Source organism: Rutilus rutilus, assembly GCF_951802725.1.
Source record: "Rutilus rutilus genome assembly, chromosome: 2".
Classification (NCBI taxonomy): domain Eukaryota; kingdom Metazoa; phylum Chordata; class Actinopteri; order Cypriniformes; family Leuciscidae; genus Rutilus; species Rutilus rutilus.
The window spans coordinates 57185924-57330102 of record NC_140210.1 but is presented as its reverse complement, the minus strand read 5'-3'; the positions used below and the strand labels follow the sequence as shown (position 1 = coordinate 57330102).

Below are 144179 nucleotides of genomic sequence, written 5' to 3'. Positions count from 1 at the left end.
GAATGTCTTCCTCCTCCCAGATGTTTTGGAATAGAGGATAGAGCATTTCCAAAGTGGTCACTTCGTCCACTTTTAAAACTTCTGCAGGAATGGTGTCTGGCCCGGCTGACTTCCCGTTTCTCAATTGCTTGATGGCCTTATACATTTCTTCCTTCGATGGAACGCCACAAACGATAGGAAGGTCACAGCTGGCTGGCTGGATATTTACTGGGTTTAATGGAGAAGGTTAAAATACAGTTACCACATTTAAATAGTGCAACCCTTTAACTGATCCAAACTCAGTACTTCAGAGACTTAAAATAGTCATAATAATCCATTCACTCATTTCAAATCCCCTTCACATGTGTCAAAACAGATTTTAAACACTCAATACCTCAGTAATAAAAATGAGAACCCACAAACTTAGTCTCTAAACCAGTACATGTACAACTTCCATGAACCGTTGGTGCACTTTTCCTCCAAACAATCTGAGATTCAACAGAGCTCAGTCCAAATGTAAGTTACTCACTCATCTGCATGTGCATGAACATGAAGGCTATAATGCGCGATGGCGGTCCAAGGTCCCGAATATCTTCAAACCGAAAAAAAAAAAATTCAGAAGGTAGCAATCTCAAATCAACGATGCCCGATGAATCAGTCCTCCATTAGGCCGTGGGTGAATTTCCGCCAGGAGCTCCAACCGAGTCCTCCACTCTCCCTCGAGATTTCGGATCCAGTCTTCTCCTCACCGCTTGAAATTTCGGAACGAATCGTAAACAAAACTGTTCATCAACTCAGTTCAGACAGCAGAGAAGAATTAGTCTCTGTCCAACGTAATGCTCATCCAACAAAAATTATCACGCACCCTTATCTCCTTCACCGAACTCCCTCTCTCTCAAAAAGGGAATTTCCCTCAACACCCCCGCAGCACACACTCTCATTGGTTCAGAACAGACACATACAATTTCAACATTTTTACAGAACTTAAAGGTACACTCTTGTTACGAAGCTTACATTGGCAAAACCTTTAAACAAAAAAAAATTTTTGAAGAAAAAAAAAAAAATAGGAAAGGAAAAAAATACTAAAGGAAAAAAATACTACAAACATAAAACTCATTATTTTGCCTGTGCTTTTTCTTTTCTTTATAGCCCTGAATTTTCAAAAAGGCTACATCTAGCAGGATTGATATTCAAAACAGGAAAGGGTAGGGGAGGATTAGTTTAAGGGGAGAGAATATACAGTTGGTACAGTATAAAAAAACATTATGTCTATGGAGAGCCCCCATAAAACATTGAAACCCAACGTTTGTGTGTTCCGATCTTAAAATAGATTCAATCAGTCTTTAATTGTTTTCTATCAGTTGTTTTCTATCAGTGTGTGTTTCTCTGTAGGAGTTTTACGGTGACCGCAGTGGCTCAGTTGTGTGTTCTGGGCGGGACGTGGGTCTTTGGCTTCTTCCTCTTCCAGGAGAACGGGACTGAAGTCATGTTGTACCTCTTCACCATCCTCAACAGCCTCCAGGGGGCGCTCATCTTCATCATGCACTGCCTGCTGTCCAAACCGGTACTTACACACACCATGACAGCAGAAAACACATGATGAATTGGCTTCGACACACTGAAGGTTTGGTAACAGTGGTTTGTTTTGTATCTCGCAGGATTTCAGTGATTTGAAGTGACAGTTCACCCCCCAAAAAGGATGCAAACGGATCACAAAATGCAATTCATGCCATATATACCAAGGGTTCTGAAGTAGTGGTTGACCGATATATCCCCAAGGACCAATATATGGCATTTTTAAGTGATTGGCATTGACCAATGTTTTTCTGATTGAGCAGCTTTTATTTTGACATCGATGGTACTTTTATTTTGACAGCGCTAAGAACACCAGCGTCTGAGCACAGTATCTTTAAATCCTTGATTTAAAACTATGCTGCTCTATTACCAAATGGCCACTACATCATATTCATGTCATATTCTAGGTGTACTTTAAAATTAGCGTTACCTGCTCTTTATTTATGGAAAGTATGATATGATTCCCAGTGTGCAAATCACTTATCACATTACGGTGTGAACTGCTAATTACAGTGTTAATTTCATCGTAAAAACCATATCGGTCGACCACTATTCTGAATGCAAGCAACTTGGGTTGGCCAGAAACTGTAATTTATTATTTAGTCAAACATCATTTGCTTTAGCTGTTGTGTCGCCCCCTTCAGGTCAGGACGGAGTATTACAATCTGTTTGGCCGAGCGTGTCCACATAAGAAGAAAGCAGAATACCGTGTCAGCCGGTCCAACAGCAGTCAGGTACAGTGTGTTTGAGTGTAATAATGCTGTGTTTGTGGCTTCAGATTCTTCATTGTTCCTTTGTCTTTCACAGAAACCTCTGCGGAGCGACGGCAGCACAGCAGAGTCACAGATGTAAAGTGCTTACAAACTCCTGAACACAAGGCACTTGAACATTTTCTGTAAAAGACTTTCACAAAGCATTCACAAAGGGTTGTTGTCGTCTGAGGAATATTGCAGATGTGGGTTTATCATATAGTGCATGTGCCAACGAGAAAAAAAGTGACACAATTTGTTTTAATCCAATGCGACTGCAATTACCTTATTATCTTTAATCTTTTACTTTACTATGTCTGTTATATTTAACAATATTATTTCATATTTCACTCCTAATAGTCTATTTATAAATGCATTATATTTACCACTATATCTATGCATTATATCTATTCAATGATATGCTTTAAAATATGAAACCAAAACCACCAATAGGTGGCAGCAAAGCGTTGTCTTAACGAGTGAGTCATTGAATCAGTCACTCAGAAGGTTCGTTTAAATGTTTGGTTTATTCAGGCACAAAGCAGTTGATGAGCAAGTTGCACTTTCTCGAGTGCAAGCTGAGGCCTTTTCTGTTACGAAAAACACAGCAAAGGCCGTGTCCGTAATGTAAGAACAGATAAAACTGATCACACCATTATTTGAACATAATATTTAGTTTGTTTTTGTCTTTTCTTTGCAAGTGGAAAGTCTTACATTTAAGATCATGCAAAAGGCAGCTTCTATAAAATGATAAATGTTTTATTGAGGGAGATCTTGGTTTGATTATGAAGGTGAAACTGTAGCTGGGTTTTAAAGGGGTCATATAATGGTACATGCACTTTTACAAGTTGATTGTACTGAAATGTGTGTTGGCAGTGCCTGTACACAACCATCATAAAATGATAAAAATCCATCCAGTGTTTTTTTTTAAATCTTCTTATATGTTTTCCCCTGTCTCAAATCAAGCCGTTCGATTTTGTGACGTCACACGGTCGGACTCCCCTCCCATGATTGTTGATTGACAGCAGTGTTTCAACACCGACCTGCCCTTGCTCGTGAGCGAGCTGTCAATCATAGTCCGCGCGGACCGGCGCAGTCATTGTTGATACGCTGGAGCACTGTCTATGAGCAGAATGGCGTCTAAGCGATTGTGGTGTTCTGTTCTTGGGTGTAATAAGGAACACAGCATCATTTTGATGTTCCTAAATCCGAACCGCTGAAGACGCAGTGGCTGAGTTTGTTTTCAAAGGGAATATTCCCCACGATCAACGTCAATGCTTTCATGTTTGCGCGAATCATTTCACACACCAGACTGCTTTACAAACGAGGTCAATATAAAGCTGGTTTTGCTAAGAAGCTGCTCCTGAAAAAAGGATCGGTATGTAACGTAATTTAGTGATTCTGACAGGTCAATTTAGCTCAAAAGGAATTATTAATTAATTTATAGGGAATTCGAAAGAATCACTTATTACGACAGAGGAAATGACTCATTACAGGGTTCATTTGAACCGGTCGCAACTATCAGCTCTGCTGCGGATATAAATATCCAAACTATAGTGAAGCACTATTTATTAGCAAGGTAACTTATGGCGCTTTTCCATTACCAGTACCAGCTCGACTCGACTTGACTCGGCTCGACTCGCCTCGGCTCGGCTCGCTTTTCGCTCCGTTTTCCATTGCAGATAGTACCTCCACAATAGTACCTGGTTGTCATAGCGACGCTGCAGGAAACTGCCGTGACGTAATCTTCTAAAGTAATCTTCTAAAGTCAACGTAAAGTTGCGTGACCCCCCCCCCCCAGACTAAAAAGAGTTGGATAACCCTCCCCTCAACAAAGAATAAAAAGACAAGACCCTCCCCTCAACAAAGCATAAAAAGACAAGACCCTCCCCTCAACAAAGGATAAAAAGACAAGACCCTCCCCTCAACAAAGGATAAAAAGACAAGACCCTCCCCTCAACAAAGCATAAAAAGACAAGACTCTCCCCTCAACAAAGGATAAAAAGACAAGACCCTCCCCTCAACAAAGGATAAAAAGACAAGACCCTCCCCTCAACAAAAATAAAAAGACAAGACCCTCCTCTCAACAAAGAATAAAAAGACAAGACCCTCAACAAAGAATAAAAAGACAAGACCCTCCCCTCAACAAGAATAAAAAGACAAGACCCTCCCCTCAACAAGAATAAAAAGACAAGACCCTCCCCTCAACAAGAATAAAAAGACAAGACCCTCCCCTCAACAAGAATAAAAAGACAAGTCCCTCCCCTCAACAAAGAATAAAAAGACAAGACCCTCCCCTCAACAAGAATAAAAAGACAAGACCCTCCCCTCAACAAAGAATAAACAGACAAGACCCTCCCCTCAACAAGAATAAAAAGACAAGACCCTCCCCTCAACAAGAATAAAAAGACAAGACCCTCCCCTCAACAAGAATAAAAAGACAAGACCCTCCCCTCAACAAAGAATAAAAAGACAAGACCCTCCCCTTAACAAAGAATAGAAAGACAAGCCCTCCCCTCAACAAAGAATAGAAAGACAAGCCCCTCCCCTCAACAAAGAATGAAAAGACAAGACCCTCCCCTCAACAAAGAATAGAAAGACAAGACCCTCCCCTCAACAAAGAATAAAAAGACAAGACCCTCCCCTCAACAAAGAATAAAAAGACAAGACCCTCCCCTCAACAAGAATAAAAAGACAAGACCCTCCCCTCAAAAAGAATAGAAAGACAAGCCCTCCCCTCAACAAAGAATAAAAAGACAAGACCCTCCCCTCAACAAAGAATAAAAAGACAAGACCCTCCCCTCAACAAGAATAAACAGACAAGACCCTCCCCTCAACAAAGAATGAAAAGACAAGCCCTCCCCTCAACAAAGAATAGAAAGACAAGCCCTCCCCTCAACAAGAATAAACAGACAAGACCCTCCCCTCAACAAAGAATGAAAAGACAAGCCCTCCCCTCAACAAAGAATAGAAAGACAAGACTCTCCCCTAAACAAAGAATAAAAAGACAAGCCCTCCCCTCAACAAGAATAAACAGACAAGACCCTCCCCTCAACAAGAATAAAAAGACAAGACCCTCCCCTCAACAAGAATAAAAAGACAAGACCCTCCCCTCAAAAAGAATAAAAAGACAAGACCCTCCCCTCAACAAGAATAAAAAGACAAGCCCTCCCCTCAACAAGAATAAACAGACAAGACCCTCCCCTCAACAAGAATAAAAAGACAAGACCCTCCCCTCAACAAGAATAAAAAGACAAGCCCTCCCCTCAACAAAGAATAAAAAGACAAGACCCTCCCCTCAAAAAGAATAAAAAGACAAGACCCTCCCCTCAACAAGAATAAAAAGACAAGACCCTCCCCTCAACAAGAATAAAAAGACAAGACCCTCCCCTCAACAAGAATAAAAAGACAAGTCCCTCCCCTCAACAAAGAATAAAAAGACAAGACCCTCCCCTCAACAAGAATAAAAAGACAAGACCCTCCCCTCAACAAAGAATAAACAGACAAGACCCTCCCCTCAACAAGAATAAAAAGACAAGACCCTCCCCTCAACAAGAATAAAAAGACAAGACCCTCCCCTCAACAAGAATAAAAAGACAAGACCCTCCCCTCAACAAAGAATAAAAAGACAAGACCCTCCCCTTAACAAAGAATAGAAAGACAAGCCCTCCCCTCAACAAAGAATAGAAAGACAAGCCCCTCCCCTCAACAAAGAATGAAAAGACAAGCCCCTCCCCTCAACAAAGAATAGAAAGACAAGACCCTCCCCTCAACAAAGAATAAAAAGACAAGACCCTCCCCTCAACAAAGAATAAAAAGACAAGACCCTCCCCTCAACAAGAATAAAAAGACAAGACCCTCCCCTCAAAAAGAATAGAAAGACAAGCCCTCCCCTCAACAAAGAATAAAAAGACAAGACCCTCCCCTCAACAAAGAATAAAAAGACAAGACCCTCCCCTCAACAAGAATAAACAGACAAGACCCTCCCCTCAACAAAGAATGAAAAGACAAGCCCTCCCCTCAACAAAGAATAGAAAGACAAGCCCTCCCCTCAACAAGAATAAACAGACAAGACCCTCCCCTCAACAAAGAATGAAAAGACAAGCCCTCCCCTCAACAAAGAATAGAAAGACAAGACCCTCCCCTAAACAAAGAATAAAAAGACAAGCCCTCCCCTCAACAAGAATAAACAGACAAGACCCTCCCCTCAACAAGAATAAAAAGACAAGACCCTCCCCTCAACAAGAATAAAAAGACAAGACCCTCCCCTCAAAAAGAATAAAAAGACAAGACCCTCCCCTCAACAAGAATAAAAAGACAAGCCCTCCCCTCAACAAGAATAAACAGACAAGACCCTCCCCTCAACAAGAATAAAAAGACAAGACCCTCCCCTCAACAAGAATAAAAAGACAAGCCCTCCCCTCAACAAAGAATAAAAAGACAAGACCCTCCCCTCAAAAAGAATAAAAAGACAAGACCCACCCCTAAACAAAGAATAAAAAGACAAGCCCTCCCCTCAACAAGAATAAACAGACAAGACCCTCCCCTCAACAAGAATAAAAAGACAAGACCCTCCCCTCAACAAGAATAAAAAGACAAGACCCTCCCCTCAAAAAGAATAAAAAGACAAGACCCTCCCCTCAACAAGAATAAAAAGACAAGCCCTCCCCTCAACAAGAATAAACAGACAAGACCCTCCCCTCAAAAAGAATAAAAAGACAAGCCCTCCCCTCAACAAGAATAAACAGACAAGACCCTCCCCTCAACAAGAATAAAAAGACAAGCCCTCCCCTCAACAAGAATAAAAAGACAAGACCCTCCCCTCAAAAAGAATAAAAAGACAAGGCCCTCCCCTCAAAAAGAATAAAAAGACAAGCCCTCCCCTCAACAAGAATAAACAGACAAGCCCCTCCCCTCAACAAGAATAAAACAGACAAGACCCTCCCCTCAACAAGAATAAAAAGACAAGACCCTCCCCTCAAAAATAATAAAAAGACAAGACCCTCCCCTCAACAAGAATAAAAAGACAAGACCCTCCCCTCAAAAAGAATAAAAAGACAAGACCCTCCCCACAACAAAGAATAAAAAGACAAGACCCTCCCCTCAAAAAGAATAAAAAGACAAGACCCTCCCCACAACAAAGAATAGAAAGACAAGACCCTCCCCTCAACAAGAATAAAAAGACAAGACCCTCCCCACAACAAAGAATAAAAAGACAAGACCCTCCCCTCAACAAGAATAAAAAGACAAGACCCTCCCCTCAACAAGAATAAAACAGACAAGACCCTCCCCTCAACAAGAATAAAAAGACAAGACCCTCCCCTCAAAAAGAATAAAAAGACAAGACCCTCCCCTCAACAAGAATAAAAAGACAAGCCCTCCCCTCAACAAGAATAAACAGACAAGACCCTCCCCTCAAAAAGAATAAAAAGACAAGCCCTCCCCTCAACAAGAATAAACAGACAAGACCCTCCCCTCAACAAGAATAAAAAGACAAGACCCTCCCCTCAAAAAGAATAAAAAGACAAGCCCTCCCCTCAACAAGAATAAACAGACAAGACCCTCCCCTCAACAAGAATAAAACAGACAAGACCCTCCCCTCAACAAGAATAAAAAGACAAGACCCTCCCCTCAACAAGAATAAAAAGACAAGACCCTCCCCTCAACAAGAATAAAAAGACAAGACCCTCCCCTCAACAAGAATAAAAAGACAAGACCCTCCCCTCAACAAGAATAAAAAGACAAGACCCTCCCCTCAACAAGAATAAAACAGACAAGACCCTCCCCTCAAAAAGAATAAAAAGACAAGACCCTCCCCTCAAAAAGAATAAAAAGACAAGACCCTCCCCTCGACAAGAATAAAAAGACAAGACCCTCCCCTCGACAAGAATAAAACAGACAAGACCCTCCCCTCAACAAGAATAAAAAGACAAGACCCTCCCCTCAACAAGAATAAAAAGACAAGACCCTCCCCTCAAAAAGAATAAAAAGACAAGACCCTCCCCTCAACAAGAATAAAACAGACAAGACCCTCCCCTCAAAAAGAATAAAAAGACAAGACCCTCCCCTCAACAAGAATAAAAAGACAAGACCCTCCCCTCAACAAGAATAAAAAGACAAGACCCTCCCCTCAACAAGAATAAAACAGACAAGACCCTCCCCTCAACAAGAATAAAAAGACAAGACCCTCCCCTCAACAAGAATAAAAAGACAAGTCCCTCCCCTCAACAAGAATAAAAAGACAAGTCCCTCCCCTCAACAAGAATAAAACAGACAAGACCCTCCCCTCAACAAGAATAAAAAGACAAGACCCTCCCCCCAAAAAGAATAAAAAGACAAGACCCTCCCCTCAACAAGAATAAAAAGACAAGACCCTCCCCTCAACAAGAATAAAAAGACAAGACCCTCCCCTCAACAAGAATAAAAAGACAAGTCCCTCCCCTCAACAAGAATAAAACAGACAAGACCCTCCCCTCAAAAAGAATAAAAAGACAAGACCCTCCCCTCAACAAGAATAAAAAGACAAGACCCTCCCCTCAACAAGAATAAAAAGACAAGACCCTCCCCTCAACAAGAATAAAAAGACAAGACCCTCCCCTCAACAAGAATAAAACAGACAAGACCCTCCCATCAAAAAGAATAAAAAGACAAGACCCTCCCCTCAACAAGAATAAAAAGACAAGACCCTCCCCTCAACAAGAATAAAAAGACAAGACCCTCCCCTCAAAAAGAATAAAAAGACAAGACCCTCCCCTCAACAAGAATAAAAAGACAAGCCCTCCCCTCAACAAGAATAAAAAGACAAGACCCTCCCCTCAAAAAGAATAAAAAGACAAGATCCTCCCCTCAAAAAAAAAAAAAAAGACAAGACCCTCCCCTCAACAAGAATAAAAAGACAAGACCCTCCCCTCAAAAAGAATAAAAAGACAAGATCCTCCCCTCAAAAAAAAAAAAAAAAGACAAGACCCTCCCCTCAACAAGAATAAAAAGACAAGACCCTCCCCTCAAAAAGAATAAAAAGACAAGACCCTCCCCTCAACAAGAATAAAAAGACAAGCCCTCCCCTCAACAAGAATAAAAAGACAAGACCCTCCCCTCAACAAGAATAAAAAGACAAGACCCTCCCCTCAAAAAGAATAAAAAGACAAGACCCTCCCCTCAACAAGAATAAAAAGACAAGCCCTCCCCTCAACAAGAATAAACAGACAAGACCCTCCCCTCAAAAAGAATAAAAAGACAAGCCCTCCCCTCAACAAGAATAAACAGACAAGACCCTCCCCTCAACAAGAATAAAAAGACAAGCCCTCCCCTCAACAAGAATAAAAAGACAAGACCCTCCCCTCAAAAAGAATAAAAAGACAAGGCCCTCCCCTCAAAAAGAATAAAAAGACAAGCCCTCCCCTCAACAAGAATAAACAGACAAGCCCCTCCCCTCAACAAGAATAAAACAGACAAGACCCTCCCCTCAACAAGAATAAAAAGACAAGACCCTCCCCTCAAAAATAATAAAAAGACAAGACCCTCCCCTCAACAAGAATAAAAAGACAAGACCCTCCCCTCAAAAAGAATAAAAAGACAAGACCCTCCCCACAACAAAGAATAAAAAGACAAGACCCTCCCCTCAAAAAGAATAAAAAGACAAGACCCTCCCCACAACAAAGAATAGAAAGACAAGACCCTCCCCTCAACAAGAATAAAAAGACAAGACCCTCCCCACAACAAAGAATAAAAAGACAAGACCCTCCCCTCAACAAGAATAAAACAGACAAGACACTCCCCTCAACAAGAATAAAAAGACAAGACCCTCCCCTCAAAAAGAATAAAAAGACAAGACCCTCCCCTCAACAAGAATAAAAAGACAAGCCCTCCCCTCAACAAGAATAAACAGACAAGACCCTCCCCTCAAAAAGAATAAAAAGACAAGCCCTCCCCTCAACAAGAATAAACAGACAAGACCCTCCCCTCAACAAGAATAAAAAGACAAGACCCTCCCCTCAAAAAGAATAAAAAGACAAGCCCTCCCCTCAACAAGAATAAACAGACAAGACCCTCCCCTCAACAAGAATAAAACAGACAAGACCCTCCCCTCAACAAGAATAAAAAGACAAGACCCTCCCCTCAACAAGAATAAAAAGACAAGACCCTCCCCTCAACAAGAATAAAAAGACAAGACCCTCCCCTCAAAAAGAATAAAAAGACAAGACCCTCCCCACAACAAAGAATAAAAAGACAAGACCCTCCCCTCAAAAAGAATAAAAAGACAAGACCCTCCCCACAACAAAGAATATAAAGACAAGACCCTCCCCTCAACAAGAATAAAAAGACAAGACCCTCCCCACAACAAAGAATAAAAAGACAAGACCCTCCCCTCAACAAGAATAAAAAGACAAGACCCTTCCCTCAACAAGAATAAAACAGACAAGACCCTCCCCTCAACAAGAATAAAAAGACAAGACCCTCCCCTCAACAAGAATAAAAAGACAAGACCCTCCCCTCAACAAGAATAAAAAGACAAGAATAAAAAGACAAGACCCTCCCCTCAAAAAGAATAAAAAGACAAGACCCTCCCCTCAACAAGAATAAAAAGACAAGACCCTCCCCTCAACAAGAATAAAACAGACAAGACCCTCCCCTCGACAAGAATAAAAAGACAAGACCCTCCCCTCAAAAAGAATAAAAAGACAAGACCCTCCCCTCGACAAGAATAAAAAGACAAGACCCTCCCCTCGACAAGAATAAAACAGACAAGACCCTCCCCTCAACAAGAATAAAAAGACAAGACCCTCCCCTCAACAAGAATAAAAAGACAAGACCCTCCCCTCAAAAAGAATAAAAAGACAAGACCCTCCCCTCAACAAGAATAAAACAGACAAGACCCTCCCCTCAAAAAGAATAAAAAGACAAGACCCTCCCCTCAACAAGAATAAAAAGACAAGACCCTCCCCTCAACAAGAATAAAAAGACAAGACCCTCCCCTCAACAAGAATAAAAAGACAAGACCCTCCCCTCAACAAGAATAAAACAGACAAGACCCTCCCCTCGACAAGAATAAAAAGACAAGACCCTCCCCTCAAAAAGAATAAAAAGACAAGACCCTCCCCTCGACAAGAATAAAAAGACAAGACCCTCCCCTCGACAAGAATAAAACAGACAAGACCCTCCCCTCAACAAGAATAAAAAGACAAGACCCTCCCCTCAACAAGAATAAAAAGACAAGACCCTCCCCTCAAAAAGAATAAAAAGACAAGACCCTCCCCTCAACAAGAATAAAACAGACAAGACCCTCCCCTCAAAAAGAATAAAAAGACAAGACCCTCCCCTCAACAAGAATAAAAAGACAAGACCCTCCCCTCAACAAGAATAAAAAGACAAGACCCTCCCCTCAACAAGAATAAAACAGACAAGACCCTCCCCTCAACAAGAATAAAAAGACAAGACCCTCCCCTCAACAAGAATAAAAAGACAAGTCCCTCCCCTCAACAAGAATAAAACAGACAAGACCCTCCCCTCAACAAGAATAAAAAGACAAGACCCTCCCCCCAAAAAGAATAAAAAGACAAGACCCTCCCCTCAACAAGAATAAAAAGACAAGACCCTCCCCTCAACAAGAATAAAAAGACAAGACCCTCCCCTCAACAAGAATAAAAAGACAAGTCCCTCCCCTCAACAAGAATAAAACAGACAAGACCCTCCCCTCAAAAAGAATAAAAAGACAAGACCCTCCCCTCAACAAGAATAAAAAGACAAGACCCTCCCCTCAACAAGAATAAAAAGACAAGACCCTCCCCTCAACAAGAATAAAACAGACAAGACCCTCCCATCAAAAAGAATAAAAAGACAAGACCCTCCCCTCAACAAGAATAAAAAGACAAGACCCTCCCCTCAACAAGAATAAAAAGACAAGACCCTCCCCTCAAAAAGAATAAAAAGACAAGACCCTCCCCTCAACAAGAATAAAAAGACAAGCCCTCCCCTCAACAAGAATAAAAAGACAAGACCCTCCCCTCAAAAAGAATAAAAAGACAAGATCCTCCCCTCAAAAAAAAAAAAAAAGACAAGACCCTCCCCTCAACAAGAATAAAAAGACAAGACCCTCCCCTCAAAAAGAATAAAAAGACAAGATCCTCCCCTCAAAAAAAAAAAAAAAAGACAAGACCCTCCCCTCAACAAGAATAAAAAGACAAGACCCTCCCCTCAAAAAGAATAAAAAGACAAGACCCTCCCCTCAACAAGAATAAAAAGACAAGCCCTCCCCTCAACAAGAATAAAAAGACAAGACCCTCCCCTCAAAAAGAATAAAAAGACAAGATCCTCCCCTCAAAAAAAAAAAAAAAAGACAAGACCCTCTCCTATTTTCCTCCAGTGGTCCATTCCATAAGTACCAAACAGTCCCTAACTGTTTCCGAACATGGAGCTAAAATGGAAACTTCTTTTGGGTGAGTAGCCTATATTGTTTCACTCTGTTCACATCTGGAGTGTATTTCTGACGCACTTTATTTGGATTAGTAGTCAGACAGCAGCTGGGAACATGTGCCAAAGACCACAAGTACAGTCTGTGCCTGTCTGTGTTAAACAAGACTTCTTCTTTAAGATCGATGATTTACGTTGTTAGAAACTTGAAACCAGAGAGACTTCGAGGATATTATTCACAACCAGTGTGTTAAATACCCGTCAATATTCAGGGGGGTCCCCGTCTCCTGATTGTTGTGCAATACTGATCTAAATTTTCTCAATATGCAGTAGGCCTATAACATTACAATATTTCATGGATGCAAGCCAAGACAATCAGCCCATAGCCTACATGACAACACACACACGCACACACTTAACAATTTTTGATAATCCCATGGTGCCTGGAGAAGTGGGTAGCCTATACTCTTAATTTATGCCACCAATATTTTTTAAGCATCCCAGCAAAGGATGAACGCTCTGTGTTATAAACAGTGACATGTAAGACTAGTCTTGCATATTAGTTCACCTCAAAATGGGCCAGTAATATTTGCACATTATTACTTAACCATAGGAGGTTACATTGGCTAAAGTTGTTTGGATGCACATTGTTTTATAACAAGGAGAGGCAAAGTTGTGCATTACAATGCAGACATGACAATAATTGGCACATCTGTTGCACTTACAAGAGCAATAAACGTAATACATGCCAGGTATATCCTATCGGAGACTGGTACACAATCAGTGCACTTGCAAATGAGATCCTGCAGAATGATCGTGGTGTGACAATATCAGCCTGCGTTTTGTTCGCAGATTTAGTCGCACAAACAGCCCAAGCTGCTCGTGACAGAACGGAAACCGACTGAATGACACTTTAATTTAAGTAGAAAATCTCAAATGAAGATCGCGGCACTCCAGCACACTTGTCTGTGTTTTCAGATCATCCGCGCTTTCAGATTTCAGAAAATATTTTGTCACCAGAAGCCAAATTAGCTACGAATATGATATGAGTTTTTATTTACAGCCATGAGGCTCAAAGTTTTACAATTTTCTCTGCCTCATACAGGTATACAACAGAAAACAAAATATAGCTTCGTCAAAGTGGCACTCAAAATGACAATTTCACATTTGCAATAAATCAATACAGGTTGTCTTTAACAACTGAACTAAAGTACATGGTATGCAGATTAACACCGAAGTTTAACAAACGTTAAAAATGCAGTAAATATTTGGAAGAGGCTAAAATTTTGAATATCTTATCACTTACAAATTTTACATTTGAAAAACTTACAGATGAATTTGTTTAAGAAATCAAAACCAATATGAATCGCTGAGGGATATGACTGTTAACTTTTAAATTGTAAGAACGTGTGAAACCGCGAATTCCTGTGGAATAAAAAAGGGCATTGTTGTATGTTTTTCCACAACATGCTTAGTCGAATTTATAACGTTTGTCTCATCAAATGCGATTTGGCTAATTGCACACATTTAATGATGTTAACCATACGTAAAAATTATAGCTAAAAAAAAACTCTCACAAAGTTATTGTGAGTTTTTACTATCACTGTATTTTTTTCTTTCTCTTCCCAGGTCTCTTTCTGCCGTCATGTAGTGGATGTCTCATTGGATTTAAACGTGTTCAAATGAAATGTGTTGGTAATTATGACCTTGTGGTTTGATTAAATAAAAAATTTTTAAATGAACAGTTCAACTAATGAAGTTTTTAATGGTCTGCACATTTAAAAGCGGGAGTATGCGTCACTGTAGTTGTAGTTTTTTTTAAACTTTATATTGACATGTTTCCTTCCTCAATCCACTCTGTCTGTTGTTCAGATGAGGATGAGTGTGCAACTTCTCCGAGTGTGTGTGGCGATCACTCCGAGTGTGTCAATACACATGGAAGTTACTCCTGCGCCTGTGTTCAAGGGTTCATAATGAGGGTCCCAACCCAGTGTACAGGTATTAGAGAGGATTGAGGAGTACACCATATTCATTTAGTAGAAACTTTAATCCTGTTTTTTACAAAACATAAACGCATTTGATAATTAATGACACAATATTTGCAGTTCATAATTTGCCAACTGCTTTCTTTCCCTCCTGTCAGATGTAAACAAGTGTCCCGGGAAGGGATTTTCCGGCTCTGGCAATATGGAGTTGGAGAGCTCAACTGGCTCTGAAGCAGAATGTGAAGGTACCCTTTTTTATTTTTAGCAGACACTCCAAAATTACTTACAAAACTTATAAGTATTATAATTATAATTATATAATTTGTTCTAAAACAATAATTCATGCCAAATGCTCTTTCTTTCCTGTCAGATATAAACAAGTGTGCCGATGAAACATTTTCCGGCTCTGGTGATGTGGAGTTGGAGAACACAACTGATATGTTTGTTCTGAATTTACCTGATGACTATTTAGCTGATGAGGACTATCCTAAATTGGACTTCTGGGGCTTACCTGTTGATGATGAGTTTGATTGGGGGGATGAAATGGAGATTCAGAGAGATGGTGAAATGGACATGCAGACCACAACTGAGATGGACTTTCAGACCACAACTGATATTATGGACTTGCAGACCACAACTGATATTATGGACTTGCAGACCATAACTGATATTATGGACTTTCAGAACACAACTGATATGGACTTTCAGACCACAACTGATATGTATACTGAGAGACTTGAAATAGACATGCTGAGCTCAACTGAGATGGACTTTCAGACCACAACTGATATTATGGACTTTCAGACCACAAATGATATGTATATTGACAGAGATGATGAAATAGACATGCTGAGCTCAACTGAGATGGACTTTCGGAACTCAACTGGCTCTGAATCAAAATGTGAAGGTGCCTTTTATCCTATTATGCTATATTATGCTATACGTCTTATTATGCTTTTCCACTTATTCAACTTTAGTTAGTGTGTAATGTTGCTGTTTGAGCATAAAAAAGATCTGCAAGGTTACAAAGCTCAAAGTCCACCCCAAAGGGAGATATTTTATTTAACAGAATCCACTTTCCAAGAACTACAACGGACTACTCGTTTGTACCTCAACGCTTTTTTATGGGATTTGTGAAGTCATAATGTTTCTCATTTAAATAATCCCGCCCACGTAAAACCCCCCAAAAGGTGCGAGGCCTGGTTGAGCTGCATTAGAGAAGACTGTGGTGTCGCTATGCCAAAGAGACACTGTTGTGTCCATCCCGTTTCCAAAACTCATTTCATCTTCCTAAGGTTGACGAGAGTGGTTAAACTTGATTTTAAACACTGTTCCTAAACATTATATAACCCAAACGTTTGTCTGTGTGCTGCACATTTTATGGAGAACAGCTTCCAGAAACTATAAGATAGTACAATGCAGGCTACGCACAAAAACTTCTCCTGAAACGGAGCAGATCCAACTTTTTCGGGACAATCTGTTGTTTGTGGATCACAAATTGCAAGTATGTCTTATTATTTGTAGTTGCGTTTTCAATTAACAGTTCCAATTATAAGTTTTATGTGGTTGCTACGATGTAAACAAAAGGCAAAGCTGTTCGCATGCTAGCCAACATTAGTGTTGTTGACATGGCGTTTAAGCTCTCGCTTTTGTAAGACTGTTCACCGCCCTTTAGTAATATTAACCATGGTTTTGTGATCGATTACAGTTTGTATTACCAGAGTTTTCCGATAAATATCATGATGAAATGGTGTATAACATCGTATCTAAAAATGTATAAGAAAATTATACATTATAAATCCGTGCATGAAATCCGTTCTGGACGATCCTCTTGTTTGTTAACATTCTTAAGTCTGAATCAGGCTTGAATTGGTTTGAAATTGACGCCACCCTTCCCCCTTAACTGTCACCATCCCACAGGTGGGACGTTTGCTCATATATATTTAGAACAATAATATCTTAGTAAAAACCTAAAGTAATATTGACAAACTATATATCATTTGAAAGCTTACAATCTCTAGTTTTCATATTTGGTGGCTGTTTTTTAAAATAAATTACAGAGGAGCAGTAATTTATCAATTTGCAACAAGAATATTTCATATTCATTAGGCGTGTTTAGGCCTTTATTTTGAAATAGATATAAACATGAAAAATCATGAAAGATTGGTAGAAACCTCAGTTTGTTTTCATGCCAAGAGTTCCAAAGATAACACCAATTAAATTTTATGAGAAAAAAAGGTCTGAAAATGTTTAGAATATAAAGAAAAATATTATGGATTCTCGATTTGTGACGCGGCAGCGAGCTATAACGCACATATGTGCTCTTTTTATGTTTATGAGAGGTTGAAATCAAATCAAATACTGCCAAAACACCCATACTATTTCTGAATAGGATGTATACTTCATAAATTGCATGAAATTATGGAAATACATGGTTCAGATCACTCAAAACATATATGAAAATGGAGGCGCCCTTATATGGTCAGTAAGGAAGCTGGCTGTCCATCTAGTGAAAAAGTTTGGTACTGCGCCCAAATAAAATCTTACTGAAAGCTCATTTTTTGAGATATCAACCTAAAATTTGGAACACAACTTGTTTAGGTTTTAACAATTTTTGGCTTTAATTTTCTAGCAGTTTTAGAGTAAAATATATTTTGTAATATATATATTTTATATAAATAATTATATTTTTACATTATATATTTTTATAAACTCAAACTTATATAACTTTTTTTCTGTTTCACTTTCATAATTTATTTCACTTCTACAATAATCTGGCAAATGTCTTCTTAAAAACAAGACCAACCATATGTCTATATTCCAAAGCATTCTTGAATTACAACTATTTAAGTTTGTATAGTGATATTTTTGTCTATGCGAAAAAAGGGGGGGGGGGGGGGGTGACAGTTAAAGGGTTAATATTTACACCTGAGCAGATGAACTCTCGGTTATAGTAAGGGCGTGAAATTTCCCGAACAAGCGCTGCCAATCACAACACACTGGGCCAGCTAACCAATCACAGCACATTTTGTATTTCGGAAGGAGGGGCTTCATGGAAACAGGAACTAAAGACGCATTCGAGACAGACTAGGGAGAGAGGTGCTGCAATAATGTAAAATATATGAAAAACATGAAAGCATATTCTAGTACACCCCAAAAACAAAATCAAGATTTCATAAAAGGGCATAATAAGAGCACTTTAAAATGACATTAATTCAAATATTATTAATATTCTAAGAATGTTCTCTCACCCCATCTTTTCTATCTCTCTCTCTCACACAGACATCGATGAGTGTAAAGATCCAGATGTTTGCGGCACAAACGCAGTGTGCAGAAATCACCCAGGCAGCTTCATCTGCGAATGTGACCCGGGTTACAGCAACTACGGCAACAACCAGTCAAAATGCATCGGTGAGTGTTACAGCAGGGAGATTGCTCTGTTCATTATGCAGCCGCTAACGAGAATCTTGTAGAAGTTAATCAGTGCACTGAAGGCTTTTTAGTTATTTTGGTCTTTCCTGATGTTGTGCACAGAACTGGACTGTGATCAGTTTAAACCTCCGCCTGATGCAGAACACACACCGAAGAAGGTAGAATGTGTACTTCTGCTTATTATGATTGTTATAATTATATTATTATTATTATTATTATTATTATTATTATTATGTTATGTTAAGATAAAACATTCTTAAAATAGCATTTAATGTTCATATATTATTCATATTTGATATGTGTTCTCATTTCTTTGTGGAGAAAAAACTAGAGTTGTCAGGATACTGGAATTTCTAACTTCGATACAATACCTTGAAAAATATCGATATTCAATACCATTTTCGATACCACAGGGAAAAAACTGCCATATAGGTTTTTTTAAATTATTATCTCATAATTGTTTGAAATTTTGATTACACACAGCACAGGTAGGCTTTATTTAAACTTAGTACTAAATTCTCAAAAAAAGACAAGTAAACAGTCAGTAATAAAATAAGAACAAATAAAAAAATTGCAAACAATAGCACAAATAAAGACAATAGAATAAAGAGACAAATGAAAAATATATATTTAGTTTTTCAGGTGGGTCTAACAGTAGTATTCTGGTAAGAAATACTACAGAAATTTAAATAAAGTAATCAAATAATAATAATAATAACTTTAATTTATATAGCGCCTTTCACAGAACCCAAGGACGCTTAACAAACAACAAGAGAAAGGGGAGGGGGATAAGAGGAGAGAGGTGTGAAGCCAGGGGAGCTAAAGCACATAGGCCTCAGTGAAGAGCTGTGTTTTAAGCTGGTTTTTAAAGCTTATTAGAGAGGAGGCAGAGCGGATGTCAAGAGGAAGCTTGTTCCAGAGTGACGGTGCACCAACACAGAAGGCTCTATCACCAAATGTCCGGAGCCTGGACTTAGGGACAGCGAGCAGGTCCTTGTCAGAGGACCGCAGGGACCGTGACTGAGTGTAGGGATGGAGTAGATCAGTAATGCACTGGGGTTCAAGTCCATGGAGGCACTGTCGGAGTCTGGAGAAGTTCTTAAGATGGTAAAAGGCAATTTTAGTAGTGTTTTTGATGTGTTGTTGGAAGGAGAGAGTGGAGTCCATGATGACGCCCAGGTTGCGTACTTGAGGAGATGCAGAGATTGAGCAGCCATCCACATCCAGTATGATGTCATCAACATTTTTAAGAAGTGCCAGTGGGGCAAACACCATGAGTTCTGTTTTGTCTTTGTTGAGTTTGAGAAGGTTACTGTCCAGCCAGTGCTTTATGTCCTTCAGGCAGTTGATAAGTGGCACTGGTGGAAGAGGAGTAGAAGGCTTAGTACTGATGTAGAGCTGGGTGTCATCAGCGTAGCAGTGGAAGTGTAATCCATGTTTCCGGATGATCATCCCAAGAGGTAGCATGTAAATATTAAATAGTAGTGGGCCAAGCACCGATCCTTGTGGCACGCCATGTAAGACTGGCGCCAGTTCAGAGCAAATGCCCTTAAGGGTGGTGTATTATGCCTGTTGGTGAGATAGGATTTAAACCAGGAATACACAGTACCAGTGAGGCCAATGAGTTCAGAGAGGAGAATGGAATGGGAGACTGTATCGAAGGCTGCAGAGAGGTCAAGAAGAATTAAGATGCTGACATGGCCAGAGTCAGCTGCCATGAGAAGGTCATTTGTGATTTTGATGAGGGCAGTTTCTGTGCTATGATGTGTCCTGAAACCAGATGTAGCATATGATGGTTGAGTTGGGAAGCCACAGCCCTTTCCAATAACTTGCATATGAAAGGTAGGTTGGAGATTGGGCGGTAGTGGTTTGGATCATCTTGGTTCAGGCCTGTTTTTTTAAGTGTAGGGATCACCGCAGCAGTTTTAGAGCTGGTGGGGACCACCACCAGAAGACAGCGAGGTGTTGATGATGTTGACCAGTGTGGGATCCAGAGTTGGAAGACATGCCTTAACCAAGGCAGTCGGCATTGGATCCTGTTTGCTGGTCGTGGCCTTTGCTTTTGACACGAGCTCAAGAACTTGAGCTGTTTTGAGCGGGGAGAAAGAGGAGAGGCAGTCCTGCGGCGTGAAGACAGTTGAAGAGTTTGTGTCAAGCAGTGGTAGTGTGGTTGGGTGAGAGGAGCTGGACAGCTGCAGTTGTTGGTGGATGGTTTCTACCTTTTTCTGGAAGAAATCCAGGAATCTGGAGCATAGGCCAGCAGCGTCAGATGGTTGAGGAGGGTCAGGTGGGCAGAGTAGGCGGTTGATAGTGGAAAAAAGCTGTCTAGGATGATGTTGTTGGTTCCCAATGAGTGTAGAGTAATAGTTATTTTTTGCCTTGGACAGAGCATCTTTGTAGCTCTTAACATGGTTGTTGTAGGCTACCTGGTGGACAGTGGGGCCAGATTTTTTATAGCACCTCTCCATCCTCCGCCCTGTGGCCTTCATGAGGCGGAGTTCAGCAGTGAACCAGGGAGCAGGACAGGAGAAGGAGACAGATCGAGTGATGAGGGGGACAAGACTACGTGACAGGGCCAGGTTGTAATGATTAACCAAGTCATCAACTGTACAGTTTGGGGGATAGCTGATAAGATGGCCTGCAAGAGTGTATAATAATTTATGTATGCACACTTGTTTGATGTTTTGATATGCAATGATCCTTTTCACACACTTCCTGTGTGTGTGCACAGAAACAGAGAACATAACAGCAAGGTGTTCTTTCTCAAATTTTTATGTTCCAAAACTGTGTTTACTCTCGCCAACACAGACATTTTTACAAATATTTTGTATGTATTTGACCGTTTAATGCAATGGGCCATGAAAAACTAGTCAATTTGGTACTCAGGATCGGTTTGAGAACCGGCTTTATGTGAGCGGCACTTATATAGATCAGTGGTGTGCGCACATTTGGTGTGTGATTATTACGAGAAAACGTAACATTTAACATTAAAGATGTCTATAGAATTTGATTTCTGTCTTCTTTCAGTTGAAGCATTTGATGTCACTGTTGAAGAATAGCTGTGAGTCTCTGAATAACACACAGGGAGAACATTTCACAGCGGAGCGGTTACTCGAGGTTAAACACACACTGCATGATATATTCTCATAGTAGTTTGTGTACATGCACTTGCACAGTGGCTGAATGAAATTAATTTCACAGAACTTTTGCAATTCCTCCAATGATCTGCTGTCGGATGGGAACATCGCTGACGGCGAGACGCTGAGTCAGTTTCTGGACACGGTGGAGAACAGCATGCATCTGATTGGACCTCAGCTTAAAGAGCCTGTGACCAGGACGGAGACGCACAACACCTGTGAGACACAAACATTTACAGTTTACACATTATCTCATTGTGTTACTGAATGGAAATACTGTGTTTCAAATGTGCATAAAATGAAACCGATATTGAGTACTAGAAGAAGTACTGAAAGCAGTTGTTCTGTATGATCATGTGAATCACAGTCGCTGAGGTTGCAGTCACACGGAATCAGACTCCGCCCAGTGGGCGTGTCACTCTGAGCACAGACTACGCCTTCTTCAACACCAGCTGGGAAACAGTTGTAGGGAAATCATATCCAGGTACAAATACACGCATGCACATACCGTAAAACTTCAAATAATAGCCTGGGCTTTTATTTTCCCAAATCGCCGAACTGCACCGGCTTGTATTTGAGACAGGCGTCTATATGAGACAGGCCTTTAATTTAGTGTTGAGATGAGCATGACAGTAGGAGGTTACCATATCTGTGTTTGTGTTTAACAAATTAACAATTTTTTCAATTCATTCAGTTAACGGACGCTCTGAGGTAAAGTAAATTCAGAATGCAGACTAAGCAACGATTGTATTTAATTGTACAGTACAATCATAACATAGTACAGACATTATCTTAATTCCATAATATACTTAAACATAACAATATTGCTGGCCATAAACTGACAAAGTGCGCGTCCGGTGTAAGATAAAAAAAAGCAGGCCATGAAAAACAAGTCAATTTGGTACTCGGGATCGGTTTGAGAAACGGCTTTATGTGAGCGGCACTTACATAGATCCGTGGTGTGCGCACATTTGGTGTGTGATTATTACCAGAAAACGTAACATTTAACATTAGAGATGTCTATAGAATTTGATTTCTGTCTCGCGTTTCGAGGTTGTCATAGACAAGACGCGGCGCTGCGCTTCTCATATGGTGTGCAACCCCCTTTAGATTATTGGCAGCATAAAAAAAACAAACGATGTGACAGCAATGGGCAATTGGCGAATTCCTCCTCCTCGTTGCTCTCCTCCACTTCTCCCTCTCCGGCCTCCGCTAACTCTGCCTGCCTTGCTTGCGCTAACAGCTCCCGCCCAGATGTGCAGGGCTCTCTTGTGTGCGCAATCTGCTCCATAGAACTGGCTTAAACATACAGTCTGACGGGTTTTAGAAGATTAAATACAACTCGAAAATAAAAAACAAACCTGGCCTCTATTTGAGACCGGCCTTTATTTATCCAAACCTGTAGCCACACCATGCGTGTAAAAGAGGGACTCGGCTATTTGGGACTCGGCTATTATTTGAAGTTTTACGGTATATGTAGTTATCAAAGCATGAACGCATTCAAGACTCTAAATGTTATTGACTTTTAGGTTTTGCATTTGTGGCGCTGGTCAGTTTTAAAGATATGAACTCATCCAGCGATCAGTTTCACACGATGAGCAGAGAGAGATCAGACGATAGAGAGAGAAACATCACTTATCAGCTCAACTCGAAGGTGGTGACGGTCGTCGTCAGTAATCCAGAAACCAAACAGCTGTCTGAGCCGGTGACGATCATCTTTACACACGAGCAGGTGAAGAAGATAAACAGTTTAATAGATACAGATGAAAAACCAAATAAATGTGCATTCCCTGTTTGAAAATCCGGTTTAAGCTGGATTCTAGCTGGTTCACCATATTATGTTCCAAAAACCAGCATGACCACATTAAGCTGGTATGACCAGCAAGTAGCTGGTTTGTTTCTGGCCCAAGATGCTCCACCAGTCTTATTTTAGTATCATTGATTTATAATTATTAGGGGTGTGATGAAACACTTAGTTTGAGGATACACAATATTGGGTTCACGATAAAAAGACAAGATGATATTTTAACATTATTTTTATGAAGTCTTCAATGATGAAATATATGACTGAAAAAATAGTATTTTATTCGACTGAAAGACACAAAATGCAAAATAATACAGTAACATTTTGAAACTAATCTAAGGGTGTTTCTAATTTTTTTTGGTAATCGAGTACTCGGTCGATTATTTTGACGAATAATCGAGTAATCTGATGTGTTTTGTGGAAAAAAACTAGACCTATGTGAACAATCTGTTCATTGACTACGAAAAGCATTTGACAGTGTGGACAGGCAGACACTCTGGAAGCTTCTACGACATTATGGAGTACCCATAAAGATCGCCGATATCATCCAGAACTCATACGAAGGACTGTCCTGCAGAGTGATCCACGGCACACAAGCCACGGACAACTTCCGAGTGCGGACTGGCGTAAGACAGGGGTGCTTGCTTTCTCCTTTCCTGTTTCTGCTTACCATAGACTGGGTCATGAGGACATCAACAGCACAAAGAAGGAACGGTATTCAGTGGACCCTATGGAAACAGCGACTTTGCCGATGACCTGGCACTTCTCTTGCACACCCAGTAACAGATGCAGGAGAAGACCAACACTGTGGCAGAGAATTCCTTACGCATTGGGCTGAACATCCACAAAGGGAAGACCAAGGTCCTCAAGGTCAACGCAGCCGACACAGCACCCATCAAGCTGGAAGACGAAGCGCTGGAGGAGGTGGAGAGTTTCACCTACCTCGGCAGCATCTTTGACAAGCAGGGAGGTACCGATGCAGATGTACGAGTGCATATCGGCAAGGCAAGAACAGCTTTCCAGCAGTTGAAGAAGGTATGGGACTCCAGTGCCCTGACCATCCACACCAAGATCAGACTCTTCAATACCATGGTGAAGCCAATACTCCTATATTGAGCAGAAACATGGAGAACAACAGCCTCAACCATGAAGAGAATCCAGACGTTCATCAACACCTGCCTCAGGCGAATACTACGAATCAGAGGGCCAGTTACCATCAGTAACAGGGAACTGTGGGAGAGAACCAGACAGCAGCCTGGATTGGCCATATCCTCTGGAAACCTGCTAACAGCATCACCAGACAGGCGCTCACCTGGAACCCTCAAGGTAAGAGAAAAAGAGGCCGCCCCCGAAACACCTGGCGACGAGACTTGGAGGCAGAATCCAAGAAAATGGGACTATCATGGGGACAACTGGAGAGACTGGCCCAGGACCGGAACTGTTGGAGAGCTCTTGTTGACGGCCTATGTCCCAAACAGGACTAGAGGCTAATGATGATGATGTGAACAGAAGTCTTTAGAATTACTTAAAATACATATATTATAACATATATAATAAGAATGAAGCATTTGGTTCAAATAAAGTGTCAAATGCAAGTAATTATATAGTTTTATTTAACAACACTGTTAAAGTACATAATAGGGCTTTGCAAATTTGAAATAGTTAACCCCGGGTCATTCTAAACCCTGGGTAAATGAAATCCTGGGTTGTCTTTATTCACGTTTCACATTGCTCATACTATACCCGGGGTTAACAGTTAATCCTGGTTATTCCATAAGCTTCCGTTTCACACAACACATTCCTAAACCCTGGGTTAAAGTCCTTATTTGCACATTTGCTGTGTCACTGTTACTGACTGGACAAACGCAACACGTGACCTGTTTACATAAAGCTGAGACTTTGCTTCATGTCATGCTCTGTCTTGTCTATCAGCGCTTTGTCCATGTTCTCTTTGCTCTGCTTTTCAACTTGACAAGAAATATTGTTGTGTTTTAATATCACGAGATCTCGTGGCACTTTTCAGGCAGGTGTTCACTAATTCCTCATTTCCTAAACTCTTCTTCTCCCTTCTTCAGGAGAGGGCGGAGTCTGAGGGTGTGGCTTATTCCTGTGTGTTCTGGAATGAGACAAAGGGGGCGTGGTCTAGGGAGGGCTGTGAGAAGGTGTGGTCTAATGACACTCATACAATGTGTTCCTACTCTCATCTCAGTAGTTTCGCTCTGCTCATGGCCCTCTACCCTGTCCAGGTACATGTGTGACATATTTCAGATTTGAGACTAAATGATGATGATATTAACACGTCCATTTGCTCTTCCTTTCCTCCAGGACACGTTTGAGCTGGTGTTGATCACGCTTGTGGGTTTAGTTCTGTCTCTGCTCTGTTTATTTCTCTGTATCCTGACGTTTCGGTTCTGTCGCTCCATCCAAGGGACCCGAAACAGCATTCATCTTCATCTGAGCGTGTGCCTCTTCATCGCAGACCTCGTCTTCCTCTGCGGGATCTCCAGCACTCACAATCAGGTGTGTTCGAATGAGAAAACAAGTGTTGGTCGTGAATGAATTATTTGAAAATAATAAATATTACCAATAATATAAAATAAAAGTCTGTTGCTCAAATAGGCCTCATGTCAGAACTTTTCTTTCCTTTTAAAATGCTTATAACCGGATGTCCCTGTGCTCCATATTCCATATTACTTTACAACTGCAATTCACCGCAGTGCAGTGGAAGGACACTTGGAACATTTGTTTGGACTCAGTTTAGATGACCTAATATTAGGTACCTTCTTACGGAGGGTCTGGACATACCACAACATGGTGTACCAGGCCTCCCACTATGCCCTCAGAGGGTGCTTCTGCCTGCTTCGCCACCATTGGTGACCCGAGGAGCAGACACACCCAACGGTAGACCCACCCTTGCTCATGGACAATCTCTTTCTAGGGCTTGTTTGATGTTTCCTTGCCAGTTCTTTGTTTTAGGGTCCCGAACAGGTAGACTCTATGTGATCCCTCTGTCAAACTTTGTGGCAGTGTGGCAGCTTCTGCCCAGTGTTTCTCAGAGGGTTCTGAATATTTTGGAAAAAGGTTACACAATTCAGTTTGCCTCCCGTTCGCCTCATTTCAATGGGGTGTTAGAAACAGCAGTAAATCAAGATCAATCAAGGTTCCTAAATCAAAAACTGCATCCTCTCTTGGCGAAAGGCTTCATAGAAGCTGTACATCTTCATATGAGAGAGGCAGGTTTCTTAGCTGGTACTTTATTGTGCCCAAAAAAGGCATCCAGTTTTGGATCCACATGACCTTAATTGTACTCTGAGGACATACAGATTCAAGATGCTAACGTTTAAATATTGTCAATATTTAACAATATATATTGTTTATTTCAATATAACGTCAATATTGAAATATTCGCCAAGGAACACTCAGGTAAGATGATGTAACATTAGAACAGCCTTCTATCTGTGTCGTTTTGACTTTTTGCTCGCTGTTTTGCTATTATTCTCGTGCTCTGACTCGTTCACTAAGCTGAACAGCAAGTCAGAGTTCCCTCCTTCACCGACGGCCCGATGGCGATTCAACATATCGAATCCGCCGATAAAAAACCCGCCGAGGACCAATTTCTGTCAACGGTGCGGAACACTCTGAGCCGACACAACAACTGAGCCGACCGTCGGCTTGGTGTGTCCCGGGCTTTAGGGTTCACTCTACTGGGAGAGCGGCATCTTCTAAGGCTCTTGCCAAGGGTCTGTGTTGCAGCAGGATGGTCATCATCACACATGTTTTTAAAATGTTATAGCTTGGACACTGATTCATTACAGAAAGATCCTAACTTTAGAATCCCATCTTATCTGTTTGCTAACCATGGCAATTTCAGTTAGGACCTCATTTAGGACAGAAGCTATTACAAAATTACTTTCTTAAGTGCATAATCTTATCTTAACTACAGATAGGAAAAGGGTAATACAGAAGCATCCTAAAACGCCTAAAACTGTCTTAACTTTAGGACAACCCCAATGGTGTCCTAACTTCAAAATTATTTGTAAGCCAACTATAAAAATCACACAATAATAGCTCTGTCTGAGAATGGCATCACATGTATTAATGATACAAGAGATGTTTGATGGTGGAAAGACTTTGTGAACACCCAAATGATGTGCTGCACTTTGACGACAAAACTCCGACAAATAATCACAGACTCCTATGAAATAAAAAGATTAGGCTTTGCCCTTTCTACCAAGCTTATCAAAACTTCACTTAATGATAAGCACCACTTATTTTGTTTCTCCATTCTCCAGTTTTTCCGTTTTACTTCACACCAGCTGTTTGTGTGTCGTTGATTGCTTGGTAACAGACCAGAGAGTTGATTACCGAACTCAATGGAGGGGTTTAAATTTCCTAACTACAAATAAGATAAGATTTTGTAAGATAGGATAAGAACCCTAAATCAACTTAAGATTTGCTTCTGTAATATGAATTTGTGAAAAATCCTAAATTAACTTGTCAGATCTTAACTTAAGACTTAAGAAAGAACGTTTCTGTAATACGCCCCACAGGATCTCAGGTTCTTCAGGGATGATCCAGGTCGTTCTGCCTTCAGAATTTGCCTGAGCCAAAGTTAACAGCCTAGCATGGTGGTGTGGGTATTATCATTCCCATAGTGTCAACACCATGGCACAGTGTCAAAGTTCCCTTCTGAAAGGGAACATCTCAGGTTACATATGTAATGTACTAACGCAATTTCTACAGAACCCCTATCCTCCCCCCCCTTGCCCTTAACTAATTTGGCCCCTGCCCATGCGGAGGTCTTCGCACACCACTTCAGACACTGGTGTTAGTTAATGGCTAATAACACTGGCTTATTTAACACAAAATGTAAAATGTTATTGTAATCAAACAGGAGCTGATTTGACATGTCTGTTTCTCTCTCAGGTTGGGTGTGCGATTGTGGCGGCGCTGCTTCATTTCTTCTTCTTGTCTGCGTTCTTCTGGATGCTGCTGGAGGGGGTTCAGCTCTACCGGATGGTTGTGCTGGTGTTTCACACCACAGTAAAACATCTCCACATGTATGCGGTGGGATACGGAGTCCCTCTCATCATCGTCATAATCTCTGCCATCGCCTTCCCAAAGGGATACGGCACCCAAAGACAGTGAGTTTCTGCAACCAATGCTGTTCAATGAGGCAAACTTTCTTTTAAAAGCAAACAAAAAGTAAACTCAACACAAACACAAACAATACACAAACAATGTTCTCGATGCTCGAGTTCATGTGTAAAGCCCCTGGTGATACTTATCATAAAAGTGCCCCATTCACAAGGCATTTAACCTAAAAAGAAAATACAGTCAAACTTAAAAGTGGCATTTCCATTCTAATTATGCTTTTAAACGAAAGTTTGCCTTTAGTAGATTAACAAAAAGACCCTAGGTTGCATTTTGCCGAGAGTTACCCTTTAAAAATTTGGTATCAACATCCACCTGATCTCCAGTAGTTCAGAAGAATTCTCCTTCTGCTACTTCATGGTCAAACATCAACACATCAGATCATTCACGAGTCTATAATAAATTTTCTAAAGGAATACGAATGGGGAAGAACGATGAATTAGTCTTGTGTGTGTGTGTGTGTGTGTGTGTTTGTAACCATGTGACTGATTTATCATTCCAGCTGTTGGCTCTCTCTTGATCGTTATTTTATCTTGAGTTTTTTCGCACCCGTCTGCATCATCGTCATCCTCAACTGTTTCTTCTTCATCATCACTGTGTGGAAACTGGCAAAGAAATTCTCCAGTCTCAATCCAGACCTCTCCAAACTCAAACAGATCAGGTGTGTGTGTGTGTGCTATTTTACTATCATTCATACACTATTATAGTTTTTGTGTCCATCTTTAATTTTGTTTTATCTCAGTAGTTCTGATGAATTATATTGGGTGTGTGTTTCCCTGTAGGAGTTTTACGGTGACCGCAGTGGCTCAGTTGTGTGTTCTGGGCGGGACGTGGGTCTTCGGCTTCTTCCTCTTCCAGGAGAACGGGACTGAAGTCATGTTGTACCTCTTCACCATCCTCAACAGCCTCCAGGGGGCGCTCATCTTCATCATGCACTGCCTGCTGTCCAAACAGGTTCTTACACACACCATTACAGCAGAAAACACATGATGAATTGGCTTCGACACACTGAAAGTTTGGTAACAGTGGTTTGTTTTGTATCTCGCAGGATTTCAGTGATTTGAAGTGACAGTTCACCCCCCAAAAAAGGATGCAAACGGATCACAAAATGCAATTCATGCCATATATACCAAGTGTTCTGAAGTAGTGGTTGACCGATATATCCCCAAGGACCAATATTTGGCATTTTTAAGTGATTGGCATTGACCAATGTTTTTCTGATTGACTGAGAAGTGTCGGAAGCAGCTTTTATTTTGACATCGATGGTACTTTTATTTTGACAGCGCTAAGAACACCAGCGTCTGAGCGCAGTTTTAAGCATAATCTTTAAATCCTTGATTTAAAACTGCGCTATTACCAAATGGCCACTACATCATGTTCATGTCATATTCTCTGTGCACTTTAAAATTAGCGTTACCTGCTCTTTATTTATGGAAAGTATGATATGATTCCCAGTGTGCAAATCACTTATCATATTACTGGGTGAACTGATAGTTACAGTGTTTATTTCATCGTAAAATCCATATCGGTCGACCACTATTCTGAATGCAAGCAACTTGGGTTGGCCAGAAACTGTAATTTATTATTTAGTCAAACATCATTTGCTTTAGCTGTTGTGTCGCCCCCTTCAGGTCAGGACGGAGTATTACAATATGTTTGGCCAAATGTGTCCACGTAAGAAGAAAGAAGAATACCGTGTCAGCCAGTCCAGCAGCAGTCAGGTACAGTACGCTAGTGAGTGTGTTTGAGTGTTATAATGCTGTGTTTGTGGCTTCAGCTTCTTCATTCTTCCTTTGTCTTTCACAGAAACCTCTGCGGAGCGACGGCAGCACAGCAGAGTCACAGATGTAAAGTGCTTACAAACTCCTGAACACAAGGCACTCGAACACTTTCTGTAAAAGACTTTCACAAAGCATTCACAAAGGGTTGTTGTCGTCTGAGGAATATTGCAGATGTGGGTTTATCATATAGTGCATGTGCCAATGAGAAAAAAAGAGACAAAAAAGAGAAAATATATTCAATGCAACTGCAATTACTTTATTATCTTTAATCTTTTACTTTACTATGTCTGTTATATTTAACAATATTATTTCATATTTCACTCCTAATAGTCTATTCATAAATGCATTATATTTACCACTATATCTACGCATTATATCTATTCAATGATATACTTTAAAATATGAAACCAAAACCACCAATAGGTGGCAGCAAAGCGTTGTCTTAACGAGTGAGTCATTGAATCATTCACTCAGAAGGTTCGTTTACAACGTTTGGTTTATTCAGGCACAAAGCAGTTGATGAGCGAGTTGCACTTTCTCGAATGTTTTTTGTTCGTTTTTGTTACACTGTAAAAAATGTTACTGCTATTTACTTTAAAAAAATGATGGTAACAATATTACACATAATATTTTTGAGTAGTTAAAGCTTGATTTCATTCTTGGAATCTACCTGAATAAATCATGTAAAATGCCCTAATTTATTTAGTTTATGACACACAATTTTTTAGTGAAATGTGCTTTTTTATTTGAAGTATTTTTTATTCTCAAAATTGTGTGAAGTTAAGTGAATGGATATGCCCTGTTTATATTTAACTTTGAGATATATTGTTTTATAAAAACATTATAAAAATATTATAAAAATATTTAAAAAATGCAGTTATTCACAACCTAACCATAAGCCCGACTCTTCTGCACAATGGTAACGATCAAAACTTTAACATAATAGAAACTCTTTCAAATGTCAAACATACCTGAACATTAACAGATGTTTCCCTTTACTCAAAAACACATGAAATAACACTTAATTTCAAGATTTACTCTCCATTTCCAGCCATGTGCAAAGCATGCTGGGAACAAACAATGGTGTCTCTAAATAAAACCACATAAATGAGCTAATTCTCTTAAAATAAATAGGTAGCCCATTTTCCTTAATTTTATGAGGTTTATCAGTTCCTCAATTCAAGCCTTAAAATTGTGTTTGTTTCCTTAAAAAAATAAATAGGAAAATGCATCTCTTGGTGGTATTAGTGAAATTTTCTCAATATTTTCAATAAAACCCTAACCACAATTTTCTTAATAAAATATACATAATATTTTTAATGATCACCTCAATTTTTTTAATGAAAATTACAAGACTCATGATTCATTTTTTACAGTGTACGAAAAACACAGCAAAGGCAGTGTCCGTAATGTAAGAACAGATATCACACCAAACTGATCACACCATTATTTGAACATAATATTTAGTTTGTTTTTGTCTTTTCTTTGCAAGTGGAAAGTCTTACATTTAAGATCATGCAAAAGGCAGCTTCTATAAAATGATAAATGTTTTATTGAGGGAGATCTTGGTTTGATTATGAAGGTGAAACTGTTTTAAACAGTAGAGAGAGTTCATTTATGACAGCTTTACTATAGATATTTAATCAGAGACTGTGGATATATATATATATATATATATATATATATATATATATATATATATATATATATATATATATATATATATTAGTTATGTTGTCTGTTTGTGTAGGCTACTAATATTTCCAGAAAATGTATTAAAATATATATTTTTTTCCAAATCATTTTGTCCTGTTATTATGCTGATAATTTTACTGAGAAACAGTAGTCCTGATTTTTAGTGCATCTTATCTTATTTCTAACCTGTTGTTTCTCTTGTTTCTGCCTCTATTGAATGTAAAGACTGTAACGACCAACAGTTACCCTGAGTGAGATGTCTGTTATATTACATTATATTATATTATATTATATTATATTATATTATATTATATTATATTATATTATATTATATTATATTATATTATAGTATATTATAGTATATTATATTATATGTAAGATAAGATTTAGAGCTGAGGACATGTGTGAAAGGACAAATCATCTAATTTGTCTCGTCCAGTTATTACACTGTGTACGCTGTGTTATGTCTCCCCCTTCAGGTCAGAGCCCTTCAGGCCCTTGTGCACGTGAGAAGAAATGACCACAAGAAGTCCAGTAACAGTCAGGTAAATGAACAATTGGTAAAACAAAAAGGTCTTAGTAAATAGAAGTGGTGAAAAGTGAATTAACCCTTCTAAAGTGTCTCATATCTGTTACACATTTTAGGCCTATTAAACTATTATGAAATCAAACAAATTGTGAAATAGCGAGTCAGTTCATTCATTAAAATTACTTTGCGACTAAACGTTCTTAGGACATATTTAGCTGTGAGCTGAGACAGCCCTCATTTGTCATAGGGTTGAGTTGTGACAAGACCCCAAAACAGCCAGTCTAGACACGCAGAACCCGGAGAACCGGCAGACCCGTGATTGACGGCGGAGTCCACCAATGAGAGCGGAGCTCGGGAACGTGGAGGCGGGGCTTCCAGGCTTAGGAACGCGCACTGTGAGCCAAGTGAGAGTTCGCGAGCGTTAATAAAGGGTTAGGTGTCATCTTCTGTAGAAAGTCTATCCGTTACAAACATTTCTCAATAACTTCTCGTCAGCTGGTGTAACGTTCAGCATTTCTCAGGGATTTCTTTGGGCAGAGGATTGAGCAGCGGTCAAAACCAAGCGGAGCGCAGGCAAGTGCGTTTCATGAGCAGTGCGCGTACTTTACACTATTATTATACAGCCTACGCAATGCTTTCACATGTGTTTAGTTGATTCTTCAGTTAGCATAACGTTTTAAAATAATGGATGATGAAAAATGTTTTTATTCCATCCATTTTAGCTTTACAGAATAGACTAAAACATATCTATTACTGTCTTTTTGTAAAAAGAAAAAAAGAATAAGAAAAAGTATAAAAGGAGTTCATTTTTTTTTTTTTTTTTTTTTACTTTGTCAGAATAAAAACATTTTCAATTGGGTATTTATATGTACAATTGATCGTTTTTGTACTAAAGAATCACTGTCCAAAATTCTGCTGTCATTTCCACCACCAAGCATTTTAGAGAATAATTGATTTTATTCATAAACTTTTCTTATTGAAATGAGATGTGATGACAGTGGAAGAGAGTTAGCTGTCATTACCAAAACCATCAGTATATGAGAATCGTAATTCAGAAACAATTAATATTTTTACTTTGACAGCTAGCAGACTTGTTCAGGTTCAAGGCTCATCCACCTTATTTAAAAAAGAAAAAATGCCATCACGTCATTACCAAGATTTACCAATAATTATTATAAAAATTATAGGTTAAAATGTAGATGGGCATCTAAAGGAAAGTGTATATCGCAGGTCTTCTAACTGGTAACCATTTCGTTTTCACCTTTTTAATCACTTTTTTTTCCGCCTTCACTGGTTAATTTCAGGTCATTTAGTGTCAGAAATACACGTATCCTCAAAGAACATGCGTATTAATTAAAAGCTTGTTTCCTCTGGTCTTCTGTGGTCCAGGATGGGTGCTGGAGACGGGTTTCGTGCCCCAGTCGCGGTGATCGCTGCCGGGCTCGCGAGTGTCCTGGGCCTCTCGTGGTTCTGGAGTCTGGTGGCACTTTCAGGAGTGTATTTGTGTTCTGGAGGATGGTGGTTTCTCTATGTGGCCGCATGCACCATCAAGAGAGACGTTATGCAAGTACAACCTACCTTCTCTCACTTTGTTTAGTCGTGTTGTTTGGACCAGTGGGTGATCTGACGATTTTATATCGTGATCGGTCTTGAAGACGTCCACAATCCTCTTTTCAAGCGAATCGTAGAGATCATCGAGCCGTAGGGCTGTGCGATTATGAAAATATGATAATCAAGATAAAATGATCATTGTGCCACATGCCGTTCCTTTCCTTTAAAGCGGTGCGCTCTCGCCCCTCCTTAAAAGCCTAACTTAAAGGGATAGTTCACTTTGAAATTAATTTTTGATATGTTTTAGCTTACCTCAAGGGCATCCAATATGTAGGTGTCTTTGTTTCCGCAGTAGTTTCAATTTTGATATTTTTAGGTCAAACCGTTCTTGTCTGTCAGTCATATAATGCAGGTCTGTGGTCACTGTCTCAAAACACAAGCACAGAGTCCAAATTAAAACAATTCCCCATCGTCCAAATGAAACAATTCCCCATCGTAAGTACACATTGATGGCCTAAGACACGAAACGAGCGGTTTGTGTGAGAAAACGAACAGTATTTATATAGTTTTTAGCTCTTGAAAACAGCACACGTCCAAATGGTCTGACGGCGCGGGCGAGTATAGATGTATACATAGATGTCGCCTTGGCTACGGTTTCGTTCCAATGAACTGCAGTAGCGAAGGCGACATCTAGTGTATACATCTATACCCGCATAGATATATACACTAGATGTCGCTTTGCTACGGTTTCGTTCCAATGAACTGCAGTAGCCAAGGCGACATCTATGTATACATCTATACTCGCCCGCGCCGTCAGACCATTTGGACGTGTGCTGTTTTCAAGAGCTAAAAACTATATAAATACTGTTCGTTTTCTCACACAAACCGCTCGTTTCGTGTCTTAGGCCATCAATGTGTACTTATGATGGGGAATTGTTTCATTTGGACGATGGGGAATTGTTTTAATTTGGACTCTGTGCTTGTGTTTTGAGACAGTGACCACAGACCTGCATTATATGACTGACAGACAAGAACGGTTTGACCTAAAAATATCAAAATTGAAACTACTGCGGAAACAAAGACACCTACATCTTGGATGCCCTTGAGGTAAGCTAAAACATATCAAAAATTAATTTCAAAGTGAACTATCCCTTTAAAGTCCAAATCAGTGTCTATGGGGGACATGCTTTAAAAGAGTTGTTAAAAGCGTATTAAACTGCTGAGTCTGAGAAAAGTAAACATATGGTTTCAGGCACGCGCCTAAATGGTCAAATATACACAATAATATGTGCAAATGTCCGTCTTTCCGAGTATTTACATAAAACCAGTGAGTTATGTTTTAAGGTGGGGAAAGAAATTGGATGCGTGTCGTCATATTAGATCCATGCATTCAGTCTTAAAGCCTAAGGCAAACACTGCTGTCTGTGTCATTAATGTTCAACAGAAGACAAAGACTAAATCACTCACTGCTCTTGTCTTGACTGAGTCACTTTAGTAGCTTTAATAATCAGTGCTTTAAAGTTCAACTCAGGGTTTAATGACTATTTTGACAACTGACTGTTTTTAAATTGTGCAAATGTTCAAGTCTGGATATATTCTCGATACTACATCTCACAATTGTGAAGATCGCGACTCAGATCGTGGATTGCGGTTGTTTGTTATAAGGTCGTAATGTGAAATTATGGGAAGATTGCCCCTGGCGTTAAATGTGCTGTATGTAACTTTTTCACTCTACTAAAGCATAAAAATACCATGATATGTTTGCATATGAAGAAACATGCGATGTTCACATACTCGTTTCTCTGAAAAACACCTCTACAGCCAGTTATTTTACTCTGAAATGTGCGTTTCCAGGCTGGAATGTGATACTTTACGTGGCCAATTTGCCAGTGTTCATTGTCCTTTGCGCTCGTTCCTGTTGCGTGTCTCAAACTGGCGACCCGTTGTGAGCGCCGTCGAGTCTGTGGAGGAGGGAGAAACCGCGATCTCCGACATTTTGAATTTGGACTGCAGTACCTGTTTCGACCACTAGCTGTCACTCTTACAGACTGCACCTTTAACTCTTTCTTCTTCTCTTCCAGTGGTCTGTACGTACTGTTGCGTGTGAAATACTTCATGTATCATTATACCCGCACACGCAGCACCGTCCCGTCCATATTCGCCCAGCAGGTGGCGCTCCACCCGGACAAACCGGCTCTCATAGAGGAGTCCACGGGCGAGGTGTGGAGCTTCTCCGAGCTGGACCGGCGCTCTAACGCCGTGGCGCGGTGGGCGGTCGCGCAGGGCTGGGCGTCGGGGGACGTGGTGACCATCTTCATGGAGAGTCGGCCGCCCACGGTGGCGCTGTGGCTCGGACTGGCCAAAGTGGGCGTGGAGCCGGCGTTCATCAACTTCAACCTGCGCCGCGATCCGCTGATGCACTGCGTGAACGCGTCAGGAGCGCGCGGGATGGTGTTCGGGGCGGAGCTTCTGGACGGTGAGACGCGCTTTACTTTGCTCGTCTGTTCGCAAACTCAACTGACGTGATTTTTCTCAATGACAAGTAGAGACATTTAGTGAGAAGTGTGTGTAATAACTAGAGGTGTAACAGTAGTGTCACAATACAAAAATGCAACAATGTGTATCGTGGATAGTTCTGCCGAAATGAAAATTACTGTGCGAGAAAGACATAGTGTCAGTACTACATTAAACTACTATTTATAATGTATAATAATGCAATGTGGGAATATTTGTCATTCCTGATAATGTCAAATATCTGATGTTACCAGTAAAGAGTGACTTACATTATTGTAAGTGTACATTATTTTTTTCAATGGCCAGTAGAGAGTGGCATTGTGTGAGAGGTCTGTCTAATAACTGATGGTATATACATTATTCAATATGAGCAAATGAGACCAAATAACTTTTTTATTTTTTTATTTTAGCATAATATTTACTCAAAATTAGTTTAACTAAAATATGTTTAAATATTATAAGCTATACTATGTTGACATTTTACATATCAAATAATAAATATATTAATGAATAATAAATATGACAATATATAACAATATAAAATAATATAGTAATAACTAATGGATATAATGATAAGTGAATCAAGTAAATAATAAGTTGCATCAGTTCCACTAAAAGTGAATGGCTCACATGGGTCTGTGTGTGTGTGTGTGTGTGTGTGTGTGTGTGTGTAGTGCTGCTGGAGGTGAAGGGGTCTCTGGGCTCGCTCTCTCTCTTCTGCACCGGTGTGTGTCCTGGACTCGCGGCGCTGGACTCGCTGTCGGCACAGAGCCTGGACTCGCTGCTGGCGTCATCGCCACACACACCGCTCGCCGTCACACACAGCAAGGGCTTCAACGGTCGGTGTCACACTCCACTCTCTGTGTGTATGGATGATTTATGATGTGTGTGTGTGTGTGTGTGTGTGTGAGAGAGAGAGGACAGGTAAATGCCTCCACATGTCTTACATATTTTACATATCACATATTTACATATTTTAGATTTTGCAATCATTCCGTCCTCTCAAACGTCTGCTGTCGTGAGGGCTCGTCCGGGTCACATTTCACTGCGCAAACCGAAAGGAAAAAAATGATGAAAAGACACTTCTTTATTTTGCCTAAAGAAGACAAGTCTATTTTATGCCCCCCTCCCTTTATTTTTTACCATATGATATTCTTTTCATTAAAATAAAGTTATTTATAATTAAATAACTATAATTATAATTAACTTATAATTATTTTAAATATATTTATTTATCAAAAGTCAAACTTATTTATACAGCACCATAAAAAAAAACAACATATGTTGAATGTTATAAGCAACAATAAATACTAAATCTAGTAATAATAATAAATAATAATAATAACAATTTATTATGGTTGTTTATAATTTTATACATTTATTATGTAACAACATGTTTTTAATGTTGATTCTCATTATAGCATATCATTATATCATAATTGCATCATCACAGATATTACCTTGATAAATACATGCTTTTATAACTGTAATTTTATGTGTGCAATATGTTGTTTATTATATAATTATGAGAATAATCTTAATAGTCTAGTTATCTTGTTATATTATTTATTATGTTTGCTTTATTTAAATCTGCATAAATGAATTATCATAGTCAAATATTGAATATAATATACATCAGATATTGCCATGATGAATAAATACTTTTACTTAAAATGTATGTATACAATTTAAAATCATATAACAAATGCATTTAAGGATATATACAATTATTTAGTTAATTACAATAAATAAAGTAAAATCCAAATGTTTTGTTTTGGGGGAAATGTGCTTGAAAATGAAGTCCAAAATAATCCAAATAATCTTAAAAACAGGTTTAATTTTCTGTATGCACAATCTTTTTTCTTGTCTTTTTTTCTGGTGAGTTTGAGTTGAAAATGAGCCGGACGTGTTTTTGGCAGGTCGCGTGAGATTCACCCCTTTATAAAGAGAGATTACGTGTGTTTTCAGCCAGAGAGCGAGTGGTTAAAGTGGGGAAAAGGTTACATACCAGCCAAGAGCGCATGAAAGAGAGAGAGAGAGAGGGAGAGAGAGAGACTGAAAGAAAGTCTGAGGCACAAAAGCAGATTGTGTGAGAAAAACACGATGAAGGGAGAAAGAGAGCAGAAAACACATCCGGTCCCTGAGGACCCGATCAGGAGAAACACACAGCAGTGTCTTACACAGAGTAAATGTGTCCGAGGGTGAACTCTCATTGGTTAATCACCTCTGACCCAGTCAGCTGGCCTGTGTGTGTGTGTGTGTGTGTGTGTGTGTTTGGTGGTACACTCATCTCCAGATGCCAGTCAAATCTGACCAGTCAAATCTGACCAGTCAAATCTTCACACTATGTGTTCCTGACCTTTCCCCCATAATGCATATGTGGGATCCAGTTAGATTCATGTCCTCCATTACACAACCCATGCTGTCAATGATGATTATTAATGTGTGTGTAGTGTGTGTTTATTTTCAGGGTCACTGTAAATCACAGGGAATAAAACAGGGCTATTACAGTTATGGTCAATCTTGATATGGTTCATGTAGAGATAATATAAAGATTTACAGGCCTAGAAATGTGCAAATCCTAAAAATTCATAACATTTTTTTTAAATGAATGAAGTTTTTTTTTTTTTCAGGTTTAGTCAGCTAAAAAAATTTAATCGAAATTGCTTTTTAAATGAAGAAAATATGAGAATTTAATGAGAATTAAAATTTTTTTTTTTTATTTAATTTGTAAAAAAAAAAAATCATTATAATTTTTTTTTCAACAATATACTGTATATATAGCATTATAATAAATTATTTAATATTTTTTATTATTAAGTTTTGTATTTTTTAGAAAATATAAAATCTCACTGCTTCTAAAATAGAGTTTGTCTTTAGACGAAGTGTATGGAAATTAATTGGCCAAAATGTCAAAAGGCATGTTAATGGAAATAGAGCTAAAATAACCTCTTCACTTAAAAACTGGACGGATGTATCCGTTTTAGAGTTAAAATAATACTAAATTCCATTGTTTTCTTTTGGTAGTAGTGCTAGGGCGTACGTTAGCATGTAGTAATTATACTCATCTTTACAAACGAAGCTTTGTGAGTGTGTGATACTGTGTGTGTCTGGTCTCAGACAGGTTATTCTACATCTACACCTCAGGAACGACAGGTCTGCCTAAAGCTGCCATCGTGGTTCACAGCAGGTTTGTGCAACACTGCTCTTAAAACACTGAGCAAACATCATCTGTACGACTGTTTGGCTCTGTGTGTGCGCTGTGTCATCTGTGTGTGTGTGTGTGTGTGTGTGCGCTGTGTCCACAGGTACTATCGCATCGCTGCGTTTGGATATCACTCGTTCGGTCTGCGGTCGGATGATGTAGTTTACTGCTGTCTGCCGCTCTATCACTCCGCAGGTTTGCAGGACACACACACACGTTCAACACTCTTTGTGCCCTTGACTCGCTCGGGTGTGTGTTTCCCGTACAGCGCTGTAACTCGCTGCTTCACTACTGTAGTACCGCTGAAGAAATCAACTAGCTCATCACGACTGTTTCCCGAAACCATGTGACCCTGGACCACAAAACCAGTCACATGGGTCCATTTTTTTTTAAATTGAGATTTATACATCCTCTGAAAGTTGAATAAATAAGCTTTCCATCAATGTATGGTTTGTTAGGATAGGACAATATGTGGCTGAGACACAACTATTAGAAAATCTGGAATCTGAGGGTGCTACAAAATCAAAACATTGAGAAACTCTCCGTTAAAGTTGTGCATTTATGTTGGCGATTGTGCTGCATTCACTCACAAAAATACATGTTTTATATGTACGGTAGGAAATTTACTAAATATCTTCATGGAACATGATCTTTACTTAATATCCTAATGATTTTTGGCATAAAAGAAAAATCTATAATCTTGACCCATATAATGTATTGTTGGCTATTGCCACAGATATACCCGTGCGACTCGAGACTGGTGACGTGATCCAGCGTCACAGATCATTGCAAATTGGTCGTTCAACCACGTTGGTTAATGACGTCACACAGGTGTTGGAGTGATAACTACTGTTAATGAATCTGTTTGAGATCGAATTAACGCTAGATGTTTTGCTATAAATTACAGACATGACATCTGAGGACTATTACTCAACTCTCAGTTATTTTGTTTTAATTCCAGATTCAATCATAGACTCGTTATCACACACTAGAGCTCGTTCACACATGCGCACTCTTCAGAAACGACGCTTTACATCTCATGACAAACTAAAAGACATAAATGACATTTGTATGTATTCTAAATTAAAGACACAGGTTGTACTGAATGCCAGCTTGATTATTTGGCTCAAGATCAGGATTTATTGAGTCCACATGTCATGCAAACTAGAAACTCCTCTTCTAACCACAGGTTGCGAGCTGTCGTTACACACACACAACTCTGCGATCTCTCGTTCGTTATAACAATGGTTTCGGGAAACACCGACTCGTTGAACTGCTGATAACGACAGAACTTGTGCCCATACTTGGCTAACGATGCTTTCGGGAAACACACCCCTGTTCAGCATATAGATTACATCACCACACCGCTAAGAGTGCCTTGAGTAACTCTTCGTTATAGGGGTATAGACCAGGCTGGTGTATCGGCCCAGTTTGAGTTTACTGATATACCAACCGGTGTAATAGTTCACCTTGGGTCAGATCCGTAATCTACCAGTCTCGTCAATGGATAAACTATTTGTTCTTGTGAGCTTGAGTAAATATTGTGTAAGATGGGTGTTTGTTTAAATTCAGCACTTTTTGTGTGTATTATTTACATGATCCGTTTAAGTAAATACTATAAATGGAAGTATATACCAGCATGTTATCATCAGATATCAGCACTGACCTTTTAAAACCCATAATGGATGACTACCAGCTACCTTTTAAAAGGTTAGTGGTGATATCTGATGATAACATGCTGGTATATACACCATAGTTTCTGTAAGGATGTGTGCAGGGAAGCTGAAAAAGACAGAAGACTCAGGATCAACAAAACACTAACAGGTTTAATTCCAACTCAAAAAGCAGACAAACAGGCAGTGCAAACACATCTCAACATAACAGAGACTGGACCGAGAGTGAAGGCAAGCGTGAGGCTTAAATAACAAATTGAAACCAGATAATAAATGACACACAGGTGAAACCAATGAACTAATGATGACGGTAACCATGGAAACTCAACAAAGGCGGGAAACTGAACAAATAAACAAAACGGGGAATGGTACTGCAATCACTTTCAAATTACTGTAGAGCGGTATATCTATATCTATATCTATAAGTATATATCAGTATGAAGCCTCTTGTTACATTCAAGACTTTAGTCAAAATATGCCATTGAATGTTTAGGTCACATGATCGGTGTAATCAACCAATCAGCTCCCTTCTCTCTGTGTTTTGCAGGTAACATCGTCGGCGTGGGTCAGTGTCTGCTGCACGGTCTGACTGTGGTGATCCGCAGGAAGTTTTCCGCTAGTCGTTTCTGGGACGACTGTGTCAAATACAACTGCACGGTGATGACCTTTGACCTCAATCACAGTCACGTTTGATTGGCCAGTGAGAGATCCGTCTAGTGCAGCTGATCTTGTAATTGGTGCAAGGACAGTAAATTATCAGACTTTTACAGCACATTTTTCATTCAAATCAAATTTTATAGTATTTGGTCACTTCCCTGCAAAAAAATTTTTTGTCTTGTTTCCAGTCCATTTTCTAGATAAGTAAAACGCCACAAGAAATTCTGTCTTGTTTCCTGATAAAAAAGATCAAATTAAGTTAGTTTTTACTTAAAACTAGCAAAATTATCTGCCAATGGGGTAAAAATAATAATATTGTTTTCCATTTGAATTAAGATTTTTTTTCTTACCCCATTGGAAGATAATTTTGCTAGTTTTAAGTAAAAACTCACTTTATTTATTTATCAGAAAACAAGATAGGCTTTCTCATGTTATTTTTACTTATCTAGTAAATTCTTCTTGATTTAAGATTTTTTTTAAATATTTGGACTGGAAACAAGATAAAAATACTAAGTAAGAAAAGCATTTTTTTTGCAGTGTTCAAAATAAAAGTTAAATGCTGTACCATGAAGAAAACCAGTTTGTGACAACCAAGATGTGTCGTATACAATAAATAATTGGCTTTGCATACTACTCGAGTCTGTGGAGGCGGGAGAAACAACGATCTCCGATATTTCGAATTGGACTGCAGTACCTATTTCAACCACTAGTCATTCTTACAGACTGCACCTTTAAATAAAAGTTAAATGCTGTTTGTGTGTGTTTGCAGGTGGTCCAGTACATCGGTGAAATCTGCCGGTACCTGTTAGCACAGCCGGTCCGCGCGTCCGAGTCTCTTCACAAGGTGCGTGTCGCCACGGGCAACGGTTTGCGGCCCAACGTCTGGGAAGCGTTCACTAAACGCTTCAACATCAAACGCATCGGTGAGTTTTACGGAGCCACCGAGTGCAACTGCAGCCTGGCCAACATGGACAACAAGGTGCGTGTGTGTGAATCTGAACTCATTACATTTAATGGGCCCTATTGTAACGATCTAAGCGCATGGTCTAATGCAAAAGGCGCAAGTGCACTTACGGCGTGCCCGAATCCACTTTTGCTAGTTTAACGACAGGAAAAATGGTCGGCGCTCCCGGCGCATGGTCTAAAAGGGTTGTCCCTATTCTCTTAATGAGCAATGGGTGTGTTTTGTCCCTATTCTCTTAATGAGTAATGGGTGTGTTTTGGGCGTAACAATATTTAAACCAATCAGAGTCTCATTTCCCATTCCCTTTAAAAGCCAGTTACTCTCGCGCCATGACGGATTCGCTATTTACCTGACGGAATTTGCAAGCGGAAAGACTGAATGCGTGTCGAGAGCGCAAACGGATTTGCTCGTGCGCGAGTTTAAAGCTTTGGGTGTGTGTGTGTGTGTGTGTGTGTGAGAGGTTAAAGCTGTGTGTGTGTGTGAGGTTAAAGCTGTGTGTGTGTATGAGGTAAAAGTGCGCAAGCAGACCATCTACGGGACAAGCCGGATTCACCATATCTTTATGTGCACAATATTGATCTTTTACATTGTAGTCCTTTTATTTTTTTATATTTGGCATGTCTGTGTGCTGCTGTGTGTCCCTGTGTGTGTAATAAGCAGAGTGTGTGTGTAATAAGCAGAGTGTATGCGCGTTGTGGACCCGCCTGTAGGCGCACATTACTAACACGCTCTTTAAATAACAAAAAAAAAAATTGTGCCATTGACTTTAGACCAGGGTTCAGTCGGTCAATGACTCAGTCTATTTCTGTTCCTCAAAATAGCAACGTGTCAACAATGCGCCAGAACACACACCTCGTTCTCAGACCAGCAGCCCATGGGCGCACAGATGGGCGCAAGTGCATTTGCTATTTAAACAACGTGGCGCAGGACGTGAAAATGATAACTGCGTCGGGCTGAAACTAGCAAAACACATTCACGTTGCGCCTGGCGCTGCATTGCACCGGGTGTATGATAGGTATTATTACCGTATTTATGTTTATAAAACAGTTAGTTCCAATCCTTGATTCTGATTGGTCAATAGCTGTTTTGTGCAGGATAAAACACGGCTATGGCCGCTTCACCCAACGGTTCTATGTATCACTACGCAACACCCTTAGCAACCACTCTTAGCAACGTAAACACATGTTTGATCTCATTGATATTGTTCATTGAAGGTATAGTAGAGTAAAGTATTGTGAGAGATCGAGAAAGCGAGTGTTCCTGCATTTACAGTAGATATAGCAGTTTCCTTCAGCTCAGTCCTATATTCATAATAAAAAAATCCGTTTGAATGTCCACTGCGATATCTTGTCCTTAAACAGTTAAGGGGTTTTCCCGTGCCTATAGTCCTCTGTCGGTTGCGTCTTCCTCCTCCGTGATCACAAGTTTGAGTCCTTTCAATATAAAAGTCTTCTCTACTGATTGACTAACTTTGAATTGTCTTTGCCGCCATCTATTGGAGAAATAATGTATTGCTGTTTACAGTCAGGGACTATTTTTTCCAGCGGAAGGAAGGCTTTTAGTGATTTTACTTCATGAAAGTTGCATTGATACATATTTTTCGGCTTTAATATTTGTATTGTGTGGTAACCGTTTTATAAAAGCAATAAGGTTCTCGAGGCTAGTGCTGTATGGTGAATAAGTTCCGGGACTTATTCACCATACAGCACAGCCTCTCGTACCGTGTTGCTTACGTAATGTGGTCCTCCGGCCAGGTGGGGGCGTGTGGCTTCAACAGCATGATTCTGCCCAGCATCTATCCCATCCGACTCCTGAGGGCCGACGAAGACACCATGGAGTTAATCAGGGACAGCCGAGGACTGTGTGTCCCGTGCAAACCTGGTGAGAGAAACACACACGCAAACACAATCTGAACCTGAAAACACACAGTAGATGTGATTCATATAACTGCATAAAATATTTGATATTTTTGTATAATGACTTTATAATTGAAACTAAAACGTTTGGGCTCAGTAAGATGTTTTAATGTTTTTGAGAGTCTCTTCTGCTCACCAAGGCTGCACTTATTTGATCAAAAATACAGTAAAAACACTGAAATATTATTACAATTCATGATAGCTGTTTTCTGTGTGAATATACAGTAAAATGAAATTTATTCCGGTGATTAAATCAGTATTTTCTGCATAATTACTCCAGTCTTCAGTGTCACATGATCCTTCAGAAATCATTCTGACATGATGATTTGATGCTCAAGAAACATTTATGATTATTATCAATGTTGAAAACAGTTCATATTTTATATTCATATATTCAGATTCTTTGATGAATAGAAAGTTCAGAAGAACAGCATGTACTTGAAATAGAAATCTTTTGTAACATTATACATTTCTATACTTTACTTTTGATCAGTTTAATGCATCCTTGTTGATTACAAATATCTGTAAAAAAAAAAAAAAATTCTGACCCCAAACTTTTGAACGGTATTGTATATTTTGCAATAATGATCTGGTGATCGTACATTGTCCCTTCCTTATTGAAACAAAGTATGTGGAAGTAGACTGAATGATATATTGTTTCTTTTAATATATTAACACGTCATGTTGTGAATATTATCTACATATTTGCCTGGCAACTGGAAGCAAACCGAGCAGCTGTGCAGTTTTCTGAACACACACAGTCTCATGACAGAGTAAACAAGTGAATGTCGAAAGTGTTTCTAAAGGTCTTCCTTTATATAATTTGTAAATGGGTCAAAAGGCATCTTCTGTCTGGCTAGTGACGGTAACGTACACTTGGTGTGTCCTTGTTTGTGCTTTAAAAAACACATTTCACATCAGAGACAAATGACAGCCGATGAGACCGTGTCATTTTGTGGTGTTATTTCAGGGGCCGCGTTTAAAGAACACCATTTTCAACTAAAAACGGGAAACTTTTGATGTGTTTTGGCACACGACAACAGGTTTGGGGCCCTGAAAATGCACGTTTTTGAAAGTTATACTGTTATTGTCCCCATGTAAACAACAAAAAACGTGCTTTTGTGAAACCGGTGACATCATGGCGGTGCATATTACAGGCGCGTATTGTTTCTTTTACAAAGTGAAGTCGTCCAATACTGGCCTGGCAGCAGATTTCAGCCATTTTAATTGTTTTCACAGATCCAAGAGTACGGCGATCATTCTGACAATGTTGTCGTTTGTACGCGAAAAAGGAGAAGTACGTCGCTGTTGTGTAAATGTGTAGTGTCATTGAGATACTATTATAGTTTTTTTTAATTAATATTTTGAATTAGTTTTTATAATTTTCAATTTAAGTATTTTTTCATTTTTTACATTTTTATTGGTTTTAAAAAAAAAAGTCTATATACCGTAGTTTACATTTTTTATTTCAGTTTTAGTTATTTTAGTACGTTAACTTAAAATAAAAATGAGAGTTTTTTTCCTTGGAAACTAGCTGAAATAAAATCAGTTATAAGTAAGAAATACGTTTTTTTCTATATATATTTTATCTTAGTTAACATGCATTTTACTTCAAGTAACGAACATGTTTTTAATCTTTTTATTTTGGTTAACTATAATATTTTTCTCTTCTTTATCTCACCTTTCTTCTTCCTTATTACATCTTTGACTATTACTATTGATATATATATATATATATATATATATATATATATATATATATATATATAAAAATCTATAAATAAATAATGAGGATTGTCCTATATACAGTACCAGTCAAAAGTTTGGAAACACTACTATTTTTAATGTTTTTGAAAGAAGTCTCTTATGCTCATCAAGCCTGCAGTTAAAAAAAAACAAAAAAAAAACAGTAATATTATGAAATATTATTACAATTTAAAATAATGGTTCTCTTTTTTAATATATTTTAAAATGTAATTTATTTTTGTGATGCAAAGCTGAATTTTCATCAGCAAGTACTCCAGTCTTTGGTGTCTTATGATCCTTCAGAAATCATTCTAATATGATGATTTGATACTCAGTTATTATCAATGATGGAAACAGTTGTGCTGTTTAATATATTTTTTTGGAATACTTTTTTCAGGATTCATTGATGAGTAAAACGTTAACAGCATTTATTCATAAAAACAGCATTTATTCAAAATAAAAACATTTCTAACAATATAAATTGTTACCATCACCTTTTATCAATTTAACGCATCCTTGTTGAATTAAAGTACTAATTTCTTAAAAAAAAAAAATAGTTATTGTTCCCAAACTTTTGAACGGTAGTGTATATTGTTACAAAAGATTTCTATTCTAAATAAATACAGTTCTTTTTAACTTTTAATTCATCAAATAATCCTGAAAAAAGTATCTCAGGTTATAAAAAAAATATGAAGCAGCACAACTGTTTCCAACATTGATCATAAATCTGCATATTAGAATGATTTCTGAAGGATCATAAGACACCAAAGACTGGAGTACTTGCTGATGAAAATTCAGCTTTGCATCACAAAAATAAATTACATTTTAAAATATATTAAAAAAGAGAACCATTATTTTAAATTGTAATAATATTTCATAATATTACTGTTTTTTTTTGGTTTTTTTAACTGCAGGCTTGATGAGCATAAGAGACTTCTTTTAAAAGCATTAAAAATAGTTGTGTTTCCAAACTTTTGACTGGTACTGTATATAGGAAACACAATTTTACACACACACTTCACATAATTACACGTACATCCTACTTTCTGTTTTATGTATTTTGTATTGATGGTATTGTCTAACTGTATTTTGTTCTATGTTCTGCTTTAATAATAAAATGATATATATATATATATATATATATATATATATATATATATATATATATATATATAATTACCCTGGTGTAAATATGCGCCTACAAGACATTAAGTCGTACAATACAAGTTTTTTGTGTATTTTCTGAGCATTTTAGGAGAACCAGGGATCATCGTTGGCAGAATCAATCCACTTGATCCATTACGGCGTTTTGATGGCTACGCGAATCAAGAGGCCACCAGTAAAAAGGTCGCACACAACGTCTTCAAGAAGGGCGATTCTGCGTATGTATCAGGTAAAGTCGAAGCTCTCCGGATGCGTCCCGATCCTCCTGGATTCCTCTCACTCGGTGTTCTTCTGTCTCAGGGGATCTGATGGTGATGGATGAGTTCGGTTACGTGTATTTCCGGGACCGAGGCGGGGACACGTACCGCTGGCGGGGCGAGAACGTCTCGACCACGGAGGTGGAGGGAGTCCTGAGCTCTCTGCTGAAGCAGACGGACGTGGCCATCTACGGCGTCTCAGTGCCAGGTGAGATGTGCCAAATAATTAGCAGAAGCCGCTAGCCGCGATACCCTCATGTCACGATTCGACACAGATCGCGATACTGAACTCACGATACCATATTATTGCGATACTCCAAGAGATATGATAAAAGAAATAACAAAAAATGTACTGTTGATTAAAATGCTAAATTTAATATTACATTGTGTGTGTAAATGAACAGGCTTGGACTTGATGCTGGAAACCCAATGAACAATAGAATAACAATATTCATGATTCTGAAGCTGAAAATACTGAATTATTGTAGATATTTGCACTCTGACTAGATATATTTAAAATAATGTTGGACTTTTTACGGGTAACATCAGACATTTGGCATTATCAGGGCACACAGATATTCCCCCATTGCATTATTATACATTATATTCAGCATTATATATAGTAGTTTAATGTAGTACTGACACTAAAACTCTGAGAACGTGCATTTTTTCCTCACACAGAAATGTTATTTTTGGGGTGAACTATCCACTATATATTGGACTATATTGTATTGCGATATATTGTTACACCCCTAGAGGACGTTTTAAATAAAGAAAAGAGCTGCAGCTGCTTTATATAATGCAGTGGGAATTTGTTTAGCCGAATAAAATTGTTCCATCCATGCCTCTCTTTGCTTGACCAGGTGTGGAGGGGAAGGCAGGAATGGCCGCCATAGCGGATGTGACGAATCACTTCGACTGCGAGGCTCTCCTGAAGGACATGCAGAACACTCTTCCCTCTTACGCTCGGCCCGTCTTCTTACGGCTGTTACCCGAGGTCGACAAAACAGGTGACGGATTCCCACAATCTTCCACTGTTTTCCTCAAACATACGCTGTAAAAAATGATTAAAGTTACATTTAATGGTAAAAATGCTAAATTAAAAACCTGTTAATTGGTTAATACTTCGCTAGCGATACACTAGCGATGTGCGGCTCGGCTGTAACGTCTCCCAAATCTGCTGTTAAAGATAAATCATCCGCCCGCCCAAACCTATGATGTTTCCTGATGTGGATATCCACACCCGATCGTCACGTTACAATTATTAAGATTCTCAGTGTGAAGTGTGATGATATAGTAGCATATTACACTGCTTTTAAAGGCAAGGTAGGCGATTTATTTTAATAAACACTCTTTGATACACAGGTTGAAACTCTATTCACATCCTGATAGCAATCAATAATAGAAGTGGTCTAAATATTAAAACATGTACATATACCTTCTGTATGGTATAAATTAACTAATTAAATTGACTAATTAATGTAAATTAGCAGAGAGATCGTTGAGTCGAGATGACATTTTTTTTAATAATTAAGTAAAAAAAAAAAAAAAAAATCATAAAGAAAAGGGAGAATCTCTACCAAGATTTTTTTATGGTGAAGTTCTGGCGACCACAGCTGTCAGTTTCACTGATTCTTTTGTTTAACAGTGTAAAGGCCCGTTCACACCAAGCACGATCACTATAACGATAACTATAACGATAACTATAACTATAACTATAACGATAACTATAACGATAACTATAACGATAACTATATTTGCGTCCACACCAACGAAAGATGACGATCTGTTCATTCTAAGCTCGCGCTGCGGTTTCAATGTGTGTACGACGTCTTTGAACATGTTTCTGCTGTTCTTGTTGCATTTACTTTAACCAATGGTGGATATTTCTGGACCTCACCGATTAACTTCACCACAATGTCGCGATTTTAAATTTTAAATGCGCGAGCCCTTCAATTCGAGTGGATTCTGATTGGCTGTCAGTGTTTTATCGTTCGACAGCTGAAAAAAAAAAACTTTCTGAAAGTGATCCCAGCGATATCGTTCCTCGTATCTTTATCGTTATCGCTGTGGTGTGAACTCTTGCTATTCTTTAATATGGAGAATGATTTTTAGAACTTTATCGTTAACTTTATAGTTATCTTCCTTGGTGTGAACGGGCATTAAAATCTTTCATGTCTTTCATCCCCAGACACATTTAAAATAAAAAAGACTCGCCTACAGAAGGAGGGATTCGACCCACGACAAACCAGCGACCAGCTCTTCTTCCTCAACAGCCGTTCGGGGCGTTACGAGAGCCTGACGGACGCACTCTACAGCGACATCATGCAGGGAAACGCGTCTCTATAAGAGCCACACTGAGTCTTTATTGTGTAAATGTCATAGTGGGGCATCAATACGCAGTTTATTGTTCAAAATCAGTGAGAGAACTGCACTACAATCAAGCTCATACTTGACACACTGTTCGGTTAGCACTTGAAACTACTAGTTCTGCCTTTCACATTTCACAATTCAGGCACATCAGTAAGGGGCTGTGGAGTGAGATTGCTTTTATCATTGCAGACTTACTACATGTTTATAGAGTTTTCTGATTAGAAATAATGGACTGAACTCACTCTGTGAGATTAAGCTGAACTAAACACGTGATTTTTTTTCCTCAATGGATAGCATAAAATGTCTCTCTGATATCACTGAAATAGGTTTCACGAGGTAAACATCACTGTAAACGGCAGAAAAAGAGGTTGCGGGGGAGCAGACTAGACTAGGTGATCATTTTGCATGTTTGCGTTTGATGGTTTTGGAGAGAGGTTTCCCCATTCATCTGCAATTGAGGACAAATAGCTTGATCCAGGTATTATTGAGTTACAGCACTGTTTATGTGGTCAACACTGTAACTGAGTCTTCAGTCTTACAGACAGAACTACAGACTAATAATGGTAACAGTGTTACAGACGAACAGTGTGTAAAACATCTCAAATCAAAATGTCAAACTGTAGAATTTCTGTTTTTAAAAGCTAAGACTTCTGAGCAACTCAGTCTCAGTGAAGTGTGTTGAATCAAAATGTTTTGACGTGAAATGTACTTGATCATTAACCATTAGAAACCCAGTCAGCAACATAGTGTCGGGCCGGATCTGGGCCGTGTGAAAGCCGTGTGTGGGCCGGATCTGGGCCGACGCTGTGTTGCTGTCCGGGAAATCAGATTGTTTTATTCTTTTTTCAGATGTTTTGACTATTTTACATTTACTTGAACTCGATTTTCTAAACAATTTTAATAAATTTAACGTAACAATAAGTACATGAGCGTGTTTATTTTCCAGCTTTAGATATGAGAACAAATGCTGCAAAGTGATTCAAATTCTTCTCTTACTCTCGTTCTCATAGAAACACTTAAAGAAAAGTGTAACGGATGATCATGTTCTGTCAGCATGTCTTGTAAAGGCCGTCCAAAGGCTGATAAATCTCACATAAAGACACACTGAAAAAAATGTGGAGTGACATGTACTTAAAAAAAAGCTAGGCAACTTTTTCCACACAGAAAGTACTTGTAATCTTTACTCGGGCTATTTCAATTAGTAATTAATTGTAAAAGTAATTAAATTGAACAAATTATAATTGAGAAAAACTGGTGTTATAAAGTCAATGTCGGTCAGACATTTACTTGAACTCGATTTTCTAAACAATTTTAATAAATTTAACGTAACAATAAATACATGAGCTTGTTTATTTTCCAGCTTTAGTTAATCGGGCTTAGAGGAAACAACGAGAACAAATGCTGCAAAGTGATTCAAACTCTTCTCTTACTCTCATTCTCATAGAAACACTCAAAGAAAAGTGTAACGGATGATCATGTTCTGTCAGCATGTCTTGTAAAGGCCGTCCAGAGGCTGATAAATCTCACATAAAGACACAGAACAGTCTGACTGGAGCAGGAGATCCAGCATAGAGGTGTTCAGTGAATGTGTGTGTGTGTCAGAGACGCTGTAGAAGGACAGAGTGCTTTTAGTCATACGAGTATTGTGCGAGACAAGACATCTTAAACGAGAACACTTCAGCTGCCAAGACCGTGCATTACAGCCGAACAAATAGTCATTATGGGCTTTCGCACCGGATAGTTCTGGGATCTAGCCACCATGGTTCCCTGATAACTAATGGTTCCCCTAGGAACGTTTTCCTGGTTGCGTTCGCACCGCCAGTAGGAAGTTCCCGGTTTTTGGCGTGTTCACAACGCAGGAACTAGGAACCATTTTAGTTCTGGGTTCTCCTTTTGGAGGAACTAATTTATCCTACTTCAGAGAGCAGTGAATCAGCGTGAGTGAAAATAATGATGGTGTGACGAGCAGCTTCTTCTCCATAGTTCTCCTGAATCCATTTCACAGCGTTCTTCTTTTCGTCTGTGAATCTCTCATCCAGTCTGATGACCAGCAGGAACACACGAGGACCAGGAGCAGACACTCTCATACACTTCTTCATTTCTGCATTCACTTTGTTTCGATACATTTCTGTTGATGTATCTTAGAGGCCTGGGGCCCGTTCTTCGTACGTCGCTAACTCAGTTAGCTGGATTTGATTGTTGACGATTTGGCATGATCTTGGATTGTTTGGTTCTTCGACGCTCATCCTGGACTTGCTGTCATAGCAACAGGTGCGCAATCTTAAACCTGCTCGGGAGCAGGCTTATTTCATGTAAACAGGATTAGACTGCAGCTTTATAAGCGGAGCTGATACGGAAGTCCAGCGCAGTGCGATAGTGCACTTTCTGATATATATTTTTTTTCCTCGTGACTCATGAGATTGTCGTTTACATTATTAATTTGTTGGAAACGCACATTTATTTTCGACTTGTCGGAGTCGGGCTTTAACTACAGCACAAACTGTACCCTAAGATTAATTGCGAGTGGCTCTTTCCTTTACACTATTGGAGATGCGGAGAACTTGATGGAAAGTGCTGTTTGTCGTGTCATTCGGAGTTTACCTGGCGCTTTTAGGTTTAAAAAACAGTTTTAGTTTTTTTTTTTTTTTTTTTGGTGGCATTTCCAAGCCACTGAAGACCCAATGTAAATCAGTTTTTTTAAGCAGCTTTTTTTTATTTTTTTTATTTATTAGACTATAGCCTACTATTTATTAGACTATTTAAATATTTTTTTATGAAGATCATGCGATCATGACCATGCTGATTACAGTATGTCACTCAGGCTTATAGGCTAGACTGCCATCAAGGCCTCAATGAAGGGGATTATGTGAACAGAAAGGGGGTTCACAATGTAAATGTGCAGCCCAGTTACTATTGTGATTCTTAATATTCCAGATTAATAATATTATATCAAATAAAAAAAAGGCAGTTGACAAATCTTCCATATCACAAATGTGAAAGCAAAATGGCCAGGATCTGTGTATGACTTAAGAATTTTCAGAGATTCACATTTATGCACATTATTTGAAAGTGGTAAGGAAAGTTCCACAATTAAATATCAAGCTCACAGTATTACATACACTTATGCTGATCCTAACAGAACTGCATTTCTTCATAGGTGATTATGACATGTTCCTGCAGACAGGTGTTTTATGACCCCATTCCCTGACCCAAACCAGTTACAATGCAGCTCTAGCCAGGACAAGGGCACACAATGAAATGAACTTTGGCTAACTAAAGGGAAGATTTCAGTGTCTGAAAAGTCTGAGGGTTGCACACCTGACAGGGCCTGGGACATTGTTGCATTTGCATGTGCCATATTACACAACACTGCAAACAAAAAAAAAATACACTTTTCATTAAATGTTTAATAAAAGACAAATATGCTTAGTTCCTTGAGTTTTATTTCAGTTGTTCTTTGTAAAGAAAAGCCAGTGGTCAAGTGCCTGCAACAAGAGATATTAGACACATGCCTCATGCAACAAATAAAAGGAAAAGTTGGCTATCCACTGCCCACCTGTAGGCCTCTGTCTCCTCTGTCTGTGCAGACTCTTCTGTAGGCCTTTCTGTAGATGTGGAATCCTGCAACTTATATTGCAGCCATAAAGCATACAAGTATAAATGAAGTAAAGTTATTTATGCACTTGCAGGTAGGCTAGTTCCTCCATATGACAGTCATCTGAGAGGGTTTATTCACTGTCCAGTGCAATGGAAACAAATGGACATTACAAAGTCTTATACTTTCTTTCCTTTGGAAAGTTAGAAAATGTCCACTTAAGTTAACAAGTGTTGGTGTATTATGTAAAAGTGCACAAAAGAGGAAAACACAATGTAATTACAATGAACTACACTTGGGAAAAATGTGATCAATAACTCTTTTTGAACTCTTCTTCAATACATATTTTTACATTAACATAAGTTTATCAGTTTTTACTTCCACAAGTCAAAGCAATTCATCATTACTCAAGATTTAACAGTTGAAATGACTATATGGCCTTAATTTAATGCAGCAAAAATACAGTGTAGGCTACTAAGATCTTTTTTTTTCTCAGCCTTTTTCTTGATTGTTTTATAAACAGACAACCATTTATTTAACAGTGCCTTTCATAAAAGAGACTATAATATAACTAAAAATTACCATTAGAATATTTACTTCACTTTTATTTGTTCCCATATTCTAGTATGGTGACTGACATTACAATGAACAAAGTAATTATGCAATTATTAAAATACAAAAATATAGGCTAATAAGTGATAAAAACATTTAACATGGCCACTTCTAACGGATTTAAATTGTCTGCTACTTTTTGCCAGCCCTCTCTCCTGGCTTTTGCAGACTTTGAGGTGTTCCCTGGCGTTTTGATTAAAACATTAAAATTCCGAATAAACTTCGACTATTAGTTCTTGCTCTGCTGAGGAGAAAAACTGAGCGTGCTCTTTGGCCACGCTGAACAGCCAATAGCAGCGTTGCTGATCAATGTTTCCACTATCGATACATATCCCCTTTTAACCAGCGCATGAACGCGCAATTATCTCAGATAACTCAATCCAGCGATACTAATCATATCCGGCAAGTGTGTTCGAAGAACTCAATTAGCCGGATTATGATTAGCACGATGAAATCATCTTGGATGTGTCATTTGATCTCGGATGTAATAAGCAACGTACGAAGAACGAGCCCCTGGAGTGTCGATTATAGAGATACTCCTGCTACCTTTTCTTCTCATTTTTCTCTCAAGATTGTTTTGTAACTGACTCTGGATTAATATCCACTGTAAACTGTCAGTTAATCATACAAAATGTATTATGGATTAGAAATGATACGGTACTTTTTGTCCTTGAAGTTTCCCAGTGATCACTTGTTTGATTTTCTCCTGGCAAGATAAAAGATAAAGATAAAACTGGTGAAAAGTCTCATTGACTTTTAAATTGGAGGACAGACCTGAGTCATAGAGATTTAGTAAACAATGGACCAGTAAACAACCAGTTAGAACGATCAAATGACAGCAAGTTTGGTAAGTGCCATGTGGTTCAGCAAGTACCAGTGGAAAAAGAAACTATGTTGTTATGTTTAGTACTATTTTTTTTTTTTTACCATTATGATTTCTTTCTTATAACTATTTTCCACATGCTTACAGAACATAATTGATTAATTTTATCAGGTCGAGGAATAAACTGATTTCTCGCCTCTTTTACAGTTTACCTGAAGTCAGGGGTTTTTTCTAACTCGTCTTTTTATTGTATTTATTTTTCTGACTGATCCGTTTGATCTTTCATATTCTCATTAGTTTTAAATTTGCTTCTAAAATTTGTTATAGCTGTATATCAGTTTTATCAAATTAGTAACTCATTTCTCAAATTATTTCATTCTCATGTGGCCCCCATCATTTTCCAATTCATTTGACAATGTGTTTTTAAAAAAACCATTTTTAGAAATCCAATAGCTTCGTTTATAAATAAATAAAGTCAATACTCTAATTTTGTTGTTAAGTAATCAAATTTTGTTAGAATGTCCAGAATAAGATAAATTTTCTTCTTAATTAAAGGGACAATGTGTAGCTTTTTAGGTATTTTATTATCTAAAATCAATATTTGTATTCATAAATATGCCCTCAATGGTGTACAAATACCTCTGCCAATGATCAGACTAATCCTCGTAAACGAAGAATTTATTATCTTTATATACATGGGACGGGTAGGTCCACGGAGGCTTCCATGTAGTTCCGCCATCTTGAAAAACTATAATAGCAGAGAGGGACAAAAAGTACTAGGCCAACGCGTTTCCACAACGCGTTTTCGTTCAGAGCCAGCGTCACGTGACTGAAGCCAGCAGAAGCGGAGGAGCAGAGCAGTTGAGAGGCGCTTGTCACTGCCGCGGCAAGTTTAAAAGGCTGCACTGCACGGTTATTTATACACCGTTCATTCATACATATGCTGAGTCACAGGTCCATAAGTCATAAGTCCTCGTCGTCGAAAAAGTCCAAAATAGACCGTAAAAGGAAACGTGACCGGAGATTACAAAAACAAGGGTTAATGTCGGGATTGCTAATGCAGGAGAAAGCTTTCAAAAGAGATGCTGAAGTTGCCTGCTTTCTTCTCGACAGGTAAGTCAATGTTATGGTCTTAATTACAAGCTTTTTTTTCATTGCTTGGTTGTGAACTTTATTATATAGATAGTAGAACATTTATAGTTTTACTATCTATTTATCTATTCTATTTATAGTAAGTTAAACAGGCTCTTTGGTGAATAGCAGCTATTGAGTAAAGTAACATTAGAGAAGGCTCTGATGATGATGATATCTAACAGTGCACATACTTCAAAAAATATAACGAATAAAGAAGGCATTACTACTAATTACCATAGTTAATGTTTTTCACAGTCAGTAATTCATATCAATCACGGATGAATGGAAAGGACAGACTGAAACTGCTCAGGTTAACTCCCCGTATTTGAGTATATGATCACATGACTGCAGGGTTCAAATGTTTCGCTTTAACCTTTCAGAGATATTGTAGTTATTAATAATTAAATAAAATCTCGTTGTCACTCTAAATGGAAAGTTTTATTTTACTTGGATGCTTCTTAAATAATTTAATTGTTTAATATGTTAGTCAGTACATTTAAAAAGTTTCATTTGGTACATGAATTTTCTGTAGAGGATTTGAAAGTGGGAAAGGACAAGCTAAACATAACTCAGATAATGGTTATGTTTCTAAACTAGAATATGCTCATCATCAACTGTAGCAGTTTGCTGGTAATTATAAGGGAATTTAGTTTTTTTATCAAATTACTTCAAAACTACAAAACGTACAGTCATTGTGTGTGTGTGTGTGTGTGTGTGTGTGTGTGTGTGTGTGTGTGTGTGTGTGTTTGGATCCTATTTTCAGAATGTAGTCACGTATTTGTAGTATATTTGTTATATTTTTCATAGTGTAATTATATTGCAACCTAAAAGCTGTCAAATATCCCCACAGTGTTCAAGTCAAATATCTATACCTACAGACATATTTTACCCGATTACAAGAAGATATTTTAATTAAAATAATTATTCACCACATAAAACGTCTCGGTTACTCATGTAACCCTCGTTCCCTGAAGGAGGGAACGGGAGACGTAACGTTGACCTGATGACGTAATTGGGATCGCCTTGAGAGACCAATCTACTTCGAGAGTATTAAAACGAGCCAATGCACATTGGCATGCGATAATTGCTTCAGCTGCTCTGCTTGCAGCAGGTGCGTCGCATATTTGTTTTACGCTGAGGAGCAGAGACGTGTTCGGCTATACAGCGATGGTCAGCAATGGTGACAACGGGACGTTACGTCTCCTGTTCCCTTCTTTAGGAAACGAGGGTTACATCAGTAACCGAGACGTTCCCTATCAGTCGCTCGCCGTAATTGGGATCCCTATGGAAAACGCCCTAAACAAGACTCTCAGACCCCCAACTTGCTGGGGCGGAAGGCCTGCATAGAGGGAGTTCAAACTGCTGTTCCATTAGATCCCAAACAGTGGAACTCTTTGGATAACACCTTATGCCTTTCCAGGGGAGAGGGACGCTGCGGAAGCCACATCCTGCCCGAAGGGAGGTAACGTGGAGAATACACATATGGACTGGACGGTTAGGCGCAGTGCAACATATGGAATATCACTGGGGTGGCTCCAGCCTGAGAACGGGGAGGCTACATCAGACAGTGACGGTAAAGTGGACTCTGCCTAGTGAAAGACACAGGGGGTTCTTCTCAATATGTCTCCTTGTCTCCTCGCTCCTCTGTCCTCCATCCTATGACCCGAAAACCGATCGAGCTCAGCCATCTTGAAGGATATCTCAATTCTCTAATTGCACCGCGAGGAGGCGAGGATCGAGGAGTGAGGAAGCTTCCTGAGGAGTCATGAGCGAGGATACACCTTTGCGAAAGAGCTTTATTGAATAAACGTGACGCACGTATAAATTCTCCTCCCCCTTCACATCGGTCACAATAATTTTAATTATACTTTATCTTTGCAGTTTATATAAACCACACATCTCACATATTTCAACAGGTTTTCTTTTATTATTATTATTTATTATGAATTTCTTAAATAATCAAACTAATACAACATAAGGGCAGATCCTTTGAGCGCAGCTGATGACGCGGTGAAGTGACGCTTGAGTGATCAAGTATTCCAATGTATAAAAAAGCTTTCATTCGATTCCTCCGTCCTCATTTTCTTTCCTTGCATCCTTCCCTCGCATCCTACAGGGAGTGGAGCTGAGACGCGAGGAAAGGAAGTGAGGAAAGGAAACGAGGATGCACAAATAAGTATTTAGAAGCACCCAGGCTCACCACAGGGAGCTGGTCGTGGAAGAATAAGCATTTGGGATCGCCGCAGGGATCACCACATATGGAACCCAGCCTAGGACAGGTTACACAAACCTACGAGCACTAGGCCAGGCGTCAGATGCTCCGCAACGTCTGACTGCCGAAGGGGTGCGGAGGTACTCAACAGGGTTCGCCTAAGTGGGGAACTCGACTGGAGCAGAAAAGTGCATGTATCCACTCCATGAGGAGGGGAGTGGTGCAGCAAGCCAACACTAGAGCAGGAACTTCGGTGGTACCGGCTGGTTGAAGCGAGCACACAGGAAGAAACCGGCTCAACACGTAGGCTATAAAACCTAGCGAACGTGTTAGGTGTCGCCCAGCCTGCAGCTCTACAGATGTCTGTCAGCGAGGCGCAGAGTGCCAGCGTCCAAGAAGAAGTGACACTCCCAGTGGAGTGGGGTCTCAACCCGGGCAGGCAGGGCACGCCTTGGGCTTCGTAAGCCAAAGCAATGGCATCCACTATCCAGTGGGCCATCCTCTGCTTGGAGACAGCCTTTCCCTTCTACTGGCCTCCGTAACAGATGAAGAGCTGATCTGAGGTCCTGAGGCTTTGTGGTCTGTCCACGTAAAGGCAAAGAGCACGAACGGGACAGAGAAAAAGCAAGAGCTGGGTCTGCCTCCTCCGAAGGCAGTGCTTGCAGGTTCACCACCTGGTCCCGGAACCCTCTTGATGGAGGCCAATGCAATCAGGAGTAGTGTTTTACAGGACAGAATTTTTAACTCCGCTGACTACAAAGGCTCAAAGGGTGGTCTCTGAAGTGCCGAAAGGACCAGGACAAATCCCAAGAGGGTATAGAGAGCGGGTATATAGATTTAGTCTCCTCGCCCCCCTCAGGAACCTGACAATCAGGTTGTGCTTTCCCAATGACTTACCTTCAACTGCATCGTGATGTGCGGCGATAGCGGCAACATACACTTTAAGGGTGGAGGGAGACAGCCTTCACTCAAACCTATCTTGCAGGAAGGAAAGCACGGCTCTGATCAAGCAAGTTCAGAGGTTCTCCTCCTCCTCGTGAGCATAGACCACCCTGGCGGTTGATGTATACAACGGTCGCAGTGCTGTCCGTAGGGACCAGTACTTGCTTTGCCTAGTAGCGGCATTTTGAAGCGGCCCAGCACAAGATGTACTGCTAACAACTCGAGGCAGTTGATGTGCCAATGCAGTTGAGGCCCCGTCCACAGACCTGAAGCGAGCTCACGCAGTTCAACACTGACTGGACATGGGACTCTGTGAGGCGTGCTGTCATGTTGATCAAGTCCAGCTCCATAGTGAGAAAAGAGATACTCTGCCCGGGGGTGAGTGTGCTCTTTTCCCAGCTGACCCGAAGCCCTAGGTGGCTGAGGTGCCCTGTGTTCGCACAACTGGTCTCTCGACCGAGCCAGAATGAGCCAGTCGTCGAGGTAGTTGCGATTGCGAACAACACGCTCGCACATGGGAGCAATGGCCGCCTCCGTGACTTTCGTGAAGACACTGGGCGACAGGGCCAGCCCGAAGGGTAAGACTTTGTACTGACATGCCCGCCCCTCAAATGCAAAGTGAAGAAACAGTCTGTGTCGAGGGGGAATCGAGACAAGAAAGTACATGTCCTTCAGGTCGATCACTGCAGACCAATCTTGGGGGCGGATGCACTTGAAAATGCGTTTCTGCGCAAGCATCTTTAAACGCAGTCTGTGAAGGGATCGGTTCAAGACACGCAGGTCCAAGATAGGTCGTAACCCACCGCTTTTTTGGGTACAATGAAGTACTGGCTGTAGAAGCACTAGCCAGGGTCCCAGTATGGTGTCTTGACGGTGTCTTGACAGACGTACCTGGGGTGGGGCAGCACGGTGGAATGCAGGGACCAGACTAAGACGGCATAGCAGCCCGAAGTGGGGTCTGAGTGTGCAGTGCAACACTAACCTGACTCCACCGATCGGCAGGGGATGAGTGAGATGGCATAGAAGCAAGCACATCAAGCTAATGCTGGTGAAGCAAGAGGGTGGCAAGACATAGCGTCGCACACCGCCAACCTCGCTTTCTTGGGACCCAGAGATAGAGAAGCTGCTTTTGCTGAAAATTTGGTACAGAATGATTCAACAAAAGTTTTCTGCCCGGCTCTCCTCCGGGGAGGAGCAGCTGACTCTGGGGCTTCCTGCAAAAGCTTGACGTCACAGTAGGGAACTGACACCCTTGGTGACAAACAGACTGAGGGGCAGCCCACCAGTGATTCAGGGAGCACATTGTGGCAAGCTTTTGGTAACCTCAGCCTGCTTTTGAACTGTGGAGATCCGCTGGGCACAGTCTCCAACAGTATCGACGAAAGGCCACCTCGAGAAAGCGAACTATGGCAGTGTCTCACACCTCTGCAAGGTTTAGTCAGGGGGGCGCTTCTGGACCACTAGGGTGGACATCATCTGGCCGAGGGCCAGCGCTGTGACTTTAAACAGGGTCAGTCACTAGGCGCAGCTCAACCCCGACTCAGAACTACCCTCATGCATTATGACTGACCCGGGAAAGCATGGCTGCCAAGTCTGAATGTGATTCAGCAAGATAAAGGCAAGACGAACAACTTGCTGATGTGGTCATGTTCTCATAAGAGAATATAACCACCCACAAACAAGTCTCAACATGTTTGTGATGCGATAGAGTGAGGGGAGTGAGATCGCAGCCAGCGCTGTAATACCAACACCAGATTGAAGAGGCGTTCTCCTGAGGAAGCAGACTCGTTTTCTTCTTTTGAAGTGCAACACTGTCAGAAGATTGTAGAGCAGGAACAGTAGAACCGCTCGGCTCCAAAGTGAGAGACAAATATGCGACACACCTGCTGCTTGTTATATGCTCGCGCTGCAAGCAGAACAGCTGATGCAATTATCACATACCAATGTGCGTTGGCTCATTTTAATACTCTCAAAGTAGATTGGTATCTCAAGGCGATTTCAATTACATTGACGTTATGTCGAACGTGAGCGACTGATAGGAAACCATATAAAGTGGTTCCGATATATAGTATGTTAAAAACTACCAACTCACATAAAAAGTCAAGAGTCAAACTGACCAACAAAAAATACTGATCACAATAATGATGACCAAATATTTTCAAGACAAAATCAACATCAAGTTGTTTAATCCTCCTCTGCTGAGATCTTCAGAGATTTAATGTCTTTTCTCTTCTGTTAATCAGAATTCTAACCAGACTGACTTTATTTCTGTCAGACGTCTACAGGAGTTTGAGAATTAACTGAGAATTAACATTAATTAGATTTTTTTGTGGCTGCTGTGACAGTGTGTTTGTCAAACATATTAGCTAATAGTAAGAGTTTAAGTTACAATCATTGTTCTATTCTGTCCAAAACAACTTCATATACAGAGTTTAGTTCAATCCATCTCTACTCTCTCAATCCACAAGCTCAATGTGACACTGCCTCCTACTGGCAGAAAGAGCTCAATGTACAGTTTCAGGATGAGCTCAAGGAGTCTTTTATCCAGATTTACTGATGAAAAGACACTATGATGATTCAGGAGCAGTTTGTTCTTTAGCGTGTTTCTTCTGGTGGGTCTGAAAACTACCTAAATAAGCAAATCTCTCGTCACAGATGGAGCAGCAGTAAGGCTTCTCTCCTGTATGAACTCGCTCATGAGTCTTCAGGACGTCCGATCGAGCAAACGTCTTGTCACACTGAGAACACTTGAACGATCTTTCTCCTGTATGAATCCGCTGGTGATTTTTTAAGGTACTCTGTTTAGCGAAACTCTTCCCACAAACTCTACAGTGATACGGTCTTTCTCCAGTGTGAACTCTCTGATGAAGTCCAAAATTAACCGGACTAAAGAAGCTCTTCCCACAGTAGGAGCACAGGTACGGTTTCTCTCCGGTGTGAGTCCTCTCATGGCAAATCAATTGAGATTTGTGACGGAATCTTTTATCGCAGTGTGAACACTGATACGGTTTCTCCTCAGAATGTATTTTATGGTGTGAATTTAGAGAACTTGAGTTTGTGAAGGTTTTCCCACATTCGCTGCACTGGTAAGGCCTCTCGTTGGTGTGAACGCGCACATGCTTCTTCAAATGGGATCCATGGTTGTAACTCTTCTCGCAGTGAAGACACTTGTAAGGCCTTTCACCCGTGTGGATTCGCTTATGAGCATCAAGATTCCCTTTGGTGCTGAAATACTTGTCGCACTCACTGCAGTGGAAAGACTTTTCACCAGTGTGTGTTCTCTTATGACTTGAAAGTTGTTGTTTGTTCCTGAAATACTTGTCGCACTCGCTGCAGTGGAAAGTCTTTTCGCCAGTGTGTGTCTTCATATGAACTGTCATATTAGATGGAAGGGTGAAAAAATCCTTCCCGCACTGTTCGCAGTGAAACTCCTTCTTCACGCTGTGCTCTTTTGAATGACGTCTCTTCTCTTTTAAGGTAGGAAAGCTGATGTTGCATCTCTTGCAGGAGAAGCTTTTCTGTTCTGTGTGTTTTCTCTTGTGTCTCGCTAAATTTCCCTGTTTTCTGAATGTTTTCCCACAGGTGACGCAGGAGAAACTCTTGACCTTCAGCTGATCTTTTGATGTCAAGGTTGTTTCCTCATCAGAAGATGAACCTCCATTCACATCTGAAAAGAAAAAAAGGTATTAAAATCTTTGTTAATGTTAACTCACACATATACTAATGCATCTATTCACGTTAACAGCACAATTAGTTAACATTAGTTAACATGAACTAACCATGAATAATGCCTGTGAAAAGCTTTACTGTTTTGTAAGGTTAACTTACTGTACATATATACTAGAGATGTCACGATACCCAAATTCCAGTAGTCGGTACCGATACCATTCAAATTTTACGGTTCTCGGTACCACAGCAAAATCTGTTGGAACTATTTTTCTATTTGATTTAACTATTTAAAAAAAAAAATTACATTCAAGCATAAGTAAATTATACATGAGCATTGAAGGCTATATGCTGTTTAAACATAAATATTGCAAAAAAAAATCAATTGAAAAATAAACAACCTTCTATGCACAGATTATTATTATTATTAGTAGTAGTAGTAGTAGTATTTTTAACCCTCTAGGCGCCACGGTCGAGTTTACTCGACAAGATGCGGCACTGAATAAAACGGCCGATTTTGTCAAATAGGGTGTCAAATTTCGTTCGACCTCCCGTCCACTAAATGGCAGACATTAGAGCCCGACCGATATGGATTTTTGGGGGCCGATGCCGATACCGATAAAAAAAAGCCAGATACCGATATATCGGCCGATATTATTTATGTGTATATTATAATACAGTAGCAATATTATTTATGTGTATTATAGTACAGTAAGTTTGGACACACTTTCCAATTGGTGTGTACAAACTTTTGATGGGTACTGTATATAGAATACACAGTATAAACAGAATAAATATATAAACGTTTTGCAATGATCACTCAAATGTGATCAAACACTTGTGTGACAAAGATATGTAATGGAGGCAGGGTGAATGATAGAATGAGAATTTGAGCTGTAACCAAACTAGTTTGCATTGCATTTTATATTTTATTATATTCTAAATTCTGTTGCATAATCTTCACTAACGACTTTGTCCTTTTAATTTAGTCACCTTATTTAAAACATAACTTGTATCAATAAATATATCAAAAGTGTCACTGACAAAACCTTATCTTCTATTTTTAATCTTAATTTCTCTAATATCTACCAGTGGAGGAAGAACTCAGATCTTTTTAGTAAAGTAAAATGAATCATATCATAATGAAAACGTTTATAATTACATATGTACAGTAGTTTTATACTATTTTAAATTAGTAAGCAAAATGTACTAAACGTGAAACTAGGCTAGCCTACTCTTAATGCAAAATGGCCCTATATAAAGTGTTATAATTATATAAATTATTGGAGTAGGGCTGGACCGGAATATTCGAATATTTGTTCGGTGGGTTGGTAGTGGATTTGAAAGTTTGACATTTGAATATTCGTTTTTTTTTTTTCACATCTGGGATCCCCCGCGAAACGGTTCTCATTCGCGCTTGAATAAGGCCGGCGACACACTGACTGCGTGGCATGGCCGTTTTTATTTCGGCTCCCATGTTAACAGGTTGAGGTTGCACACTGCCTGCGTGAGACACGCGTCTCTCAGGCCCGGCTCGAGCCACGCGGAAAACGCGTGCAGTGCATGCTAGAAATATAACCGACGTCTGAGTGTTCCAGCAACGGTGTTCTCTGGCTAGAGCGCAGAACAGCGGAGTTTGTATGGACAAAGTGCATGTCTGAGCTTGTGTTTTGGGTTAAGCTGCGTTGCTTTGACATTGTGGAAAATAGAATAATAGAAACAAAATGTATTAGCCTTTTTTTACCCGTTATTATCAATTTAAATTAATCTCGTTTTTTAACTTAACAATTTCGTTTTTCTTTATTTAAATTTCGTTTTTCTTTATTTAAATTTCGTTTTTTCTTTATTTAAATTTCCTTTTTCTTTATTTAAATTTCATTAAATTTCTTTATTTAAATTTTGTAATTTCTTTATTTAAATTTAGTTTTTCTTTATTTAAATTTCGTTTTTCTTTATTTAAATTTCGTTTTTTCTTTATTTAAATTTCATTTTTCTTTATTTAAATTTTGTTTAATTTCTTTATTTAACTTTTGTAATTTCTTTATTTAAATTTCGTTTTTCTTTATTTAAATTTCGTTTTTTCTTTATTTAAATTTCGTTTTTCTTTATTTAAATTTCGTTTTTCTTTATTTAAATCTACCCTTTACTGTCAGTAATTTGTTAGTCAGAAAAATATTAGATTACCTTAAAAGTATTGCTTAATTTAACAGACCTGTGTGTGTGCGTTTTATATCACTGCAGTGTCCTTCTCAGACGCATTCTCTGCCTGCGGGAGGTGCGCCGCTTCCAGCTCGCGCTGTTCTGTAGTTTACTAAAAGTGTATTAATTCTGAATGTGTTGCATCTCGCGTGTCCATCTATATTGCACCAAATGCCACAATGCACTCCCTTGAGAAGTCGATTGGATTAAATAATAAAAATGCAAACGGACATACAGACACATAGAGAATCCTACCTTTATTAGAGAGAAAAATATGTTCAGCTCCGTCTATCCGATGTCCATTACTACCGAAGCTTCGAAGCTCAAAAAGCTTTAACACTGTGTCTACACCAGAAGCGGCTGTTATTTTTTGCCACTTTTGCCAGTTCTTTGTGACAGCTTTTAGGTGCTTTATTGGCAGCGTCATCCTTACATAAATCATGCACGGCGCACGCTGCATTTTTTTTTTTATATTAATTTATCGGCCATTATAAATGCCGATACCGATAGTTAGGAAAATGCCTAATATCGGCCGATAATATCGGCCTGCCGATATATCGGTCGGGCTCTAGCAGACATGTCATACTTCATCCCCGACTCAAAAAAAGTCATGCTTCTATACAAAATCTTCGAGTTAGAGCGCATTGAATCAGTGCGAACAAAAGCGGAGCTAGTGTGCGAGTGAGCCATTTTATCAGAGCAATATTGTCAACGTTAACGAGTATTTGCATTAGATTATTATTATCTAATGGCATCAATAAAGCTTACGCAATGAAGTGTTAGGTCTTCTATTCGCGGACCCTGATTCTGAAGGGGAATATCTGCCTTCAGAATATGACGTTGATTCTGAAAGTGAAAGTATAGCCCAATGTCAGTGGTGGGAACAATGTTTCCCGGTAGGGATGCACCGATCCACATTTTTTCACTTCCGATCCGATCCCGATACCTGAATTTGGATATCGACCGATACCGATACTATTCCGATACAAGAGCTGTGTTTGCTTTAATATTGTTGTTATCATTATTGTTTATTTTATATGATGCTGAAATAAACTTCTCTCAACAGGCAAGTATGATATGTACGTATGTATGCATGTATGTCCCAAAAGGCAACTTGAGGCAAGTATAAGGTCAGAAAACGAAGTCAGAAAAACAGGAAATCCTGTTAATAGGAAAAATCCCATTCTGGAAACAAATATGCAACTGTAAGGGTTTCAAATTGATTGTCATTTCAATATTTATTACATTCCCAAAATGTCAAATACTTATACTAAATACATGAAAAGTGCAAGTGTAAACATCTTACACACACTTTCTGAAGGGTGATCCTCGCTCCGATGCGGTAACTCTCTCTCGATGAATGCTCGATCAACATCGGCATCTTGCAAACAGACAAGCGGATTTCACCTCAGATGTCAATTTCGCACTGGACGCGCGAATGGATTCAAAATATTCAAGCGTCCAACTAGACGCGTGTTTGACGCGCTATTCGCGTTTGGTGAGAACGCACAGTAACGTGGTGCTTTTTTAAATTTTTGATTGCGTTTGTTGTGTTGTACGATGCGAGGGAGCTTCAAAGAGCTCTGAATTACGGCTTTGCAAACATTGCATTTAGCTGTCTTGCTCTGCGGTGTTTCCAGTGTGAAGTATTTCCATAAAGCGGACATGTTGGCTAGCCGCAAACTGCGGAATGGATTTCCTGAGCGGGGGTGTGATACGTGAATTACACTGGTATCGTCCCGATACCGATACTGGATCGGATCGGCCCCATCCCTACTTCCCAGGGTCGGAGTGTTCATCGCGAAGTTAGCAGGCATGTTAGTGTTGTGGGGAACGAGGCGGGAGATTTTTACTGCGCTAGCCATGTAGCTTTGTCTTCTGACCGTGTGCCTCTCCGCAATCACGGCGACAGTATTGTGGTGGAGACTTTGTCTAATGCCACTGGGTATGTTAGATGAGGTCGAAGTATTCATAGGACAGTTAGGGGGCAACGTGGAGGCAGGGTGGGAAGTCGCAATGACAATTACAGTAGTCCGAGCTGTGCACACTCGGCGCGCGCGAGGCAGATCTGGCCGCGCCCGCGCTGCTCGTAGCAGGAGCACAGAGGCGGTGTGACACGGGGCGGTGTGACACGGGGCGAGTGAGCTTTTGAACTAAACAGGTCTTGTCTACTTGTGTTTGTGTGTCCTATAAATAATATATATGTGCCCCATACATGGAACCAGAGTGCCTACTGTATGTAGTAAATGGAAAATCTCTACAGCAAAAGGCCAACCGCTACATGCATTCGGTTTGTTTCTACCATTTATTAGTAATGATTTACACAGTTTGTTTACTACTTACTGTTTACCTGAGCATTCAGTATTGTGCAATATAGCATACAGAAGGTGAGGGACATTTTGGGGGGAAAGAAGTGCTGCATTTTATTAGCCTGGGTGCCAGCCCGAACCCCGCCCACAACATTTTTTGGTCGGGAAGTTCGGTCTGGACTCGCTCCGTTGAGGAGCTATTATGCCCGAACAAAAATTGTTCGGACCAATCAAATTGTCAGGGCGGGCTTTATACGATGATGGACAGATGAGCAACGGTAACGTAATCATCCACGTCACCAAAGAGTGCTTGATTTGAATTAGTTTACAACAAAGACGACTGCTGCTGGAGAATTGAGATTTCACAAGTTCACATTTACAAATAAGTCAGATAGAATAAATGCGTATATAAGATTTCACACAAATAAGTCGATAGAATGCGTATATGACGTGCTGTCCGAGGAGAGGGCTGTGGGCTCGGTAGCCATACTCCCCCGTATTCCTGGTTGTGAGAGAACAAGACAAGAGTGAGAATTCGGGGTGGTGGAGGGATGCTGAAAAACTGTCAAGGAGTGTTAGGTAAGTTGACAGAGTGAATATGCTTCCTCATGCTGATAGATAGGGTAACGTTAGACATGGTATTGTTTGATGACAAGTTGATATTGGATTGATTATTTGTACGTGCTCCTCCCGAACTTTGTTTATGAAACATCATGTGTAGATTCCGCCATCGCGTCTGTTATAGAAAATATCCACAGCGCATTCATTTTAAAAGAGGAACAGAGAGCCGCGACATTTTGTTGGTTGAAAATATGAATGAAGAACATGCGTCATTTACTCCGTTGCTCTGATTGGTTGTAGGTCTATCCAAATGAGTGCAGAGGGTTTTTTTTCCCTGGTTCGGTTGAGACACACCCCATAATCAAATCTCTATGGAGCGGTATCAGACTCACATTCTGACTAGAATCTGAGTATGACGACGTCAGGCTAGCATTTTATCATTTAAACGTGACTTTTCATGAAAATTCTATAATCCATGATGGCCGCCACCATATGATGTCATAATATGCAAATTAGATGAGCTAATGTAATCCTAATATTACAGTAGCCTAATATAATAATTTCTGTCAATTTCTTCAAGTTAAACCTAACTTTTATTTTGACGGGTTGCCGTGAAGACCTTTGAGTTTCTGTGTGTGTATGATATGACGATAGTTTTTCTCAAATGAAACGGTAAAATGCTCATGAAGTGACTCTCAGAGCGGCTCTGGAGATTCATCATGTCATCATATCGTGAGGCAGCAGAGACTGAAAACAGCGCGAGCGTCACTCGTGGTTCAGTGTGTGTGTGTGTGTGTGTGTATTTGTGTGTGAGAGGTAAATGAAACCACACGTTTGCGCCATTCATTCACACAGAGACCAGCAGAACATGCAGGGTTAATATTTAAATAGTCTTTTTGTGGTTTAATATACACAGACACTACATATATCGTGGTATATATCGGCTGCAGTGCTCCTAGTAAAAGAGTTAGTCTGGAGCGCCGCGCTTAGATAAACACGGAGCGACTGAAAGCAGCTCCTATTGGTGGGTACCGGTACTACAGAAATGCTGGTATCGTCACATTTTAAAAATGTCAGTACCGACTTGGTACCAAAGTATCGGTACTTTTGACAACACTAATACTGTATATACATTAGTTTATGTAGCAGTTGATACACACTAAGGATGAACATGAACATGTTTTCCCGCTAGTTTCTGCTGTAGAATTATGTTTACCAAAAGCCCAAATCAATGCCTTATTATTAAATAATGTTGATAAGGTACACAACAGCATTTTTACCTTTAGGGTAAGATGGGGATTTAGAAATGTTCATCCTTAGTGTGCGTGTCAACTGCTACATAAACTAATGTATATATGTACAGTAAGTTAACCTTACAAAACAGTAACGCTTTTCACAGGCGTTGTTCAAGGTTAGTTCATGTTAACTAATTGTGCTGTTAATGTGAATAGATGCATTAGCATTTGTGTGAGTTAACATTAACAAAGATTATCTAATGCTGAACAGAGGCGTTGTTCATGGTTAGTTCATGTTAACTAATGCATTAACTAATGGAACCTTATTGTAAAGTGGTACCAAAATGTCTAACTTAAAATGAACAATTAGATTTAATGAATCATGCACTGACCATCATGCAATCCTATAATATCTGTCTATATTGTTCTATAACTTCTAGAGCTTAAAAATGAAAGATAAATGTGAAATTGTGATGCAGCTCATGATACAGTGTTTTCAACACATCGGTTCACAGTAACTAATGTCTGCACCTGCTGATTTAGGAACACAACTACATGTTTACACACATTTTGATTATGATTCGCCATAAAAAAAGATCATAAATGGAAGATACACACCTGAAGGGATAAAACCATCACTGTCACCATTTCGATTATCCTCATCCTCATTTTCTTCATCCTCAACATCATTTCCTTCATCATCCTCATTCTGAACATCATCTTCATCCTCCTCCTCATGGTTCTGTTGTTGTTCCTCTGCTGTGGTTTCTTCTCCTCGTCTGTCTAGCAGGTTCCTGCAGTCCTCCAGTTTGACGGAGCACATCTTCATCTGCTGTTCTCCAGCGTTACAGTCAGAGGTTTGATCAGCGGATCCATGATCCTGAGCGTCAGTATAACACAGTAAAGTGAGGCTGAGCTCTGAGTCCTGTGTGTCTCTGGATCTCCAGACTGAATCCTGAGCTTCTGTCCCATCAGTCACACACACTGAAACCTTCTCCAGATCCTGACAAACACATCATAGATCAACACAAATAAACAACAACCTGTTGATATATTAACCTCATTACTCAGCAGTTATCTCTAGTGGTTATACTGGTGATTTGTTTGCATATTTTGCTGTTAACTTAAGAAGTGAGAAGCTAACAAAGCTTTAGTTTGATTGAGCTGAAGGATGAAATGAGCGGCTCAAACCTCTCTGTTGGGTTTGTCTCCTCTTTCTCTCAGCTTTGCCTCCAGTGACGCCACCTCTTTCTTCAGCTGACAGATTTCAGTGATGAAATCCTCAATATCCAGCATGGACAGATCAGTTCCTACTGATTTACAGCAGATCACATCCATCTGCGCTCTCATGGTCAACATCTGAAGACAAACACAACATCATTACTACAAGAGGCATTTATAATGAACTCACACTGAATTAAAACTCAAAATGAAGAACAGAATAAGAAAATTATTGCATTTTCTGATAATATTAATACACCGGAAGATATTAATTTAAGATATAAATTAACATGTTTAGGTGTGTTTATGTTTCATTATGGCAAGAATATCATTATAATACATTATCATTATCTAAAACTGCTGGATTTAAACGCAGATTTCAGAAATTAAACATGATAATGTGATACTTGTACTCGTTTCTAAGCGTCATTTAAGTGTCCAGCATTGAAAATTAAACGTGTTAACTTTGGTTTTATTACAAATATCACAGTTAAAACAGCTACTGTAGTAAGCAACGGCTAATGTGTGTTTATAACTACAATAAACTTACTATTACAAATACCCTTTACTATGGTTACTGTGGTAAAATCACGGTTAATTCGTTTTTTTTAATGATAAATGCGAAAAAGTAGTTAATTTAAAGCTCATTAAAACACTACAGACAGAAAATCAACAATCACACACACAGTTAAAAACAACACACCTCAGCGTGAGCGCGCCAGGCTTCCTCTTCTTCAGTGGTTTTACCGGCGGACTGAAGAGCGTCACAGCGACTCCTACAGGTTTCAGGAAGAAACGCTAGTCAGTAGAATTTTTTTTTCAACCAGAGGATTAATTTCTTTGCGATAATTATTTTACCTGACATGGTGGCACAAATGTTCTGGGAAAACACATGGCATTGAAAATGCATAACCCATGGCTCTTTCTTGATTAAATAATATTTAAAATCCCAATGATTTGATTATGGCTTTTATGAATGGCTTTTTAACAAGTCTAGCTCAATCAATCTCTCAAGTTTAAGATACGATCATTGTTCTATTCTGTGCAACACAACTTCATTTACAGAGTTTGGTTCAATCCATCTCAACTCTCTCAATCCACAAGCTCAATGTGACACTGCCTCCTACTGGCAGAAAGAGCTCAATGTACAGTTTCAGGATGAGCTCAATGAGTCCTTTATCCAGATTTACTGATGAAAAGACATTATGAGGCGGTTTACTGGAGAGAGATAAAGCCTTGTCTTCAGATTAACAGAAATCTGATTTATCTGTCATGGTTTTAAATAGTCCTAGACTTAGTCTAAACCAGAGTTTAAGATCCTCCAGGATATATAATTTTGCATAGGGCTGAATTGGGAGAGTAACATTAGTGGTTTTGGGGTTACCATTGTGGTGAAGTGTGCAGAGCATGTGCTTGGGTTGAGGACCTGCTAACCACCATTCAAATTTAATTTAATAACAAAACAATCACTATTGTAGTGTTATAAATATAATAGGTTTTTTACGGTAAAGTACTGGAAACCAGCTGCTAGATTTTTACTGTAATTTTTAGTCCAATTATGTAAAACTTTGTAAAATTAGTTAAAAAATTGCTACCGTATTCTTTACAGTAAGGTACGGTAAATGCAAAGGTAAGGTTTTTTTTACAGTGTACTTCCAAAATCTGTACATTTAACAAAATATAACTGTATACAGGGCTTGACATTAACTTTTTTGCTCACTAGCCAATGTGGCTAGTGGTTTTCCAAAGTTACTAGCCACACAGCATTTTTACTAGCCACATTTTTGTTGTTGAGAAATTACCTAATAAAAGTTTACTATGGCGTGCTAAAATTTACTTGAACTAGATTTACAACCCTTTTAAATGTAAAACCACTGTACACACCAAAATAAAGACTACATAAATATATAACAATACAGGTCATTATCATTAGCTCTGATAAGGTTGTGTGTAAAGCTCCTTTTTTTTTAAAATAAAACCATGTATTATGTATGATATGTCGCCACATTGCTCCACCGACATACGACATAACTCCAGCAGGGCAGCTAGCTGTCTCTTCGATTCTTTGTTGTCGGTCACTAGCGACAATACTCATTAGGGCTGTCAAAATTGCTCAAAAATGACCTTCGAATATTCCCTCTAAAAAAAACACATAGCTTATACTCGAACTATTCGAACATCTGGTTGCGCATGTCAATGACGCGCATTACAAAGAGACATAACTACTTGTATAGGTAGTTTATTTAAGTTTAAACATATTTGACAACGTATTACCTACACGAAAACAAGTAAATCAACTAATGGCCAAGACCACAGACCTCACTCACTCTCGCTCGCTCACTCGCAGGCACTCTTTCTCTCTCTCGCCCTCGCCCTCACCCTCAGCACCAAACGCGAATAGAGCGTCTGGCGCGAGTGTAAAGACGCGTTTACGCGCGTCTGGAGGTCTTGCGGCGCGAATGAGGCGTCACGCGCTCTGTGCATAACAGTTTAAATGGACAACAACAATAAGCAAATGTTGAGTGCTGATCAAGAGTTTTGTGCAAGCAATTTAAGGTCGCAACTCTTATATAGCAGGCTTCATTCAGTGATTGAAACAAATATTATTAACATTAATTGAAGTTTTACAGTATAACCGACATTGAACGCTCCGAGCGAGCTGTGCTGTGGTAAACATGGAACTTTTCCTTGACATGAAACGGTAAATAATCAAACCAGTGGAAGCCTGCAGTGCATGAAACTGTTGTATCTAACCTACCTTATTCATGCAATATCTATTCAGTCAGTACAGTAGCCTACACTTTAGTAATGTTTCTGTTTAACGTTAAATAAAATGACCCCTCAGGCAGCGCGCCCACTCGCAAAGCAGACAGCCGCGCCTCTGCTACCGCGGGCGTTTTTCCACATTCGAATATTAATTTTCACCTTCGAAATTCTGTTTTTTTAAAACTATTCGAATATATATTCGAATTTAGAATATTCGTTGACAGCCCTATGGGATTTGTAGTGTCGTAGTGTCACACTTATTTCAGATGCCTTTTGAGAAGACTACAATTATTCAACCCGCCAAAGTGGCTAGTTGGAGTGATGCGTTACCCGCCACGAGCAAAATCCACCCGCATTTGGCGGGTTGGCGGGTGTTAATGTCAAGCCCTGACTGTATAGTACTGTAAAATTACATGAAATGTCCCATGAGAGCTATTACAGTTTTTCATTGTCCATAGTAAGGGCACATGCTGTTCAGCAATTAACATTTCTTTTCCGTTTGCCTTTTTTAATTTTTTTACCGTTAAAATTACGAATTTTTTTTACAGTGTAGATTTTGTATAATATTCTATTCAAAATTCAATATTGGAGAATGAGTTGCCCTTTAAGACATTTGTTGTTGAAGAGGACTTTGTCATTTATTCTGCATGACTCTCTCTCTCCTTCTCTGCTGTCATATCAGGTTTAGTCGAGTTGCAATGAGTCTGCAACATTATCAGTGATATATAAGCATTTACTGAAAAGAAATGCACAGTAATTACTGTTGATGATACTGACGTGTGAAATTTGTTTTGTTGTCTAGTCATTTGAATACACACAGCTAAAAACACCACTTGAGGGTGCCATAAACGTGCACTTGAGCAAACCTTGCCAGCTGTGTGCAAATTAAAATGTACAGTTTCCACTCGTATGTCGTAGTAAAAATCAATAAAGGGCACCTTGTTTTGAAACTAAATGAGAAAAGATGATGCAGAGACGCTACGTTTTCACCGTAGTACAGGCAATATTCACCGTTTTGAGTTACACACGCTTACAAATCCTCTCATGCACTGTAAAACCTAACAGTAATATGTACTAAATGCAATTGAGTTCACAGCACTCAAATATTACCGAAACTTGAATGACTGAAACAGAACTCAAACTGAATGAGTTATAGAACATTTCTAGATCCCAGAATGATAATTGTATAATTAAGTGATTTATTGAGTGATGATTGAGCGCCTCAATTAGTGATGAGCACCTGCTGTTAACAAGCAGAATCACTGAAGGAAAGAGAAACACAAGAACTACAACTGACTTCAGCCACAGCAAAATCAACGGGAGATAAAAGAAGACATTAAATCTGTGAAGATCTCAGCAGAGGAGGATTAAACAACTCCACAAACAGCATTACAAGCTTCACTTATTATTAACCACTTTTACTTTATTACTGCCATTCATCTACAGAAGTTCTTATTAGAATTAACAAAGGTTTAGAAGTTGATTATTTGTTTCATTTAAGGTCACCATGATGGAGATCAGCGTTTGCTTTAGTTGGGCTCTTGACCCTTGACTTTTGCACTTAAAGGGATACTCCACTTTTTTCGGAAATATGCTCATTTTACAACTCCCCCAGAGTTAAACAGTTTACCGTTTTAGAATCCATTCAGCCGAACTCCGGGTCTGACGGTACCACTTTTAGCATAGCTTAGCATAGATCATTGATTCAGACGAGTCCAGTAGCATTTCTTTCAAAATGACCAAAGAGTTTCAATATTTTTCCTATTTAAAACTTGACTCTTCTGTAGTTAAACCGTGTACTAAGATCGACCGAAAATGAAAAGTTGCGATTTTCTAAGCCTATATGGCTAGGAACTAGAGTGCGGATCGGGCCGAATTTTTCTGTCCGAGCCCGGCCCGCGTCCGACAGAGCAGTAACCGAACCCGACCCGAGCCCGACAGGCATAAAGATATTTATGTCCGAGCCCGACCCGAGACCGACAGTTAAAATCCCATTTTTTTCTCATACTAATGACACATGTACGTTTGTTTGTGTGGAAAGTCCGCTTTTATTACTGTATAGGAACGCATTCGGAAATGTCAACAGGATGAGTGCATCAGCGCGCACGGAGAAACAAGCGCACTTAACACAGACGCGCATGCACGTGTTTGGTTGTCACGGCTACATAAACAAATTTGAAATTAGCGCACACAGGAAGACAGATGTTATGGTCAAATTTTACATGCATTTTAATCACAAAAATTAACGTTTGCATCAAATGAAAGCATCAGGCACATTGGCTAACATTACCTACATAATAAGCTGTTTTAAATTTAAAATGTTCAATGCCTTATCGCGCTGATGTGACCGAGCCCGACCCGAACCCGAACATAATTTCTAAATATCTGTCCGAACCCGGCCCGGCCCGTCGGGTACCGACGGGTCCCGTCGGGCTCGGGTCGGGTATCCATCCTCTACTAGGAACTACTCTCATTCCAGCGTAATAATCAAGGAACTGTGCGGCTGTACCATGAGTGCAGCAGGCGTAGTGATATGACGCAGCGCCTGAAAATAGGTCTAATAGGTTAGACAAACTTAGTCCCGGTCACGTTGGAAGAAGTTACCGAGCTGGGGACTATTTTTAGGCGCTGCGTCATATCATTACGCCTGCTGCACTCATGGTACAGCCACACAGTTCCTTGATTATTACGCCGGAATGAGAGTAGTTCCTAGCCATATAGGCTTAGAAAATCGCAACTTTTCATTTTCATGCTGGGTACTAGCATAATTCAAAACTCATTTTTTAATGGTCACCATTGTTGAGATTCATATGCTGATTCTTGATTACTGTGTAAGTCAGCATGATACCATAGAGGTTTTTAAAATCTGATTGTCACAACAATGGATCTTACAGCAGAATCAGTTCTGTTATAATGAATAATACAAGTAATACATCACCTGTCTAATCAGAGATTAGGCTCTGGAAAACATCAGAGAATCAAATCACTAAATGATGATTTTTATCATCTAAACACAACCACATGCTCATATTTTCTTTAGGCGTATGTGCCATAACAAATGTGTTTTATAAACACTCAGTTACAGCAGCCAGAGGAAAAACTTGTGTTATAAAGTCAAGGTCGGTCAGACATTTACTTGAACTCGATTTTCTAAACAATTTTAATGAATTTAACGTAAGAATAAGTACATGAGCTTATTTATTTTCCAGTTAATCGGGGTTAGAGAAAACAATGAGAACAAATGCTGCAAAGTGATTCAGATTCTTCTCTTACTCTCATTCTCATAGAAACACTCAAAGAAAAGTGTAACGGATGATCATGTTCTGTCAGCATGTCTTGTAAAGGCCGTCCAGAGGCTGTTAAATCTCACATAAAGACACAGAACAGTCTGACTGGAGCAGGAGATCCAGCATAGAGGGGTTCAGTGAATGTGTGTGTGTGTGTGTGTGTGTGTGAAGGACAGAGTGCGTTTAGTCATACGAGTATTGTGCGAGACAAGACATCTTAAACGAGAACACTTCAGCTGCCAAGACCGTGCATTACAGCTGAACAAATAGTCATTATGGGCTTTCGCACCGGATAGTTCTGGGATCTAGCCACCAGGATGGTTCCCCGATAACTAATGATTCCCCAGGAACATTTTCCTGGTTGCGTTCGCACCGCCAGTAGGAAGTTCCCGGTTTTTGGCTTGTTCGCACCGCAGGAACTAGGAACCATTTTAGTTCTAGGATCTTCTTTTGGAGGAACTAATTTATCCTACTTCAGAGAGCAGTGAATCAGCGTGAGTGAACAGAATGATGGTGTAACGTACAGCTTCTTCTCCATAGTTCTCCTGAATCCACTTCACAGCGTTCTTCTTTTCGCCTGTGAATCTCTCTTCCAGTCTGATGACCAGCAGAAACACACGAGGACCAGGAGCAGACATTCTCATACACTTAGTTTTGTTTTGATAAATTTTGATGTATCTTGGAGGCCTGGAGTGTTGATTATAGAGATACTCCTGCTACCTTTTCTTGTCATTTTTCTCTCAAGATTGAACTGACTCTGGATTAATATCCACTGTAAACTGTCAGTTAATCAAACAAAATGTATTATGGATTAGAAATGATACGGTACTTTTTGTCCTTGAAGTTTCACAGCGATCACTTGTTTGATTTTCTCCTGGCAAGATAAAAGATAAAGATAAAACTGTTGAAAAGTCTCATCTACTTTTAAATTGAAGGACAGACCTGAGTCATAGAGATTTAGTAAACAATGGACCAGTAAACAACCAGTTAGAACGATCAAATGACAGCAAGTTTCATAAGTGTCAAGTGGTTTAGCAAGTACCAATGGGAAAAGAAACTGTTGTTATGTTTAGTACCATTATGATTTCTTATAACTATTTTCCACATGCTTACACAACATAATTGATTAATTTATGAATTATTCCTTTATCAGGTCGAGGAATAAACAAATTTCTTGCCTTTTTAGTTTACCTGAGGTCAGTGTTTTTTTTCTAACTCTTGTCTTTTTATTGTATTTATTTTTCTGAATTATCCGTTTGATCTTTCATATTCTCATTAGTTTTAAATATGCTTCTAAAATTTGTTATAGCTGTAAATCAGTTTTATCAAATTAGTAACTCATTTCTCAAATTATTTCATTCTCATGTGGCCCCCATCATTTTCCAATTCATGTGACAATTTTTGGTGTCTTTTTTTTTTTTTTTTTGAAATCCAATAGCTTTCTTTATAAATAAAGTCAATACTTTAATTTTGTTGTTAAGTAATCAAATTGTGTTAGAATGTCCAGAATAAGATTAATTTTCTTCTTAATTAACTGCATCAGATTAATAAGGTGATTTACTGACCTGTAACTGGTGGTGCCATCTCTCAAGAAATCCTCTTTTTCTGATTCAGATGCTCAATGATCACTTTTACTTGCACTGATCACTGCTCTCTCTCTCTCTCTCTCTCTTGATCTGGATGAATCAATGACGGATGAATGGAAAGGACAGACTAACTGCTCAGGTTAACTCCCCGTATTTGAGATCACATGACTGCAGCGTGCAAATGTTTCGCTTTAACCTTTCAGAGATATTGTAGTTATTAATAATTACATAAAATCTCTTTGTCACTTGTAACGATATTAGCTCAAAGGGGAAATATTAACAATAATCCATAATTACCAATTATGATTAATTATTAATATTTGGGTCAGTTAATTAGATTAACTTTGAGGTAAGCTAACTTAATATTGCAATCAATTAATCAGTTCCAACAAACTCTTTGATAATTAATTTATTCTAAGAAAAGTGTATCTTTCATGGTCACTGAAAAATAATTATTCCTTAGCTTGTACAGCTCTTAGAGCATGTAACAAGATCAAGATCGTAAAAGGGACTTTGTATGCAAGCAGAGGATCAGAAACCAAATGCATAATTGTGCACAAGTTTTATTAACTAAATCACAAACATAACTAAACAAACATACATACATTCATCCATACATACGCAGGTGATAGAACTATGGAAAAGATCAATTTCAGTATGAAAAGAACCATCAGCTTATCATTTTCAGAGTACCTCATTAAATTGATACTTGCATAGTTTGTGGGTGCAGGACAATTCTTGAAGTGGTTGAAAATTGAGTTCGTTGATGAGTCCGTGAGTGTCAAAAGTCATGGTGCAAGTTGCAGTCTTCTCTGCTGGGTGGAGGAGATATGATACACTTGCATGGTGGTTTCAAGCACATGGCTGTTGTAAGTGGAAGCCTGCTGAGGGCACGCTGGACGGCACGCCATCCTGAAGTGCCGAAAAGGCCAGGAGTTGATCGTGCCCAATCAGTGATGGTAAAGTTGCAGTTTTTCTGGATTGAAGAAAAGTCTGACTCCCTTTTGGGAGTATGAAAGCATGGCAGGCGTTGCTCAGGCCTGTTTGCTTTAGTTGGGCTCTTGACCCTTGACTTTTGCAAGTAAGATTTTCTTTGACTGCTATAATTGAATGTTTAGAAAAGATATTTGTTATGGCACAAGCGCCAAAGAAAAGTCTGATTGGGTGGGGGACGTTTCACAGGCATTTGTTGGGAGAGTGAGTTTGCTGGATTATTCATAAAAATAAATGAATAATTTGTGTGTGTCTGATTGGTCCAGACGCTACACACTCTAAATGGAAAGTTTTAATTTACTTGGATGCTTCTTAAAGGGGCATTTCACCCATTTGAACATTGTTTTTTATTTAAAGTGGGTCATATATGTAGTCGAAATGTAAAAGAAATTTTGAATTTGGTGCCTTTGTGACCGAGAAAAGACAAAAAATAACTTCAGGACGCATTTGTATGAAAGACAACAACTCCCACAATGCACCACATTGCACAGCTCCGCAAGCCACTCCCACTAATCCAGAAAGCGCATATCTGCCTATAAGAGAAATCACTCTTCCGTCTACAAGGCTAGCTTCCACCAGAGCTTGAAATTAATTTCACATTCACACAAAATGTCTAGTTAGTTGGCGAACTCATTAGTGCATTACTCCTCGTTTGTATTTCTTTCGAAAAGGTGAATTATTGCATGGTACCTGGATGTTCAGTCAGAACATATGCGGTGCGAAACTAGGATAGTTCACAACACAAACGTCCGTGTCCTCGTCTGATTCAGAGATTTCGTCCAGGAGAAATTGTCATCGTTGAAAATCTTTGCCACAGACGGACTCTATCTCTGTGTTCGTAGCGGTTCGTAGTTGCATAGTGAGATCACCGGCGCCACCAGTCCGCCCTAACACGAGCCAGTCCGGGCTCCTTGTCCGCGGCAGGCAGGTCTTCTGCCTCGGCTGCTCTTCGCTACAATGCGGCTTGTAAAGGTAGCCACAAACACCTGATTCAAGCATCAGACTTCCGAAATCCTCTTCCTCTAGTCTATATCATATTGAGTACTCTCCTCCGCTATTGTCATAACTTTACATCTGTCTCCACAGCGCCTATTAGCTTAGCTTCAAACAAGATGAAGGATATTGCTTTCAGTTTCAGAGAGTAAAGTCCCACCCACTGATCTGTAATAGGTCTGTAGCGTGAGCGGGTCCCGCCCCCTGGGAAAGATGAGGAACGAGTGCTTGTAGTCTCAACAGAAATCCCCCCCTCTTACACTTCCTCCTACAATGACGCAAAATGACGATTTTTGCGTCATTGTAGGAGGAAGTGTAAGAGGTAAATAACGGATTTCTCCCGTCTCAGGGGAAAATGAGAGAGTGTTGCACGACCATTCAATAGTATGACTGGGTTTCTAACAATGCAAAGCTTAATGCAAATGGGTGGAGTGTCCCTTTAAATAATTTAATTGTTTAATATGTTAGTCAGTACATTTAAAAAGTTTCATTTGGTACATAAATATTCTGTAGAGGATTTGAAAGAAGGAAAGGACAAGCTAAACATAACTCAGATAATGGTTATGTTTCTAAACTGGAATATGCGCATCATCAACTGTAGCAGTTTGCTGGTAATTTTAAGGGAATTTCGTTTTTTATCAAATTACTTAAAAACATACAGTCATTGTGTGTGTGTTTGGAGCCTATTTCCAGAATATAGTCACATATTTATTGCATATTTGTTATATTTTTGTATATGTTATAATTAGGGATGGGGCCGATCCAGTATCGGTATCGGTACCGATACCAGTGTAATTCACATATCCGATTTTCCCGATCCAACCAGCGGAGATATCCGATATCCATGAGTCATGTCTGCGCTTTAACATTGTCTGCTGAAATGACTCCAGCAAAATGTTTTAATCTTTTAACTCTAAACAAAAAAAAACTATTAAAAAAACATGCGTGTTCTTTAATGTTTGATTATAATTTTACTCACTTCACATAGGGATGGGAATTGATAAGATTTTATCAATAATAATGCCACTGACGATTCTGCTTATCGATCCGATTCTTTAACGCTTCTTCTTGATAGCACTGTGTGGAAAAACGTAGTAATATGCTTTTCAAAAAAAAAAAAAGCTGGTTTTATTTATTTTGAAGCTTAAGCTTGAGTAAGAAAACTGTACTTTTTATGTAATTTATGTAATAAATAGAACCTTATTGTAAAGTGTTACTGATTAGTTATACACCGATTCAGACGTCTCCTGAGTTCACTGTTGGAAAGATCAGTTGTTTTAACCATTCATTAAAAATGAATCGGTTCAAAGGAGTCATTCGTTCGCGAACTGGACGTGTCATGCGCGTTGTGTGATTATCCCAGCAGTTAGGACATGGACATCCAAGATTTGTGTCAACACAGAAAACATTTCATCACTGGATAGTTTTTTTTGTTTTATTAAAGTGTTGTTTTATGTCAGCTGAATGTCCGGAACGCTTTTCAGAGAAGATAAGGCAACTTATTTAGCACAATTCACACCCAGCGGTAATTCAGGAAAAAAAAAAATCTCTGAATGCTCCACAAGAAACTTTGGTGTTCCGACCTTTTACCACCGTGTCGATTTATTTTGATTAATATGTGCGAGGGAGAGAGAGCAAGACGCTGTGTGCTTCAAGATTCTGACGTAAGTGCTAAGATGGATAACGATTGGCCAAGAGGAAAAAGTGGTAAGATTCCGATTGGCCCAGAGAAATGTCAATTATAAGAATTATCCAATAATGTTTTGCAATTCTAGCCTGCATGGCAGTTACTGCGAGTAACAGTAAACACCTCCTTGCGTCCTTCCCTCGCATCCTACAGGGAGTGGAGCTGAGACGCAAGGAAAGTAAGCGAGGAAAGGATACGAGGATGCACAATTAAGTATTTAGAAGCACCCAGGCTCACCACAGGGAGCTGGTCATGGAAGAATACGCATTTGGGATCGCCGCAGGGATCACCACATATGAAACTCAGCCTAGGACAGGTACACAAGCCTACGAGCACTAGGCCAGGCGTCAGATGCTCCACAACGTCTGACTGCCGAAGCGGTGCGGAGGTACTCAACAGGGTTCGCCTAAGTGGGGAACTCGACTGGGGCAGAAAAGTGCAAGTATCCACTCCATGAGGAGTTGCTGTGACTAGCAAGCCTACACTAGAGCAAGAACTTCGGTGTTACCGGCTGGTTGAAGTGAGCACACAGGAAGAAACCAGCTCAACACGTAGGCTATAAAACCTAGCCAACGTGTTAGGTGTCGCCCAGCCTGCAGCTCTACAGATGTCTGTCAGCGAGGCACAGTGTGCCAGTGTCCAAGAAGAAGTGACACTCCTAGTGGAGTGGGCTCTCAACCCCGGCAGGCCTTGGGCTTCGTAAGCCAAAGCAATAGCATCCACTATCTAGTGGGCCATCCTCTACTTGGAGACAGCCTTTCCCTTCTGCTGGCCTCCGTAACAGACAAAGAGCTGATCAGAGGTCCTGAGGCTTTGCGTTCTATCAATGTTAAGATGCAGAGCACAAACGGGACAGAGAAAAAGTCAGGGCTGGGTCTGCCTCCTCCGAAGGCCACGCTTGCAGGTTCACCACCTGGTCCCGGAACCCTCTTGATGGAGGCCAATGCAATCAGGAGTAGTGTTTTACAGGACAGAAATTTTAACTCCGCTGACTGCAAAGGCTCAAAGGGTGGTCTCTGAAGTGCCGAAAGGAACAGGACAAATCCCAAGAGGGTAAAGAGAGCTGGCGAGGCGGATTTAGTCTCCTCGCCCCCCTCAGGAACCTGACAATCAGGAAATGCTCACCCAGCGACTTACCTTCAACTGCATTGTGATGTGCGCAAATAGCGGCAACATACTCTTTAAAGGTGGAGGGAGACAGCCTTCGCTCAAACCTATCTTGCAGGAAGGAAAGCACGGCTCTGATCAAGCAAGTTCGGAGGTTCTCCTCGTGAGAAGAATACCACTCAACGAACAGATTCCCCTTTAACGCATAGAGGCGCCTTGTAGAGGGGGAATGAGCCAGTCGTCGAGGTAAATGAGAATGCTTTGTACTGATATGCCCGCCCCTGGAATGCAAAGTGAAGAAACAGTCTGTGTCGAGGGGGAATCGAGACAAGAAAGTACACATCCTTCAGGTCGATCACTGCAGACCAATCTTGGGGGCGGATGCACTTGAAAATGCGCTTCTGCGTAAGCATCTTGAAAGGCAGCCTGTGAAGGGATCGGTTCAAGACATGCAGGTCCAAGATAGGTTGTAACCCACTGCTTTTCTTGGGTACAATGAAGTACGGGCTGTAGAAGCCAGTCTTCATATCGGCTGCAGGGATCAGCTCACTTGCGTCCTTCGCCAGTAGGACTGCGATCTCTGTCTGGTGAAGGCCAGGGGACGCCGGCAGAACTGAATTGCATAGCCGAGTCTGATGGTACGGATGAGCCAGTAAGACTGGCTGGGAAGCGCCAGCCAGGCTCCCAGACACCGTATGGTGTCTTGACAGACGTACCTGGGGTGGGGTAGCGCGGTGGAATGCAGGGACCAGACTCAGATGACATAGCGGCCCGAAGTGGGGTCTGAGTGTGCAGTGTAACACTAACCTGACTCTACCGATCGGCAGGGGATGAGTGAGATGGCATAGACGCAAGCACATCAGGCTAATGCTGGTGAAGCAAGAGGGTGGCAAGGCATAGCGGTGTCTCACACCTCTGCAAGGTTTATCCAGGGGGCGCTTCTGGACCACTTCTGGCCGAGGGCCAGCGCTGTGACTTTAAACACAGTCAGTAACAAGGCGCAGCTCAACCCCGACTCAGAACTACCTTCATGCAGTATGACTGACTCGGGAAAGCATGGCTTCCAAGTCTGAATCTGATTCAGCATGAGCATGCACACCATTATAGTGGGAGCTCAGCATCATCATCATTTCCAGAGTGTAACAGCCCTCTCTCTGATGCAGCGATCTTGTCTAATCCTCCCCTGGAGCCCCGAATGAAATGCTAGGTCCATCATGAGAATGACCAGCATCCCATCGAGAAGCTACCAGGCATGCAGAACAGTGAATGTGGGTCGTCAACTTGACACACTGATTGTTTAACCTTAATGAAAAAGGCAAGACAAACAACGTGCTCGGCAAGACAGACAATGTGGTCATGCTCTCATAAGAGAATATAACCACCCACAAACAGAGTCTCAACATGTCTGTGATGCGATAGAGGAGTGAGGGGGAGTGAGATTGTGGCCAGCGCTGTCTGTGCTGTAATACCAACACCAGATTGAAGAGGCGTTCTCCTGAGGAAGCAGACTCGTTTGAAGTGTAACACATTCAGAAGATTGTAGAGCAGGAACAGTAGAACCGCTTGGCTCCAAAGCGAGAGACAAATATGCGACGCACCTGCTGCTCGTTATATGCTCGCGCTGCAAGCAGAACAGCTGATGCAATTATCACATACCATGTGCATTTGGCTCGTTTTAATATTCTCAAAGTAGATTGGTATCACAAGGCGATTCCAATTACGTTGATGTTATGTTGAACGTGAGCGACTGATAGGGAAACATATAAAATGGTTCTGATATATAGTATGTTAAAAACTACAAACTCACATAAAAAGTCAAGTCAAACTGACCAACAAAAAGAAATACTGATCACCATAATGACGACCAAACATTTTCAAGACAAAAATCAACATCTAGTTGTTTAATCCTCCTCTGAGATCTTCAGAGATTTAATGTCTTCTTTTCTCTTTAGTTAATCAGAATTCTAACCAGACTTTCTGTCAGACGTCTACAGGAGTTATTGAGAATTAACATTAATTAGATTTTTTTGCGGCTACTGTGACAGTGTGTTTGTCAAACATATTAGCTAATAGTAATAAATAGCTCAAGTTACAATCATTGTTCTATTCTGTCCAAAACAACTTCATATACAGAGTTTAGTTCAATCCATCTCTACTCTCTCAATCCACAAGCTCAATGTGACACTGCCTCCTACTGGCAGAAAGAGCTCAATGTACAGTTTCAGGATGAGCTCAATGAGTCCAGATTTACTGATGAAAAGACACTATGATGATTCAGGAGCAGTTTGTTCTTTAGCGTGTTTCTTCTGGTGGGTCTGAAAACTACCTAAATAAGCGAATCTCTCGTTGCAGATGGAGCAGCGGTAAGGCTTCTCTCCTGTATGAACTCGCTCATGAGTCTTCAGGACGTCTAACCGAGCAAACGTCTTGTCACACTGAGAACACTTGAACGGTCTTTCTCCTGTATGAATCCGCTGGTGATTTTTTAAGGTACACAGTTTAGCGAAACTCTTCCCACAAACGCCACAGTGATACGGTCTTTCTCCAGTGTGAACTCTCAGATGAAGTGCCAAATGAGCCTGGCTAAAGAAGCTCTTCCCGCAGTAGGAGCACAGGTACGGTTTCTCTCCGGTGTGAGTCCTCTCATGGCAAATCAAATAAAAATTTTGACGGAATCGTTTATCGCAGTGTGAACACTGATACGGTTTCTCCTGAGAAGAGTGTGTTTTCTGGTGTGACTTTAGACAGGTTGAGTTTGTGAAGGTTTTCCCACATTCGCTGCACTGGTACGGCCTCTCGTTGGTGTGAACGCGCACATGCTTCTTCAAATGGGATCCATACATGAATCTTCTATCGCAGTGAGGACACTTGTACGGCCTTTCACCCGTGTGGATTCGCTTATGAACATTAAGATTCCCTTTGTGCAAGAAATACTTGTCGCACTCACTGCAGTGGAAAGTCTTTTCGCCAGTGTGTGTCTTCATATGAACTGTCATATTAGATGGAGTGGTGAAAAAATCCTTCCCGCACTGTTTGCAGTGAAACTCCTTCTCGCTGTGCTCTTTTGAATGAAGTCTCTTCTCTTCTAAGGTAGGAAAGCTGATGTTGCATCTCTTGCAGGAGAAGCTTTTCTGTTCTGTGTGTGTTCTCTCGTGTCTCGCTAAATTTCTCTTTGAGCTCAATGTTTTCCCACAGGTGACGCAGGAGAAACTCTTGACCTTCAGGTGATCTTTTGATGTCGAGGTTGTTTCCTCATCAGAAGATGAACCTCCATTCACATCTGAAAAGGTATTAAAATCTTTGTTAATGTTAACTCACACATATACTAATGCATCTATTCACTTTAACAGCACATGCTGTAACTAACCATGAACAATGCCTGTGAAAAGCTTTACTGTTTTGTAAGGTTAACTTACTGTACATATATACTAGTAGGGATTAGGGCTGAACGATATTCTGTTTTAACATCGACATTGCGATGTGCAAATGAGCGATAGTCACATCGCCGGAACATGCGATGCGAAGGGTAACGTTAGTAGCACCCATAGTGTAAGAGAACGGTAGCACACAGTAAACACGAGTTTGTTGTATGGCTTTTTGCTGGGGTGACATACGCGTTCTGCGTGCCTGCACAGTGATTGTTTGCTCTGCCGCGCTCACGCTCACAGCCAACATTCACTGGCAATCCTATAGCTAAAAATGCGCGACGAAGAGGATCCTCCGCAACAAATTCAAAATTTGGGACTAGCCTATTTCGTCTACAAAAAGGAGGATGTTGACCAAAAAGAGGTAGGCTACTTTGCTGGAGTGTTATAAAGTCGTGGATGGTTGTCTTTTTTTTTTAATCGTTTCGTGTTCGCATTTATGAGGAAAAAACAATGTTACGTGACATTATGGACGCGTCACGCGACCGTTATGAAAGCCGCACAAAAAAACTGCTTTAAAACTTTCACAGAGACCTCAAACAGAAAGCACAAAGCCTTTCTTTAAAACGAATTTCGTTTTGTATTAATTGTATCTTAATTTTAATCAGTATTTCATTATCCAATTTTCTGGATTTAATAAATAGGACCTAGCCTAAAAATTAAATTTAGCAGCCAGCGCCTGAACTGGAGATTAAGCTATCATCCATGAACCGAAACTCAGCATAAAAGGTAGCCTACTCGCCTCACACACCTAAAAATAACAATAATAATAAAAAAAATTGAAATATAACTATTATCTACAGAAGAACCATTAAAAAAAATTTAATCTGTATATGAAAAGTGCATTTCTCCCGATCACTGCTGCGAAGATCGCGAGTCAGTAATTGTCAACTTCATCTTTACAGAAAACACTTGTTTATTAATAAACAATTAAAATGTCTCACTGTAATATTTTACATATTATTAATCATTACTTTTGCTGGTTCTAGGTGCCGTTTACATGAACGCGTCACTGAATCAGCACAGAAAACATAATTTTTCGGGTCCTAGAACCTGAAGAACGTTAATAGGTCCTGTGTAGAACGTTCACCGAATTCTGAGAGAAATATGTTTCTGGAATAAAATATTAAGTGGCCTTTTTGTCACTTGTAATGAAGCTTGCTTATTAGTGAAATTATTAATAACATGGAATGGTAATTATTGACTTTAGCCTGGATTGATGGCTCGCAATATCGCAATATATATCGTTGGGGAAAAAAATATCGCAATGTAATTTTTTTCCCAATATCGTGCAGCCCTAGTAGGGATGATACCAAAATTCCAGTGGTCGGTACCGATACCATTCAAAATTTACGGTTCTCGGTACCAATTTCGGTACCACAGCAAAATCTGTTGGAACTATTTTGCTATTTTATTTAACTATTTCAAAAAAAAAAATTCAATTCAATTCAATGACTTTATTATTTATGACGTTAAGCATGAGTAAATTATACATATAAGCATTGAAGGCTATATGCTGTTTAAACATAAATATTGCTAATATATATATTTTTTTTAATCAATTGAAAAATAAACAACCTTCTATGCACAAATTATTATTATTAGTAGTAGTATTTTTAATACATGAAGACGTGGCTAAATCTACTTTACAGTAGCCTTATATAAGTAGCCTACTATAATTATTTCTGTAAAAAAATTTAAGTTAAACCGAACTTTTATTTTGACAGGTTGCCGTGAAGACCTTTGAGTTTCTGTGTGTGTATGATATGACGATAGTTTTTCTCAAATGAAACGCTAAAATGCTCATGAAGTGACTCTCAGAGCGGCTCTGGAGATTCATCATGTCATCATATCATGAGGCAGCAGAGACTGAAAACAGCGCGAGCGTCACTCGTGCTTCAGTGTGTGTGTGTGTGTGTGTGTGAGGTAAATGAAACCGTGCGTTTGAGACCAGCAAAACATGCAAGGTTAATTTTTAAATAGTCTTTTTGTGGTTTAATATACACAGACACTATATATATCGTGGTATATATCGGCTGCAGTGCTCCTAGTAAAAGAGTTAGTCTGGAGCCCCAAGCTTAGATAAACACGGAGCGACTGAAAGCAGCTCCTATTGGTGGGTACCGGTACTACAGAAATGCTGGTATCGTCACATTTTAAAAATTTCAGTACCGACTTGGTACCAAAGTACCGGTACTTTTGACAACACTAATACTGTATATACATTAGTTTATGTAGCAGTTGACACACACTATGTATAAACATGAACATGTTTTCCCGCTAGTTTCTGCTGTAGAATTATGTTTACCAAAAGCCCAAATCAATGCCTTATTATTAAATAATGTTGATAAGGTACACAACAGCATTTTTACCTTTAGGGTAAGATGGGATTTAGAAATGTTCATCCTTAGTGTGTGTGTCAACTGCTACATAAACTAATGTAAATATGTACAGTAAGTTAACCTTACAAAACAGTAACGCTTTTCACAGGCGTTGTTCATGGTTAGTTCATGTTAACTAATTGTGCTGTTAATGTGAATAGATGCATTAGCATGTGTGAGTTAACATTAACCCCCAGAGGTCTACGGTATCGCCGGCGATACCAGCTCGCTTTTTTTTTATCAGTGTAAAAGAAACTCATAAATACTCTGTTGACTTTGATTTTCCATAGGAGTTTCATACATCAATCGATTCTGTTAAATGTGTATTATTTTTGTGTATACTCACAATAAAAACAAAGTGTGGTGCTTTTTGCCAAATAAAGAAAAATAAACACGAAGCGAGTTCTGCCTTCTCTCTGTCCGTGTAGTCCATTCTGAAACGCGTCCGAAAATGAATCATAACTCAGCGAATACTTCTCACACAGGCATGTGAGTTATGTCTTTATGAAGCTTGAAATCTCTTCTTTTAAATGAAGTCATTTATATAAAACACAAATGTTTTCAACTCATGTAATCCGTTTGAAAGCAAGGAGAGGTACCGTTTTTCCTTCTGCCTCATTATCTTTATAATCAGCTGCGGCCGCCCCGCCCCCGGCGCGATTCACATGTAAATAGTTTAGGTGATCTAGTATGCATCGCATACGCCCCCCGATCAATGCCATAAAAACACAGTTTCTATCAGACTTACTGATAGTTAATCGCGTTTAGAGTATGGCACGCTTCTCCGGTAATAAAGACGCCCTTCAGATGATTCTGGACAGCGAGGAAGAATGCACGATACCGGGTTGTTTCCTCAGAGGAAGATTGTAACAGACGACGAACGGCAACATATTGAAGAGCGAATTCCGCCGAGGACACAATTTCGGAGTAAGTTTTACTTAAAAGTCTTTTGTCTTTTATTTTTCGTGTTCGCATTTATGAGGAAAAAAACAATATTACCTGACAGTTCTCCATTATGGACGCGAGCGCTCTAAGCACTAAAATACTTTCAAACATTCACAGAGACCTCAAAACAGAAAGTACAAATCCTTTCTTTAAAACGAATTTCGTTTTGTATCAATTGTATCTTAATTTTAATATTTTTTTCATTAACAAATTTCCTGGATTTAAAGTAAATATAGGCTAGCAATCACAACATAAGGTCTGAACTGGAGATCATCATGAACCCGTAGCCTACTCGCCTCACATGTCTAAAATTTTTTTAATATATTTACAGAAAGCTGGTTCTAAACAAAACCATCCAAAACAAAAAAAACGATGTAGCCTTATAAATGTGCATTTCTCCGGTGCGTTCACTAGCCTACTGCGAAGATCGCGAGTCAATAGCCTATCATCAACTTCATCTTTGCCAGAAGTTAAATTTAAATCGCGTGTGTGAATGAATGATGTTGTTTTAGCAAACTGTATTGCTATACTGAGATGAGTAAAAATCGACTGAAATATGTTGAAATAAAATGTAGGCTATTTGTATAAGCAACGTATTAAACGGCAAATTAACAATATGCCCTAATATTTCATGAAAACAACGTTACAGTCAGGCGAAATATGAAAGACAACATTTTGTTTAGTAGATTTGGGTACAGTTTTTACTGTAGAATATACTGCCACATCAAATAAGCTTTTGTTTAGCAATTTCTATATATAAAATAGCCTACTATTTTTGTCAAAAATAAAGTCATCAACTAAGATGTTAACTGTTCCAATGTTGGCTATATTCAAAGTAATGAATACATAGATAAAATGTAGGCCTATAATCTTTTTTTTTACAAAGAAAGAGTACACTTGAAATATTGTTGAAATTGTAATTATTGTTGTTGTAACCTTTTTAACTTTGAAATATGTATGATAAAATGTATACTTTAGTTTTTACAAAGAAAGATTACACTTGAATTGTTGTTGTAATTGTAACCTTTTTAATAAAAAAATATATTTACAAGGTAGATGTAAACAAACTATTAAAAGGTAAATATAAGCCTTTTCTTTAAATAATTTTTATTGTGTTTTATTTGTGACAAATTTGGGGAGAGGATAAATATTCCAAAACTGAAAATACAGTATGAGAATTAACTGCACAATTACTAGACATGTTTTCCTTGGATATTATAGGCCAAATTGCAAGCACAATATGTGGAAAAATAAAAAAGAATTGAGATGCTTCCAACTGTTGCTCTTGCATTCTTGTGGCTCAGTGACTCACCTGAATGAATGGCTAATTAAGTATGCAGGCCCCATTGTCTCCTAAGGTGTGAACCACTAAATATGCATGATCTGTGACGCCCACTCCGCATATTGCCTTTCCAAACAGAAAGTGCTTTGCAAAATTCAAATCAATGTATTGTGTTATGTGAATGATTAGGCAGGGTGATTTTCACATAATTTTGAAGAAAAAACACTAGGCAATGACATCTATTAGACAAAAGTCTTATTGGCACATATTTAGTGTGTGTTTTATGGCCTTATTTCAGAAACTTTAGTTTTTAGTTTTTTCAATAACCACGCATAAACATTATTCTCTCAAAAATGCAGACATGTACATTCTTGTTGCTCACATATTACGGTAGCCCTGTTTGTGCTAAATAGTGTGTAATTTTTGTTTTGCCATTAATATGTTTATAAGCAACTGAAAAAAGCACAAATGTCAGGGCATGTCAGAACATCTCAAGGACCCCAAAAACACCTCAGACCCCAGAGGGTTAACAAAGATTATCTAATGCTGAACAGGGGCGTTGTTCATGGTTAGTTCATGTTAACTAATGCATTAACTAATGAAACCTTATTGTAAAGTATTACCAAAATTTCTAACTTTAAAATAAAATGAACACAAGTAGATTTAATGAATCATGCACTGACCATCATGCAATCCTATAATATCTGTCTATATTTTTCTTTAACTTTAAGAGCTTAAAAATTAAAGATAAATGTGAAATTGTGATGCAGCTCATGATACAGTGTTTTCAACACATCGGTTCACAGTAACTAATGTCTGCACCTGCTGATTTAGGAGCACAACTACATGTTTACACACATTCTGACTATGATTTGCCATAACAAAAGATCATAAATGGAAGATACTTACCTGAAGGAATAAAATCATCAATGTCATCATTTCGATTATCCTCATTTTCTTCATCCTCAACATCATTTCCTTCATCATCCTCATCCTGAACATCATCATCATCTACATCCTCCTCCTCATGGCGCTGTTGTTGTTCCTCTGCTGTGGTTTCTTCTCCTCGTCTGTCTAGCAGGTTCCTGCAGTCCTCCAGTTTGACGGAGCACATCTTCATCTGCTGTTCTCCAGCGTTACAGTCAGAGGTTTGATCAGCGGATCCATGATCCTGAGCGTCAGTATAACACAGTAAAGTGAGGCTGAGCTCTGAGTCCTGTGTGTCTCTGGATCTCCAGACTGAATCCTGAGCTTCTGTCCCATCAGTCACACACACTGAAACCTTCTCCAGATCCTGACAAACACATCATAGATCAACACAAATAAACAACAACCTGTTGATATTAGCCTCATTACTCAGCAGTTATCTCTAGTGGTTATATTGGTGATTTGTTTGCATATTTTGCTGTTGTAACTTGAGATGTGCATAAGAAGTGAGAAGCTAACAAAACTTTGGTTTGATTGAGCTGAAGGATGAAATGATGAGCTGCTCAAACCTCTCTGTTGGGTTTGTCTCCTCTTTCTCTCAGCTTTGCCTCCAGTGACGCCACCTCTTTCTTCAGCTGACAGATTTCAGAGATGAAATCCTCAATATCCAGCATGGACAGATCAGTTCCTACTGATTTACAGCAGATCACATCCATCTGCGCTCTCATGGTCAACATCTGAAGACAAACACAACATCATTATTACAAGAGGCATTTATAATGAACTCACACTGATTTAAACTCAAGATATCAAAACTTTAAGATATAAATTAACATATGTTTAGGCGTGTATATGTTTAAATTCATTATCGTAAGAATATCATTATAATACATTATCATTATTTAAAACTGCTGGATTTAAACGCAGATTTCATAAATTAAACATGATAATGTGATACTTGTACTCGTTTCTAAGCGTCATTTAAGTGTCCAGCATTAAAAATTAAACGTTATAGCTATGGTTTTATTACAAATATCACAGTTAAAACACAGCTACTGTAGTAAGCAAAGGCTAATGTGTGTTTATAACTACAATAAACTTACTATTACAAATACCCATTACTATGGTTACTGTGGTAAAATCACGGGTAATTCGTTTTTTTTTAATGATAAATGCTAAAAAGTAGTTAATTTAAAGCTCATTAAAACACTACAGACAGAAAATCAACAATCACACACACAGTTTAAAACAACACACCTCAGTGTGAGCGCGCCAGGCTTCCTCTTCTTCAGTGGTTTTACCGGCGGACTGAAGAGCGTCACAGCGACTCCTACAGGTTTCAGGAAGAAACGCTAGTCAGTAGAGATCGGGTGCTTCTCAATTATTTGTGCATCCTCGTTTCCTTTCCTCGTTTATTTCTGCCTTAATTTTGTTTTCACTATCATTTTTTTTTTTTATGTATCTTGCAGGCCTGGAGTGTCGATTATTGAGATACTCCTTTTACCCTTTCTTGTCATTTTTCTCTCAGAATATTTTGTAACTGAGTCTGGATTTAAATCCACTTCGAACACATTTCTGCCCAGGATTGTGTTTCCTGTCGCACTCTTTCCAGCTCCAGTCACACCCAACATAACAATCCTCAGATCTCCTGAAGACAGAAAGACAAATTCTTTTCAAAATAACACACACACTGTTTGTATAGAAATACTTGTGAGGACCTCCATAGACGTAATGTTTTTTTTTTATACTGTACAAACTGTATATTCTCTCTCTCTCTCTGGGGAAAAAAACAAAACATGTTAGTTATGTTTAGTACTATTTTCATTGATTTCATGATTTCTCTCTCTTGACTATTTTCCACATGCTTGCACTTCATAATAGATATATTTATGAATTATTCCTTTATCAGGTCAAGTAATAAACTGAGTGCTCGCCTCAAATTTTTTTCAAATTTTACGTCAGTGCTTTTTTCTAACTTAGTTCTTTTTATTGCATTTATTTTTCTGATCTTTCATATTCTCAGATATTTTAAAATCTCATTTGCTTCTAAAATTTGTTATGGCTGTATATCAGTTTTATCAAATTATTATCTAATTTCTCGAATGATTTTCCAATTCAATTAACAATGTTTTTGTCTTTTTTCCATTACTGTAAGTTTTAGAAATTCAATAGCTTTGTTTAGAAATAAGTTTATACTCTAATTTTGTGGTTAGGTAATACAATTTTGTTAGAATGTCCAGAATAAGATTCATTTTCTTCTTGATTAACTGCATCAGATTAATCAGGTGATTGCAACCTAAAAGCTGTCAAATATCCCCACCTAGTGTTCAAGTCAAATATCTCTACCTACAGCCAAATGACAAATTTGACAGGCAACAGACTTAAAAACAGGTAATTAGCAAAACAAGACAGAGAAAAGTCCGGCATGCCAATGCACTTTTATGTCTGGACCTCCGGACACTGAGACAGTAATAAGTGTTTGGCATGTAAAAGAGTGGTAAATATCAGAATTAAGCTATTTTTTTACCACATAAAACTATATAAAAATAGTTCTGATATAGTATGAGCCAAGAGTCAAACTGACCAACAAAAATAAACACCGATCACCATAATGATGACCAAACATTTTCAATAAGACATCAACATCTAAAGCTGTTAATTCCCAATAAAAACTTCTGTAGACGTCTGACAGAAATAACGTCAGTCTGGTTAGTAATATGTGAAGCTGGTAATGCTGTTTGTGGAGTTGTTTAATCCTCCTCTGCTGAGATCCTCACAGATTTAACGTCTTCTTTTCTCTTCAGTAAATCAGAATTCTAACCAGACTGACTTTATTTCTGTCAGACGTCTACAGGAGTTTGAGAATTAACTAAGAATTAACATTAGTTCGATTTTTTTGTGGCTGCTGTGACAGTGTGTTTGTCAAACATATTAGCTTTAATAGTAATAGTTCAAGTTACAATCATTGTTCTATTCTGTCCAACACAACTTCATATACAGAGTTTAGCTCAATCCATCTCTACTCTCTCAATCCACAAGCTCAATGTGACACTGCCTCCTACTGGCAGAAAGAGCTCAATGTACAGTTTCAGGATGAGCTCAATGAGTCCAGATTTACTGATGAAAAGACACTATGATGATTCAGGAGCAGTTTGTTCTTTAGCGTGTTTCTTCTGGTGGGTCTGAAAACTACCTAAATAAGCGAATCTCTCGTTGCAGATGGAGCAGCGGTAAGGCTTCTCTCCTGTATGAACTCGCTCATGAGTCTTCAGGACGTCCGATCGAGCAAACGTCTTGTCACACTGAGAACACTTGAATGGTCTTTCTCCTGTATGAATCCGCTGGTGATTTTTTAAGGTACCGTGTTTACTGAAACTCTTCCCACAAACGGCACAGTGATACGGTCTTTCTCCAGTGTGAACTCTCTGATGAAGTCCAAAATGAGCCTGGCTAAAGAAGCTCTTCCCGCAGTAGGAGCACAGGTACGGTTTCTCTCCGGTGTGAGTCCTCTCATGGCAAATCAAATAAAATTTGTGACGGAATCTTTTATCGCAGTGTGAACACTGATACGGTTTCTCCTGAGAAGAGTGTGTTTTCTGGTGTGACTTTAGACAGGTTGAGTTTGTGAAGGTTTTCCCACATTCGCTGCACTGGTACGGCCTCTCGTTGGTGTGAACGCGCACATGCTTCTTCAAATGGGATCCATACATGAATCTTCTATCGCAGTGAGGACACTTGTACGGCCTTTCGCCCGTGTGGATTCGCTTATGAACATTAAGATTCCCTTTGTGGAAGAAATACTTGTCGCACTCACTGCAGTGGAAAGTCTTTTCGCCAGTGTGTGTCTTCATATGAACTGTCATATTAGATGTAGTGGTGAAAAAATCCTTCCCGCACTGTTCGCAGTGAAACTCCTTCTTCACGCTGTGCTCTTTTGAATGAAGCCTCTTCTCTTCTAAGGTTGTAAAGCTGATGTTGCATCTCCTGCATGTCCAGTCTTTCTCTTCTGTGTGTGTTCTCTCGTGTCTCGCTAAATGTCCCTTTGAGCTCAATGTTTTCCCACAGGTGACGCAGGAGAAACTCTTGACCTTCAGCTGCTCTTTTGATGTCGAGGTTGTTTCCTCATCAGAAGATGAACCTCCATTCACATCTGAAAAGAAAAAAAGGTATTAAAATCTTTGTTAATTTTAACTCACACATATTACTAATGCATCTATTCACTTTAACAGCACAATTAGTTAACATGAACTAACCATGAACAATGCCTGTGAAAAGCTTTACTGTTTTGTAAGGTTAACTTACTGTACATATATACTAGGGATGATACCAAAATTCCAGTAGTCGGTTCAATTCTATTCAATGACTTTATTATTTATGACGGTAAGCATAAGTAAATTATACATATAAACATTGAAGGCTATATGCTGTTTAAACATAAATATTGTTAATAATTTTTTTTTTTTAAATCAAGTGAAAAATAAACAAGCTTCTATGCACACATTATTATTATTATTAGTAGTATTTTTAATACATGAAGACGTGGCTAAATCTACTTTACAGTAGCCGAATATAATTATTTCTGTCAATTTTTTCAACAAAAAAGTTAGTCTGGAGCGCCGCGCTTAGATAAACACCGAGCGACTGAAAGCAGCTCCTATTGGTGGGTAACGGTACTACAGAAATGCTGATATCGTCACATTTTAAAAATTTCAGTACCGACTTGATACCAAAGTACCGGTACTTTTGACAACACTAATATATACATTAGTTTATGTAGCAGTTGACACACACACTAAGGATGAACATTTCTAAATCCCCATCTTACCCTAAAGGTAAAAATGCTGTTGTGTACCTTATCAACATTATTTAATAATAAGGCATTGATTTGGGCTGTTGGTAAACATAATTCTACAGCGAGAAACTAGCGGGAAAACATGTTGTTCATTTATATGCGCTTCTCTGAATGTATATTGTTATGAGTTAAATGACTGCATTATTTTCTTATGCAGTGTTAATATGCAAATTAACAAATGTATATATGCACTCACCTAAAGGATTATTAGGAACACCTGTTCAATTTCTCATTAATGCAATTATCTAATCAACCAATCACATGGCAGTTGCTTCAATGCATTTAGGGGTGTGATCCTGGTCAAGACAATCTCCTGAACTCCAAACTGAATGTCAGAATGGGAAAGAAAGGTGATTTAAGCAATTTTGAGCGTGGCATGGTTGTTGGTGCCAGACGGGCCGGTCTGAGTATTTCACAATCTGCTCAGTTACTGGGATTTTCACGCACAACCATTTCTAGGGTTTACAAAGAATGGTGTGAAAAGGGAAAAACATCCAGTATGTGGCAGTCCTGTGGGCGAAAATGCCTTGATGATGCTAGAGGTCAGAGGAGAATGGGCCGACTGATTCAAGCTGATAGAAGAACAACTTTGACTGAAATAACCACTCGTTACAACCGAGGTATGCAGCAAAGCATTTGTGAAGCCACAACACGCACAACCTTGAGGCGGATGGGCTACAACAGCAGAAGACCCCACCGGGTACCACTCATCTCCACTACAAATAGGAAAAAGAGGCTACAATTTGCACAAGCTCACCAAAATTGGACAGTTAAAGACTGGAAAAATGTTGCCTGGTCTGATGAGTCTCGATTTCTGTTGAGACATTCAGATGGTAGAGTCAGAATTTGGCGTAAACAGAATGAGAACATGGATCCATCATGCCTTGTTACCACTGTGCAGGCTGGTGGTGGTGGTGTAATGGTGTGGGGGATGTTTTCTTGGCACACTTTAGGCCCCTTAGTGCCAATCGGGCATCGTTTAAATGCCACGGCCTACCTGAGCATTGTTTCTGACCATGTCCATCCCTTTATGACCACCATGTACCCATCCTCTGATGGCTACTTCCAGCAGGATAATGCACCATGTCACAAAGCTCGAATCATTTCAAATTGGTTTCTTGAACATGACAATGAGTTCACTGTACTAAAATGGCCCCCACAGTCACCAGATCTCAACCCAATAGAGCATCTTTGGGATGTGGTGGAACGGGAGCTTCGTGCCCTGGATGTGCATCCCACAAATCTCCATCAACTGCAAGATGCTATCCTATCAATATGGGCCAACATTTCTAAAGAATGCTTTCAGCACCTTGTTGAATCAATGCCACGTAGAATTAAGGCAGTTCTGAAGGCGAAAGGGGGTCAAACACAGTATTAGTATGGTGTTCCTAATAATCCTTTAGGTGAGTGTACATTTAACAAAAAAACAAAACAAAAAACAAAAAAAGGACTCTTATTTTGATATTCTGGTTGAGGAGTCGAGAAACGTAACGGTGAGCTGCGCGTGCTCCCTCATAACTGCAGCGGAGCTGTAAAAGAGCAGACGTGACTTTTCACTTTATTCTGTTTTACAGGTAAAAACATGGACATTCAAAAGAGAAACATTTAACTATACAACAGCGATTGCACTATTACCAAGTATGGTGAATGTAAAGTGTTAAATGTGTTTTAGTTTCTTTCTGCAAAGTTGAACGATTTTTGCCAGATACACCTCAGTTTGTAAACGCCACTGAATTGCATCAAGGAAGCAAATCTACAAAACACTTTTCTTCACCTGAATGGCTGGTTGAAAAACATTTAAAATGGAATGTTTGAACTTTTTCAGCCAGTAAACCAGGCTAAAGTCTTGTGGGACAAACGACTAAAACCCAAAGGACTGCTCGTCGGACATTTGAATATAAGAAGTATTGTATCAAAGACTGAGCAGATTGGGGGTCTGCTGATGGACTCGAATTTTGACTTTCTTTTTCTCTCTGAATCATGGCTAACTGAGTTATCACCAACGACTGCTTTTGCTGTACAGGGGTATCATGTTTTTAGGAAAGATAGAAATACTGGGCGGAAAAAGCTAAGAGATATCAACTCAACAGTATAGCCTATCAGATCAGTATAATCTTACACAAATGATCCGTGGCCCAACTAGGGTTACTCAATCAACACAAACTCAGATAGATTTAATTTGTAGCAATAAACCTGAAAGAATTACACAATCTTATTATTTGCTAACAGGTATGTCAGACCACAACTTGACCTTAAGTGTAAGAAAGTTGACAAAACAAAGATTTTTATATAAACAAGAGGGCAAAAGCTTTTTTCATATTATACCAAAATCCCTAGTTGGTCAATTCGAGGATAAATTAAAGCACCTGGACTGGAATGATGTTCTGCAGTCTGGTGATATAGGAAAAGCATTTAATACTATGATGGATAGAGTTACTCGTCGAGTAAAGCTGGAAGCTAATGAAGCAGAGACTCGGCATTAAAGGCTGCTCTTAAATCTAAATTATCACATGATAAGAGAAAATTCCAGAATTTGCGAGATAAAGTAGTAAAAGAATTAAGGCCGGCCAAAGATGATTATTTTATTAAATTAATTGATGATTCTAAAGGAAATATTGATACAATTATAAAGAAGGAGAATAAATCAGTTCAAAATTGGATTATAAAGGACCGATCGAAATTAATTGAAGATAAAGAACAAATAGCCTAGCTAAAAAATTGTATTCATTCTTTTTCTCTAGTTTCTGCTGTAGAATTATGTTTACCAAAAGCCCAAATCAATGCCTTATTATTAAATTATGTTGATAAGGTACACAACAGCATTTTTACCTTTAGGGTAAGATGGGGATTTAGAAATGTTCATCCTTAGTGTGTGTGTCAACTGCTACATAAACGAATGTATATATGTACAGTAAGTTAACCTTACAAAACAGTAAAGCTTTTCACAGGCATTGTTCAAGGTTAGTTCATGTTAACTAATTGTGCTGTTAATGTGAATAGATGCATTAGTATATGTGTGAGTTAACATTAACAAAGATTATCTAATGCTGAACAGGGGCGTTGTTCATGGTTAGGTCATGTTAACTAATGCATTAACTAATGAAACCTTATTGTATAGTGTTACCGACATTTCTAACTTTAAAATGAACACAAGTAGATTTAATGAATCATGCACTGACCATCATGAAATCCTATAATATCTGTCTATATTTTTCTTTAACTTTAAGAGCTTAAAATTTAAAGATAAATGTGAAATTGTGATGCAGCTCATGATACAGTGTTTTCAACACATCGGTTCACAGTAACTAATGTCTGCACCTGCTGATTTAGGAACACAACTAAATTCTTACACACATTCTTCTGACTATGATTTGCCATAACAAAATATCATAAATGGAAGATACATACCTGAAGGAATAAAATCATCATTGTCATTATTTCGATTATCCTCATCTTCATTTTCTTCATCCTCAACATCATTTCCTTCATCATCCTCATTCTGAACATCATCTTCATCCTCCTCCTCCTCATGGCTCTGTTGTTGTTCCTCTGCTGTGGTTTCTTCTCCTCGTCTCTCTATCAGGTTCCTGCAGTCCTCCAGTCTGACGGAGCACATCTTCATCTGCTGTTCTCCAGCGTTACAGTCAGAGGTTTGATCAGCGGATCCATGATCCTGAGCGTCAGTATAACACAGTAAAGTGAGGCTGAGCTCTGAGTCCTGTGTGTCTCTGGATCTCCAGACTGAATCCTGAGCTTCTGTCCCATCAGTCACACACACTGAAACCTTCTCCAGATCCTGACAAACACATCATAGATCAACACAAATAAACAACAACCTGTTGATATTAGCCTCATTACTCAGCAGTTATCTCTAGTGGGTATATTGGTGATTTGTTTGCATATTTTGCTGCTGGCTTAACTTGAGATGTGCATAAGAAGTGAGAAGCTAACAAAACTTTGGTTTGATTGAGCTGAAGGATGAAATGATGAGCTGCTCAAACCTCTCTGTTGGGTTTGTCTCCTCTTTCTCTCAGCTTTGCCTCCAGTGACGCCACCTCTTTCTTCAGCTGACAGATTTCAGAGATGAAATCCTCAATATCCAGCATGGACAGATCAGTTCCTACTGATTTACAGCAGATCACATCCATCTGCGCTCTCATGGCCAACATCTGAAGACAAACACAACATCATCATTACAAGAGGCATTTATAATGAACTCACACTGATTTAAACTCAAAATGACAAAGAATAAGAAAATGATTGCATTATAATATTAATATACCAGTAGACATTAATTTCAGATATAAATAAACATATGTTGAGGCGTGTTTATGTTTAAATTAATTATCGTAGGAATATCATTATAATACATTATCATAATCTAAAACTGCTGGATTTAAACGCAGATTTCAGAAATTAATCATGATAATGTGATACTTGTACTCGTTTCTAAGCGTCATTTAAGTGTCCAGCATTGAAAATTAAACGTGTTAACTTTGGTTTTATTACAAATATCACAGTTAAAACACAGCTACTGTAGTAAGCAAAGGCTAATGTGTGTTTATAACTACAATATACTATTACCAATACCCTTTACTATGGTTACTGTGGTAAAATCACGGTTAATTCTTTTTTTTTTTTTTTTTATGATAAATGCGAGTAAGTAGTTAATTTAAAGCTCATTAAAACACTACAGACAGAAAATCAACAATCACACACACAGTTAAAAACAACACACCTCAGTCTGAGCGCGCCAGGCTTCCTCTTCTTCAGTGGTTTAACCGGCGGACTGAAGAGCGTCACAGCGACTCCTACAGGTTTCAGGAAGAAACGCTAGTCAGTAGATATCGTGATTCGTGTCTACAGAAGGAAGAGGAAGAAAAAAGTTTTTCCATCCAGAGGATTAATTTCTTTGCGGTAATTGTTTTACCTGACATGGTGGCACAAATGCTCTGGGAGACATATGAAATTGAAAAATAATAACATTGTGTGAAAGGAAAACTATGTCTCTTTCTTGATTAAATAAAATCATCCAACAATGGAAAAAATGGTGCAATTGCCTTACAATCATCCTTGAGCCACTTTCAACATTTCTTGAACTATTTGTCTCACAATAGGCTTCATAAAATGCATAATTTTCGAGATCTCATCCTCAGACTTGAAATGAAGCATGACCACAGTTGTGGCTACACTTTAGTTGTGGTTATAAGTTGCTATCCTAAATTCACATAATATTTTTATACATTTAATAAATATATTCTTAATATTTGTTGTTTTTGTTTTTATGTTTGAGCTTATATATCTCAATATTAATAACAGTCTGGTTAATTTTGAGTCTTGAACTGTAAACTCTCAAGGGTTGGCTTTCTAAATATATGTTGGTTATGTGTCTATTCAGAATGACTTATGAGCAGCAACCTTTTTTAATGTGGGTATGTCATGTATGCATCACTTGCCAAAATTGGGGGTGATGAGCAAGGGGTTAACACATGTTTATCAGCGTTATGAAATCCAGGAACTCATAGATACTATTTTGAGGCTTTTTAATAGGTCAAGTTCAATCAATCTCTCAAGTTTAAGATACTATCATTGTTCTATTCTGTCCAACACAACTTCATTTACAGAGTGTTACATCCAAGGACGTATATTTTTGTGAGCTATATGATACTGTGGTATGTTTTTCTTTCTGTTGTTTTTGTTGTGTCTCTTGCTCTCCTTTGGCTCCTCCCACTCTTTCCTCTGGCAGGTGGCTGATTGCGTCTCCAGCTGCACCTGCTTACCATCCAGGAGGGAAGCAGCATAAAATCCAGCAGAACTCTCAATCGTGGAGAACTCTTCTCCAGAGCATGGTTTGGGTCCTGCTCGGTCCTGTTGTTTGGAGCTGTTGCGCCCTTGTTGTGGATCTGTGCTGTAGTTTGCTCATTGTTGAATGCTGTTGCTGAAGGGCCTGTTGCTTCATTGTGAGACGCCCCAGTCTACAACTTTTAAATTGTAAAGCCACCTTTTGATTTGGTTTTCCTTCTAAAGCTGTTATTCTCCTGATTGTTTGTTGTCACTTTCTTTTGTTTTGTTACTTGGAAACTGTAGCGAGGTGGGCGCCATTTTATTTTGTAACCCCTTTTTCTCCTGTTTTGTGGCTTGGTAGGGAGTGAGTGTAGACTTCTGTTATTTATTTGTATTTTCTTTGTGAGGCTTATTAAGAATTTAAAGGAGTCATAACCTGCAAATTTCACTTTTCCACGAGAATCAATGTATGTTATGATTGCATAATGATTATACACTGGCCGGGAAGCCGATATTTAAAAGTGAAGCGTTTGTTTACCTCAGGGTTTGTAAAATAGCCCACGCGCACTAAAAAACGAGATTTTGATTTCAGCCCCGTCTTGACGTCAAGACGGGGCAGGATATACCATATATGGACACCGCAGCAGGAAGCCCGCCCTTCCCCTCTCCCCCTCATCCCCTCATATTCAGTTCAGTCGCGAAAGATGGAGAAACCGAGTGCACACGTGAGATGCTCTGTGGGTGACTGCCAGAAACAACATGCAAATGTGTTTTCTATACCAAAAACGGACCAAACTATCAGGGACCAGTGGATAAAATTCATTTTTAATGACGCTGTCCCAGCAACACTTTCAACTGGCTTATTGTTCGGTGTCTGCGCTAAACATTTTACGCCGGAATCATTCACAAATTTGGGCCAATATCAGGCGAAGTTGGCCACGAAGCTCCGTTTGAAAAAAGGTGCCATTCCAACCATCCGGGACTTGCCTGAAATTGAAACGGTAAGACTGTTTTTATTGCTCTACTGTGTGTAACAAACAGCAGCTAACTACTAATGCGGCTATTGTATGTAACGTTAGCTTCGAGGTAAACACGGAGAATGGACTCTACGAATGCTAGCCATATCTTTCCACTTTGTTTTACACTACAGTAGTGATGGTACAGGAGTCCATGCTCAGTGGCTAAAACTGTTTGCTAAATGCAATTATGAAAACAATACCCCAAAACATTATTAGCCAATGGTAAACCTATTTGGGAGAAATTAGCAACAAATGTTTTAGCTCGTTAGTCAAAATGATTGTCTTTACCATTCAGAGACATCTTGATGTAGACGTCCTTCCATCGACTCCACATCTTCCCTTTCCAGCTCAGGTTCAGAGTCTGGCTCAAACATGTACGGCTGAATCCCGTAGGTCGCGGCCGGGTCGGGTTCATTCACAACTTGCGCCATGATGTCAGTTTGTAATGATGCTGAAGTTACCTGCGGTGTCAACCCCCCTCCTTCCTGCAACCAATCAACGCGCCCCTCATTTGCATTATTAAAATGACCGTCCACGACAGCCAAAACATCGCATCAGATCTCGCGAGACAATAATGCCTTCAGAAATAAAGGTTTTAGGAGCTCTGTTTTTATTTATTTTTCCACTTTTATTTTTTAGAAGGGCATGAAAGACTATAATACAGCAGTAGGTATCCAAATTAAGACTAGGTTATGACTCCTTTAAAAACCAGGTAGATCTGGCTTTTGTTTATTATTTTGGCATTGCCCCCTTCTGAAGCCTTTGTTTCTTCCCTAAAGCTTTACTTTCTGAGTAAGTTATGTTAAGAGCCTTTGAATAAAAGGGTTAAAAAGAATCTTGTTGTTGTGGTGCCGTGGCAGGGCCCAGACAAATGCTCTTTAAAATCTTAAATATGTTATGTTCTGTTAAAAGAACCCTAGACACTCATAGGACGTAACAAGAGTTTGGTTCAATCCATCTCTACTCTCTCAATCCACAAGCTCAATGTGACACTGCCTCCTACTGGCAGAAAGAGCTCAATGTACAGTTTCAGGATGAGCTCAAGGAGTCTTTTCTAGATTTACTGATGAAAAGACATTATGGGGCGGTTTCCTGGAATAGTAATGAACAGAAATTTGCTTTACCTGTCATGCTTTATCTAGTCTGCTTTTGTCTAGAGTTTAAGCTCCTCCAGGACCAAATTGAGCTTAAATTAAACCTCCGAGAAGGCAGGTTTAACTTCAGATTAATGTTGAGTTTCAAAGAAGACTCAAGTATTACTTGGAGATATATACATATACACAGTAAATTCCGCAGTGTTGCATTAACTCTTTAAGAGTAAATTTTAACACTATTTGTGAGCATATATGGTCCCATTCAATTTAGTGTTAAAATTACTCTATTAATAGTGTTTAATGTGTAGTGTTACTTTTACACTGAAAAGTGTAAGAAAATTACACTACTAGTGTAAACAATTGCACTCTATATTGTTGATTTTATTTAACACTACTGCTATTTAACACTATTTTTGCCATTTTTAACTCTCCTAAGTGTAACACATTAAATGCTCTTACCAGTGTTGGTTTGCTTTGTGCACATGCTTACAGCAATTTAATGCCCACTATATTCTTCTTTATTCTAATACAATGGAATTCTTTGATTAAATAAGAAATTAATACACACACATACACATAAGTAGATGTCTTTCATCATTTATTTATCAAATCATTACACAATATGGTACAACAAATAGCTGATGATCCGCTTTATCATAACTCATCTGAATATCAAAAGCTCTATAATAGATCAAATCACAAACTTCAACAACCTGTAACTTACAGGGTTTCGTCATGGTAGCAACCTTAAATGCATTAAAATGGCTGTCAAAACAAACTGTCTCCATGTTTTGCCCAAAAAAAAAAACACTTTCATTTTGAACAATAATATCTTTGATCTGAGGGTTGTTCCATAAAACAAGATTAGAATACAAGCCAGGCTTATTTTGGTTAGTCAGACTTATTGTCGGTGGATTCTGTTTCATAAAGCAAACTTAAAATAGTTCAAACTCAGTTACCCTGGAAACTTATGCTGGGAAACTAGCCTGGTCCAGGGCAGGCTAACTGTCAGGCTAAGCCTCAGCTGTTACACAGATCCTCTATCACTGACCTACAAGAACACAATGATATTACCACTGACACTCTCTCATACCATTATTGGACTTTATTAACCACTATTAGTCCAAAAATAAATACACAGTATACAGAAAATCAACTTAAATAAGGCTACAAATGATAAATTAGACTATATATATATATATATATATATATATATATATATATATATAGATATAGATATAGATAGATAAATACAATATTTATACTACAGGTTTTCTTTTTTTACTGGCTGATGTTTTGTGCCCAAGATTTAATTAGATTGTTTAAAAGATTTATGAATCCATTTCTCTCTGGTTTTGTTTGGCACCTGTAGTACATGTTTATGATTATTAGAAGAACATTAGAACACAATCTAAAAAAAAGTTTTTTAAAGCAGAAGTTAAAATCACAAAATTAAAAATAAATAATTACAAAAGCACAGTATAAATTTTAACTGGTAAGATGAATCTGAGCTTAGTAATTGACAGTATATTAACCTACATTTGATTTACCCCATTACAATAGTCCCTTTGCAGTTATTGCACTTTTACATATGATTTAAGGGGGAAAAGACAAAAAACAAAAAATAAATATTAATAAAAATTTAACATTCACACATTTATATCAAACTCTTATAATGACACATAATTCCTAATAGTTATTCAAGTAGGCTAATATGATTTAAATATCAAATATTCAATATTAAATAAGTCAATAAATAAAATAAAATAACAAATAACTAGAAATAAAAGGGAGAGAGGGTTATATACAAATGTAGTTAATGTAGGCTAATATATATTCCTTTATTTTATGGAATATTCTTTGATTTTAGAGTTGCTAAATTAGCTAATTAGGCTACTTCTGTTCAATTTTTTTTTATTAGAAGTATAAAATATATGAGTGTAATGAGCTAGAAGTTCACTGCAACTTATCCAACATCCTAAAGATAAATTATTATAATTAGAAGATATTTCTGGTGTTATAAAATATCGCATATTAATTTTCCAAGCAAAATGTATATTTTAGTCAGAATTATTGCGCTCCTATATGGCGCGCATGCGCGCAGCAGCGCTCGTTCAATATGAAGATTAGCAGCAAAATGTATATATTTGCACGACTTTCTAACATTTACAGATGGAGAATATAACTGTAAAATGTAAGTTTTGCACTGAGGGAAAAAAAAAAACATGTCACAAACGCATAAAACAGCACAAAATATATGCTGTTTGATGGTGGATCGATTTGATCCACGATCGACCTCTAGGGCTGCTTCAGAAACGCGTGCACACGCAATTATCTAGATTAGATAAACCTGGATCAAATTAGTGAGATTGCGTGAACTTCAATTACCTTTTATGGAACCACTTTAGCCCCAACTTATTTGTTAGGCTCATTCAAGTCCGGTTTTGGAGTTTAATCCCCGCTTTTCTAAGCGTCTTTTATGGAACAACCCTCTGGTAAAACAAAAGTAAATCAATATCAACTTTGACACAAACAAGAAAGTCTAAACGGTACTCAATGCCCTGGTGCTTGACCCATTTCACAGAGAGGACATTTGTATTCTCAAAATTTGTTAGATTCAGTTTGGCAGCAATGTCGGAGCCTTCTGCAAAGTCATCTAATGTTATCATCCTTCCTGGACCCATGGTTAATTTGGAAGAGCTTATCGATTCCCAACTATATGCCATAAACCTTTGGTGTTTTTTAGCTAGAGTCTTTGTGATATTTTTGAAACTTTTAAGTTGTCTTTTAAAATAGTTATGTTTCCCTTCGTAACGCATGCACCACATATGAATGACAGGCCCAATATGTCTAATAGATCGAGGGTAATGTGTTAACAAATGGTGTTTTGGCAACAGAGACCTTTCTGGGAACAAAAGCTTGAATAGTCTATGATGCTCACCTATCACATATTTCAGGTAGACTGTTAGGCCTTCAGTTAACACAGGGGAAAATACAATATTCACTATCTGTATCAACAATAAAAGAAGGGACCAATGTTCATTTCCGTCTGGGACAATGTCACCAAACATGAGCGGCAGATTGCGAAGTAAACACCAACATTGAATAGCATTTATACCCAAATCATTACGATCATCATCCAATTTAATAACAGGTGGGCGGTCTTTCCTTTCTGTGTAACCATAGTTGAAATGCTGTACTCTCAACCCGATTTCTCTGGAAGTGACAAAGTTTGCCTTCAAATACTGCAAAACAAGCTTAATCTCAAGCTGACCTATTCCCTCCAAAATGTCGTGCATAACATCGACAGAGAAATTTTCAGAGGTATTAAAGTACTGTAAAGTATTCAGTAAACAATGCCGCTTTACACCACAGACATGAGATAACATAGGATTTGATTGTGCTGAATTACAATGTTGTAAATGTTCGTCTTTTGTCCTGAACTTAACAGACGAGACATCATCATAAAACACTCTTTGAAATTCTTGTTTTTCTAAAAGTCAGAAACGGCAGCAATAGGCGCAACTAAACGATTCAACCAATCCAAATATACAGTTTAAGCCAAGGTTATCACCCACAACCTGAACAATGCTACCACGCACACGGCTAGATAGAGTGGGAATCTCAATACCCTCGGTCTCAAGCATCTTCAAATCTTGAACGAGTGGTTCAAGGATGGCATTAAATCCATATGTCTTAATGTCTTGTGAGTGGAAGAGTTGACATAAGTGAATGCTTGTTAAGGAAGAGTTAAATTTTGGTGGAAAGTTTCGTAATGTAAAATATATTGCCCCTAATTTGTAAATACCCTTCTTCGAACCTAATGGATTAGCCGTTTCAAAATCATCATAAAATAACTGAATTTGAAGTGCATGTTTGTCAGTGGAAAAAAGAGGGTGGTTCTTAATGTACAATCCATCATCTAAATCTGAATAAACACCATCTTTGGAGACATGGCCTGATTTCAGTAGAGAGAACACATGTGGATTACTGAAAATAGACCTTAGTGTTTCTAAAATGGGGACGTAGGAAAATGTATCAGTGACCACAACCTGATCATATGTCCCTGTACTCCTATTTTTCCTATTTTCAAACCTGGTACCTAGCACTTTATCCACAGGGTCAACAATACTCCAGAGAAAGGGTGAAGAGAAAGGGTTTTCGATTTCATTAAAGGATTGTTTAAGTTTTGAAACAGTTTCTGTATTATCAGAAGAAAGACATTTAAAAGCAACCTCCATTACTTGCGCTTGAATTTCATGGACAGCTTCTTCCATTGTTATGACAAATGAATTTACAACACATTGACCCACACCTGCCGTCTGTAACTGAGCTACAGCAGACCCACATAAATCCAAAGCTGACTGGTTTGTAATTGGTAAGTCACAGGAACTTGTACTAGGGCATGTAGCCAAATCAGTTGGCTGATCATCATCATCATCAGAATATTGCTGACTACTAACAGCACAAACAACTGTCTGCACATTGGAATTTCACCGTGTACTCTGTTTAAATGTTTTCTGTACCCTGAAAAAGACCCAAATTCAAGGATACAGTCTGATTGACCACAACGAAGACGTAAATTTCTGCCAGAGCACAAACCATGGGCCAATTTAAGGTGCCTAATCAGGAGATTTGAGTTGTCAAAAGTAGAGCCACAAACATAGCACAACATCTTTTTTGTATTGTTCCTCAATTGAGTAACCTTGCTCTTAGTTCTGCTACCCTAGGTGTTTCCTTTACCTGGCCGACGTCTATTTCGTAGATTGTTGTTTGGATAAAGGTGTACATATTGTGAAGTGCTTTGTTGTAGGACGTACCGAACACAAAATTAATCTTGAACAGTTCATCAAAGGCGCCAACTGCACTTGCTGACATGCATGGGATGGCGTACTTGTCGCGAGAACAATGTAGTATGCATGGATGGTGTTCTTCTTGGGTCCAGCTGCAAGGAGGTATGGCTGCTTGCTCTCCTGTATGGCATCCAGATGTTCTTGTACACTGTTTCCAGTCTGTAAATGAATTGTTTCACATTAATGCAGGGCTTAAAGTGCCATATCAGATGATGAAAAAGACATTCAGAACATGTTCCATTGACAGTGGAGGTTATTATCCAATGTTTCTATGACAATATCAATAGTATGGTTCAAGAGTGTTGATGAGTGTAGCCTACATAAATCTGTAAATCTGGATACAAGTGTAAATCTGGACAATGTAGTGTGATTTCAGAATGTTAAAAGTTGCATAAACTCTATTAGGAGGTGTATAAACTTAACTAGCTTAAACGAGGAAAAATTATGAGCCGTCAGTACTTTGAGAACATCTCAATACAAGCACCATGTACTGGTAGGCAAGTGGAGAAACTATTTTGACCAACACCGATTTTGGTTAAATTTCATTGTTTGAATGCTAGAAAGAAACAACGCAACAGAAGGAAACACTTTGACGTGGGCCTAATCTAAAAGGCGGCACATATGCATAACTGATGGCGACAAGAATCATCCACCAACCTTTAAGAACATGACAACATGATTCTTCGCCATGGATGCAGACATCTTCCCGGGTCTTTTGCGGCCTTGTGCAACCGGTGGAATGAGGTGGAGTAAGAAGTATCCCTGCAAGTTCATGATCCCATGCTATATGAAAAAGAGGCACATAGATATGATTAGCAGCTTAGTCAAACTTCAACATTCCAACTGAGAGAAAATCTTTCAATTGTTTTAAAGTATCTGACCTGCGTCATTTTCTTCATCATCATTCCCCACACTCTCTGCTGCAGCAATCAGCTCCTGAAGATCTCGTGACGGATGCAAGCCCTTGCTCTGGGCTATGATCTTGTGCTTGAACGCAGTTGGCCACTTCTCCAAAAACTTGGCAGATACCACGCCGCCAAACAGCCGAGTAAAGTCTTGTTCAATCTTGCAACACAACAAACACAAATTTTTTCCTTGAGCACAATGTTTGACATAATGAACACTTTACATTTTGTGCTATTGACTAGTTCTGTTTACTTGTACGAAATAGTAAGGTATAGATAAACATTGTTCAGCTTCAACAACTTACAAGTCCTTTCATGTCTTTGAAACGTGGGAACTCCAACAGAACATCTCCATATTTGTTTGGGTCTTCGATCAAACGACGCCGGTACTGAAAACAAGTAGCTTGCATCTTCTGCTTGATTGTAGTCTCATCAGAGCAATGCTTCATGAAAGAGATGGCGTCTTTACACTCTTCTTCAGAAAGGTCATCAGAAATGTTGGATGCTCTTCTTTCAGCTGTTGGCCCTCCACAAAATGACTGGCTTGATTGACCCCGTTTCTGTGAGCAGTTTCTCTGGATATTCTTTATTTTCCAAGACAGATACCCTTCTCCACTTTGCGGATCAAAGTAATGCTCCTTCAGAAAGAGAAACGAGTAAGTTGTAGGCCACATTTCAACTGCCTGCACTAGAGAATGATAATACACCAGGGAAAGGTATGCGTTGTTCAATTACAATAGTAACAATATAAAGTACTCAAAATGATAGTTTATCACTTAACTATGTAAGTTGTTTAACAATACTTTGGAAAACATGTACCATCTTCATGACTTCATGACAGTACTTACATATCCTTTTTTGGAGAACGGGTCTCTCAAGCAGGGAAACAGGGCAATGATTCCTTCTGCATATCTCTCCCTGATATGCCTTGGTGGGGACGTCCTTAAAGAGATATCAAGAAGATTACAGTCATCTTCAGAATTTCCCTGTACATGTTTACATTAATCTGAATCCTCTTTCTTCTAATAGGTTGTTCTGTTTGCTTGTGAAATTTACCCATGCCTCTCCGTCATGTCTGCAACAAGAATTGTTATCATTTTCCTCCTTGTGCTGTCTGTCAAATATTTTGTTTTCCGGTATTCTTTGGAGATAATGTCTCCCCCTGGCTTTTTCTCCAATATGCTTTGGACCAACTGTGGAAAATGTTTTAATGTAAAGCTCATGTATGAAGTTAACGCTACACCACTATTAGTGGAGGAACTAACAGTTGACTACAATTCAAATGATAAATCTTCTTTTACATAATACATTTAACTTTTCCAGGGACGTGCACAGACATTTTGAGGGGCAGGGGCTCAAGTGAAATAAAGGGCACTTCTCATAATTATGTATTTTTTAAAAAAAAATTAAACAAAAAAGTATATATATTAACGCAACTCTGACTTCCTTTTTTAAAAATTAATTAAAAAAGTTAATTCATTCCTCGATCTTCCTCAAACTCACGCAATTGTTTCATTTTCAAAAGATGTCTACAAAATAATCAGTTCACACCGAAACCGGTAACCCTTCCTTTTACAGTCCCCTAATTACTAGGTATTTACCTGCTAAATATATGGTATAGTTGGTTATTGGTAATTACCACAGGTAACAAGAATGTAAATGCAGAGAAACTACAAACTAATTACTAGGTATTTACCGGGTAAATATATGGTAAGTTACAGTATAGCTGGTTATTGGTAATTACCACAGGTAACAAGTATGTAAATGCAGAGAAACTACAAACTAATTACTAAGTATTTACCTGGTAAGCATATGGTAAATTATAGTATTTTAGTGTGTAATTACTTAAGGTGATTAGTATGCAATTACAGAGAAACTACCAGGGAAAAAAACACCACTGTTAAATATCAACTCAACAAAGTCCTGTGTACTTGTTACCTGTTTAGGTTGGTAATAACTCCGATTTAATTGTGTACTTCCTCAGAATGTAGGCAGACTATTTTTAGAAACACCTCCAGTATTACCCATCAATTCAAGTTAGGTTTGTAGTTATCCTAGGGTTATGTTGGTAACAGTCCATGTTTATTTATTACTATCTTGAAATTAAGACGTAGTTTCCAATAAATTACCTTGTCTTACATAGTTGTTGTTCATTGCTACACCCATTTATAGAGGGTTTATCAAATAATTTACCTTACACTTACCTGCTAACTACCCCGCAGGAACAGTTTTCCCTAATGTCATGGCACATCTTAAATACTGGGTATGTTTTTTGCAGATGTTTTTACAATTTACTCAGTAAGTAAAGTGCAACTGTACTGTAAAATGAAGCCTTGTTAATTTCCATGGTATTACCGGAATTGTACCATATAACCTGATCATTCCCTTTTCCATATAGTCACAATTTTTTACCTCGTATGTCCTGCAACGTTACCAAGGAAAACATGACAATTTACTCAGTAAGTAAAGTGCAAATGTACTGTAAAAGGAAGCCTTGTTGCACTTTACTTACTTACTATCTCTTATAATTTCGGCAGCCCGTTTGCTTTCGAAATAAGTTCCGTCACACTAAAGAGTATAGAAAGTTAGTAACGTTTGCTAACATTCGCGCCTAAAATAGGTGCTAGTTAACGTTATCATGGACTAGCCAAGCTAGTGCTAGCTAACTATTTTAAGCGCGAACAAAAGCAACAAAACCTAAGAACTAAATTATTAACAACGTAATCCAACCTATGTCATTTTTTAAAATAAATCATGCCTTGTGGTCAATTTTCCAAACAACAATTGGCTTACACAAAATATTTTCATCAAACTCACCGTAAATCCTGTGCATCTGTAACTCCGTGGCAGACAGAAAATCCAACAGGGAAATTTGAAATCAGTAGAGTCGCGAGCAGAGCCGTTGGCCGTTTGTGGAGGCGTGGTTACCAACATACTTTCTTCAGAGCAAAGTGGCTGGTACTCTGATGATTGACTCTTACTCTTTGGGTTATTTTACACTTGCATGATTAAAAGAAACTCTTTAAGTGCATATGTAATTTTACACTCCAAATTTTACACTGCTGATTTTACTGTGTAGATAGATAGATAGATAGATAGATATAGTATCTCACAAAAGTGAGTACATCCCTCACATTTCAGCAAACATTTTAGTATATCTTCTCAAGGGACAATACTATAGAAATGAAAGTTGGATATATTTTAGAATAGTCTTGTATAGCAGTTTATATTACTGTCCTCTGAAAATAACTCAACATACAGCCATTATTGTCAAAATAGCTGGCAACAAAAGTGAGTACACCCTAAGTAATAATAGCTGTACATAATTTAACCATGCAAAGCCACATGTCCTATCATCATGTTCATGTTTTTGTCTGCTTGACAGGACCATACAAATGTGTGTATCTTGTATTAGAGCAGTTAACATTTGTGCTTTCCCACATAGCAACATTGTTTCGGCCCACATCTGGCACACGTGGAAAGATGTTCTGGTCCACATGCAGTGTGGAATGACGGCCCTTGGGTGGACCGCTCCTGTTTGCCAGATCTGGGCCACACGCAGGCCATAGCAATGCCACATGTCAGCCAAGAGCAAAGAAATAAACCAGAACTGGACCTTATCTGAGCCACAAAATCTGTGTATATTAAATATGAAGTCATCTCAGCCTGTTAACAAGCAGAATCACTGAAGGAAAGAAGAGAACAGAAAAAGAGACGAGCAGAAACACAAGAACTACAACTGACTTCAGACACAGTCTAAGATGAAATCAACTGAAGAGAAAAGAAGACATTAAATCTGTGAAGATCTCAGCAGAGGAGGATTAAACAACTCCACAAACAGCATTACCAGCTTCACTTATTACTAACCAGACTGACTTTATTTCTGTCAGACGTCTACAGAAGTTTTTATTGAGAATTAACAGAGGTTTAACTCTAATGTGTTTCATTTGAAGTCACCATAACAGTGATTAGTGTTTCCATTAGTTGGGCTCTTAACTCTTAGTATATCTTTTGTCTTTTTTGGCCGCCGTGACAGTGTGTGTGTCAAACACATTTGCAGCAGAAAAGAAAGCTAAAGTGAAATGAGATCAGGTGATAATGGTTACCTGTTGATGATTTTATAATCATCATGAAATAACCTTTTTCACTGATGTTTTTGGAATCTAACAATTGTGTTGATCCATTAATATCTTCACATCACAAACCCTGTGTTACTTTAGCACGAGATCCAGCAATATAATAACAATAAGTTAGAAAACTTTATCAAACATGAGCACGAAAAAGTCAGTTTATGATGACACACACAGACAACAATCAGCGTATGAATCTCAACAATGGTGACAATCAAAAGTACTTTGCTGCAATGCATGCTGGGTACCAGCATAGTACAAAACTCCCAGCATGCATTGCAACATGAATAAATTATGCAGCTGAATTGTCCTATTATTTTGTTTGTTTCTAAATATTTGCTATTATTTTTTGCTGTTGTTTTTGTTGTGAATTAGTAGCTTTTCAGTGATGTTCTGCCTATCCCAGCTAACAGACTTTTGTTTTAAAAAACGTTATCCTAATATTCAGTGTTGGTTCTGGGAATGTAAAAAATGTCCAGTTTTCTTGACGTAAGAGGAACGTGTTTTAAAAGGTATAATGTTCCTCAAATGTTCTTTCTACTTAATTTTGATTTAAAATTCAACATTATAGGAACATTGATTTCTAACATTCCAAGAACATAAAAATGTCCAGTGTCCTTAATGTTACTAGAATGTTATCTAAAGGTTAGTGTGATGTTCCTGAAACATTCTTTCAATCATCTTTCGAAAGAGTAATAAGAACACAATCTACAACTTTATTCAGACACAGCCTTAGATGAACTGAAGATAAAATACATTAACCAGAGGTGGAGAGTCCAGGGGTCAGAAAGTAAAAGTCCTGCCATATATTTATTCCACCCATGAACTCACACAGCAAAAACTCCAGTGTTAAATGAACTCTCCTGTGAGTTTATTTGGCTCCAGACTCAAGAGTGTTAAAGTTAATGAGATAATTAAGTAATTGTTTGAGTGATGATTGAGCATTATTGAAAACACCTGATGTTAACAAGCAGAATTACTGAAGGAGAAAATCTCTTTTTTAAGTTGCCATTATGGTGATCAGTGTTTGCTTTAGTTGGGCTCTTGACCCTTAAACTAATAACTTTAGATTTTGTTTGGCTGTTGTATCTGGGTTATAACTCTCAGATGAACAAAGAGAAACGTTGATCAGGTGGTGTTGGTTATGTTTTGACATAATCATAATTTGACCTGAATCACAAAACTCATTTAGAGAGTTAAGTTTACCTTGTTGACTATAGCTGCCTGTGATTCTAATATTATGCCATGTTAATCATTTTCAATGTAATCAGAAAGATTTCTTGAAAGTTGTTCTGATCAAAAGACTTTGAAAAAATATATTATTTGGACACACAGACACCAAGAATCAGCCTGTGATTCTCAACAATGGTGACAATAATAAAGCATGTTGCAGTGCATTCTGGGTGCCACCAATCAAAACTCATCCATGGCTCCCATCATGCATTGCGGTATGAATAAATTATGATCTGAATTGTCTTGTTTTCCTAATTGAATATTCTTTTTGTCACCATTGTTGAGATTCATACACTGAATCTTGATGTCTGTGTGTGCCTTAAAGAAAGATTTTCTTTTTCTTTATCAGAACAACTTTTAAGAAATAATTTGAATTACATTGAAAAATCTGGATCTTAATCTGTAGAATTACTGTGATGTTGTAATGACCAATATACATTTAAGTCAGAGATTAGGCTCTAATTGAGTTCAGTGATTCAGATCAAATTATGATTATGTTCAAATATAACCAACACCACCTGATCAACTTTTCTTTTTGTTCATCTGGCTGTAATAACTCAGATCAACAGCCAAACAAAATCTAAAGATAATCATTTGAAGGTCAACTGCCCAACTAAATCAAACACTAATCTCCATAACGGTGTCTAAAATTGTGATTTTTCTCCTTCAGTGATTCTTGTTAACATCAGGTGTCTTCAATAATGCTCAATCATCACTCAATCAATCACTTAATTAGCTCATTAACTTTAACACTCTTGAGTCTGGAGCCAAATAAACTCACAGGAGAGTTCATTTAACACTGGAGTTTTTGCTGTGTGAGTTCATGGGTGGAATAAACATATGGCAGGACTTTTACTTTCTGACCCCTGGAATCTCCACCTCTGACATTAACTCTCTGAAGATCTGATTAAATAACTCCACAAACAGCATTACCAGCTTCACTTATTACTAACCAGACTGACTTTATTTATGTCAGCGTCTACAGAAGATCTTATTGAGAATTAACAGAGGTTTAGATGTTGATGTCTTATTGAAAATGTTTCGTTTGATGTCACCATTATGGGGATCAGTGTTTGCTTTAGTTGGGCTTTTGACCCTTGACTTTCATTAAATTGGTGCTTTATCAGCAATTGCAGGTGAACATTTTTCACGTTCCCAGAACCAACACTGAATATTTGGAGAAAGTTCTTTTAACAAAAGTCTGTTAGCTGGTCGTCTATCTAACTCTATTGTTAAGAAACTACAGCTGCATAGCCACATATGTCAGTGTATTCATGAAATTGACAAATTAGTAATTTCCTTCAGTTAAATACATTCAAAACAGAAGTCATTACAATATTGTTGACTTCAAAGAAACATACAATACAAACATCAAATAATTTTGTTGTTATATCCACTGATGTCATTTTGCATTCAGTTTTGTACATGCTTTGTATATGTATAATGTTATCTCAGCTGTTGTTTTGTTCTCTTGGGTTTCTATAACTCTATTTATATGCATTTGCTTTTCTTTCAAGTACATTTGTTCTTTTGTTAATAATAATCCGGAGTAAGTCCACACAATGGGTTTCTATCCACTAACGTAAGCAAAATTTGGTCTTGTGGGTGGAGATATATTTTATTTACATTTTACAGCAAAGCTTTTCTAGTTTCAGGATGTTGAGAAAGAGTTTATGACATAAGTGTAACCAACATGCATTATATACAGTGTACATACTATATGTATTACTTAACTTCCTTTGAAATCAAATAACTTTGATTTCTTGCTACATCAATAGTGAGAGAATTGCAATAATATAAATGTCCCAAGTGCCCAACCGAAAGGAACACTGATCATCATAATGACGAGCTCAAATAATTTTTTTTTAGGAAAATCAACATCAAATTATGAAGTCAGCTTATGTGATGTTCTCTCAAATTTTTCAGTTGTATTGACAATAACATTTAATGACTTTGGGAAATGAGTGAATGCAACTAGAGAAAGAGAACTGCAGAAGTGAAGGAAATGAGTGAAAAAGTCTATGAAGAATTGCCCCGCCACAAAAACCTTTTTTTTTGCTTGACAAAATGGCACTCAAGCCAATCTATTCATCTTAACTTGGGGTTTCTGAGTAAAAAAGGCACAGTATGTGAATTGTACAGATAAGATTTTTACAATTAAATTAAGACATTAAGTAAAGTTAACTAAAAGTCTTAGAATCACTGCTGGATTTTACAGTATAGGTATATGTTACACTGTTAACCCTTGCTGTAAATAAAGGCCAAATTCTGACAATATCATACCATTTTCCATTAAAACAGTAATATACCGTAGAAAACAAAAATAGCCTACAGGAATATACTGTGAATTAACAGTGCTCAAAGGCGACATTCAGAGGCTGTTTTCACAATCACACCCTATACCCTCATTCACTATTCCCTACATTAGTTCACTAATATAGTCCCATTGACAGAGTGAATGAAAAGAAGTGAGTGAATTGAGAAACTGATGAACACCTGATAAGCAGAATCACTGAAGGACAGAGAAACAAGAACAGAAAAAAGAGAAACACAAGAACTACAACTGACTTCCAGTCACAGAGTGCACTGTTAACCCTTGCTGTAAAAAAAGGCCAAATTCTGACAATATCATACCATTTTCCATTAAAACAGTAATATACTGTAGAAAACAAAACTAGCCTACAGGAATATACTGTGAATTAACAGTGCTCAAAATCGACACTCAGAGGCTGTTTTCACAATCACACCCTATACCCTCTTTCCCTATATTAGTTCACTAATATAGTCCACTTGACTGAAAAGAAGTGAGTGAATTGAGAAACTGATGAACACCTGATAAGCAGAATCACTGAAGGAGAGACAAACAAGAGCCGAAAAAAGAGAAACACAAGAACTACAACTGACTTCCAGCTACACTGAGTGTGAAACCAGTTTACAAACCAGTTTACGATTATTTCTTTCATACATGTACAAAAGTTCTTGTTGAGAATTAACAGAGATTTAGTTAATAATAAAGTTTGTTGTCACCATAATGGAGATCAGTATTTGCTTTAGTTGGTCACTTTTCCCTTGACTTCTCACCATTCATTTACCTAGTTTTGTTTTCTTCCAGTTGTGCTCCACTTTTCTGGCTGCTCTCTTAAAGGAGAACTCCGGTCAATTTTAACATTGAGCTCATTTTTTTGTACATTTGGAGTGCTGTCAGTACAGAGAACAATGACAAAAATCGGTGTTGCCTACACCGTGTTATCCTCGTTTTAAAATTTGCACCCTTTTGACTTCAATGGGGCAAGTTTTAAACCTGCTTTTAGCCTCTTAACCTCCTTGATGTGTTATTACAAGTGCACAGGTCATGTGAGTGATTCCTTCGGAGTGAATGCGGGTGAATCTGACTGCAGTAGATGTGAAAGAAATATATAAAAAATTATGTTTATTCAGGCAGCGCTCATACCTGTATTTACATCCTGTTTTCGGTCGAAGTCCACAGTAATCGATTGTCGAGTTCACGCGCATAGGTTTAGTACCTTTGATCACGCGCTTGAACTCGACAATCGACTACTGTGGACTTCGACCGAAAACAGGATGTAAATACAGGTATGTGCGCTGGCTGAATAAACATAATTTTTATTCATATCTTTCACATCTACTGCAGTCAGATTCAGCCGCGTTCACTCCGAAGGAATCACTCACATGGCTGGGCACGGTGTAGGAAACACCGATTTTTGACGTTGTTCTCTGTACTGACAGCACTCCAAATGTACAAAAAAATGAGCTCAATGTTAAAATTGACCGGAGTTCTCCTTTAAGGGCCCGAGTGTGCTCGTTGTACCACGGCGTTGGACTATTTTCTTTAAGTGATAGGTCTAACATATTTGTAACACGGACTCGACTTTGCAGCCTTGGCTAAATTAAGTTTACACAAGACTAAATAATGATCTGAGATGTCATTGCTCTGCTGTAGAATTTCAACGGCATCAACATTGATTCCATGTGATAATATTAGATCTAGAGTATGATTACGAGAATGAGTAGATCCTGACACGTGTTGTCTAACTCCAATAGAGTTAAGAATGTCTTTAAATGCCAATCCCAATGCATCTTTTTCGGTATCTACATGCATATTAAAATCACCAACAATTAGTACTTTATCTGCAGCCAATACTAACTCTGATAGAAAATCAGCAAATTCTTTGATAAAGTCTTTATGGTGCCCTGATGGCCTGTATACAGTAGCCAGCACAAATGTAAAACGTGATTTATCATTTACACTACATATTGCTATATTAAGCAACAACACTTCAAAAGAATTATATTTAAAACAAGACTTCTCAGTAATTCTGAAGACATTACTATAAATTACAGCAACTCCTCCCCCTTTGCCTTTCAGACGAGTTTCATGTTTATAACAGTAATCTTGCGGGGTTGATTCATTTAAAGTAATATAATTGTCTGGTTTTAGCCAGGTTTCTGTCAAACACAGCACATCTAGATTATAGTCTGTAATCATATCATTAACAGTGATTGCTTTTGAAGTAAGGGATCGAATATTCAGCAACCCAAGCTTTATCATTTGTTCTTCCGTATTATATCTGTTTTTTATTTGTTGAACATCAATTAAATTTTTACCCTTGAATGGGTTTAGGAGTTTTTTGTACGTCCTAAGTAGGGGAACAGACACAGTCTCTATATGATGATAGCTGGGTGAAAGAGGATCTATGTGATGGGATTTATCTGACCTTGGTGACGCGAGGCCGCTAGCAGACCAGTCTGTCTGCTTCCTGACCTGAGCCCCAGATTGTCATGTTTGAGCTCTAAGACTATGTGCCATATTACTAGAGAGAAGAGCAGCACCATCCCAGGAGGGATGAATACCATCTCTTTTCAACAGGTCAGGTCTGCCCCAAAAACTTTTCCAATTGTCTATGAATTCTATATTATTTTGTGGACACCATCTCGACAGCCAGCCATTGAGTGAGGACAATCTACTAACTATCTCATCACTCCTGCGAACAGGAAGGGGGCCAGAACAAATTACAGTGCCTGACATCGTACTTGCAAGTTCACACACCTCTTTAATGTTAATTTGTGTGATCTCCGACTGGCGGAGTTTAACATCATTAGTGCCGACGTGAATAATAATTTTAGAGAATTTACGATTAGCATTAGCCAGCACTTTTAAATTTACTCTGATGTCAGGCGCTCTGGCTCCCGGCAAACATGTGACTATGGTGGCTGGTGTCTCTATTTTCACGTTCCGTGTGATCGAATCACCAATTACTAGGGCACAATCAACAGGATTCTCAGTGGGTGTTTCACTGAGTGGGGAGAATCTGTTTGATGTTGTAATCGGAACGGAAGAGCGGTGTTTTGTCCCGCGACTACAGCGTCTCACCATCACCCAATTGCCCTGCTGCACGGGCTCTACTTCAGCCGGAACCGAACAGTGTACAGAGTTCACTAAGCCAGAGTTCTTCCTGCATGTATCACATGTAAATCCTGTGCTGACAGAGAAGGCTATGCTATACTTACATGAGGTGCAGGTGACAATAAGAGGAGAAGATGACATGACTCACCGTGTTTGTTGACTGATCCTACTCACCTAAGTTACTTGATGAACTCGTAAAAGACGCGTAAGAAAATAAAAATAAATAAAGAGCGCACGGAAGGCGCGAGCGTGCTAGAGAATAAATAAAAAGCGAACGGAAGGCGCGGGCACGCTAGACTAGAGAATAAATAATAAATAGTGCTGTGAAAAAATTAATCGCAATTAATCGCATAAAAAATAAACGTTAATGTTTGCATAATATATATGTGTGTACTGTGTATAATTATTTTGTATATATAAATACACACATATGCATGTATATATTTAGATTTTTATTTATTTATATATAAATTATTTATATTTATATATAATATAAATTATGTATAAATGTATATACATGCAAATATTTCTTAAATAAATACATGCATATGTGTGTATTTATATATACAAAATAATACACAGTACACACACATATATTATGCAAACACAAACTTTTTATTTTGGATGCGATTAATTTTTTCCCAGCACTAATAATAAATAAAGAGCGCACAGATGGCACGCTAACAGGCTAGCGAATTACAAGCGTGTTGTGCTAGCAATAACGATTTAGATTGAAGCTAGCGATGTCAGGTTAATGTGTGATGTTGATTACAATATATTTAGCAGTATAAATAACAAGGAATGATAAATAATGATAAATAAGTAAATAAAGATTAAAACAGAAATATACAAAGCTTACAGACGCAAACCAATGCAATGCAGCAGCAGCAGGGCAGACAGGAGCAATCCAACACAACTTCAAGATACAATCATTGTTCTATTCTGTCCAACACAACTTCATTTACAGAGTTTGGTTCAATCCATCTCTACTCTCTCAATCCACAAGCTCAATGTGACACTGCCTCCTACTGGCAGAAAGAGCTCAATGTACAGTTTCAGGATGAGCTCAATGAGTCTTTTATCCAGATTTACTGATGAAAAGACATTATGGGGCGGTTTACTGGAATAGCCCTTTAAACCAGATTAACAGAAATCTGCTTTACCTGTCATGCTTTATCTAGTCCTAAACTTCTGGTCTCGTCCAGAGTTTAAGCTCATCCAGGACCAAATTGAGACTTAAATTAAACCTACCAGAAGGCAGGTTTAAAGTCCACATGAAATCAAAATTGACCATATTTACTTTGTTTGCCTAAATTGATCGTTTTGTGGTGAACAATTCATCCATGCAAGTCAATCCACACAAAAAAATGTTTTGGCTTCGTAATCTTTAATCAAAATCTGAAAATGCCCCTCCCCTCTGCATTGGAGGACCTTCTCTGATGACATAGATTTGACGGCTTGGTTTGGGAAATGCTTAACCACTCCCCTCAAACCGTTAGTCTGTTATGAGCGAGAGATGGAGAGGAGGAGCGCTAGAGTAAAACCCTGCCCGTTGTTCAATATTCCTTTTCACTGGGAAATACGTCACAACACTGGAGAAAAGTCGTTGTGTTCCAAGTGTTTCTAGGATATATATATATATATATATATATATATATATATATATTTTTATATATATATTTTAATGTTCAGCAATACCAATTGTAAAAGCTGTCTCAAGGTAATTGCAAGACATGTGTCATGAATTACATGTGAGACTAAGAGTGCAAGTAACTGAGACCTCCAAGTTGTGCACCTCCAAGTTTATAGCGCCCTCAAGTGGCATTTGTAATTTGTAATGTCCGTAACTTCATTTGTAACTTCAATTTGTAACTTCAGTGTAGAAATTAATGGTTCATCAAGGTAAATACTGTCATAGTATGTTTTGATTTATAAATGATTTTAGTAGTTGCACAGTTTACAGTATATACAGCAGCATATTATCTGCACAATGTTCTGTATAACCACTTTCAGAAAGCTGTTTTCAAAGGAGAATGGCAGTCCTGTTAAATGTCAACATCAAAGAAACAAGTGTGAAGTTTGTCATTGTGTATTTTGTGTGTTTGAGAATTTAAAGTATAATAAATTTGAGCATATAATCATCAAATCAATAGAGAAACCAAACAGTCTCAGGAAGCTGCAGTCACATGATCATAGTGAGTTTTTCAACAGAAGGCTTTGACTGCCATCAGCACTTTCACTCTGTGCAGTTCAGAGAGAAGACAGCGGAGAAACCCGAGTGACGACAACACAGTAACTATGACTTCAACACAGAAAGGTCTGTATAAACCTTTTAACATCACTGATACTTCTCTTTCTTTACTGGTAATCTACAGAGAGATCCTCAACAGGAGTAATTAAAAATAATCTTAAAAAAAAAAATCATGCAATATACAGTATGTATATTTTGTATTATTTTCTGTTGAATCAGAATAGAAAAAGAAATATTTCAGAGATCTGTTTTATTATTTTAGTCATAGTTATCAGTTTGAACCTTTCAATGCAATTTTAGAACAATATTATGTTGGTTTAAGTCATTATCAAGCAACATTTGCTTGATTCTAACTAACGCTTTTTAGTTAACTTTACTTAATGTCTTAACTTAATTGTTAAAATCTAGTAATCTGCACTATTCACACACTACACTTTGTTTACTCAGAAACCGCAAGTTAAGATTAATTAATTCCTAAAATGTTTTAGTCACCATTATGGTGATTAGTGTTCCCTTTGGTTTGCCACTTGGAACTTTGTTTATAATATTGTAATTCTCTTCCTATTGATGCAGCCATGCAACAAGAAATCAGTTATTCGGTTTCAAGGAAGAGAAGTGTTATATATGTGTATATATATATATATATATATGTATATATATATATATATATATATATATATATATATATATATATGAATATATGAATGATGTATAACATAACTATATTTCATGTCAATTAATGATCTATTTTTAATGCAAACACTTATGTCATAAACGTCTTATGAAACTTTTAATTGGGTTTATATAATCCCTCTATATTTGTGACAGTCTTGCAATTGATCATACTTGAGTCATAGAGACTTCAACATTCAGCCTGCAAAACACAACAATGGTAACAATTATATTTTATTTAAAGTAAATTATCAAGTTCTCTCAGTTCTTTTTTAGTAACTAGAACTCTTGTGTAAGTGAACTATATACTATACTAAGCATTTGTCAGTGCAACACACTATTCCTATTTCCCTTTACTTGTTTTATTAAGGCAATCGGATTGCATGCTTTTTTTAAAGTAAGTCCAACTAATTCGATTTTACAGTGTAATTGTCTCAAATCAACAATAATCTTTGAATAATACTAGAATCTAAACAATAAGTTTAGCAGTGTTTACACTTAAATATCAACAGTCTAATGCTGAACGCTTTGTCTTTTCAATATGAATCTTGTATCATTGATAATGCTGTAAATGGCAAATGTTGACGAGACCTGATAAGATAGCACAGATTTTCAAAAGTAGAGAGTCAAGCAAAAAAAGGCCCCTTCACAAAGCAATTATATTGAGTTAATGTAAGAGAAAATGTAAAGAGGACAAACTAAAAAATCTGCAAAATGTCCAGTGTAAACTTTCAAAGAAGAGCCTATTTCCGCATGATTGGTGTTATATGTTCTTATCTTTCTCTGTTATATTTTGTGTATTCTCTGAGGACACACTATAGTGAAGCCTTATTAGTTTAAATGGTTTCTTTTAAACTACTTTAATTGACTTCCAGTGATTTTGTTAAAATCAGCATTTATACTTTAAAAATTAATCAAAATTATAACTAGATGCTTCTGAATACTAATGTTTCTTTTCTTTTGATTCACATGAATGTATGTTTGTGTACATATTAAGACTTTCTTTTTTTCTTTGTAGAGTGTGATCTGAGGATTGTTCTTCTGGGTAAAAGTGGATCAGGAAAAAGTGCCACAGGAAACACCATCCTGGGCAGAGAGGCATTTGAAACTCTTGATTTTATACATTCAGCCAATAAATTGTGTGAGAAACAGGAAGGAAAAGTGGGTGGAAAGACCGTCTCTATAATTGACACTCCAGGACTATTTAATACAGCTGTGACAAAACAGCAACTGAAGAATGAAATACAAAAGTGTATATTTATGTCTTCTCCTGGTCCTCATGTGTTTCTGCTGGTGCTAAAGCTGGGTGTGAGATTCACAAAAGAGGAGAGAGACGCAGTGAAATGTATTCAGGAGAACTTTGGAGAAGAAGCTTTGTGTCGTACCATCATTCTGTTCACTCACGCTGATCAGCTGAAGGGAAAGCCTGTGGACGAGTACATCAATAAAAGCAACAATTTAATGGAAATCGTTGACAGCTGTGGTGGCAGATATCACTCCTTCAACAATGAGGACAGAAAGAGTCAAGAGCAGGTCACAAAACTGATGAACAAGATTGATGCAATGGTGGAGGAAAATGAAATGAATCATTACACTCTTGAGATGTTCAGAACAACTCAGAAAAAGAAAGAGATAAAAATGGTAAAGACTGCATGTGGCGTTGCAGTGCTGGGAATTGGATTTCTAGGAACAGTGAAAATAGCAGGTGTGATAGTAACAGCAATTTCAGGAGAAGCAGCAGGAGCAGGAGCAGCAGCTGTAGAAACAACTGCAGAAAGTGCAGTAGCAGCCGCAGGAGAGGGTGTAGATAAAGTTATAGCTGCTATAGAAAAAGCATTAAAAACTGCAAGTGAAGCAGTTACAAAACAAGCGGTAGCAGCTGTAGAAAAAGCAGTAGAAACTACAGGAGAAGCAGCTGCAAAAAAAGCGGTAGTCGCTGTCGAAAAAGCAGTAGAAACTGCAGCAGAAGCAGCTGCAAAAAAAGCTGTAGAAACGGTAGAAAAAGCAATAGGAACTGCAGGAGAAGCAGCTCAAACTAAAGCAGGCAGCGCAGGAGTGGCGGTGGCAGGGTCGGCTCTGGCAGCGACATTGGCGGCCGCAGGAGCAGCGGGAGCGGCAGCATTGGCAGGGAAAGTGACCACATCTGGAAGAGTATCTCTAGTAGCTGCAGTCGCAGCAGCATTTGGAGGCGCAGCTGTTACACTAATATCAGCACTCAAACCGTAAATGTGTTTATCAGGAACTTACAACTCTTACGTTTTAGATTTGTTTTGGTTTTATTTTACTGGGATTTTTCACATTGAACACAAGGTTATACATTTATGGTTTATCAACCCGTTCTCATTAAATGCGTCTCTATAGTAGCATTGTGTTTAGCGTGCAATATATACGCGAAAATGACTTTTTACGTTTTTTACTTTTTACTGGGCCACATCTGGTACGCATTGAATTCACATGTACCAGATATGGCCCGTAAACTGGGCCGACACGATGTTGCTGTCTGGGGGGTATAACACGCAATAAAGTGCGTATCATATGCACGGAAATACTTGTTATACATACCAATACATTGCATGCTAAACACAATGCGTGCAATAGAGACACATTTCATGAGATCAGGCTGGGCTTATACTATTGAATCAAAATTCAAGGGCATACATAATTCTTCAAATAATTTAGATGTACTGCATGAGAAATTAATTAATACGTTGCAATGTTGGACTCTATCGCTTAAAATGTAACTATATTGATGTTTTACTCTTGAACACTGATACACATTTTATTTAGTAATGCTTTGTATACTGCTTTTTGTTTTATTATTGCTTTTCGTCATATTATTTCATGACGTTCCTCTTATCTGCTTTTGATTTTGTTCTCTCAGCTTTCTGCCACTTAATGTACAATTTTCCCCTTCTTTATATACTTGTTCGCCTCACACCTGTAGATCCTCAATGCATTTTTCTTTTTTTCAGAATTTCACGCAACGCATAATCAATTTCACAAACACATTTGTGAAATGTGCACAAGTATTTGAAGGATGCTTCAATAATTCAGTAATTTAAGGATTTAGGACAAGAATAATTGTGCATTAAAATGGTATAGTTGTTCAATTTAATGTTGTTCAAATGTGTATCATTAAACATATCGATATGAAATAAAAACAACAAATGTCTTTGCCTTTTTTAATTGCTTTATTCGCATTCAGCGAGTAGCGTGTCACCATAGTACTCCCAGCTTGCACCGCAGCATGAAGATTTTGATTGTCACCATTGCTGAGATTCACACACTTATTCTTGATGTCTGAATGATGCAGGAGCTCAGACCGTTGATGAACACTAGGCCTGCTATTATTAACAATAAAAAATAATTACATCACACTGACTTGGTCAGAGATAAACTTAAACGGGTTACTAAATAATATTACATCACAACCAATCGTTAAGTGAAATCACTTGACCATGTTTTCTAGTGCCTTATTTTGCCTTAACAAATATGCTTTATAAACACTGTAACAGCAGCCAAAAAAAAAAAAAAAAAAAGATTAAAAAGTCAAGAGCCCAACTAACACTGATCACAAACACTGATTACCAAGGTGGTAACGTCAAATGAAACAATAAAAATGCATCTAAACCTCTGTTTATTCTCAATAAGACCTTAAGTGTTAAAAACTCCAGTGTTAAATTAACTCTCCTGGGAGTTTATTTGAGACCACACTCAAGAGTGTTAAAGTGTTACAATAAAAGTGTTAAATGAACACTGAACGAGTTTAACAGCTAATGAGCTAATTAAGTGATTGAGGGATGATTGAGCATTATTGAAGACACCTGATGTTAACAAGCAGAATCACTGAAGGAGAAAATCACAATTTCGAAGTCACCATTATGATGCTCAGTGTTTGCTTTAGTTGGGCTGTTGTCCTTTGACTTTTTAATATTAGAATATTTAATATTGTTTGACTGCTGTAACTGAGCTCTAACAGCCAGACAAGCAAAGAAAAAAAGTTGATCAGGTGTTGTTGGTTATTTTTTGACATAATCATCATTTGACCTGAACCACCGAATCACTCATTTAGACCTTGTCCACACAGAGACACGTTTAACTGTATACATACACAATTTGTATCGTATTAGCGTTTCGTCTAAACTGATCCGGCGTATTGGGAGCCTGAAACCATTGGACCAATGGGAAGCCATTTTTTGAAACAGGGTCCCAGAGTGGATAAATCTGAAATGACACCCTTGCGTTATCATGTGTACAGCCAATCTGTATATTTTGTGAAACACTGATGTCATCACCCCACGTGTCGGCCCTAGTCAGACACCGCTGTCACGTGACAGCAACAACAACTGCGGACTACATTGTGTTCGTGCTGCAGAAGCTACTGAGCCTATTTTATTTATTTCTTTATTATTTACTTGTAGTGTAATGTGTTTTATTTTATTTCTTTATTTTACTTTTTTATTTTTATATATATATTTTTTTTTATATGCTATGATGCTTGTCTGTTGTCTGGTTAAGACATTTCCTATTTCGTACCAGGCCATTTATGGTTGTTTATATTATTCAATAAAGTTCTTGGTAAAAAAAGAAAAAAAGAAGAAGCAGCTACTGCGCCTATTATTATTGTATAGAGCGTGCAAGGTTTATGCTCTTCTTCTCCATTTTTTGTGTATCTCGCAGAATTACAGCGCCACATGCTGGTCTGATATGCATACTTAACGTTTTGAGTCGGATTCAGTGGTTTTGTGTGTACGCAGATATTTCTTGAGACGACAGCATGTTTATGGAATTTTTTTCTGAACGAGGGAAAAGAAAGCTAACAGACATGTTGTTCTGCTTTATCAATGCAGAAATGTTCTCTATAAACACCTGAAATTGCTGATAAAACACAGTCTTAATGATAGTCAAAGGTCAAGAGCCCAACTAAAGCAAACACTGATCTCCATGATGGAAACATTTTCAATAAGACATCAACATCTAAACCTCTGTTAATTCTCAATAAGAACTTTTGTAGACGTGTGACAGAAATAAAGTCAGTCTGGTTAGTAATAAGTGAAGCTGGTAATGCTGTTTGTGGAGTTGTTTAATCAGATCTTAAGAGAGTTAATGTCTTTTATCTTCAGTTCATCTAAGGCTGTGTCTGAAGAAAGTTGTAGTTTGTGTTCTTATTTCTCTCTCTTTCAGTGCTTGTTCACAGCAGAAGTTTGAATGATTGAAAGAATGTTTCAGGAACATCACACTAACCTTTAAATAACATTCTAGTAACATTCAGGAAACTGGACATTTTTATGTTCTTGGAATGTTAGAAATCAACGTTCCTATAATGTTGAATTTTAAATCAAAATTAAGTTGAAAGAACGTTTAAGGAACATTATACCTTTTAAAACACGTTCCTCTAACGTCAAGAAAACTGGACATTTTTCACGTTCCCAGAACCAACACTGAATATTTGGAGAAAGTTCTTATAACAAAAGTCTATTAGCTGGGCGTCTATCTAACTCTATTGTTTAGAAACTACAGCTGCATAGCCACATATGTCAGTGTATTCATGAAATTGACAAATTAGTAATTTTCTTACAGTTAAATACATTCAAAACAGAAGTCATTGCAATATTGTTGACTTCAAAGAAACATACAATACAAACATCAAATCATTTTGTTGTTATATCCACTGATGTCATTTTGCATTCAGTTTTGTACATGCTTTGTATATGTATAATGTTATCTCAGCTGTTGTTTTGTTCTCTTGGCTTTCTATAATTCTATTTATATGCATTTGGTTTTCTTTCAAGTACGTTGGTTCTTTTGTTAATAATAATCCGGAGTAAGTCCTATAGCAAAATGGGTTTCTATCCACTAACATAAGAAATATTTGGTCTTGTGGGTGGAGATAACTTTTATTTACATTTTACAGCAAAGCTTTTCAAGTTTCAGGATGTTGAGAAAGGGTTTATGGATATAGAGTCATTGTTAGATTTGATTCTTTCTGAGAATTGGATGAGAAAAAGAAATGCAGCTGAGCTGTTCGTGTTCAAACCAGTTTTAATTTCAGTTTCTCAATAAGTAGAAGGGTCTTTCTTTTTTATTTAACTTAGATCCTCTTAAGCCTCACAAGTCAATCTTTTGGTTTGACACACCAAATGTACACAGCAAATACTTTTATTTTCATATTAATTGTTATTAATAATTACTACTCTTTGTCTCTTTTAAATATGAACAAATTCAGGAACTCTTTACTATAAAAACAAAACAAACAATATGCAACTTTGCCATGTCTACAGTTTACCACATAAAGTACTTGTATTGTTAAAAACATATACACTACAAACAAAAAAATTAACAAAGTTTGAATGATAATCACATTAAATTTTGATTGAAACATATGCATGGAAAAAATATAAAAATAAATATTTATCTTTTAGATTATTATATAGTTCCCTCCCTGTTAATAAATACATTTTATAACAATTATTTTGTCAGAACATCTAAAAAGGACATTTTTTTTAAATATTAAAACAAATATAAACAAATTTCAAATGAATGCAAAGAATTTTACAAAACCTAAATGTATCATTACATGTTTAAACATGAATTTATGCAAAGTTATATTGGCTTGATTACTCTTTTAATTGACAAGCATGTGTCATTATTAGGTCAGACTCTGCAGACATATTGCTAAATAATAAATAATAAGAAAAAAGTCTACTTTCCTGTATTTTTGAATCTTAGCATGCAATCTATTGTACTTTGGAGTGAATATTACATTTGTTAAATTTCATATTATCTTTCATTCTGCTGTGGCACCATGTTAAGTAGACCAATCACAAACCTTGTTTGCCAAGTCAGCTGAACAGCCGGACTAGATAGTTTCACTTTGCTTCATTAGCACAACTCTGCTTTGTGTTTTTCAGCATTTGGCTTGTCCACAGACTCGATTTCACATTTGCACAACACAGGTAAGGCATACAAATTACACCAATAAACAATGACAAATATTATTAAGAACATTATTATTGATCATGCATTGGGCTGCCAAGCCTTTAACATTACATCAAACCTCAACAAGAGCATTCATTAACAGTTCTTCTCATGTCATTCAGGGGTTTTCTGGTGGAGACTGAAATAAAGGACAGATTGAGAAATGGCAGATACATGTCCAGGTGAGCTTCCTCCATAATACAATTTACTCTTAACATTCATGCAAATGACATTTATGATAGAAAATATTTGGTTTTCTAATAAGATTAAAAATATTTTGTTATAATCATTGGTAATAAACAGTAGGTCTGATATGTTTGTGATGAACATTTTTCTTATTTTTCTTGAAGAAGACTTGTAATTCTTCTACAATTATCTATAATAAAGTAGAAATTGAATGCATTTATTCCCACCACAAAGTATAAAAATCTAATTTGAAAGTATAATGTATAAAAACAACAACTGTCACAATTTATTTTGATAATGTATATATACTGTAAAACCTAATTAGTTAGACTTACTTAAAAAAAGCATGCAAACCGATTGCCTTAAAAAAACAGGTAAAGTGAAATTGGAATAGTATGTCATACTGACAAATGCTAGTTAGAATAGTTCACTTACACAAGAGTTTTAGTAACTAAAAAAGAACTTGATAATTCACTTCATATGAAATGTAATTGTTACCATTGCTGCATATGAATGTTGAAGTCTGTGTGTGACTAAAGCATAGTCAACTGCAAGATATTGTCACAAACATAGAGGGATTATATCAACCAAATTAAAAGATTCATTAGGTGTTTATGACATAAGTGCACTGTAAAAAAGAATACATTGATTTTATTGATATCTAATTAATAAAAATGAGGCAACAGATTACAAGCAATAGTATTAATTAAATTTAACAAATTAGAATTGAGTAATAATTAATCAAATTAATTCCTTAAAAGTTAACCATTTAAAATGAGTAAAATTTACAAAATATCTGTTATTGCCAACATTGAAGACACCTGATGTTAACAAGCAGAATCACTGAAGGAGAAAACCATAATTAAAGTCACCATTGTGGTGATCAGTGTGTGTTTTAGTTGGGCTCTTGACCCTTAAATTATTAACTTTAAGTTTTGTTTGGCTGCTGTACATGAGTTATAACAGCCAGATGAACAAAGAGAAAAGGTGATGTAATGGTGTTGGTTATGTTTTAACATAATCATTATTTCACAATCATTTGACCTGAATCACTGAACTTATAGAGTCCAATTTATGAGTTAGGTGAACTATATCTTGCTTTTTTTTTTTACAGTTTTTTTTACCATTAAAATTATGATATTTTTTTTTTTACAGTGTAATCATATTTATATTATCCAACAAAATTCATATTAATCCAACAAAAACCCTTTTACATTGTAACAGATCTGAGGATTGTGTTGCTGGGTAAAACTGGATCAGGAAAGAGCGCAGCAGGAAACACCATCCTGAACAGAGAAGCATTTACGGTGAAAGACTCTCTGATGTCGGCTTCAATGACCTGTGAGAAACAAGAAGTAATTGTGAATGGACAAACCATATCAGTTACTGACTGTCCCGGACTGTTTGACACTTTAGTCAATCATAAAACCCTTAAGATTTTAATAGAGGAGTGTATCTACCTGTCTGCTCCTGGTCCACATGTGTTCCTGCTGGTTTTGAGACTGGGTGTGAAATTCACAGAGGAAGAGAAAAATGTTGTGAAATGGATTGAGGAGAACTTTGGAAAAGATGCTTTAAAGTACACCATTGTGCTGTTCACTCACGCTGATGTCCTGAAGGGTAAACCTGTAGAGCAATACATCAGCAAAAGCAAAGATCTACAGCAGCTAATTCAGATATGCTATGGCAGATATCACGCATTCAACAATGAGAACAGAGATAATCGAGATCAGGTCACAGAACTGCTGCAAAAGATAGAAACAATGGTCAGTTTTAATGGAGGGAAGCACTACACTAATGACATGTATAAAGCAGCTCAAGAGAAGATTAGGAAGGAGCAGATGCTAACAGAAGTGGGAAAGAGAGGACTAGCAGTAGCAGGAGAAGCAGTGGCAGGAGCTGTATCTGCAGGGGCCAAAGGAGGAGCAGCTGCGTTTTCTGCAGTGGAAGCAGCAGCGGAAGCAGCATCAGAAGCAGCAAAGAAGTATTTAGAGAACTAGAACATTTTCAGTGCTATTCAGCAGTGTAGAATAGCTTTGTGAGACTCTTTAGCTCTTTGGGATGGACTTTTATCATCAATATAAATATACATATAGGCTATTTTAAGGGATTTGGGAATTATTTCCTGCTGACTAATCAGAGTATTTCAATGAATTATAAACACAACTAATACAGTCCACATATTATCATGGAAAATAAAAAATAGAATTCTATTGCTATATACATTTTACTTTCCATTTGAATTGAGTCTTAATGTTATGAAAACATATTGACTAGTGTAAGTCACATTGAATGGGAAACAAATTTAACAACTTTTTGTAAACCATTTATTTTACTGCAGACATAACTAATAAATGTTCAGCTGCAAGTAAGAAAAATCATATTGTTTATTCTCACTCTATTCATTTTTGTTTATTTCTTATTATCTGTAAAATGAATGACAATGAAGTAAAGTAAATACAAGTTTTTTCTTCGTTCCAGTTATTATTTTTTATTTTGTATTTGTCTGAAAAAATAAAAATCTTAAGAGCATCAACTTTCATTTGCCTGTTTTGTCATGACAAATTAAAATATTCAACGCAAGTTCCCACCAACTGAACAACTGCAGCCTGAAATTGTGTGCAGGAAACTTTTTAAATACTTGAATACAATACATTTACGTATTTGGTAGATGCTTTTATTTATTGCATTCAGCATTTCATCAGTTCATTCATTCCTTGGGCATCAAACCCATGACCTTGTGCAGCATCAAGCTCTGTTGAAGCTACAGGACCTAAGTGAAGACTAAACATTTACTTACTTGCAAAGTCTTCTTACATTATAGATGAAAAAAAAAACCAGCAGGACTCATCAGTGGGGCATCTGGTCCCTGTAAAAAAAAAAAACGAAACACCTGTGAACATGCTGATATCAAGAGAAACTATAGGGCTGCACGGTTTTGGGAATACATTTTTGATTTTTCTGGTTAAAATTGCGATTTTAAAATTACTATATATATATATATATAATGAACACCAGATTTGTTGTGCCTTGTAGGCATATACTACCCTGGAAATCCAGAGTTCTCGCGAGAGCACAAGTTGAATTTGCTCAGCGAGTCACTCTAGCATTGAGTAATAATGATGCTCATTAAAGGAGAACTCCGGTCAATTTTAACATTGAGCTCATTTTTTTGTACATTTGGAGTGCTGTCAGTACAGAGAACAACGGCAAAAATCGGTGTTTCCTACACCGTGTTATCCTCGTTTTAAAATTTGCACCCTGTTGATTTCAATGGGGCAAGTTTTAAACCTGCTTTTAGCCTCTTAACATCCTTGATGTGTTATTACAAGTGCACAGGTCATGTGAGTGATTCCTTCGGGGTGAACGCGGGTTAATCTGACTGCAGTAGATGTGAAAGAAATATATAAAAAATGATGTTTATTCAGCCAGCGCACATACCTGTATTTACATCCTGTTTTCGGTCGAAGTCCACAGTAATCGATTGTCGAGTTCACGCGCGTGATCATAGGTACTAAACTTATGCGTGTGAACTCGACAATCGATTACTATGGACTTCGACCGAAAACAGGATGTAAATACAGGTATGAGCGCTGGCTGAATAAACATAATTTTTTATATATTTCTTTCACATCTACTGCAGTCAGATTCACCCGCATTCACTCCGAAGGAATCACTCACATGACCTGTGCACTTGTAATGACACATCAAGGATGTTAAGAGGCTAAAAGCAGGTTTAAAACTTGCCCCATTGAAGTCAACAGGGTGCACATTTTAAAAAGAGGATAACAATTTTTGTTGTTGTTCTCTGTACTGACAGCACTCCAAATGTACAAAAAAATTAGCTCAATGTTAAAATTGACCGGAGTTCTCCTTTAACTATACCCTTGTATCCGAGCTGCACCAATCACATCGGGTTATCTGATATAGGCGGGCCAGAGGCAAGCTAAACAGAAGACGACAGCGCTGCGACGTCGAAGTCATTAGTAAACATTGCTATGGCTATGGATGAATACCAGTTGTTTGAAACGGCTTTGGCCGCTACAATGAACGAGTTAGACTTGGCTAATGAAATAATAATAACAATAGCCTATAGTGTAGCTGGTCTGGACGCGCCCATGTGTCTCTCGTCACGTCTCATCAACCCCTCTGTTTTGTGTAGTGTGGTGTGGTGGTGCGATGCTGAATAAAGACTGGAGTCGAATTGCTGGTTCAGTGGTTCTTTTATCTACATGAATTTGGAAAAAGCAGTTAAAGCGTTGCATATAATCAAGGTTGAGTAATCAAGCCTGCTCCTCGCTCTGCTCAGACCTACCGTGGCCACGTGCCAATGACATCACAACAGCGACGAACGCAAAACTCATTAAGAAGTCTTTTTTTTTTTTTTTTTTTTCTCACATATCCATATTAAAGGTAGGGTAGGTAGGATTTTTCTAAAAAACTTTTCCCCAAATTTGTTTAAACTGTCTTTATATACCAATACATAATTGAAATGTAAGTACTCTGAAAAAGAGAGTATAAAAATCGAGTGTCTGTAGTCCTCTCAGGGCGCAATAAACACAGCTACTTATTTCCATTTGGGACGAATGAAATGATTGGCTGGGCGACTGTCACTCTCCCTCGCTACCATGGCTACCACCCCTGCCGCTACAGGAGCTGCCCACATGCGCGCACCCGTTTGACTCAAGGAGGCGACGAGGCACGGAGAGAGGCACGGAGGCACGGAATCACAATTATGGCAGAGAAAGAGCAGTCAAAATTCCCAGTACCTGCATATACAGTCAGCGAAGGCAAACAAGGAAAAAAAAAAAAAAAAAAGGACCTAGTAAGGAAGAAAGGTAGGCTACTTGTCACCGGAGTGTAACGTTAGTCCTCATCAGAGCCAACAGTGCTTTCATCGTGGAAGCTCTTACATGCAAAACTCCATATATGTTATGATTCTTACACGAAATTCACCTTCATCACAGTGTAACTGTAGCCTGGTAATACCAAACTCTGCTACTTCGCTTTGCTTCGTAGACAGAGTCTGGAATGGCATAATAGAGAAGTGTTTTCTCTCTCGCAGGGGGCGCTTGTCTGAAGTTTAAAATCATTGGTTACCCGTAAGCCAATCACATAACGTTTGGTTATGGCGTGTGCTCAGCCGCATCTAACTTCCATAAAACAAAACCATCGAGCGAAATACCGGAGTGAACATGGCTGTGCGCGACTTTTGCAGATTATGTGAAGTAAAAATCAACGCATCCACGGTACAATCAGCGTCTACATCACGGCTCTCAGCCCGCCCTCTGTTCGTTGATTGGCCCGGCTGTTTTCAGGCCGGAGGCAAACGGAAAGCTATTACGCTGTATCAGACTGACTACAGAAGCAAAATGAAATTGAGCGGAAGTAAGAAGTCTGACGTAGTCAGGCTAGTGTAACTGATGGTAATGGGAAAATGTGTATCAATGCAACCTGTTGTTAGCTTTGCCTCATGTTACTAGCTCGTTACCGAATCAAACTCAATATATTTTAAACTTCACCAGTATTGATATGCTAGCTTGATAGTGAGTACTAACAGCCATGTTAGTTGTTTATATTCATAATGATAAAGTTAGTTATTTTATTACATGATGTGATTCTGACATGATGTCACTACATGCACTGGGCTCCTCTCCGCTCGGCGCTGGCAAACGCGTCGTCCTCCAGCTGAGCGGACGGCATCGCACGTTCATGTGTTTTGGGGGCGTGACTTTGGAAGGAGCCCAGAAGGCAGGGGGTGGGAGTGAATGGAAATAAGTAGCTGTGTTTATTGCATTACTGAGAGGACTACAGACACTCAATTTTTATACTCTCTTTTTCAGAGTACTTACATTTTAATTATGTATTGGTATATAAAGACAGTTTAAACAAATTTGGGAAAAAGTTTTTTTAGAAAAAACCTACCTACACAGCAAAATCCCCAGAGTTAAATTAACTCTGTTCAGAGAACATTTGGTCCCTCTCTAAAGAGAGTTAAAATAACTCTGAATCAGAGTTAAAGTTAAGGAGATACTTAAGTGATTAATTAAGTGATGATTTGGCATTAATGATGAACACCTGCTGTCAACAAGTTCTCTGCAGAGGAGGATTAAACAACTCCATAAACAGCATTACCAGCTTCACTTATTACTAACCAGACTGACTTTATTTCTGTCAGTCGTCTACAGAAGGTCTTATTGAGAATTAACAGAGGTTTAGATGTTGATGATTTATTGAAAATGTATGATCACCATTATGGTGATGAGTGTTTCCTTTAGTTGGGCAGTTTGACTCTTTTTGCAAGTTTGTGGTTTTTGTAACAGTTTTTACCAAAACATGTAATCTGTTACAAAGAAAGCCAAAAACAAAGATGATCAGGTGAAATAGTTTTTAACAACACATAGTAGAAACATGCTCTTATCTCATGACCGTCTAAAAAAGATTATTTGATGTTAATAGATTATATTCACTAACAATACTCTCTTGCCACAGATCGGACATTCTGAATTTAGATTTTTTAAATACATTATAGGGATTTTTTTTTTTTTTAGACACAGACATCATGAATCAGCATATGAATCTCAACAATGGTGACATGCTTCATGCTGCAATGCATGCTGGGAGCCACAATAGTATAAAACTCATGGCTCCCAGGATGCATTGCGGCATGAAACATGTCACCATTGTTGAGATTCATATGCTGATTCTTGATGTCTGTGTCTTAGGAAAAAAAAATCCCCTATTATGTATTTAAAAAATTTCAATCTGTGGCAAGAGAGTATTGTTAGTGAATATAATCTATTAACATCAAATGACCACTTTTGGACAGTGATGATATAAGTGCATCATTCTACTTTTTGTTGTTGAAAACTAGATCACCTGAACATCATTGCATCTGGCATTCTTTGCAACAAATTACATGTTTCGGTAAAAACTGTTACAAAAAACCACAAACTCACAAACAAATAAGCTAACAGTCAAACTGCCCAACTAAAGGAAACACTTATCTCCATTATGGTGACCAAACATTTTCAATAAATCGTCAACATCTAAACCTCTGTTAATTCTCAATACGAACTTCTGTAAACGTATGACAGAAATAAAGTCAATCTGGTCAGTAATAAGTGAAGCTGGTAATGCTGTTTGTGGAGTTGTTTAATCCTCCTCTGCTGAGATCTTCACAGATTTAATGTCTTCTTTTCTCTTCAGTTGATTTCATCTGTGGCTGGAAGTCAGTTGTAGTTCTTGTGTTTCTCTTTTTTCTGTTCTTGTTTCTCTTTCATTCAGTGATTCTGCTTGTTGACAGCAGGTGTTCATCATTAAAGCCCAATCATCACTTAATTAATCACTTAAGTATCTCATTAACTTTAACTCTGATTCAGAGTTATTTTAACTCTCTGTAGAGAGGGACCAAATGTTCTCTGAACAGAGTTAATTTAACTCTGGGGATTTTGCTGTGTACCCTGCCTTTAATTTCCAACAGAGACCATTCGGATTTTGTGTGAATAAAAATAAATAAAACTAGTTACAAATCAATACTCGTTACATTCACCCCCTTCTGAATTCACCAAAATCGCAAAGACTTGACCAATTTCACTTATACACTTGACTTGGGTTTCCTAATATCTCTCCACCTATTTCAGCTTTCAACAGCTACACAGTAAAATCCCCAGGGTTGAATTAACTCCACTCAGAGAACATTTGGTCCCACTCTAAAGAGAGTTATAGTAACTCAGAATCCGAGTTAAAATTAATGAGATAATTCAGTGATTAATTAAGTGATTATTGAGCATTAGTGATGAACACCTGCTGTTAACAAGCAGAATCACTGAGGGAAAGAGAAACACAAGAACTACAACTGACTTCCAGCCACAGTCAGAAGAAGACATTAAATCTGTGAAGATCTCAGCAGAGGAGGATTAAACAACTCCACAAACAGCATTACCAGCTTCACTTACTAACCAGACTGACTTTATTTCTGTCAGACGTCTACAGAAGCTCTTATAGACAATTAACAGAGGTTTAGATGTTGATGTTTTATAGGAATTTGGGAAATTGTGTTGGCTTTAGTTGGGCAGTTTGAATCTTTGCTTTTTATGTGTGTTTGTGGGCTTTGTAACTATTTACCAAAACACATAACTTGTTACAAAGAAAGCCAAAAAAACTATGATCAAGTGATATAGTTTTCAGCATCGTAAGGTAGAATATTTACTAATATTTTTCCTGACCAAAAATGGTTATTTGATATTAATAGATTTTGTTCATCAACAATATTTTCTTGCAACAAATCAGACATTGTGATTTGTAAATAGATTGTAAGAATTTATTTCTTAAGACACCCACAGACATCAAGAATCAGAATATGAATCTTAACAATGATGATGGCTGGGAGTCACCATAGTATAAAACTCATGGCTCCCAGCATACATTGCAGCATGACAAAATTTAAAAGCCATGCGTTTGTGTAAGAAAAATATCCATATTTAAAACTTAAAAACTAAAATAACTAATTTGTGGAGCTGTTTAATCCTCCTCTGCTGAGATCTTCACAGATTTAATGTCTTCTTTTCTCTTCAGTGGATTTTCATCTAAGGCTGTGTCTGAAGTCATTTGTTTACTGTAAAATCTAAGTCAAATTTACTAAACAAAATAAGTCAATTTCTGTGAATGTATTTATAATAATAATAATAATAATAATAATAATTCGTTACATTTATATAGCGCTTTTTCTGAGACCTCAAAGCGCTTTACATAAGGGGGGATCTCCTCAACCACCACCAATGTGCAGCATCCACTTGGATGATGCGACAGCAGCCATATTGCGCCAGAACGCCCACCACACACCAGCATACTGGTGGAGAGGAGACAGTGATGAAGCCAATCAGTGTATGGGGATGATTAGGAGGCCATGATGGACAGAGGCCAAGGGGCAGATTTGGCCAGGATGCCGGGGTTACACCCCTACTCTTTTTCGAAGGACATCCTGGGATTTTTAATGACCACAGAGAGTCAGGACCTCGGTTTTACGTCTCATCCGAAGGACGGTGCTCGTTTTGGCAGTATAGTGTCCCCGTCACTATACTGGGGCATTAGGACCCACATAGACCACAGGGTGAGCACCCCCTGCTGGCCTCGCTAACACCTCTTCCAGCAGGTCATTGACTTCTTTATTGACTTAAATAAGTCATTGACTTCTTTATGTGAAGTCAATGACTGCTCATGAGAGTAAATGTTGAAATGAAGTGTTATTTTATGTGTTTTTGCACATAATGATACAGTGAAGATCTGTTAGTGTGTAATGATCTGTTGGTATTAAAAATGTTTGTGTTGAGTTTTGTGGGTTACCATTGTGCAAGAGAGTAAAGCCAGTTACCATTTATTTTGTTACATGAACTTCTTTAAAATATATTTATAACAACCCCCATTTTATTCAAAACTGTAAGCAAGTTGAAAAACATTAACAAATACGTAAAACATGTGCTAAAAAATACAAGTTAGTGAGTGTGTTTGTTAATCAGTCTCACAACTGTCATGGGGTTATACACTGTCCCATTTTGTTCAATCTTTGTGCCTCCAAAAGAAGTAAATGTGTACTTCTAGGTTTTATTTTACATTTAAGCAATTAAATATATATATATATACACAACAAAATAATCTTAAGTTGATCCAGTGCAGTAATTTAACATCTATTAACCTGGTCTCAAATCAATTATTATCAGAAGTGATTTGTTTTTTCATCTCATCTATTCAATTCAATTCACGTTTATTTGTACTGCGCTTTTCACAATACATATCATTTCAAAGCAGTTTTACAGAAAATGCATGAGTCCACATTACAATTTACAGTGATCTGTTATCAGAGGTGACAGTGTCCAAATAATGTCCATATTTCAAAATATCATGTATTCATTTAGGCAGAAACAAGGAGCTCATTAAAGCAATTACTTCAAGTTGTGATCATAATGATTACAATAAATAGAAAATTGTAGCATTGGTGCATGTTGATTCAGTTTGCGTCATCTGAAGTCTTCGTGGGGTTTGGCGCCATCTCTTCACATGTGTTGAGCACCTGAAGTCTTCATAAGAGCCTGGTCCAAACGGGAGCCAACATAATCTTCTCTGTGTTTTGTCCTGTAACCCTAGTACAACCACCCCCAAGTTTATGTTTATGAATGCTATTTTTGCATCTATATCTATATTGCATCTATATCTATGTAACATATCTATATACCTATTTAATCAGATTTTAAGTTCTATAAAATAAAAACATACTTTTGTGGCATCAAATCAACTTTTTGTTTGAATTTGAATTCCTTTATGTGTAGGCACTTTGAATAGTGTATGAAATGTGCTATATAAATAAACTTGCCTTGCCTTTTTTAACTTTGCAGTGGTTTAATGCTGTGCTGATAAATGTTTGTTAAACATTTGGATAAAAAGACTTTAAAAAACAAAGTTCCAAAATGACAATGAGTGAAATAAACTTAAAACCTGTAACAGCTTTTCATTCTATTTCAAGACTAATCTTTGAATATTTTCACTTCACTTTTCTTCACTGCTACTACTGCTACTCCCACTACTGCTACCCCACAGACTACCCCTAAAGTAATTTCAGTTTTCCCCCAGTTAAGCTTTCGCTGGGCATCATTAAACATCTCATTAGTGTAGTGCTTTCCTCCATTTTTCAGCACCATTTCATCCATCTTCTCCAGCAGCTCATTGACTTGATTCTGATTCTCTTTGTCTTCATTGTTGAATGCATGATATCTGCCACCACAGCTCATAACAAACCGCCGTAGATCTGGACTGTCTTCTATACGGTCTTTCAGTGGTTCACGCAGTGAATCAGCGTGAGTGAACAGGATGATGGTGTGACGAGCAGCTTCTTCTCCAAAGTTCTCCTGAATCCATTTCACAGCGTTCTTCTTTTCGTCTGTGAATCTCTCATCCAGTCTGATGACCAGCAGGAACACATGAGGACCAGGAGCAGATATTTCCATACACTTCTTAATTTCTGCCCTAGTTTTGTTTTCACTATAATTGTCTGTTGATGTATCTTGCAGGCCTGGAGTGTCGATTATTGAAATACTCCTTTTACCCTTTCTTGTCATTTTTATCTCAGAATATTTTGTAACTGAGTCTGGATTTAAATCCACTTCGAACACATTTCTGCCCAGGATTGTGTTTCCTGTTGCACTCTTTCCAGCTCCAGTCACACCCAACATAACAATCCTCAGATCTCCTGAAGATAGAAAGACAAATTGTTTTCAAAATAACACACACACATTTGTATAGAAATACTTGTGAGGACCTCCATAGACGTAATGGTTTTTATACTGTACAAACTGTATATTCTCTCTCTCTCTGGGAAAAAACAAACAAACATGTTAGTTATGTTTAGTACTATTTTCATTGATTTCATGATTTCTCTCTTTTTACTATTTTCCACATGCTTACAATTCATTTATGAATTATTCCTTTATCAGGTCAAGTAATAAACTGATTGCTCGCCTCCATTAAATTTTACGTCAGTGCTTTTTTCTAACTTAGTTCTTTTTATTGCATTTATTTTTCTGATCTTTCATATTCTCACACAGTAAATTTCCCGGTGTTAAATTAACACCTCTCAGTGTTCATATGGGAACCACCAGCAGGGTGTTAAAAGTAACACTGAAGCAGTGTTAGAGGTAATCAGATAATTAAATAATTAATTGAGTGATAATTGTTCGATTGTTGAAGACACCTGATTATAACAAGCAGAATCACTGAAGAAAAGAGAAACACAAGAACTACAACTGACTTCTGGACACAGCTGTAGATGAAATCAACTGAAAAGACATGAAATCGCTCTTATTACAAACCAGTTTGACCTTATTTCTGTCATTCATCTACAGAAGTTCTTTTTGGCAATGAACAAATTTTTAGATTAAAATGTTTGGTCACCATTATGGTGATCGGTGTTCCCTCTAGTTGGGTGGTTTGACAATTTATAAAAAAAAAATATGTTAATTGTTGTCTTTGTAACAGTGTTTACTGAAACACATCATTCTTGATGTCTGTGTGTATCTTAAATAATTTGCTCCACAATGTTCACAACTTTTTTTTTTTTTTTTTTAAATAAACATTCAGAATGTCTGTTCAGTGGCAAGAAATTATCATTGGTGAAAAAGTAATCTTTTAATGACAAATACCATTTTTGCCAATTTATGAGATTAGTGAATTGTTCTGCTTCATGATGGTTAAAACTACATCACTTGATCATCTTTGTTTCTGGCATACTTTGTAACAAAATTATGTGTTTTGGTAAACACTGTTACAAAGACCACAAACTTGCATAGCAAAGCCAAGAGTCAAACTGCCCAACTAAAGCAAACACTGATCACCATAATGGTGAATTTACTAAAACATCTTATTTCCAATAAAACATCTACACCTCTATTAATTGTCAATAACTAGTTGGTAATAAGTGAAGCTGGTAATGCTGTTTGTGGAGTTGTTTAATCCTCCTCTGCTGAGATCTTCAGAGATTTAATGTCGTCTTTTATCTTCAGTTGATTTCATCTCCGGAAGTCAGTTGTAGTTCTTGTGTTTCTCTTTTCTTCAGTGATTCTGATCGTTATCATCAGGTGTCTTCAATGCTCAATCATCGCTCAATTAAA

At 38.3% G+C, this 144179-nt stretch overlaps 7 protein-coding genes across 15 annotated transcripts in view; 3 read left to right on the top strand and 4 right to left on the bottom strand.

The window, feature by feature from the left end:
• The window catches only part of LOC311286341 (adhesion G protein-coupled receptor E3-like), a 21167-nt gene extending 17896 nt beyond the window's left edge, over positions 1–3271 (top strand). Inside the window, exons 15-17 of one of the 2 annotated variants that reach the window (XR_014626538.1) lie at positions 1372–1543; positions 1638–2288; positions 2362–2418. Coding sequence is in view for 1 of the 2 variants with exons in the window: in XM_084402511.1 (XP_084258637.1) it covers positions 1372–1543; positions 2199–2288; positions 2362–2406 (307 nt within the window). In the remaining variant the exon portion in view is untranslated. Of the gene's footprint in view, positions 1–1371; positions 1544–1637; positions 2289–2361 lie in introns of both variants that reach the window. The other variant, XM_084402511.1, reaches the window with a different exon arrangement.
• A 9340-nt stretch (positions 3272–12611) lies between these two features.
• On the top strand, positions 12612–31046 carry LOC311286334 (adhesion G protein-coupled receptor E3-like). 2 transcript variants are annotated; one of them, XR_014626534.1, is made up of 18 exons: positions 12612–12739; positions 14343–14408; positions 14586–14711; positions 14857–14943; positions 15069–15605; positions 17981–18109; positions 18233–18288; positions 21158–21247; positions 21332–21485; positions 21635–21751; positions 22797–22999; positions 25147–25317; positions 25397–25591; positions 27998–28215; positions 28728–28886; positions 29008–29179; positions 29274–29946; positions 30032–31046. XR_014626534.1 is itself a non-coding variant. In XM_084402502.1 (18 exons), exons 1-18 carry the CDS (start codon positions 12712–12714, stop codon positions 30074–30076), a joined length of 2643 nt encoding a protein of 880 aa, XP_084258628.1. In that variant the 5' UTR covers positions 12612–12711; the 3' UTR covers positions 30077–31046. The 2 variants fall into 2 exon arrangements, 1 of the variants encoding a protein (XP_084258628.1); XM_084402502.1 differs by having other exon boundaries at positions 29857–29946.
• A 1481-nt stretch (positions 31047–32527) lies between these two features.
• Positions 32528–51201, top strand: slc27a1b (solute carrier family 27 member 1b). 3 transcript variants are annotated; one of them, XM_084402529.1, is made up of 13 exons: positions 32528–32803; positions 33620–33793; positions 35863–36257; positions 36970–37134; positions 39416–39485; positions 39604–39695; positions 41721–41830; positions 42600–42809; positions 44549–44675; positions 47712–47849; positions 47921–48085; positions 48741–48887; positions 50069–51201. In XM_084402529.1, exons 2-13 carry the CDS (start codon positions 33621–33623, stop codon positions 50224–50226), a joined length of 1950 nt encoding a protein of 649 aa, XP_084258655.1. In that variant the 5' UTR covers positions 32528–32803; position 33620; the 3' UTR covers positions 50227–51201. The 3 variants fall into 3 exon arrangements, with proteins under 3 accessions (XP_084258655.1, XP_084258656.1, XP_084258657.1); XM_084402530.1 differs by having other exon boundaries at positions 32528–32807; XM_084402531.1 differs by having other exon boundaries at positions 32531–32803; positions 33620–34054; positions 34941–36257; positions 50069–51198.
• A 5671-nt stretch (positions 51202–56872) lies between these two features.
• Positions 56873–71586, bottom strand: LOC311286371 (uncharacterized protein). Of its 3 annotated transcripts, none has more exons than XM_084402568.1 (4): positions 71463–71586; positions 70730–70897; positions 70157–70541; positions 56873–63235 (listed from the first exon to the last, which is right to left on the bottom strand). In XM_084402568.1, the coding sequence occupies exons 2-4, from the start codon at positions 70895–70897 to the stop codon at positions 62136–62138; spliced, it is 1653 nt and encodes a 550-aa protein (XP_084258694.1). In that variant the 5' UTR covers positions 71463–71586; the 3' UTR covers positions 56873–62135. The 3 variants fall into 3 exon arrangements, with proteins under 3 accessions (XP_084258694.1, XP_084258695.1, XP_084258696.1); XM_084402569.1 differs by having other exon boundaries at positions 71446–71470; XM_084402570.1 differs by having other exon boundaries at positions 71310–71465.
• A 6604-nt stretch (positions 71587–78190) lies between these two features.
• On the bottom strand, positions 78191–93392 carry LOC311286381 (uncharacterized protein). Its single transcript, XM_084402583.1, has 4 exons — positions 93377–93392; positions 92708–92875; positions 92121–92505; positions 78191–86458 (listed from the first exon to the last, which is right to left on the bottom strand). Exons 2-4 carry the CDS (start codon positions 92873–92875, stop codon positions 85443–85445), a joined length of 1569 nt encoding a protein of 522 aa, XP_084258709.1. The 5' UTR covers positions 93377–93392; the 3' UTR covers positions 78191–85442.
• A 1168-nt stretch (positions 93393–94560) lies between these two features.
• LOC311286378 (uncharacterized protein) lies at positions 94561–101809 on the bottom strand. Of its 3 annotated transcripts, XR_014626548.1 has the most exons (5): positions 101729–101809; positions 100992–101159; positions 100399–100786; positions 94991–96288; positions 94561–94823 (listed from the first exon to the last, which is right to left on the bottom strand). XR_014626548.1 is itself a non-coding variant. In XM_084402578.1 (4 exons), the coding sequence occupies exons 2-4, from the start codon at positions 101157–101159 to the stop codon at positions 95270–95272; spliced, it is 1575 nt and encodes a 524-aa protein (XP_084258704.1). In that variant the 5' UTR covers positions 101729–101809; the 3' UTR covers positions 94659–95269. The 3 variants fall into 3 exon arrangements, 2 of the variants coding, with proteins under 2 accessions (XP_084258704.1, XP_084258705.1); XM_084402578.1 differs by having other exon boundaries at positions 94659–96288; XM_084402579.1 differs by having other exon boundaries at positions 94665–96288; positions 101712–101736.
• A 40231-nt stretch (positions 101810–142040) lies between these two features.
• LOC311279850 (GTPase IMAP family member 9-like) overlaps positions 142041–144179 on the bottom strand; it is a gene marked incomplete at both ends in the record, with an annotated part of 2535 nt that continues 396 nt past the window's right edge. Inside the window, one exon of the mRNA XM_084391619.1 lies at positions 142041–142762. Coding sequence (XP_084247745.1) covers positions 142041–142762 — 722 coding nt within the window. The remainder of the gene's footprint in view (positions 142763–144179) is intronic.

What these genes read in the sequence shown, in the direction of transcription:
- LOC311286334 (XM_084402502.1), top strand. Translation starts at nt 12,712, where the DNA reads ATGGAGCTAAAATGGAAACTTCTTTTGG. An exon ending in CTCTGAAGCAGAATGTGAAG is followed by an intron (nt 14,944 to 15,068) that starts GTACCCTTTTTT and finishes CTTTCCTGTCAG; the next exon opens with ATATAAACAAGTGTGCCGAT. An exon ending in GCCAGTCCAGCAGCAGTCAG is followed by an intron (nt 29,947 to 30,031) that starts GTACAGTACGCT and finishes TGTCTTTCACAG; the next exon opens with AAACCTCTGCGGAGCGACGG.
- slc27a1b (XM_084402529.1), top strand. Translation starts at nt 33,621, where the DNA reads ATGGGTGCTGGAGACGGGTTTCGTGCCCCAGTCGCGGTGATCGCTGCC. An exon ending in TGGCCAACATGGACAACAAG is followed by an intron (nt 42,810 to 44,548) that starts GTGCGTGTGTGT and finishes TCCTCCGGCCAG; the next exon opens with GTGGGGGCGTGTGGCTTCAA. An exon ending in CGATTCTGCGTATGTATCAG is followed by an intron (nt 47,850 to 47,920) that starts GTAAAGTCGAAG and finishes CTTCTGTCTCAG; the next exon opens with GGGATCTGATGGTGATGGAT.
- LOC311286371 (XM_084402568.1), bottom strand. Translation starts at nt 70,897, where the DNA reads ATGTTGACCATGAGAGCGCAGATGGATGTGATCTGCTGTAAATCAGTA. An exon ending in GAGACAAACCCAACAGAGAG is followed by an intron (nt 70,542 to 70,729) that starts GTTTGAGCCGCT and finishes TGTGTTTGTCAG; the next exon opens with GATCTGGAGAAGGTTTCAGT. An exon ending in TGATGGTTTTATCCCTTCAG is followed by an intron (nt 63,236 to 70,156) that starts GTGTGTATCTTC and finishes TTTTCTTTTCAG; the next exon opens with ATGTGAATGGAGGTTCATCT.
- LOC311286381 (XM_084402583.1), bottom strand. Translation starts at nt 92,875, where the DNA reads ATGTTGACCATGAGAGCGCAGATGGATGTGATCTGCTGTAAATCAGTA. An exon ending in GAGACAAACCCAACAGAGAG is followed by an intron (nt 92,506 to 92,707) that starts GTTTGAGCAGCT and finishes TGTGTTTGTCAG; the next exon opens with GATCTGGAGAAGGTTTCAGT. An exon ending in TGATGATTTTATTCCTTCAG is followed by an intron (nt 86,459 to 92,120) that starts GTAAGTATCTTC and finishes ATACCTTTTCAG; the next exon opens with ATGTGAATGGAGGTTCATCT.
- LOC311286378 (XM_084402578.1), bottom strand. Translation starts at nt 101,159, where the DNA reads ATGTTGGCCATGAGAGCGCAGATGGATGTGATCTGCTGTAAATCAGTA. An exon ending in GAGACAAACCCAACAGAGAG is followed by an intron (nt 100,787 to 100,991) that starts GTTTGAGCAGCT and finishes TGTGTTTGTCAG; the next exon opens with GATCTGGAGAAGGTTTCAGT. An exon ending in TGATGATTTTATTCCTTCAG is followed by an intron (nt 96,289 to 100,398) that starts GTATGTATCTTC and finishes TTTTCTTTTCAG; the next exon opens with ATGTGAATGGAGGTTCATCT.